Source organism: Phalacrocorax carbo, chromosome 5, assembly GCF_963921805.1.
Source record: "Phalacrocorax carbo chromosome 5, bPhaCar2.1, whole genome shotgun sequence".
Lineage (NCBI taxonomy): Eukaryota > Metazoa > Chordata > Aves > Suliformes > Phalacrocoracidae > Phalacrocorax > Phalacrocorax carbo.
Window position 1 is genome coordinate 8,001,844 of NC_087517.1, and position 143,823 is coordinate 8,145,666.

General features: G+C 39.1%; 5 protein-coding genes across 26 annotated transcripts in view; 2 read left to right on the forward strand and 3 right to left on the reverse strand.

Moving 5' to 3' along the window:
* The first annotated feature begins 10,137 nt into the window (after nucleotides 1-10,137).
* ZRANB3 (zinc finger RANBP2-type containing 3) lies at nucleotides 10,138-64,033 on the forward strand. 8 transcript variants are annotated; one of them, XM_064451054.1, is made up of 22 exons: nucleotides 11,537-11,719; nucleotides 16,478-16,549; nucleotides 18,881-19,039; nucleotides 34,340-34,358; nucleotides 37,113-37,291; nucleotides 40,520-40,751; nucleotides 42,851-42,936; nucleotides 45,404-45,575; nucleotides 45,953-46,081; nucleotides 47,548-47,667; nucleotides 48,376-48,495; nucleotides 49,011-49,190; nucleotides 50,706-50,858; nucleotides 51,514-51,982; nucleotides 52,905-53,108; nucleotides 53,745-53,836; nucleotides 55,310-55,411; nucleotides 58,064-58,206; nucleotides 59,647-59,790; nucleotides 60,665-61,058; nucleotides 62,321-62,452; nucleotides 63,118-64,033. In XM_064451054.1, the coding sequence occupies exons 3-22, from the start codon at nucleotides 18,888-18,890 to the stop codon at nucleotides 63,214-63,216; spliced, it is 3,321 nt and encodes a 1,106-aa protein (XP_064307124.1). In that variant the 5' UTR covers nucleotides 11,537-11,719; nucleotides 16,478-16,549; nucleotides 18,881-18,887; the 3' UTR covers nucleotides 63,217-64,033. The 8 variants fall into 8 exon arrangements, with proteins under 8 accessions (XP_064307130.1, XP_064307129.1, XP_064307124.1 ...); XM_064451055.1 differs by having other exon boundaries at nucleotides 16,481-16,549; XM_064451058.1 differs by having other exon boundaries at nucleotides 11,673-11,691; nucleotides 16,481-16,549.
* Nucleotides 64,034-64,951: 918 nt separating this feature from the next.
* Nucleotides 64,952-89,242, reverse strand: RAB3GAP1 (RAB3 GTPase activating protein catalytic subunit 1). 2 transcript variants are annotated; one of them, XM_064451063.1, is made up of 24 exons: nucleotides 89,150-89,238; nucleotides 89,008-89,063; nucleotides 88,096-88,171; nucleotides 86,686-86,818; nucleotides 86,376-86,454; nucleotides 85,578-85,697; nucleotides 84,813-84,978; nucleotides 83,939-84,038; nucleotides 81,427-81,508; nucleotides 80,545-80,613; nucleotides 79,685-79,758; nucleotides 78,915-79,007; nucleotides 77,292-77,461; nucleotides 76,806-76,904; nucleotides 76,296-76,468; nucleotides 75,230-75,284; nucleotides 74,579-74,947; nucleotides 73,331-73,468; nucleotides 71,483-71,710; nucleotides 70,855-70,951; nucleotides 70,662-70,765; nucleotides 70,437-70,552; nucleotides 69,081-69,183; nucleotides 64,952-66,185 (listed from the first exon to the last, which is right to left on the reverse strand). In XM_064451063.1, the coding sequence occupies exons 1-24, from the start codon at nucleotides 89,165-89,167 to the stop codon at nucleotides 65,943-65,945; spliced, it is 2,961 nt and encodes a 986-aa protein (XP_064307133.1). In that variant the 5' UTR covers nucleotides 89,168-89,238; the 3' UTR covers nucleotides 64,952-65,942. The 2 variants fall into 2 exon arrangements, with proteins under 2 accessions (XP_064307133.1, XP_064307134.1); XM_064451064.1 differs by lacking the exons at nucleotides 64,952-66,185; nucleotides 69,081-69,183; nucleotides 70,437-70,552 and having other exon boundaries at nucleotides 70,868-70,951; nucleotides 89,150-89,242.
* Nucleotides 89,243-95,159: 5,917 nt separating this feature from the next.
* On the forward strand, nucleotides 95,160-106,294 carry MAP3K19 (mitogen-activated protein kinase kinase kinase 19). Its single transcript, XM_064453299.1, has 8 exons — nucleotides 95,160-95,223; nucleotides 95,773-95,857; nucleotides 96,678-96,919; nucleotides 97,531-97,574; nucleotides 99,778-102,240; nucleotides 103,426-103,575; nucleotides 103,817-104,514; nucleotides 106,089-106,294. Exons 1-8 carry the CDS (start codon nucleotides 95,184-95,186, stop codon nucleotides 106,153-106,155), a joined length of 3,789 nt encoding a protein of 1,262 aa, XP_064309369.1. The 5' UTR covers nucleotides 95,160-95,183; the 3' UTR covers nucleotides 106,156-106,294.
* Nucleotides 106,295-110,441: 4,147 nt separating this feature from the next.
* CCNT2 (cyclin T2) lies at nucleotides 110,442-135,791 on the reverse strand. 9 transcript variants are annotated; one of them, XM_064451067.1, is made up of 10 exons: nucleotides 135,431-135,682; nucleotides 134,313-134,394; nucleotides 127,368-127,496; nucleotides 126,189-126,249; nucleotides 125,020-125,082; nucleotides 118,635-118,680; nucleotides 117,144-117,307; nucleotides 115,249-115,319; nucleotides 113,869-115,018; nucleotides 110,442-113,770 (listed from the first exon to the last, which is right to left on the reverse strand). In XM_064451067.1, exons 1-10 carry the CDS (start codon nucleotides 135,646-135,648, stop codon nucleotides 113,706-113,708), a joined length of 2,049 nt encoding a protein of 682 aa, XP_064307137.1. In that variant the 5' UTR covers nucleotides 135,649-135,682; the 3' UTR covers nucleotides 110,442-113,705. The 9 variants fall into 9 exon arrangements, 8 of the variants coding, with proteins under 8 accessions (XP_064307137.1, XP_064307135.1, XP_064307138.1 ...); XM_064451065.1 differs by having other exon boundaries at nucleotides 110,442-115,018; XM_064451068.1 differs by lacking the exon at nucleotides 135,431-135,682 and adding an exon at nucleotides 130,002-130,107 and having other exon boundaries at nucleotides 110,442-115,018; nucleotides 134,313-135,085.
* Nucleotides 135,792-139,600: 3,809 nt separating this feature from the next.
* ACMSD (aminocarboxymuconate semialdehyde decarboxylase) overlaps nucleotides 139,601-143,823 on the reverse strand; it is a 28,751-nt gene continuing 24,528 nt past the window's right edge. For all 6 annotated transcript variants that reach the window (XM_064451073.1, XM_064451074.1, XM_064451076.1 and 3 more), the window contains 2 exons: nucleotides 142,253-142,351; nucleotides 139,601-142,030 (listed from right to left, as the gene is read on the reverse strand). In XM_064451073.1, the coding sequence (XP_064307143.1) occupies nucleotides 141,968-142,030; nucleotides 142,253-142,351 (162 nt within the window). In that variant the 3' untranslated portion in view covers nucleotides 139,601-141,967. The remainder of the gene's footprint in view (nucleotides 142,031-142,252; nucleotides 142,352-143,823) is intronic.

Here is a 143,823-nt window from a genome sequence, read left to right on the forward strand (position 1 = left end):
GTATCTGATTCTTACAGCTAGTCTTCCTGCATTGTTTATAAATGAGCTACTGTCCTCTGCAGCAGCTTCTGTCTAAATGGGTTTAAGATCCAGTGCTGAGCAGTGCCCTGCATTGCAGCTGAATCTTGTAAATTCCTTTGTTCAAGTTTCTGGTCAGAGGCATGTCAGAAGACAACTGCCTCTCTAATATGATGGCCTTACTGAACAGCTGTTTAAGCATGAGTTTTTAATCTCTAAACTGAAAATCCTGGTATCAAATGAAAGTAAAGTAAAATCAGCATCTTACTACTTCTGAACGACATAATCAGAACAGCAGCTTAATTATCCAGACCCAAGCACAAGGGAGACAGAAATCTGATTCTTCCTTTCCCCAAATGAAAAAAAAAAAACAAAAAAAACCACCAAACCAAAAAAAAACCCCCAACCACGGAGCATCATCTTCTGCCACCTTGGAACTCATACCTTTCAAAGATATTTCATCTTCTTAAGAAGTAGAGGGGTCAGTCAAGCAAGCAATGCTAACATTTGCACTAAGTACCATTATTTTTTTTTGTGATGGCATATCCTCCTCTTTCATTGTATAATCACCAAAACAAGAGGCTACACATTAAAGAAACTTACCAGGATCAAACACTCTCTCTCTTTAGAGGGGAGGGAGGATGGAAAAGTAAATCTAATGAAGATTTGTTTTATAGCATGATGTTGGGGTTTGTGGTTTTTTTTTTTTTAATTAAAAAGGTATAAACATAGGACAAATACTGCCCCCAGGAAGTCTATATTCTGAAGGATCTCTGTAACTCTTACACTTTAAAGTTTAGATGAGAAACTAACACAGTGCATGAGAATTTAGTGAATTTATTTGGAAAGTTTTGGTTTTCTGGAAACCTAGTTTAGAGACAAGTATAAAAGCATAAGAGGAATTAAAAATAAGCACGACTGTTTTCTTTAAAAATACCTCAAAGATTGCATGACCAAGCCATTGCAAATTTGACAGGAGAAAAAAAAAAAACACCCTCGAAACGCCAATACCAATTGCACCTTTCCCTAGATGAACACAGGCATACGCACCCAAGTTTTGGGGTAGAAAGGTTTTGAAACCTGAAAAGAATAGAAAAGAAAATCTTGCTGGAAATCAGATTTTTCACTTTTTATGGGTGCTTATATACAACCTGTATTACGCTTTGTCTAACAGACTCGGGAAGGTCAGTGCTACAGTCATTCTCTGTGACACAAAACATGGGATAAGGAAAGGAGATGTTTAAAAGAGACAGAGAACTTTAACACTGCTCTATCACTGAATAAGTAAATCCTTAAGAATCTTATTCATATAGTCAGAATATTCAAGCAAAGAATTATTAATAATTAATAGAATAGCTATTAATAGTTATCAGAATCCTGCATTTCTCTGACCAAAAGGCTTGGCTTTACAGGCAGTCCAGGACAGGAACTCTGATATAGCCTCAGGCTACAACAGTCCAGGGATTTGAGGACAATCAGGCTGTCCTTTGTGTATCATTTCCTTATATAGGTATACCAGTTACAATAATATATATGAAGAGATGTTGATGAATTTTATGTAGCATTTAACAATGTTATGTGTGTCAATTACTTAAGGAATCTTCTCTAAAATACCTATGTAACTTGCCCCAACTACAGATTGCCTAAGGCAGAGGGGATCTGCCTTATCTCTATTTATCCATATAAACAGAGAAATAACAAGAACACAAGAATTTGAAAGAGTACATTCAAAGGAAAAACAAGATTCACAATGTAAATGCTAAAGACAGCATACCCACTAACTAGAGAAAATTACAACTGTCTCATCAGATCAGAAGCCCCAAAGTAGAGATTTTTTTGCAACAGTACAAAATACACGACAGTATTATTTGATGTTATAATGACAAGCACAGAACTAAACATAAGGAAAAAATAACTGTATGCTTGGCTTTTCAACAAATGTTAAATGAAAAAACAAATCAAAGGCACCAAATTCAATGGAAAATGAGTTGACAGAAAAACACGTGTAACAGATTGTGCCAAACTGCTCTACTTAATAAAGTAATATTTCTTAGGAAAAATAAACAGAGTAGGCCTAATCTATTTGAATTATCTGTGGTATTATACAGGAAACTGCTAAAGTAGAGACAATGGAGATTAACAAGTTATTTTAGTAATTAGAAGACTTACAAAAGGTGTTATAACAAGGAGTTGATTAAAAGGATACAAATGGGTAAGGCAGTGAGGGGAAAATGGGCAAGACAGTTAGCAATGGAGCTTTGTTTCATTTCAGTCCTACTGCATGAGACTTAATACTAAGATCTTTGGATCACAAATGTGGGAAGTACCACCAGCAGAGGCAAAAAGATGATCTTATGGGCACTCATAACAGTATCCGTGACTCTGTGACTGTTACCAATGACAGAAATTTTTAAACCAAGTCATCACCCAACAGAAACAAGATGGAAGATAAACAGTTAGCCAGTTCCAAGTATTGATTTTGTGACTAGAATCACAATGTAATATAGCCTTGAAAAGGGTAAATGCAGTAAGATGTACTTACCATCAAATTATTCTTAGAAAAACTACAGAAGCATAAATGCCATTCTAATAAAGCCCTGGTGAAACATTATATGGAAGATGGTATTTGCACTGGTAAAAACTTCTGTGGAAAACTTCATTTCATTCTAAAAATAAGGTAGCTGAAGGAGAGACTGAAAAAGACCATCTAGCTTAGTCAAAACACGGACTGGACAGGTCTTTATTAGATGGCCCATGTGGCTGTAGTAGATAACAGGTGAGTAGAAGGTCTACTTAAGCTAGAGGAAAATGTTGCCACAAAACCGTGTGTCAATAAATTTGCCAGTCAGCCAGGCTGGAGGCCAGGAGACATCACAAAGCCATTTTACAACTGCTATCCAGCAGGAAAGACGACAGCTAGTGATTTAATTCATATTAAGATAAGGTTTGACAAAGTTATGAAAGGATTATTTCCTGTAAGCAGAAGGGACTGGACTAAATGACCCACAAAGTCTCTTCTTTCAGTCTTCAGGCACATTCATGCAGTGCACAGTGCATTTAGATGCATACTTGTCCACAAACATTCCATTATTTTAAGGATAATTATTGCTATTTAATACCAGAGTACCTGGATGGTCTAGATTCAGTGGGAACCAACTGACATTTTTTTGATCCAACTTTACTTTCAATTAGCCTGGTAAGAAGCCTTCTTAGGATCAGCAAGATTTTTTCCTTCAAATTAAAAGAAACTGGAGAAAGTCTACTTACTTGTACTTTATTTCTAAAAATTCCAAAGAATAATTTAAAATCAATTTTATGCACTCCAACATTTTCTACGAAAGTCTATCTTATAACCTCAAACATGTGAGAGAATCCGTTTTTCTTATAGTCGTCATGCCTACATTTAACCTATATATAATATGTAGGCATTCTGAATTCAAACAGTTGAAAAGATTTAGAATCACTGCCATTATAACCATGTAACTGCAGTATATGCAGACATGAGTAAAATATGGATACAGAAAACAGCTACTGATACTGCAAACATAAGAGTCCCGAGATTAACAAGTTATGAGCAGTATTAAAGTTGAATGCCTGTTAACTTCTTGCATGAGGACTTTCTTGTCATGTCAAGAGCTAGTCAGCTGCACAGATACAGACATCTGGCGTGGGCAGATATGACACAGATCTACGTGAGACTGCTGCCTCTCTGGAGCAGCATGGGGAGGTGGTATATTTAGCCAGTCAACTAAGAACGTCTCATCTCATTCGAGCAACAGGCTTTAGGATTGTCACCATTGATCTAAAACATGTCTGAATTCACACATTATCCGATCAGAGCTGAAAAATCTTTCAAGGTCTCCCACCCCAATTATTCCACACATTAAAAATGGACTGAACTGTTTCCTGCTTAAAATTAGCCTGTATTTTGTTGCATATTGGAAGACAGGACAAGAAAAAGAGACACTAAGAGAATAACTAGACATTTACATTTCTTGGTCTTTATGCAACATTGTAATTTTAAGCCTTCACACTGCTATGGACCAAGATAGACAGACATGCAAATCCGGCTTCTAACATTGTCCAATACTTCAACAGAAAAGGCCAGATAAAAAGCTGACTTATTCTGAGCTGGGACAGCTTTCACTACTATTTTGATATGCAAGTCTTATTAAGGACTACTGCTCTTTCTGGTTTGCAAATGAAACTTTACAGTGTCTGTAAAGACAAGATTAAGTAGCAACTAATGGGATGTCATCACAGCTAACGATGAACAGCCAACTGCTGGGATATCACACATTGCAATAATTGGGTTAGCCCAGTAACATCATTTATTCTGATCATATTACTGCTTTAAGATTTTAGTCTAAAGGTACCATTCAGAGCTCAGAAATCTTAGTCAAAACATGGTATTACTTATTACACTGGATGAAGGCTCTTCTGCGTTTAAATCATTACTAGCTAAGTTCAGTCTGGACCCAGTTGCTTCTCCCAGTACAAGAATGTCCCCATAAATTGAGGTGTTTCTCTCTAGAAGCCACTATTTGAAAACAAAGAGGCAAACAGGACCTACATAGTGTTACCACATAAAGCATTATGATGAAAATCATAACATTTTATAAATTGACACAATAGTTTGTGTGAAAGATTCATATCCATTTACTAGACCACAAGTCTAACCAGAAGGCATTAGTATTCCTATGGCAGCCTCCATAAAGTCACTTAATAGCTTTTCATATCGTCTTCCTCCTCCCAGGCTATACCACAAGGATGACACCTCAGAGCAATACTGGTACTGGGCTGTGGTACAGCTTTAAACCCTGGGAAGAGTAGTTTATTTTTCCATGACAGTAACACAGTGTTCAATGAAACATGCACCTAGAATCCTTTTTAGAGATTATTTGCAATGAAAATACATTTAATGTAATTTTGATGTGCTTAAAAAAGGAACCGCAACACCTAAACTAGGACACTAGCCATTTGTAATCTTCATTGCAAGTAAAAATCAAAGACTCATTATTGTAATTTCTAACAGCAGTACTACTCACAGCAGACACTATGTGTATCCAAGTACCTATTTTACCACAGTTTCTTCAACTGAAGTATATGTCACAATCATTAACGCAAGAAAATTAACTCAGCTTCCCTTGGTTTTCCCTTGGAAAGCTGTAAGGCAAAAGTTCTGGTTTGGAAATAGTCTGACTTCCCAAGTGTGAGAAGGATAAGGATGCATCAACTCAAAAAGACAAGACAAGCTTTACTTTGAGTCAAGGCACTGACATTCCATGTAGCAACGCTAACCAATCAAGCTACTTTTAAGGGAAGACAGAAACTGGCAATGGTTCAGTTCTTGCTTTAAGTTGTGGAATAGAGTCACTAGAATATAAGGGAAAGGGAAAAAAGGAATTTAATCCTGGCAGTAAACTTCACTCTAACACCCACAGAGCACATTGAACCCAAAATGTAGATCTTCATCCAAAAGACAGAGGGATTTACAATGTTTTAAAGGAAACAGGCTTTTTACTGTACCTTCTATTGAAGTGCTCCAAATCACACTGTGACAACATGGACAAGAATTCCCCACAAACTGATTTACTAGTTTTTCTGCTGCATCATGTGGGTGCAAAAACTGAACATTTGATTAAAGCCTAAGTTATAAGGGTCAACAATTTTCCAATGCCTCGCAAAACTCCTACTGCATTTCCACAAGAACATAACGAATTCTTCTGAGCTCACTTAGAATACGAAAACAGATGGAAATCTTCCTGTGGATCCAGCGAGTTGGTCAATGATGCAACTGCTTTCAGCTACTCACCACCAGCAGGAGGTTTTTATGCCCAAAGCTCTGACATCAAAAAGGACTGTGAGAACACTCCTCAATCTGCTGTTGGCAGAAGCCCTCAAATTAGTTCAAACTCCACTCACCAGCTGCACACCAACAGCCTTTTCTAGATTCAGCTGCTCTAAAGAAGTCACTGATCTCACTTCCAGTCACTATTTCCGCCATCTGCCAGTTAAACCGCTCCTCTGAGCCTCCCTATACCTGTTTCAATTTGATAGAATGAATAAAACCTACATCTTCCACAGCTGAAGTGTTCAGAAACTCCTCACAATAACAGCTCATTTAACAGATCAGAGGGGGTGATAGAGGATATGAACAAAAAGCTAAGGATATGTCAGTATGATGGCCTCTTCCACAAAGGTAGGTATTTGCAAGGAGCACATCTATTTATATCCTGACTCACCATAATGTGAATACAGTAAAATGGTTTAGTTGGACACTAACAGAAAGCTATTACACCTCGCTTAGCTGCGAACATACCTCTTCAAAACAAGTACGGTAGGTTAACTGCTAGCTGATCGTACAAGACATTTTTTAGAAAAGTAGAAAATTCAGACCTTTGCTAAGAACGGTCAGCTAAACCAAATCCAACAATGACACCTTCTACATTTATGCCTTTTAATGGTTATTTTTTTGACCTGGTAACACAAGTTATCCAAAGATTATGCTTTCAAAATGAAAAAGCAACTAGGCTATGCTATTTAGCCACAGCTGTAATGGTATTTAAGATGTTTGCCCTGACAAGCTCCAGCCTTCAGACCATTCTATACACATGATTGGACAAAAGCGTTTCATAAATGGCAGTACAAACTTGCTAATAAACCTGGGGAGGTGGCAGAGTAATAAGTACCGGGACAAAATTCCATTTTATACACAAGTTTGAGTTATAGATTAAAGAATAACAAGAATTGATGTTGGGAAAGAGATAAAAGTACAGAAAAACTTGGCAGCAGAAGAACAAGGACAGGTGAACAATGTAGTATACAAATGTTTATGCAGAAACCAATGACTGCAGAGACACAAAGTCCCATTCCCCTCTAGAGATCCAAGATAATATCTAGAAAAGAAAGAAACCCTTGAAAAAGCATCCCACAGCCATGCTCTTCGATTCTACACTTTGCTTCTGCAGCCTGGATACAAACATACAATAACCAAACACAATATTCTTGGAAACTTAATTCTATATATTGGTGAAGGGTTCATCTCATGAAATCACACATGGAGAGGATTCTTCAAAACATACACTAAACTTCAGGAGACTAACTTATGCACAAAAGTAGCGGTGGAAGCTGTTCTGTAATTAAGGCTGCTGAGCTTCCATAAATCTGGTTTCAGACATTACTTCCTCTAAAACACTCCTTCAAAAAGTTATGGAATCAAAATAAGATTATAGGTAGGCTGAAAGTACAATTTTCTCAACAATATTTAATCACAATCTGTGGCTAATCTATTATCTCCTAGAAATAGAGCTTTCCAATACTGCTTTCAAAAATCTGTTAACATTGTCATACAGCCCAGCAGTCCACCACCTCAAAGGAAAGCCAACAAAGAAACACAGAGAAACACATAAAACCTACTTTAACGGGCTTGCATAGATGCTACCTATCATCCAGAGCAGGCACCATATTAAGGCATTAACATAGATTCTTCTTGCGTAAAGACTACAGTGTGAATGACCTTATTATTCAGGTCGTGCATTGCCAAACGACTCATCTTTCCATTACTAAAAGGCTCAATTTGGAATGCAGCGTTTAACAAAAGCCCTTGGGCCATTCCTATCCAGCCATTACTACGTGGAATGTAGGTGGGAAAACTGCCACTAACAGCTTAACTGGGGTCCCAACGCTTCTGCAGTCCTTCCAGCCTAGCAGTCCCCGGGTTACAGAACACTCCACCACTTCTGTGAAAGCTCCTTAGATGTCACACCCATGAATTACAGTATTTTGTATTTACTGGCTCTTGCTTACCTCTGCTCATATATATGAAATACAAAGAATTAGAGTATGCTGGAAAATTTCAGAACCTATACACTTTAATAGTAATTTTGTTGTCTATCACTAATCAGGACATCCGAAGTTGTTGCTATTTTTATGCAGGTAGTAAAAAGTTATAGCAGAGTTGTCTCGCTCACCAAAACAGAACAATGCTGTCAATATATATTAAAAGGTTTTTAAAAAATTTAATGTATGCTACATTGCAGATGATTCAAAGTTTATATTGCCTCACTAACATCATCTTTTTGAACGCATGGTCGAAAGTCCCATTTTCCCCAGAATCCAAAAAATGCAACTGTATCAACTACCTCTATAAGCCTACCACACAGTAACTTGAAACTTTAAATGCATCATTGTATTTAAAAAGATGTGGCACTACATTTCTTAGTAAAATTAACTCAGGGGACAAGTAAACGTGTGAAAACGGTGATACAAAGATACACAAACTTAAATTAACCCACACTACAGGATCAAACTGACAGCACTTTTCAACTGAATAAAGCACTAAACCATGATATTTGAACTTCATACCCAGAGCTATACCTCAAGCACCTCACTTAGAACATCCAGCCAGTTTGAAACAGTTTCAGACAGACTTTGAGCAAGTAGTGTAAAATAAGTAAGGTGAATATACTGAAACATGCGGAGAAATGAAAACCAAAAACTTAATACAAGTTAAAGAAAGACAAAAAAGCATAGACACAGTTATGCTCAAGACAAGAAAGAGAAAAGTAGTAATATCTGTCTCCTCAGATTTTCCTCCTTTATTCCTACACACACAAAAATATCATCAGAGGACCACTTCAATTCAAGTAATTCACCCTTCCCAAACCTTTAACAAATAGTTTATGGAAAACTGCTAACAAACCTGACCCAGCACAGTGCACACCCCTTAAAATTACTGGTATTTAGTCAAACCCATTTTTACTGCTGAGAAAATCAGCTGTTGATCTTGGTAGCAATATACAGTTTTGTAAATCAGAAAGTGATCTAGCAATAGTGAGTAATGGAGTTACAAGTACTACATTTTTGACCTTCCAAGATCTGAAAGACACAAGTCTTTCTGTTATCTTTACCACTGGGGCTTTTTTTTTCCCATTGAGGACTACAAGCTATAAAGTATAGATTTCCTACAAAACACTTAAACCCTCAACATCACAGTATTTACTGTAAAGCAAACACTTAATATTAGCTGCCTAGCAATAATACCATCATTAGTAACAAACACATGGAAGACTGTGGAAGAAAACATGTTTCCATTGACATCTCTTTCTCCTGAATAGCAAAGTGTTTGAATAAAATATTTTGAAAAGTATTTACAGAGCTACTTTTTTTTGTTGCTTTCACTTCAACAATAAATATGTATTCCTAATCCAACATCCTCAAGAAATACTGCATTGTAAGACTGCTGTGATCATGTCTTCTGCTTAGCATTCATGCAAAAAGCAAGTCTCAAGTACAATACTCCTTGTAGAAGATAAGACATGAGAAAGTAACCCTGTTGAAAATCGTAAGTTAATGCCTCAGTGCAAAAAGGTTAGTCTCAGATGCTCTGTCGGAGGAAAAAAAAACCCCAGCACATTCCCTATTCTGCATTAGCCATGCCATATCTCTCTAAGTTCAAGCTAATGATAAAAAGGGCATAAATATTAAAAATTAAAACAACTAAAAAAAACACTCCAAACCACCACACTTTTGTCGTATGTTGTGTATATTGCCTGAAAATGCACCCTAAACAAAGTACCCATCGCTTATTTTGGTTTCTTTTCCACCACCTTCCTAATCCAGCTTTCTATAGAGATCACACAAATCCACCAACATGTATCCTATATTACAGGCTTAATTCTGAAAAACAGAATTTGTGCATATTTTTAGCGTGAAAAATCTGAATTTTTCTTAGACTCAGTGTAAGAAATGACTGTCTCACTTCTTTTTCTGTCTCGCTCATAAAGTGAAACCCTTCTTCAGTGCAGAAAACTAATTTGAAAACATTACTAAAAGAAACTGTAAAAGCCAGACCGTGACACAGTTTGCTCTCGATTCTCCTTACACTTTGGATTACAGTATGATAGACATATCCACACGCAGAATTGTCCAACGTGCGACAGAATAAAACCGTGATAAAACAGCCCTCTTCCAACACCATCACAAGCAGCACGAATATAACATCAACCCCAGACAACACACAGGGGGGTCTAAACAGGAGCCCTCGCAGGCACGCTTGCGGGCTGGCACCACTACCCCGAGGGGCTGAACCCCAACCGCCCGCCCCTGCAGCGCCTGGCCCGGGGGCTCCGGGCGCTCCGAGGGCCTCCGGCCCGCTCCGGGACCAACATCCTCCAACAAGTAAGGGCGGCGGCGCGACCAGGTCGGGCCGGGCGGGACCCCGGGCCGGGGCGGCGCAGGGCTGCGGCGGGCTGCCGTCGCAGCCCCGGGGCGGACCGGCGGCGGAGCTCAGCCCCGGGCCGGGCCGTGCCCCACTCCACCAGTGGCGGCGGCCAGCCCTGCCTATATTAGGGAAGGGAAACGGGGCCGCGGCCTTTCCCCGCTGCACCGGGACACCTCCCCCCCCGCCGCTACCCCCCGCTCTCCGCACTGCAGGCGCGGCCGCCCCCCTCCCCTCCCCTCCCCTCCCCCGCTCTCCTCAGCGGAGCGCGCGACCCCGCCGATCGCCCCACGCCCGCAGGGTCGCCGATCCCCGGCGGGGCGGCGGGCTCCTTACCGCGGCGGCGCGGCCGACGGGCCGGGGCCGGAGCGGCGGTGGCGCGGCGGGCTCACACACGCGGGGCGCCGAGCCCCATCGCCAGCCCCGAAGAGCCGCCCGGGTTCCTCCTGCTGCCGCGGCGCGGAGAAAGGCCCGCCCCACCGCACGACCGCCACCAATAGCCGCGCGGGACGCTAATGATTAGCGGCCACGCCAGCCAATTCACGGCGCGGCGCCTTTCCTCGGCCCTGCCGGTGACTGGTGTCTCTCGGCGCTTACGCCAGCGCAAGCCCGCCCAGATGACACCGACCAATCCCAGGGCGCCTTTAGCTTGACAGACAGCCGTCAACACCAATAAGAACCCCTCCTTGGCGCAGAGACCGGCATCGCTACGCCCGCCCACTGTGGGCAGCCGAGGGCGCGCAGGCGGGCGGCTCCGGCGGCTAATGGCAGCCTGCCCGATCCCTCCCCCGGGCCGCCAGCCCTCCCGCGGCCGTAATATGCCCGTCGTCTGTCCCCACCCGCACGACCCCAGCGCCGCCAGGTGCCCTCTCGGCAGCCACACCAGGACCCCGCACCGTGGGCAGGACGTGCGCAGGGCAGGCCGGGAGCTGTAGTCCCCGCTTTGCTGCGCACCCATCTGCCCTCCGCGCCCCTCGCCCCGGCTCCAGCCCTCAAGCTGCTTTATCCGCCAACCTCCAGAGCCCTGCGGGCCCCTCGCTCGGCCCAGCCCTCAGCGCCATCCCCGCGCCTGCTACCCTCTTTTTACAGCCCGCCCACCTCTGCCATTGAGGTAACCGCGCCGCTTCCCTCCCCACTGCCCTCCCCGCCGGCTCTCTCAGCCCTTCCCTCTCTCCCCCGCGCACCATCCGAGCGAAGCGGGGGCTGGTGTGAGGCACCTCCGGGCAGGAACATGCCGTTTAACTCGCTCCCAGGGAAGCGGGGCGGGGGGTGGAGGGGGAAGGACACAAAAGCATAAAGAAAATCAACAAAAAAAGAAGACCCCAGGCCCGGAAGCGCCGCGCGCGCGCGCGCGGCAGACAAGCGGCGGGAACCGTGTGTGCGCGCGCGCTCCGTTCCCCGCCGCTGCGTCACTTCCGTGCGGCGGAGGTTTGAGCCTGAAGCCCGCGAAGGTGCGGGACCGTTGTGACGGCTGGCAGCGTGAGTGGTGTTGGGGGGGGTGTCCGGCCATCGCCTGAGCGTCCCCCTGGGGAGAGGGGGAGGCTCTGACGTTTCCCAACCGCCCCCACCGCTGTACCGAGTTGCGATGCGCGGTGACCCGGGGGACGGTGGCCGTGAGGGCCGCCTTACTGGGCCCCGCCTTACCGGGTGCCCTAGGGGAGGGGGGGTCCGGGTCGGTCGTTGAGCTCCCAGGTGACTCTTGTTCTTCCTCAGCACGTGTTTGTGCCCGAAGGCCTCGCTGGCTCTGCTTCCCTGGCCGCTGCTGGGCTCTGGCAGCGTGTGCCCGGGTGGTTCTGCAGTCGTAGGGCACTGCTGTGCGCGGGGGATTGCGTGAGGCAAAAAATATTTGCCCTGTGGCAGGTGTTAAGGTGTGTTTCTCTAAGCCCAGTGCACTGACTTGTGGAAAAGCTGCTGTATGCTATGGAGTTCTGTGATGTCCTTTTGTACTGTCCTGATTCTTCTTTTGATATCTTTTAAAATGCTGTCTTCTAATGATTTTGGTAGTTTTTCAGTTCTTTATCATTCCACTGGTAGAAAAATGGTTGATGAACCAAAGTCTTATGATTTCCTTAAAGCTTTAAAATCCCTCTTAAGGTTTATTGAACATGCAGTTGGGAGCATCAAGAGGGAATTTATGAAGCAAACAATTGATGGAAATATTTGTTTGTTTCAGGCACATGTTACTGAGCTGCATTAAAAATAAATAGTGAGTTTATATTATGATAACCGCTTGTGTTGACAAACAGCTGCAAAACTTAAATAGGCCTTGAAGCTCTCATTGGTCTTGTACCCAACATTCCCATAAAGAAACGTATCACCTGGGATAACATTCTCAGCAAGTTGGGTCTTAATACATACCTCCAGAAGGATAAGTGCCTGTAGTAACTACTTCTAAGTTACTAGTGATAAGACAAGAGGAAATGGCTTCAAGCTGCATCAAGGGAGGTTTAGATTGGATGTTAGAAATAATTTCTTCACTGAAAGAGTGGTCAGGCATTGGAAGAGGCTGCCCAGAGAGGTGGTGGAGTCACCATCCCTGGAGGTGTTAAAAAAGCATGTAGATGTGGCACTTCAGGATATGGTTTAGGAGACATGATGGTATTAGGTTGACAGTTGGATGTGATGATCCTAGAGTTCTTTGCTAACCTTAATAATTCTATGATTCTATGACAGTGAAATGCAGTGCAGCAGCAGCAGTGACAGAATTGTAGACTTTTAAAAGTTTTATTTTACCAGTATTTACACTGCCCTTCTCCCTCGGTGGTTACTTACTTCTCCTGATCATTTATGAATTCATTGAACATAACAGAAGTTGGAGCAGATTCTTTTGAAATACTGCTGGTGTTGTTTCTCTCATGAATGAACAGTCTACTTGTATTTAAAAAAAGTTTCAGTGCAATTTTTTCATACGGCAGCTCAGTTTTCTGAAAAGTTTGAGAGACCTTCTCAAAAGTTTTCCTCAAAATTATAATTACTGTACAAATATGTTTGTAAAACCCATTCTTTTTTAATTTAATTAATTGTGAAAAATAGTGGAAACTGGACTGCCAACCAGTTTATAGGTACACTGTTGTAGATCCCCTTCAAAAAACTTTAGCAGACTTGAAAGATAAGACTCACCTTTACAAAAGATGTGTTGACTCACACCAAATAGATGATGTATTTACCATGGTGTTCACAAGTTCTGCACATCATGATTTTTTTACTGGGTATTATGCCCTATAAATGAATCGTGCTATAGTTCCATGAGTCTTCCCGGTTCCTGTTTTTAAAAGTTGGGATCATTTACCACTAGCTACTCCTGAGATGCTAAAACAATTTTAGATTAAAAGTTACTGGGTTTGTAATTCAGCTATTTCATCCTTGATTTCCTTGAGAAAATACCATACAGTTTTTATTTTTGTACTCATAAAAGCTCTGTAACTGAATGACCTCTGAGTGAAAAGTTAGGCCTCTACACCAAACCTTTTAGGTCTGTTTTCTTTGAGAAAACTGGCATTCCAGAGCTTGTGATCTATAGATGTGGGCAGGTTGATGGTATGCATATTACAACGTATTAAGGACACCGAAACAAATGAAAAATTGTAGTTAGAGAAAACATGAACTAATATTTCTCTCTCTTCTTAGAGCTTCCAAACCTGCAACAGGTAGAACAACAGACACAAACTGGTCTTCGGCTACACTGACTAAATTATTTTTAAAAAAAGGCTATTTTTGTTTGTTGACATTATTACAGTGGTGTGCATAACTGATCTGTTTCAAAACAAAACATAAATGACCACCCTGCCAGACTCATTCTACACAAGTAAGGCATTGGTTCTTAGTGTAATTAGCAAATCAATTAAAAGCAATTTGGTGGAATTAATTTCTTCCTCTGTCTTATTTCATCACTATTCATTCTTATTTTGTACACAGCCAAAATAAATATTTCATAAGGTCTATCTACCTTCTGTAGTGCCTTCTGTAGCTTTGGATATCATAGAATAGTGCTGCAGGTATTAATATAGACTGAACGTGGATTTTTATCACTGCTGTTTATTCAGACATAGTGACAGACTTTGAATCTTCAGGGTATGATTTTTTTGTATGATCATTAAAAAAAGTGCACGTTCACAATAGTTGAAGTAAACTTAAAAGGTTTGGGGAAGAACTACATAAGTGTTGTTTTTTAAAAAAGTGCATTTTAGGTATCCCAAGTTCTTCAAACTTCATTCTGAAGTGCGTGTTCTCAGGTAAGCATGTCTCGAGCATCAAGTATTTTCCCTGAGGTATTTTTTTACTTGCCATGAACTCCATAGTAGTCAACTGCAACAGCGGTGGGTCATATATGCACAGCAGATGGCAAAGTCCATCTTCGAAATCTTGTAGTCCACGTTAAAATAATGGTGTAGATAAGGTAAATGCAAAGGACTGGAGCATAAAGTTGATAATTAGGAGAATATTGGGGTGATGTGATTGTGCAACTACTTTGCCTTTCCAAGGAGCAATGTCTGAAAGGTTCAGTACCACACAATTCATATTGCTGTCTTGTGCTCACGCTAGTGATTGTGTATGTTTTTATAATAGTCATTGTTCACTGTATGTGGACTTCTTTAGTTATTCACCATTCATTTCTTCAAGTATTCACCTAGAGAAAAAAATGAACAAAAACTTGTACATATCTGGTAGTTAGTGCTTTCTGTGTTGCTGTTGCTGCTTTTTGAGATAGGTCTTCAAAGGCAGTTTTAACCTTAGTGACTGATGCAGAACATTTTGTGTGGTAGTATTGCTATGTACTGGTGAATCATACATGCCTCCTCTAATTCAGATTTATGCTTCTGAAACTTCGTGGTTTTATTCAGTGTTTCAGTGAAAGAATCTTGTCATAATCTAGTTCAGCACAAAGTTAGTTATGGTAACATTTCATTCTCATATTGTCACTCACAGTAAGCTATGTAGCAAACTGATCAGAAACACTTTGTTTTTTCTGCTTTTATAGAATAGAAAATCATCATAGAAAATGAGTCAGAAACTTTCTTTGGGGGTAAATCACAGTTGTTGAGTGTCGAACAGGTTTCTTGGGTCCACCAATCCTGCAGCATACTTGTTTAAGGTCAGCTCTAATGAAATCTTTACTATTTGTTTTTTGCCAGCAGTCTTGAAGTACCTTAATCAACTTTTAAAGAAAAAAAATACTCTGTGGAAAATATTGTGATAGAACTATTGAAGTGATTATGATTGCTTTCCCAACAGTTAGAGCTGAAATGTTTGTTTGCTCAACTGAGAGATGAAGTGAGTATTTATCAGAGCTTTATGACTTCTTTTTTGTGAAATGCATCTCTTGAGTATAAAGGGCAAGCCAGAGGCTTTCCTTCCATTAAGAGAAGTTCAGTGATGAACATGCATCAAAGAGCCTTGATACTGATCATAATACTTTTATCTGCTGTTGAATGTTCCAGAGGCCTAAGGTACAAGAATATTGTTTCTTTAAAGATATGAGAGAGATTCCACTTATAAAAATGGGGGGAAGCCATAGTTGATAGTGCAGGCATGCTTAGATGACACAGAATGTCTGATTTGCAAAAGAAATCCAGATTTCCCTTCTCTATAAATGGCTATTTCATTGACATTCAGAAGGTATCACTCTTTATCTTTGGACAGGTTATGTTCTAGAAGGCCTTTAGTCAGAAGTCTGTATCAGGAGGAGGTTTAGCAGTACTGGGCTCGTCTCTTGTTAGGTTACCACCTTGAGTGTGTGACCTGATATGAATCTAGGGAGAAAAGGTCCTGTCTTTCTGCTGATAGTACCACACTTATTTGAGAACTGGGCTTTCTGTGCTATTAGAAACACAACAGCAGCCTCTCTCCAGCTGTGGAGTTCTTATTGCTGTGCAAATCACTTGTCTCATGAGTAACATCAGGTGTTCAGACCCTTGAGTTACATGTTTGTGAGAGCAGGGTTGAAACCGTGTTTATACAGAAGTCCTTAAGTGTATGCATATACACGCACACACGTATCTATGATTCTGGTTAGGATTGTTATTTTCATAAATGTGCAATAATATTTCTAGGGCTTTATATGTGCAACAAAGGATAACTCTTCAAGAATGTGCTTCTTCAAATAGATTCTCTGGCAGCGAAGTAATTAATACAAAATAGAACAAAATCCATAGCAATGGTAGATACAACCCTTATGCCTCAACTTTGAACGTCACTCAATATTTAAAATTTAAATTCATTTTCCCCCTCTTTGTCTAGCAGAGTGGCACGTCAAAACAGTTGTGGTTACACAGCATTTCATTGCAGAAGTCGTAATAGGCGCCCAAGAAGGTAAGCACACAAATTCTTCAATGTTACCTTGTTCAATATTTTCACAATGACAGTCTCATGGAACTTGACCATAGGCTCGTCTGCAGCATTTTCTTTGCAGTTTTTTGGATGTCTGTGACGTGTATGTTGAGATGTATGCCTATACTTCATCATACAAACAAAAAAAGCATACACTTTCTGCCTGTCTGAATGTCATTAGTCTGACTGGTGATGCCAGTAACAGGGTAGTCCAAAATCCTCCTTTTTCTAGGGTTCTGCAACAGTTTAGTTGTAGAACAGTACCAGTTCTAACTAGTAGCTACAGAGTAACCAGTTCTAGCAGTAACCAATACAACCAGGTCCTTTTTATTTTTTGGTGGAGGGGTGTTGGGGTGGGGTGGGTCCTTTTTTGGATTTGGTCTGGGGGCGTTTTGTCCAGTTACGGACACTTTTGTCAACAGTACTGACTGTGCCAATTTTCTTTTTGCTCCAGAAGTGGCAAAATCCCTATAACTTATTTTTGCAGTGCTCTCTAGCTCTATTCTTTCCCTTTTTCTCCATCTCTCCCTGGTTTTCGGACAGCATTCGCTGTCACACAAGACAGGCCAGGGCTTGGTGGGTCACCCCCCTCCCCTGCACGCCCGTGAGTCCACCCTACACCCCAGCCCCACACCCCTGCCCCACACGGTGCAGCACCGTGGCCCAGGCTCAGCGCGCCACCTGCACCCTGGCTGAGCACCATGGAGAAGGGCTCATGGGGGCCAGCTGCTTCCCACGCTCTTGGAAAACCTCCAGTGGGAACCTCCCCGCTCCCCTCCCAGCCCAGCAGAAGGGTTTCTTGGCTTTAATCTCACAGAGGCCCGTAGAAGATGGAGCACTAGAACATGTTTGCATAGTCGCGCTAGAACAAAAGCCTAGGCTCTTTCAACTTGGGCTATATGGAGAGATGGATACGGTGCGGTAGTGCAGTTATAGCTAGGTTCTCTTCACTGAAGAGAATGTAACTTCAGCTGGAAGAGTGTACATCAAGTCTTGTAGCTAAAATTTCATAAATGGAATTATTTAGGAATACAGAGGTGCTGTTCTTTCACTGTGGCATATAGTTTCATCTGAATCAGTCTGTTTTACCTCCTCACCTAAACTCCATGACAGTAGAAGGAAACTGCTGCAAACTCTGTTTTGCATGATCGTGCTTTATGTTGATTACTTTAAGTGTTTTAATTGTCCCCAGATCTATCTTACTTTGTAACCAGTCAGTGTAAAAAAGAAAAAAATAGATTTTTTAGTCCTGCAGATCCTTGAAGTGAATGACCATTTAGCTCATCACATTTCTTCTTGTGATATAATGGTTCTTCCTGCCAAACCGTATCTGACTTCTTCCAAGTTGTTTCAGAAATACCAAAGTAATTGAAAGTATTAAAAAAATCTGAGTGCAACCTGTTCAGAATTTTGGTATCAAACCTGGTGGTACAATATCTACTGTTAACAATACAGGAAGCGTATTTTGGCTGTTGTTCTTTGCTTCTGTGATCATTAAGAAGGTAATCCTGCTCCTCACACAGGCCGTGAATCCAAAGTAATTAGGTAATGCTTTGATGTAAATGTTTGTTGCTTTCTTCATGTGTAATTAGCACACTGCTACTGGACTTTTTAACCATTTGTTTGTTTAAAGTATGTTGAAGTTGTAAGGGAACAAAAGCAAGTATTTCTTCTCTGATCTGTCCCCCTGAACAAAACTGAAAAATCCACATTTTTAGTCTGAAGCAGAGTATGAGAATTCTCCTTGATTAATTCTGTGCTTTAAGATTGTTTCTTTCTGAGGGAAGTAAAGTTCCTTACTCTCCCCCCCACCCCTTCCCCCAGACTGGGCATATTTTGCCCTTTTTTCCTTATTTGATTCTTAGGATTAAAAATCTGGGGGGGGACTGTTAGTTCCATAATCAGAAGATTATACAACCTTTTTTCTGTAACTCTTCTGAAAAATGTTTACTAGAAGAGTTGTATTTCAATGCCTCCAAGTTAGCTCTATTTGAATGGCCAATAACTGTCATTCATGAATAGGGAACTTTCTTAAATAACTATTTCATAGTGTTGAGGAAGTGATACATGCTGGCCTCTTCATACTGGAATAATTAGAATATTTTATTGATACTGAGGTGGTGGGCTCTTCCCCCATCATCTGCATTATTTTATGCTTTCTAGGAAGAATTCTCAAGACTTGAGAAGATTTGTGTAGATATCAAATATTTCAAGGCGGAGTGATTATTATTGTTCCATGAAGCTTTATTCTGTAACCTATTGCAGACCCATCTTTTAAGTAAGATGTCCTTTTTTTGGTTTTGTTTCCCTTAGGTTCAACATGGCTAGTACATTCCGGGGAACACCTACACTTGAAGCTGCTTCTTCAGAAAACATTGATGCTAAACTGTACTTTCTACCTGAAAGACTGAGAAAGAAACTGCTTCCTTTTCAGGAGAAAGGCATCATATTTGCACTTCAGAGAGGCGGCAGGTAAAATCCTTATTGTATTGTGTGCTAAAAATAATTAGTTTTGGTAAACATAAATTAATTTTTACAAAGACTATGCAATACCAGCAGCTCTTAGGTGAGTTATATAACAGAAATTTTTCGTAAACTATAACGTGGTTTAAAATGAGGGGTTGTTTTGTTATTTCCCCAGAGGATGAAGAAGTGCTTAATAATGCATTATGCAAAAGAGAATTGTAGTATCAAAGACCTCCACACATAAGAGGAGGTTGATATCAGTAGGACCATCCTTTTTGTCATGTTAATAGAGATTCTTAAAATAAGTTAATTCACATTTGTTTCTTTAGTTCTTAATGGCATGGTAGAGCTGTTGGGAGAATGACTAACAGATCTTGATGCATCTGTGTGATATTCTATTTTAAACTTGGTACAATTCTGACATGCAATCAGGGTGTTCTGGAACTCACTGAGCTGCAACAGCAGAGCAGAAGAAACCTTGCAGAGTGCTCAGTTGGCAAGTGCAGCAACGGGTAGAGTAGGTATTCAACAATTAAGTACCTGATAAATCAGAAAAATAGTTTATGCAGCAGCAGCTGGAAATATTTTGCAGAGTAAGAGCCTGTTACTGAGTTACAGGGGCAAAGAGGAGGGAAGGGAAATGCTATTTCCATGCTTATAAATTTTTAGAAAATTTAGGCAATTGCAATCTAAAGCCATGAAACTACTGTATGTTGCTCTTTTGGAAAGTAATGACATTTTAGAGGTCTGGCACACATTAAATTATTTCAGCTTAGGTTTAAAGAAGGACAAAGCTAGTTTCTGATCATTTCATTGTCTTGCTCAGAATAAAAGGCTTAAGTTTTAAGGGGGTTGCTTGCTAACGTTTGTGACTTTTTGCAGGAGAAAAGAATGTGCATCTCTTTCCCTGTAGGGAAAAAATTGGAAAGGAAGTATTTATCATCAGCTCTTACAACTATACGGAATTTTTGATCAATTAAAATTTTCTCTGAAGATTTTCACTTTAATTCTGTTCAGTTGGCTGAAAACCTTCAGCAATTATAACATTGCTGTCTTCGGGGAATGAAGCAAGCCATCGTTTTTTATGCTGACTAAGTAGCAGAGTAGGAAGATGACCCCAGCCATTATCGTGCAAGCCTGAGATTTAAAAAGCTTTCTGCTATGTTGGCATTAACTTCCCTGTGACCACTGGTCATATTAGGCAATTCCCTGCTGCCTAGTGTGTCTGAGAATAAATGCATGCAGTTTATAATGGATCACTAAGACTTTGATAGAATAGACAGCCAAGTCTACATTAGAATTTAATAAATCCAAAGCCCTTGGTTACCATATCTCAGTTGATCTGATTCTAATAGGGGGAAGTGAGGTTTATATAGTATGCAGCTGAAGTGCATTTTTATATAGGAATAGTGAAATAACAGAAGACATTAAATGTGTAAAGTTTCTTTAATGTTAATTAGTGTGGGCTAGTGGATATACTTGAAAGTAGCGTAATCTTTTGCAGGCAATTATATAATATAGAGGTTCCTCAGGAAGCAGCTTAACTGTAGGACTAGATAAATTTTAATCAGATACTTCTTTCTTCTTTTTGTTTGAGAATTAACAATTGCCAGCAAGACGTATCCAAAAAGGTTTGGAATACCTAGGCTAATGACTCTTTTTTAAAGGAGGGGATAACATTATTTTCATTAGAATTATGGGATTTATGTTGTTTTCTTTCCTTGAAACCCCTCATTAACAGAAGACTGTTGAGTAATATAGCACTGACGGTTTTACTGTGGCATGCACATGAAAGTTTTTTTCATCATGATAGCAAGAAATCTCATTCCTTGGCATAGCAAATCCTATATGTTAGGTGGGTCAAATTGAGGAATTGTGCGCACACCTTCAGCCAGCCTCTATGTAAAGTAACATTTATTAAGTCAAACTTCCCTGAGGAATATTTTTTTAAATCTGTCCCTTGCTCAGGCAGATCTAATTTTCTTTCTGTCCCAAAACGGAGAACAAGAGCCTCTGCTGCTTGTAGCTGAGTTTTCTTATTAGTTTGTCAGCCCTTGACTCACCCAAGTCTCTCCCTTTTGTGTACTCCATAATGATTTAAGCCTTCTTTCAGTATTCCCTGTGGTATATTTAGCAGGATGTGGTACTTTTCCATAAAAAGTGTCTTCTCTAGTTTTAAAAGTATATAAACATAGGACTTGAAGTAAGCAGTATGTGCATCTCGGCTGTTCTTTCTTCTCTCCCTCAGGCTACACATTCCCTTTGCAGTCATCACTTAATCTATGCTTTGCTGTAGTGGCAGGAAGCTGGTGTAGAGTAAGTGCTTTATCGGCTGAAGAGATTCAAGTAATATTATCGTAGGTTAGACAAGCACCCAGCATGAAAAGGGTCTTATTAGAACAAACTTTTATTGCTCTCACGGAAGGGGCTGGGAGCAAGCTATTAATTCCATTGTCTTTTCCCAGAGCATAAAATAAATATGCTGTTGTGATGTGTGCTTTTGATTCATTAGTAAATGAATCAAAGGCTTTTTCAGCAGATGCTCCAAAGGCATTGTCTAGACTAAGAGAGACTGCCTAACATTCTTCTAGGAAGTAATACTTCTAGAGCCAAGACAACACTGTATAGCTCAACATATGCTAACATACCTTTTAGCTCACGGACATGCCTTAACGGTAAATAACGGCATGGCTGCTTATTCCTTACTAGAGATTATTTTTCAGAAGAGCTCTTGGGAATAGGTACCTTGTAATGGAAACAATGTTTGGTCTTTATTTATAACCTCAAACATTAATGTGCACAAAAGATGGGTGCACACACGTTCTGTCCTTGAAAACGATGTTATTTTTATGCTTTTCTCTCACAAAAAGTATGTTACTTTTAAAAACAGCATCAGTATGTATTTATTTTATTTATATGTGCTTTAAACTGTCTTTTAAATAGAAATCAACAAACTTACCCCTTCCAAGAACATAAACTGTTACCAATGAGCTCAGGAAGTATTTTGGGTTGATAGGGTCAGTTGTCTGTATGCTTTTGGGAGGTGGAGGTAAGCAGTTCTCTCTGCTCTTTGCTAGTTATTAGCCATAGTTTGGGCAGATATGGACAAATCCCCATATATCTGAGAGCTCAGAGTAACATAATCGTGAGTGAAGAGGCATAAGCAAAAACCTTAAAGTAAAGGTGTCATCTTGCTTATTGGGTTTAGTTGTACTGAGCAACAGAGTGTAATTTTCAAGCCTATTTTATTCTTCCATGTAAAATCTATGAAGTATGCTGCAGGAGGCTGACCTGAGAACAAAGGCCTGAACAATACTGAGAAGTCACCAGCCAATGGTCAGGTGTTAGTGTAGAGGGAGTGGCAGTGTTGAAGCACAATACTCTGGAAAAAGCAGTAGACGTTTGGGCAAAATATCCAAGATGCAGAGATATGTGGGCAAATAGCTTGATTATACTTACAAAGATTGTATTGATTGTATTCAATCTCTTTTGAGACCACATCTCATTTTGGATATTAACTATATTTGTTGTTACTGTTCACTAACATAGTATGTAGAAATTCAGAGTCTCTTTCTACCATCTACTCTTTTTTTATATCCTCTCTTTATAGGTGTGTGACGTCTGTCTCGTATTACAAACAATTTGCTCACCTGAATATATTGTAAAAGTCAGAGGCACACTATTGTTTGAAAGTTAGATCTCTTCCTACTGAGTAACATGTACAAACCATACCACTAAATTCTTTATCAAGTTTTATAATAAAAACTGTCAGTGTGTGATTTGCAAACAGTTATTTAGCATTGCTTGCCTTCTTGATGGTATCTGAAAAAGATGCCTTCAGACACACAGATACTTACTTTTTTTTTTTAGAAATGTTGGCAGAACAATTTGTTTAAGCTATCTTGCTTGTGGATGCCGAAGAGGACTTGGAGATATTTACCACTCATGAAATAAGCTTTTCCATTATAATTGTATGCTCAAACTGTTTTACTGGTGTAACCTAGTTTCCTGTTGTGTTTTCTTCTCACTTTCTTATACAAGGTTCAAGTCCATTAATATTGTAACTTCTATTTTCTGGCAAAAAAAAAAAAAAGAGGGTTTTTTTAAATTTATAAAAGTATTGAAATGCTTATCAGTACATTTACCAGTATCTGTATTTTACTCCAGTATTGATTTATAGATTATTTTTGCTTTTTAATGGTACCTTTATAAGTTTTAGAGGTAATACATTAACTTCTATGTTCTGGAGCATGTGATTTTTAGTTTCACACATATGCTGGCTTAAGATTGCTTACTGAGTATAGACATGGTAAGAAAGTGGTAAATGACAATGAAATGGATGGCAGTGACATGATATGCAGAGTTCGTATCTGGCATTAAGAGGTGTCAGCTTTAATGAAAGGGTATTTTTTGTTAGGCAGGCATTTTCTAGAGTAAGAAAAAGTTGCATAGTTTTTAGTGTTGTTTTGGATAGTAGGCTACAGAGAATCATCATGATAGTGAGATCATTAAAGAATGGAATGCAAGTGTCCCCCCTTATAATAATGAATCAGTTGGTTGCACTTCAAAATAGTACTTTTTTTTTTTTTTTTTTCTACTGACTGTGTCTCTGATCTCTAGCAAGTAACACAGGAGAAATGCATAGTTAATTCTTTGTTAATTAAAGCAGATTTTTATTTCAAAGACTTTGAGTCTTCATAGAAATTAATTTCAGCATCCCTCTTCAAAGTAGACCAGAAAAACAGAGGCTCACTTCAAAATTTCCTCAAAGCTTATGAACGCAGCTAAAAGGTTCTAGCTCCAGTTTCTCGCTGGAAAGGTAGAGTGTATACAGTCTGCGGAGATGTTAGTAGTTGAACCATAGAAAATATAGCTCTTGAGCAGGAAGCAAATAGAAATATTTAGAGTTCCCAGGCACAGTATATTCCTTTGTAGGGCCAGGAATTTCTGATGTAAGTCATGTTTAAATTCTTGGGCAAATTTCTACACAAATGTCTTTAACTTTCTAGGATGGTAGTAGGAAAGAGTGATGAGAACGCACAGAAACTGAGTCTAGATATCTGCATCACCTTAGATTAACATTTTTTTTCCCTCTTTAAAATCAAAATTCTGAAGTTCTTAGAAATCCTTATTCTTAATATGCTTTGTTGTATGTCATTCAACCTGCCTAAGCATAAAAAACCCCACCCGATATTCTGCATGTCCGGTGTGTTGGGTGGGGGTGGAAATGTGTCTTTTTAATAGAATTTTTTAGACCTTGTGGAAGAGATTAAGCTTTCTTTGACTAGACTCTGAACTAGATAGGCTGAATCAAGTGAATTCTTCTGTATTAGTCATTGAATAGTATGAAAGGTATTTCCATTTGAGTTGAGTGCCTAAGGGGGTTATATTTCTAGCATTTGGAAGCTGCTAAGAGAAAATATGTTCAATCTATGTTTGCTTCCATGCACATTCTAGTTTGTGCTAGAACAGTAGGTCCTTTTCTCTTACATTTTTGTTTAACTGTTTTTCCATTTCACTCTTATTTATGCCATTTTTACTAGTTCTGGGTTTTGTGTTATCTATTACTCTTTCTTTCTCCTTCTCTGTAATGCCACTGTTGCTTTCTATCTAGTAGTGCCTTTTTAAGTTACAAGAGCTTTTGTTTTACTTTGCTTTTATCTTTACTATTTATCCATGATTACTGATTGATTTGATTTTTCAGTGTATTTCTTTTCTAAAGTTTCTTACCTTTAGTAGTACCTATGAATAAGAAAATTTCAGAGAAGAAAATACATTTTAATTCCGTTTCCATTTTGAAACACTAGGCCTAGATGCATGTTTACATATCTGTTACTGTCTATGTCTAGTTTTTCTGTCCTTTGTTTGAAAGGTCATAGGTTGCTGCAAGTCTATGTTATGATTAAATGCAAGACCAACTGCTTTTTAAGATTGTCTAAAATCATCTCTCTTTTTTTTCAGAATCAGCTACATGGTTTAAAGGAACACTTAACAAAAATATTTTACAGGCTACTGTTGGATTGTCCCCCAGTATTATTTCTCAGTATATCTCTTCTGGGAGATGTGGCATCTTATTTTCAGTTGAATTTTTTTTTTACTGTTTTCACTTCTGTTATAGGTCCTCACAGAACTGCAGTCCATTAGTTTACTTAATGTCCTAGTTTAACTTAAGCAAGTAGCATAAATCTTCATTTATGTACTGAAGATATTAACCACTAATTTCTAAAGGCAGAGAAATGTAACAGAAATGGTTGACATGGAGAGTTCATGTTTTATGGAGCTATAGTTATTTGATAATTATCAGTATATTGGTTTTGACTTCAGTTATGGAAAACATTTATAAGAAGAGTTTTTCTTCAAGCTTTATTCATATTGAGCCATTTTGTTTTGAATAAGTTGCTGAATATCTTAGTGAGCATTCTGACTATTTCCTTGTAAGCACATAATAACTATCTATCGTTCTTGTATGCTACAGATAAGGGTGTAGAACTGTTGTAAGTACCAAACAGAATATCCTTTAATGACTCCAGATGTTGTAGTATCACTGTTGTTGTGAGACTGGAGTTAATCTGAATTCCTGTTATCAAACTTGTGACCAATTTGATCTTAAGATGGAGAGTTCAGAATTTAACATAAAGAAAAATTAAAAACTAGACAAGATGAAGTTAATCATAGCCTCTTTCAGGAGATCTACTTATTCTCTCTTGTTTTGTCACACTGACTTTGATAGATGCCTAATTATTTAAATCTGTGTGTTAGAAAGTGAAATTCCATTCACATTTAGGTTTTTTGGGGTTTTTTTGTTGTTTTTTAGTCATGTCTAGGAATATTTCTCTGTTTAATTTTTATTTTAATTTGTACTTGGTGATTTGAAGCATGAAGTGCCATCAACAAGCGTGTCCATTGGTTGTAGTCCTTCAGATCACAGAGAACTGGGTATAAAAATAACTAACTCTTTAATGTGATTTCTGTGTCTATTCTCAGTAGATTATGGTTAGATAGTCAGAAGGAGACGTTTGAAACAAGGCATAAGTCTCTTGCTAGTGTGAGAAAGAAATCTTTTATTCCAACATGTTCAGCAATTCATTTTAGATATATGAAATTATTATAATTTTGTGATAAATCTGAGTCCTTAAACCCTGCATCATAATCGATGAACATATGTTTCCAGTCTTAGAAAATAAAGCTGAAAAGTAATCCTTGGGTAAGAAGAATGGAATGGCTATTTAATGAATATGGATGGATGGAGACGATCACACAGTTAATTTGATACATTTCAGCAATTAAATATGGAGTAGCTCTGTGAGTACTGTGTTTTTAGAGAACTGTTTCTTTTTTTAAAGTCATTGGTTTGTAATGTTTCAGAGTATATTTCACATCTGAGAAGTGCCAAAGGGGAAAGAGATGACTAAACGAAGATGCTAGCTCACAGAATAAGGTTCAGATGCAGGAAGTATGAATGAGAGATTGAGCCAAATGCTGCAGAGCCTTCATGGCCAGGGAGGCTTGTTTGGAAGTGATGCTGGAGGAACTGGGAAGCAGTTCAAATGGAACAAAAAAAACGCATTGTCAGTAAGCGAATGTAGAATGTCTATCAGGAGAGGAACTGGGTGAGGTTTAAAAAAAATATATTTCAGAACCGTAAAAAGCAATGGTAGTAACCTGAGAAATCACCTGGGCTTAAAGATGGACTTTTAGTAGTAGGAAAAGAGAAGAAAATACAGATTTTGAGAAATGCAGAGCACAATTTGTTAGAATGGAAGAGAAGAACCAAGTGATATGAAGACTACAAGTGTAGGTAGTAGGTTGTCAACAGCGATGGAGAGAGGGGAAAATTAGTTTAGTGTCAGCTGTATGCAGTGGAAGTTTGCAGCAGGAGAATCCACGATGAAAAAATGGTGTGTTTAGCTGGAAGCACCAGGGAGAGGGCAGAATGAAAGTGATCGGCTTTGAGTATGTGAGACAAGCTGCTCTAATGCGAGTGAGAAAAAGTCAGGTCTTAAACAAGTATGAGACAAATTCTGACTGACTTAATGGCAGTTGGAAGGATAGGAAGAGTGTTGGAGAAAAGCATGACAGCACAACCCTTCTCCTCTACACTCTTCTAGAGAATCATTAACACTGCAGATGTGGCAATTTAGTGCATCTTACATTAGATTGAGGGTGGGTTTTTTTAATTATTTGGGTTTTTTTTTAAATACCTAGCATACTTCAAGAGCAAGGATATAATCTAGCTTAAATCTTCTGGAGCTCTATTTTTGGTGAAACAACCTTGATTATTTTTGCAAGGAAGTCAGCTCTCTTTGTTCTAGTTTTAGGACTGTGTGCTGTGATTACTGACACACAAATGTAATGGTTGCTTGCGCAGTTTTATATAAAAATGTACTAAGTTCAGATTCCTTAAATAACCCTTGGTTAAGATGTTAGTGCTAAAGTGTTGGCTTGTGAGTAGGAGGTAAATTATATGTTGTAGCGTTATATAAAACTGACTCACATGAGTAGGTGAGAATCCCAAGAATATCAGGACACCCACACTAGTGAAAGAAAGATGCGAGCTTCCTCTGTACAACATGTTCCAAAGACTGCATTAACAAAAACAGCTTTAATTTATTTGAGTAGTAACAAAATTTTTCAGTGGTTTAAGAAATAAAGTGCTACTGCTTTGACTGTTTGTCTTGGAAAATGCATTTCAAAGTGAAGGAATTTGTTCTGAAGAAGTTACCTGTGGGTTGTTTGTTTTTTTTTTCTGGATAAATAGCTGTTGAAAATTAATCAAAAAGTTAAATTATCCCTACAAGCAAGCAGCAGTTGTATTGGATTGCTATACCCCTTCAGCTTTTAATCCTCCATGTAAGGAAGCAGAACTCTCTAGTTTAGAGAGGATATTATTGCAAAATATTTCTGTAGTTACAAGAAACCTCTACCACTGCCTGTATTACTTAATAGGATTCTTGGTTATACAGACCTTGGATACATGCCAGCGTGTTGTTAATCGGCATTCTTGCAAGAGCAAAGTTCAAAATTAGATGTTTTTTGTCTTTGCAAAGATACCTTGCTGAAGTAGCCAGAATTAATAGAAGAAACTTGAACTGTATCATTTGCTTGATTACTATTGCTAACATGTCAAAAGGGTGACCTGAATGTAACCCAGACACAGAAATAGAAATTACTTTCATTTAAACACTTTTTTCCTTCACTGAAACTTATCTTTTATGACACTTCTAGTATTAACTTCTTTCTGATGTAGACTGTTTCGTGTGGCTGTATGACATATGCCACATGAGCTTAGCCTCAGTATCCTTCTCCTTCTCCAATCAACTCATCTGCATAAATTTTTAAAGATCTGCTTCTCCTTCTGCTTTGCAAAGATGGTTCCAATATTCTTTACATCAACACAATCGGGAGCTCTTTCTGTGCTCTTTGAGGTTTGAAAAATTATGCTTTCGGACCTTCCTGACCAGAGCTTTCATAGGGCTAGCTTTTGGGTTTCTTCCTTAGTTCTTTCACCTGTTTTTTTTGCTAACTTCTGGTTTCTCTCCAAGGTTTGCTGTAGTAAGAACCTGCAAGTGCACCTTTGCTTGGTGCTTGATACCTTTACAGGACTGTTCTGATAGTGCGTGCTAACTCATAAATATCTGGTTCTGGGGTTCTGACTCGTCCAGCTTTATGTGGTCCCAGCTTTATGTGGTCCCAGCTTTACGTGGTTTAGGTGATTCTTTGCATTTAGAAGAAAGCTTCAAACACAGTGATGGGTTTTGTGTATAACCTCAGATGCTTGCATTTGTTCTCTTGTGTGGAGTTCAACAATAAGGTTTTTGGACCTATGTGCACCTGAGGTGAACCAACACAGCAGACTTCTTGCTCTCTTCTCTGCATGCATATTCACTTACCAGGATACATTCTCGCACAAAGCTTCCTGGCTTGCTCTTTGTGTTTGCATTTTAATGGAAAATGTAGTTTTATTTTAAAGCTAATACATCTCAAAATGAAAGGGTTGTTAAGTCCTAGCGGAGACTAGACTATGTGGTTACCTTCTATTTATGAAAGGTACTATTGTGTCCAAAGCCCACTGCTAACCTCACAACTACAAACGGGTTATGAACAGTAGGAAGCCAGTAGCAGCATGTGCAATGCATCCCAATGAGATTCTGATGCTTTCTGTTAGGAAAAAATAGCAGATTTCCTTGATAAATGGACAGAGATTCAAATGCTAGCCACAGGATTCACTATGAAGAAGGGAAACGTTTACAAATGAAATGGGAAAGCATCTGAAAGAATTTGCCATTGACTGTGTTGCTTTTTGTACGCTTGGACTTTGCTACTGAGAGTAACTGAGACATCTACAGTGAATTTTTTTTTTCCTGCTTTTCTGAAACTTTTGACCATGTGGGCTGAGCTTATAACAGGATATGAAACTGCGTATCATAGCTCTGATTTATATTCTTGGATAGAGCTATTATTAAGGTGTCATATGAACAGATGGGATATGAATGATGAAGCTCAGATTGGGTAACTACCAGTTGAGAGGAAATGACTAATTGAACTTTAGAGAACAAGAAGTCTGTCTTCTTGCAGTCAAAACACGTGAAACAAAAATACATATTTGTCCCTTCAGTGTAGCTGAAGATCTGTTTCTTCTGCTTTGACAGCATGGAACCTTTATGTTCATGTTGGCAGTAATATAGAACATACTGAAGTTTGTTTTAAGTAGAGGTTGCATATTTTTAAGATTATGTAAAGCAAAATCTGAAGTATCGCTTTGTAACAGCCTAATGCAACTACTAGGTATCTTATGAGTTCTGTGTGATCTGGGCTATAACGATAGGGAAGTTCTTTACATTTCAAACCTAGTTGTTTTGATTATAAACTGGGAACAGTGATTATTTCCTTCTCAGTAATATAAGCTGCTTTTCATTGCACTAGAATCTAATGAAAAAAATTTTGACTTCTCATACTTTGTAAGTACATTAAGCAGGCATCTTTAAGGTTCTTATTCTCAAACTGTGAAAACTACAGAGGATGAATACTCTAAAATGCATTAAGTCCTAAAATAATTTAATATCCTCAATTTCCACTTACATTAACTTCTACCTGTATCATAAACTTATCTTGTGTATCATGTCAAAACTTTTATCAAGTGTAAGTGTCAATACTGTTAATTAATTGGCAATCAGCAATATTAAAACTAGCACTTCAGGAATTTGTCTATGAGCAGTGTGGCTCAAAACAGTGATTCATGTTGCTAACTGTATCATAACAGAGTGCTTAACACATTCAGATACTCTAACTGGAGCTTTAGAAACAATTTTGTGCACCTGATTCATATCAGTCTGATATGTCTAGTCGAATGTTTAAACGACTAAAATGAATGTATGGGTTGCAAGTATAGGAAGAAAATTCCAAACTAATTATGACAAAGCTATTTCATCATTGGGTGAGGGAAGAGAATGAATACTTAAGTAAATAGCAAAATATCACTACAGATATATAACTTCTAAGCATATGGGTGTTTCTGTGGAATGTCTATTGTATTGGCACTGCAGAAACAAGGAAGATAAAACTGTGTTGATCACTATACCGTTATTATCTTTTAAGAGTGGTTATGTTATGGATAAAAAGTTGGCAGTTACTTCCATTCATTTACCAGCAAAAAGATGATGAGTTTCTATAAATATTTAAAAGCCAGCAACTTTGTCGCTGCTACATAAGAAGTTGCACTTCAGATGTATTAAGTGGAAGTTAATAGACCTGAAAACAGAAGATACTCTATAGCAGCAAAGATTCTATGACCACAGCCTGATAACGAGTGCGAAAAGGAAAACAGAACAACCTCTTATTCTTTGGCAGACACTCAAGTCATCAAAGTTTACGTGGCTACAGTTCACTCCAATTAAAAAAATATAATTTTTTGGAAAAAACATCTGTTCCTGTGGTTGACACTTTAAAAATTCTTTATTTTAATTGCTATTTAGCTTCTAATTGCCAGAACAATTTGTAAATCCACCTGAAATTCTTCATTTTAGCTTGTTTTCCTGAAAAAAAGAGTGACGGTCCAAATAGTTAATTCACATGTGCCAAAGAACAGTGCAGTAGGATCTTATGTATTCTCACTTTGATGTCTGTGTGTCTGAAATGGCATAATTAACATTTCATTATTTATGCAATTCTACTAAAATATAAGTTGATATGCTGAGATATACTGTATTTGTCAGCACAAGTTGGCAAGGAACATTTGTATTCCTGTCCTTCTTACCACATTTCCTTACTACCAGATGCTACTTGGATGCAATAAATTCAGTTATTGCTATATTTGTACATTTGATCTGACATCCTTATATTAAATATACTATATTGTTGAAGAAGGTCTTTGGTTTATTCTTGAGATGTCTCTGCTCTGTAGCTGGTTGTTGTAGTCTTACTCATTTTCTGCATTTGTATAAGATGTTTAAAAAACCCTGTAACACTAGGTTGTTGTGCACTCCAATTGTTTTCAGGCTTCAAACTGTTTTTAAAAGACCTGATTAATATACTGAAAGGATTTGGTCTCTGAAAGAATCTGCAAAAAGAAAGACTTGTTTTGTGAATTGCCTGAAGTGAAGTTTAAAATGAGTATTGAATGAAAAAAAAATCAGTCTTTGAAGTGGGCAAAACCCAACATTATTTTAAAATTAGAGTAGTGTATTAGTTGTCTGCAAATAAATGTCTTTGCCCAGCCACAGATGACAGGCATTAAGGCCCCACAATCATGAGTTGCCAGTAAAAATAATTCTCTTCCTGCCTTTTTTCCTTTGTAAATCTGTGCAGACTTGGGAGGTTTGTTTTGTGATGTTGTCTTCCTTTGCTATCATTGCTCCATCCCTAACAATTTGGAGGGGGAGAGTGGTTACAAAGCATTGCAAGTAGATAGTTTGTTACTTATAAAAAATGATGTTATATAAGATAAAAAAGAATTCAAAATAGAAGTTAGTTGAAAGGAACTGATGAAATTGGTAGGCATGAAATTTACACTGGCAGATGGAGCGAGCAAACAGCAGTATACTGTGTTTCTCAGAATTATCGAGCATTCATCTCGCACACCGTGTCTGAAAAGTGCCAGTGTACATTTTCTGGTGAGATTTCTGTTTTGACCACAAAAATGTCCATTTTGGCCCTATGGCAAGGTGCGTGTTATTAGACATAATGACAGCTCTAATTTGATGGTGCTGCTACAAGCATTATTCATTAGTGTAAAGTGGCTGGGTTTTGTGCAGAAGACTTATGTTGTGGTTTTGGGTATCTACACTAACTTCAGACTACCTGCCACTAAAAAAGCAGTTTTGTATTACTTTAGAAGATTTTCGGTATCAAAATAAACCACGTTTATATCGTGGTGTGTTAAATTTTATTATAGACATAAAGACCTGGAAGATATTTTCTGATTTTTCATGGAAGGAATGCTGCATTTGAGTTACATGGTCCAGTGCGTATCTAGTTATGTGGCATAGGAGGAGAAGTTTCAGCTTCCTTAGAAGATGCAGTGGCTGGGAACAGACTGTGAAGAAGAATCCATCCAGAGCAATTCATCAAGGCTAGTTTGCGTCCATGAGTGAAAGCTATTGGGGATAGTAAGTGAAAAGCACAAGGCGGAAGGATAGGGGGAAAACAAGCAGTGGCCTGTGAAATTTATTCCCTTCCAGACGTTGAAGTATTTCATCATTTATGAGACTTGGGACTTTTTTCTGTCAGTAAACATTTATGAATTCTCAGATGAAGTGATTGACTGTATAGAGCTATCAGTCTATTGCTGTCACTTAGTTCAACCAACAGCATTCACTGCTGTATTTCTCAATCAATGGTTCGACTAAGCCTGTGCCCTCTGTGTGGCATTATGATACTGACTGGTGGGAGTTATTCTTCCAGGTTTTTTTTACGACAATTTAGAAAATTATACAATGCTTTAAAAACTTCCCAGTTCACTTAGCAGCTGGAGAATTCATCTAATTGCCAGTTACTTAACTGCAGCCCAAGCAGGTATTGCTATCAAACTTGAAGTTGCAGAAATTCACACTTTGCCTGTTTCAGATCTTGCCTTGGAAGTCCTGGCATTGATTTTGGTCAGAAGATACTTAGTAAATCTGTACCTTCATGCAGTCCAGGGTTGCTATAGGAGAAAAGGGAACTGTAATAGGTTGTCTCCTCATCTCTTTCTTGTCTTCAGAGTTTTTGCTTGGACTTTTGCCTTCCACTGAATTTGTTAGTGTGTATGAATTTATGTGTTTTATCTACTAATTAGCAGAGGTATGACAGCTCTTGTAATTCTTTAGATAATGCTTCTGAATTGAATGGGCTTGTTAGTTAGGCTTGGGGTTTTTTTGTTTGTTTTTGTGGGTTTTTTTCCAAGCTTGTAAAAGTTTGTAAAGTCGTGGAGGTGAAACTGTGAAATAGCTGAGAGCTTAGTTTGTGAAGTAGCTGAGGGCACACTTGGAAAATTGCAGCATTATCCATTTAGTGGTGTAACTAAATGTCCATCAAATTATTTCTTTTGTCCTTCACCCAGTCTCAAAGATTTGATGAAGCAGCTTGCATGGGCTGGAAACTTTTAAGTTCCCTAGGCCCTACCTGAGTTGAGTGTATGTACTAAACCACTGAAATAAACTAAATAGCTTAAAATAGGTATAAGGAATTCCTATCAACGATTAAATTTAATGTTTAGAAAATTTAAATATGCTGAACAGAATTTAATAGTTTGGACTGGGCTCCTGGAGTTGTGGTTGTCTTTACGTCGAGTAGCATTAACTAAGTGACTCCAAAATAGGGAAAAAATGAAGTTCATTTTCTAATACTTTAGCTAGTACAGTTGGTGGGGGAGAGGGAATGTCTGTTTCTATTTCAAAACAAATGTGACAGCTCTGGAAAGCAGTTTTAAAAAATCAGTCTGACATATAAATAATCCTTAATTATGAAGCAGCAAAAACATCACTGTTTCTGAAAGACAAAAAAAAAATTGAAGATGCACTTCTTGCCTTGAAGATGTCTCTTAAGATGACAATATAGCACTAGACTGAAGCAGCAATTCAATTTTACAATGCAAGTTCTTCAGTAATGGTAACGAATTACATATACGTTTTTAGAACTTGCTTTCAAATTCATATGAAATTTACTTTTTATAGTTGATATCTGTAGGAATGAAGTGTACCTTTTTTCCTTTCACTGATTCAGTAAATCCATAAGTTAATTTTATAGTAAAAAATTCTTAAGTATGGGTTTATCTGTAATATTTACTATTAACTTCTGCTTTTTCCCCCTCTCTTCTTGTTTCTTATTTAGGTGTATGATTGCTGATGAGGTAAGTGAAGTTCCTGTTCCTCTAACACCATTTTTCTTGGTTTACTGTACTTCATGCAAATGTGCCTTTTTTTGTTTGAGAGATGTGGGCAGAAAGGTTGGTAATGAAAGAAGCCTAATTCCTGTGATATTCAGCAGATATTCTGAAAATATCTAAGTGGGGGAAAAAATGAAACCTGACATAAGCTTAAAAGAATCAAGAAAACTTAGAAGGTTACTTTTAATTGTATTTAGGTAGGTTAAATCTCCTGTATTAAATCTTAAAAATATTAACTCAGTTGGTTTTTTTTAAACAGTTTATAATTGCATAGCTAGCTATTTTTATGGATTAGGATACATTCCTGGCCCAAAGAGGCAGATTTTGAATGGATATGCCTTCCAAAGATTAGTTTTCTTAAATGCACTGATCAAGTAGTAATAGTTAAATCCATTACTTCCATACATATGAAAATTTATATTTTATTCCACATTAGGGAAATTTGAGTCCAGCATTTGTTCCCAGAGATAAAACTTATGTTTTATAATATTCTTGATGTATTGTTAGTATAAAACCTTACAGAAAAGGAGGTAATGTTTGGGGATTTGGGGATAGTCTCCCAGTTCTAATTTGGGTTTTCTTGAAACACTGGAGGGGAGAGGGAGAGAGCAAGCGAGATGGATTAATGGGACTAAAGCATCTCCTCATACTATAAAAGACTCATTACAGCTGGAGATAAACTATCCTGGGATAGAGTGTGAAATTTCCGGAAACTGTGGAGAACACAAAAGCATTCAGGAGAGGATAAAAGGGAAGCTTGGGAAAAACCAAAATATCAGGACTAGCTATGTGTTTATTAAAACAAAGTTTCTTATTTCCCTCCTTGAATGAGAAAATAAACTGTGTACAATTATGTTAGCAACAAAAGGTACTGCAAGATATATTTATTCCAAAGTAAATAATGTGTATTTCATAATGACAGTAGGTCTGGCACTGGAGGAAGTATTGTGCAGTGTTGGGTATCTGCCCTTGTCGACATATCTCTAAAATAAGAAGAAAATGTTGGTAAAACACATCAGTACTGTGAACTTGACTACAAAAGAAGTTATGTATGAAAACTAGAGATCATATAATCACTATACATATACCTGGATTATATAATTATGTAAGGATTAAAGTACAATACTAATAGTATCTTTTTGAAAGGTATTCTAAAAATATGTTGCCGTTCTTTCTTGCAGTGGGGACAGCCAATGTTTTTTCCCCCAAAATTTCAGCTTTTCCGTGTCATACATTTCCATGACTGAGAATGATGTGTTTAAATCAAAACCCAAGACCGTAATATTTTCTACAGGTTTTTTTGTCTCTTGCATCCTTACAATCTAGACTGGTGATCAACTTTATGGGATCTAGATTCAGTTATGGGTCCGCTACTGCCTTTTATTCCCTGCTTTTTATTCCCTCTCATTTCCACTCAGTTGCCCGGACCATCTGCAGCCCACCAGTGGCTGGGTAGTCTGAGTTAGGGAGGCAACTGTGGCAACAAACTAAAAATGCATGGATTGTTTGGTTTGGTTTTCTGGGGGGGTTGTTTTGTTTTGGGTTTTGTTTGTTTGTTTGTTTCCACGTGGATTTGTTTTCAGCTGGCTCAAGCGCTACTGGCGACACAAGGTGGGCTTGCAGGAAAACTTTAATGAAAACTTGGCAGATTTTAATGAAAACCTAGTATCGAAGTAGTTCTCAGATTTTTTTTTTTCTAGTAATAGAAGAAATAATTATGTTTTCTGGGAAATCTCCTTGTGATATTATTATATCAATCCATTTAAATTCAATACTGAGGATATAAGTAAAGTTGTTCTTTTATGTCTGTATCATGAGTAGTTAGATAGCAGCAAATCCACTCAAATATCCACTGTACTCTGTGGAAAACCTGAACAGATCATCTTTAAGGCCAGTCTCTGCTTTAGTGCTTAACAGAAATCTGGAACTATCTCTTGCCATGTGAACAAGTAGAGAAAATAGCAGCATTCTTTGACAAAATCTTGGGGGTTTTATTTTTTTAAACAAAACCCTAAATTCTGAATCGTTTATTCATCTGTTGCTATCTATATTCATATCTCATTAGATGGGGAGCATTCCTGCCTCAACAATATGAAGCAAGTACTTTCTTGTTAAATGCATGTCTGTGTTGTATCTTTACCCTTCACCTTCTTGTACATCAGAATTCTCCACTAGGTGGACTTCCTCTTCTGTGTTACAGAATAAAGAGAAACTATCAGCTCCGGTGAATGACAGCAGTAGTTTCTTTTCATTGACCTACTGGTTCAAAAGCAGAGTTCTTAATATAGATCCTTTGTTCTTCAGTTGGCTATGCAACTTAGGACAAAGTTGTCATTTTTATGTTAAGACAACATCACATATTTTTCTGTCCTTTGAATGATCTGTTTTGGGTAGCTTAACAAGTTAGAGTTTGATCTTTATAGCCTACCCTAGTAAGGCCCTGAACAGAAAATCTTCTGAAGTGAAAGGAAATGCTTCCTTTAGCTTTAACAAGCTAACCAGATACAACATAATAATTAATCCATTTAACAAGAAGCATCTTCTTTCCTAAAAGATGGTATGTGGTAACAAATTGACAATGAAATAGATACTAGGTAACTAGCTCTTTGGCTTTGTTTCCTTTATCCATTTCTATCTTTGCAAAATATTTTTGGCTTTTCTGAATGGAATATGCTTTCTGAGCAGAGACTTATATTTTTAATTTTTTTCTTTTCACAGATGGGGCTAGGTAAAACAATTCAAGCAATTGCCATTTCCTATTACTATAAAAACGAATGGCCTCTCTTAATTGTAGTGCCCTCATCTCTGAGGTACCCTTGGGTTGATGAGATGGAGAAGTGGATTCCAGAACTCTCTCCAGATGATATTAGCATCATTCAGAACAAAACTGATACTGGGTAAGTAAAGTTCATTTTACTTCTATAGAAAGGCTTGTTCAACCCCCCTGCTCAAGCAGGGCCACCCTGGGCTGGTTGCCCAGGACTGTGTCCAGGTGGGTTTTTTTTTTTAGTATCTTCAAGGATGAAGACCCTGCAACCTTTCTGGGCAACCTGTTCCAGTGCTCAGTCACTGCAGTAAAAAGAAGTGTTTCCTGATATTCAGAGGGAATGTCCTGTGTTTCAGTTTGTGCCCATTTTCTCTGGTCCTGGGCATGACAGAAAGGAGCCTGGCTCTGTCCTCTTTGCAGCCTCCCTTCAGGTATCTGTATACATTAATAAGATCCCCGCTGAGCCTTCCCATTGCTAAACAGTCCCAGTCAACCTTTCCTCACAGGAGAGGTGCTCCAGTCCCTTAATCATCTTCATGGCCCTTTGTACTCCTGCCAGTACATCCATGTCCCTCTTGTACTGAGGAGCCCAGAACTGGACACAGCACTCTGGTATGGCCTCACTACTGCTGAGTACAGGGGAAGGATCACCTCGCTTAGCCTTCTGGCAGTACTTTGTCTAACACAGCTGAGGATACCATTCACCTCCTTTGTTGCAAAGGCCCATGGCAGGCTCATGTTCAACTTGGTGTCCACCAGGACCCCTGGGTCCTTTACTGCTAAGCTGCTTTTTAGCTGGGTGACCCCCAGGATGTACTCCCCAGCTGCAGGACTGTGCACTTCTCCTTGTTGAACTTCATGAGGTTCCTGTCAGCACATTTCTCCAGCCTGTTGAGGTCCCTCTGGGTGTCAGCAAGACCTTCTGGTGTATCAGCCACTCCTCCCCATTTTGTATTACTGTGTTATGGTAATTACTCATCTCCTTTGAAATTGAGAGGTCAGGGTTTTGCAAAGTAGCAAGTGCTTGTCTGTTGAAAATTACTTTGGTGTGTCTCAAATTGAACAGATACAGTTATTTCTCAAGTCTGATGAATTAGCTTGTATTCATTAGCTTCTGTAAAACATTTTGAACACATTTTTGGAAAACGTCTGGTATACATTACAAAATAAGGAAGTAATTATGGTTAAAATTCTATTTAGTGCACTGAGAAAATTTATAAGTTAGAATAAGTATTCTCTAAATAACTGAAAAAGGTCATCATGACCTAGGCTTTCTATCTTTAGATTTAATAGCATGAATTCGTCAAAGAGAGACTACAAGTCATGTGTGTTATTAGAATAACTCTCTTATTACACTGAATTACAAGGGTATTTTTAAAGTCTGCTTTACTGTAAGTGACTTTGTTGATTTCATGGTAATGTCTAGATGTTGTTCTAAAACTTCTGGGTAAGGGACACTGATCTTCACATTGTCTGGAGAGAAAGTGACTTGACCGCCAAGATGTGCAGATGAGACAGTAGCTTGGAACCTTCCTTGTGGTAACCGGAGAAATCCAACTGAAAATGTATTTTAAAAGCTTTATCAAGGGGTAGTTGCTACTAATAACCAAAGTTTAAGTTTAGCATAGGAATTTGGAAACTAAAATAAGGGTTCAATAAGCCTTTTTTTTTTTAAAGCTATTTAGCTGCAGTGCACACAAACTTTAATGCTTTTAGTGCTGAATGCAGGAAGAAGAAATGTGGAATAAGGGAAATGTTGGCAAAAGTAAACAGCAAACAGAATTTATCTTTTAAGATTTTCAAAAGGACTAGGTCTTAACCATTATCACTTACTTTTATTTGACAGCAAGGGAAGAGGAAAACTTGGGTTTCTGCTTGTTTAACTCCCAGGAGACTTCCTAGTGATAACTGAGGTAGCTGCTGAACTAATTAATATTTTAACATTAAAAAGTGTTTTATGCATTTGCAAGTAAACGCAAATGCAAAAATACAGCTGCCAGACTTGGTTTAGCATTTTGTTAAATTTGCTTCCATATGTTCAGCTTTGATTTCTCTCAATTCAATACTTTGCTTTTCTTCAAAACTTCAGCAATGAAATTTACTGCTTGAATGTTAACTTCTTAATTTAAACAGGTTATAATATACTTAGACATCAATTTAGGTTCTTATAATTTCTAACTAAATTTGAAATTGGATGTTTCTTTAATAAATTTGTTCCTCTAAGAATAAATAATCTGTATTTTTTTTTTATCCGCCCTTCACAAAGGGCAGGGGAAATTCTTGTTGTCCTGGTTACTACATTTATCTCTACAGTGATAGGCAGAGTCTGTAGTGCATTGACCACAGTGTCAGTGCTCTAACCATTGCCTCTTCTTCCATATCCAGAAGCATGAATGTACCCATGCACATACTTTCTTCTTCTTAAATACTCAAGGAGACTTCAACTTAGTTGGTTTTTTGGATCTGTTGCTACTGGTGAACAAATGAAAACCATGCCAGCAGAGCGGTAGTGTCTGACAGATGGGTTGACCAGCTATGACTCACATTCTGGTGACTTGTTTGTCTAAACACTTTGAGAGTTCCTGTGCTGCCCATAGGCTCACAGTGCTCTCTAGTGATTTTTAAAGTCAATTCATGCCTTGGGCCTATATATGTATTTAAATTATAATTATATATTTGTGTTTAAATTTATTGTAAGAAGTTCCATTCCAACTAAATACTAATTCTTCATCTTGTGCCTTGTTGGTTTTCTGCTTCCAGTTTTTCTGTTTTCTTCATACTCTGAGCAAAAAAGCCAGATAGACAACTCTGATGTAAATGGTTTTTTCAGGTGGTGAGGTTCAGCCCAGACTGTATTTTTACAGTACCCAAATACTCGGAGACAGTCTAGTTAGTCATCTTAGGCTGCTAGTAAGGCGACTCTCTGTACACAGGGCAGTAGATAGCTTGCATAGAGACATCATTACTTCAGGTGTTTCAGTGCTGTTTACAGAGTGTGCTCTTAATGATCTGGCTTGTGTGTGTAACTTTTTACCCAGAAAGTGGATTTGTCCAATGCAATGCTCCTGGAAGGGAGCACGAGTTGAAGCAATGCAACCAGATAAATTAACTTCCTTTTAAATGCAGTGTGTGTCTTCTGAAAATGGTTATGAAATGTGTGTCATTTATAAATGTGAGATGCTAGAATGTTTTAAACACCAAAAGCTGTTGTTGCTACCCTGACAGCCCACTAATTAATCAATCTGAAAGGTGCCATACACACTTTGTTAAAAAAAATCATTTTGGTATAATTCCTCTGCTATATTAATTTTCCTATAATGAAAATTTACGAAGAAAACTTTTGGATTTTTTCTTTTAGGAGAATATCAACCAGCAAAGTAACGATTCTGGGGTATGGCCTGTTAACTTCTGATGCACAGACTTTAGTAGACACTTTGTACCGGCAGAACTTTAAGGTAGTTGTGATTGATGAATCACACTATATGAAATCCAGAAATGCCACACGCACCAAGATTTTGCTGCCAATTGTGCAGAAAGCTCTTAGAGCTATTCTTCTTACTGGAACTCCTGCTCTAGGAAGACCCGAAGAGGTATTTGATGTATTGTGTTTTGGTTTGGGTTTGGTTGGTTGGGGTTTTTTTTGTTTGTTTTTTTTTAAGGATGGTATCAGTAATATGTGAACAATTTTGTAGTTCTCTTGAATATATACAGGTACATGTGTTATGACATCAAACAGTGCGCTAGCTGCATTAGGAAGCACAAATATAAGAAACTAAACCATTGTCTTAGTTTGAGTTTATCATATTAATGTTTACAAACTTGTTTCAATCTCATGCACAGGTGACTTGAGACAGTGTTTCTTACGAGAAATTAATCTCACATGTAGCAGACTGACTGTTGGGTGAAACAGAAAATAAAGAGCCTAAGCAGAGAAGTATTTGTTCCTACTGGGTAGGAGAGTCCTTGGTAGACAAGAAGTTATATTAAATCTTCTATTTTATCATCTGATATAGGAAGTCCTTGGTTTATTGCTGGTCTTTTGAATATTCCTAATGTTCTCTTGTACTGATAAGTGGGGAAAAAAATATATATCCTGTGTTTTTTGCAGCCCAGAAAGACAAATTTTCCCTTGAAGGAAGTTCAACTTATGGAATTGGGGAGGGAGGAGCAGAGAAGAAACAAAAAACCACTTTAGGTTTTATACTGAACCCAAGAAAACTGCCTTTCTTTATCAAATGTAGAAATAAGTGCAATGTAAGAGCTGATATGTATCCAGGGAACTTATAAGGGTTATTATATAAAATTTATATAAATAATAAACTTTAGAGTTTCTTGTTGTGTAAATAGAAATTATATCAAGACCCTTTAATTATTTGATTTGTTCAGAGAGGTTATAACTTGAGAAAGGTATCCACTGTATGAAAAAGGTTTTGGTATATTATGAGTGTTTGCGTAAAGCTTTAAAACAAATGTTTGTATCTATGGGCGTGGATAATTATGAAACTTCCTGTCCACATACCAAAGACATTGCAAACAGTCCTGGGAGAACTGAAGTTAGCAAGTGTTACACTTTTATACGGTGCATTGATACCAAGACCAGTAAGCAACATTGCTAAAGGTCTTCAGAGGAAATTCCATACAAGTTCTCCTTGATCACAGTAATGGGGTCAAATTTAATGATCATTGGAAAACAATTTGAGACAATTTTATAGTGATATGGAAGTTCTGCCATGGCTTATAAGACAGAGTATAAAAAGCATTCATTTATATTTATGTACATTCATAGGAAAAAACTAAAAGCAATTTCTTGGTTGGCCTGAATATATGTCAAAACAACAGAATTTCACTTGGGCAAATAAATTGGGTTTGGTTTCAGGTTTTTTTCTTAATACTGCTTTTTAATTTTATAACTTCTGTCTTGAAGCCTGTGATGAACAAATTTAGGCTGTAGTAATTTTCTTTTTGGGAGAGGTCACTAGCATATGATTAGGTAATATGAAAGCTTAAATGGCAGGAGTGACATACAGTAGGCTTAAGAGGATAGCAGGGAAATGCATTTCAGAGTCTTCCATATTACTGTTGGCTGTATGCTACCCCTGCTATGCCTCAACAGTGCATCTTGGATCTAGCAGCGATCTCTGAATCTAGAAAGCTTTGACAGTAAAACAGCTTGTAAAGTAGGGTTCTTTCTGGCTAAGGTTGTCTAAACTGATATTTACCTCCTGTTACTCAACCGGGAAGAAAGGTGTGAAATTTCTGGTCTGTATTGACATTGTCTATTTTTTGAAGTAAAACTTAAGAATGAGTAGGTTTTTCATGTATTTTAAGAAGGAGACTGTTCATGGAATACCTGCACTGAAGCTTTGGAGAAGCCCATGTACCTGGCAAATGACAAAAATTGTATTTATAGAAATAACATCTTCTCATCGGTGTTTTCTTGTTCAGTATGAATCTTTTCCAAGTCGTCAGCACTGTGTTCAGGGTGCTGTGTTCTTTGAGGGCTTCCCACAACCCTCCTGTCTCAAGACACAGGCATATTCCTATGGAATGTCTTTTGCATGTGTGCCAAGCCATCTATTTTTTGTGCAACTCTTGAATATAAACCTAACACAAGAATCATGTAACAATTATTTCTGAGTAGTCTTACATTTGCAGGCAATTTTTCTCTATCACTATTTTTTTTATACAGCTTTTCATGCAGATTGAGGCACTGTTTCCAAGAAGATTTGGAACTTGGAGTGAATACGCCAAAAAATACTGCAATGCTCGTGTCAGGTATTACTGTACTTGCTCATCTATTTTCCTGTGAGTGTCTTGTCATGTGAAGTGAGAAAATCAGTAAGTAATGCCTCTAGTGCTGTACCATACCATCTTTCTCGGAAGCACAGGGTGAGATACCATCTCATCCATCACAGGTGATTGCAGAAAATTAAACTGACAAGAGACTTTATTTGAGGGTAAAATTGGAGGCCATTAAAGTTTGAAATAAAGTTTAAGTGCCAGGATTCTGTTAAGTAAAATGATTTACAAATTTACTGTCATCGGTATGAAGTCTATAGCTTTTACCTTTTAGAGCTGGAGTTTGGGCTATAGCTGACGCTGTCTTATGCTCATATCATGTAATAATTTGCATCACACTTTACTACTGGATCAAGTCTTTTTGCTATCCCATCATACTTGGGTGGAAAGAAGTCCAATACTTGCCTCTGTATTTTACATATTGACTGGGTGAAAGTAAAGGTACCAAACTCCCAAAAGCACAGTAGTGTGTAATTCTGTTTGAGGGATCAGATATAGGCATTGTAAGTTCTTGTCCACCACCTTGCCTCCAGTTTGCTCGGTAACGTTGCTCATTACACATTTTTCCGCATGTGTGCCCAATGAATGTTAACCCATTTTTATCCCTTGCATGTTTCACGTGCTTTAAGTTGTTAACTTACGGAGGATTCATTTTCCTTCTGACTTGCTTCCCTTGGCTTTAGTTTAATGACTGGTTTCTCTAGCTATATTCTAAAATAGAGGGTATAGAAGAAGCTCAGATTTAAAATGCTTAGTTTTATCCATCTGAACCTATGTTACAATTGGGAATGAAATAAGTTGTGAGAAGGGAAGAAACTCTAGAAAATTTCTTAGCTAAAAAATTTCTTATCTACAATTTGCATATATTCAAAACAATAGATTTTGTCAGCTAAATTGGCTAACATTTAGATTTAATTTTTACAGTAATAATTACATGGTTTCATTTTCATATAACTTGTTTTTCTCCCTCTGTCATATGCATTTTTATCAGCATTTAACTTCAAATAACACTGAAGAGTGCTGTCTAATTTTCAGACAGAGAAATGCTATTTTTTCCATGGTGTTTTGACGGATTGCATCTGTAATTTTCACACCACAAGTGTGCGTGGGTACAGCATGGTTAGCTACTCAATCATAGATGATTATCTTATTTTTGGAATACCATAAATGTAATAAAAATCAAGTTCAGGGTTTGGCAAGCTTTCAATAAATAACTTTGTCTTCATGACTTGGCTGAAACAAAACATCCTGTGGTAATAAACTTGATAGGATTATTTTATGCAGCACTTTCTGTGAAAATGTGGGGTTTTTTACTTAGGTGTTCATAGACACCTGTTTCTAAGGATCAGGTCCAAAGTATTTCTGTGAGGTTTTGCCTACCATTTCTTTTATATCCCCAGTGCTCCAGCTGGAGGGAGGAAACCTTTCTAAGGACAGCCATATAAATAGACCAAAGAAGGGATATGAGCAAAAGATGTTGCTCTTTTCCGTCTATGTAGCATTCCGAGTGTGTCATGCCAATATTTCACCGGTGTAGAATGAATCCCTCAGCCTCTTTCCCGAATTATTATAGGCAGCCAACCAGAACACTGTTGATAAGCTCCATAAGGCTTAAAATTGTCTACTTTATTTTATTTTAAAAATTACCAGTAAATTACATGCTTGCAGCATATTCTCCTGGCCTTGGAAAATGCTACCTGGGCTTTTTTCCAAAGGCAGCAAAATCTGTCATGCTCATTATTTTGTTATCTCTTGGCAATGTTGACAGAGAAAAGCTGCTGTTCCTGCTGCAACACTTCCTTAAAAACAACACAGCAAAGAAAGAACAAGGAAGACTAAGTTAATAAATCCTTCCTCCTTTAAACCTTTAGCTTTTTAACCTTAAACCTACTTCCTCGATTTAACCTTGTTCATAGAAGAGTACTGCGTTTAAAGATGGTACCTTAAGCTTTAAATCCTGTCTCTGACTGTAACTAGGAGGGAATTCTCGGGGAGGGAAACAAAGGAATATTAATGGTGATATTTGCAGCTTTCGTGACAGCTTCCCTATCAGTTGTTCCCCTCTGTAATATAATAGAGCATTCTCATGGTGCTATATTCTTCTCATTAGTCCATTGAAACAAGAGGTATAAAATTATACCGGAAACTTCTGCTTCCTGTAGAAAGGGAATTGTAGCAGGGATGATATAGAGGACTGCATGCGTCTGATGGGTGGCAATACCTGCGGGCAGCAGCATCTGCGGGGAGGTTGAAAGGGTCTGACTTTAGCATTGGAAGGAATCAGACAAAGCAATCATCTCTGGCGTAAACAGAATCACCAAGTGGTGTTATCCAGCACGCCTTCATATCTAATAGCACATTTTAAAATTAATTATGTCCTGAAGGTCTCTATTGAATTAGGAAGAGCTAGTTTTCACCCTCAGGGTTGATTTTTCATTTTTAGGTTTTTTGGTAAAAGAACTCAATGGGACTGTAGAGGAGCTTCAAATTTAGATGAGCTACATCAACTTTTAAGTGAAATAATGATCAGAAGACTGAAGAATGATGTTCTAACTCAGTTGCCTCCCAAAGTTAGGCAACGTATTCCATTTGACCTCCCACACGCTGCAGCTAAGGTAAATTTTCCACTTTTGCTAAAAACACATTTGTTAGTAAATAGCAATATCTATGTATTCATATGTACGCATGTGTATTACATGTAGTTACAAAGAATGTGTGAATATATAGCATAGCATTTCTGTTTTTTTCTTAAATATCACAAGAACATGAATATATCAACTTTTTGGCATCAGGTAATGATTAAATTTGCTCTAATTTTAGTATGATCTTCTTGCTTTCCCTTAGATTTTGAATCCTACAGTTACTTTTAGCCAAACTTGATAGAGTTCTCAATAGTACTCAGTTCTTAAACATTTCATGCTTGAAATGTACATTTTGAGGCACAACGTGCTTTGTACTATATATCTAACCTCTGATCTCTTCTGCCAATTAGAATTTGAATACCATTTTTGCAGAGTGGGAGAAATTAATGAGAAATCTGAATTCAGATGCCACTGAAAGCCACTTTTCTCAAGTCATGAATCTAATCACACGCATGTATAAAGAAACAGCCATTGCCAAGGTAAGCATGGGAGTCGTCTTAATACATTTGAAATACCCAGTATGTTTTTAACATAATAAAATTAGTTGTATTGGCCTGAATACTAGATGAGGTTGGTTTGTCTTATAATCGCAACATTGAGAAACACTCTCTTTTTCCCCGTATGTGTATGGAATAGGCTGAACCCCACTATAATGACCTGAGCCAAGCATTAAAACTGTTACTAATTAGATATCCACCAAGCTGGCTGACACTGTCCAGACATAGTTTCCCAACAGCACAAAATGTATCTCACAGACTTAGGGATATACTGAAGGTGAGTACTTCAGGGACATACCTGTGTGTCGACAACCCAGGACGGTGCTGATGCAGCCCTCGTGCAGGCTGCGTTCTGTCAGTACTGGTTCTCCCCGTGGATAAATGTGGAAGAACAGTCCCCTCTAGCTGGTCTCTTTCTATTTTATCAAATGGGACTCCATGTTCTGTATTTCCTCCTGTAGCTTAAGACGTAAGGAAAAACAAGTTAATAACCAAAATCTTTTACGTGGCTACTTTTTACTCTGCTATCAGTCTTCATTATGCTAACCTATTTTTAGAAAAGGGTAGAAAAAAAAAGTTCTGCAGGCTGCTGGATCAGTAAGAGTTGAGAATCTGACCAACTCCTTCAAATTTTTTTTTTCTCCTTGTCTTAGAAGTCTTAATTCTCCTTGTTTCCATGTCTTAAATACCCCTGTGGTTCTGTTGCTATTTCTTCCTTGCTCTTCTAGTCTCTCCCCTCTGGTAATCCATTTTCAAACAGGAAGCTGAAACTCAAAAAAGAGAGGAAAAAAAAGAAATCTGAGAACTGCTGCAGTGGGTATTGCATTAACCATTGATCACAGATAAATTTCATTATTAACAGTCATCATTACTTTAATAGTTTTTGTAAAAAATATTGAAAATTCTATGAATAAAAGAATTCTATGAATGTTTAAAGATAGGAATATTTTGTGATTACTGTATCATGAAAGGATAAAAATGATTCCTTCAATTTTGATATATGGCTTTATGTGGGTGCAGATACAGAAGTTCTGATTAAACAATACCTTGTCCATTTGAAATATATTTGGGCAGAAAACAGGTTTTTTTAAAGTATGGCTCAAAACATCAGATAATGATGATGTAACTAAAAGAGGTTTTATCTACATCTTAATCTGGAAGAAGTGCCACGTAATGATTTGATCTTTTGAGCATAAATGGGGTTTTTCTCTCTGAAGGAATGAGATAGGTTTCTTAAAGGCATAAAGTTATTGTATTTTTTTCAACACACTTAAATTGAATAATTTTATACTTACCATTGTTAGTGTTTGATAAAGTCTTAAATGGATAACAAAAAGTATGGAAATTTACCTTTTAATATTACAAGAAATTGAAAGGCATTAAAATAAAAACTGTCTTTTTCAACATTTTATATGTCTTACTAATGAAAACGCACTCTCTTACTCCAGGCAGGAGCAGTCAAGGACTATATCAAAATGATGCTTGCGAATGACAAACTGAAGTTTCTGGTTTTTGCTCATCACTTAAGCATGCTTCAAGCCTGTACAGAGGCAGTTATAGAAAATAAGGTAATGATTTAACAAATGTGCACACAAATTTAATTTTACAAATACACGAGCTGTGTTTGAACTCAGTAGAACTACCTGTGTGTACAGGAATTTATGGATTTGAAGTGTATGCAGATCAGTGCCACTGGATTAAAAGGGATCATGTGGTTGTGAAGAACTGTTTTGTATTTGACAATAATGTAAACACATTTGATATGATACTTTATTATTATTGAATCAATGTTGTAGGCAGTTGTTTCCCAAGTTTTTCTACCAATTTTCTTCTGTCTACTTTGTTTTTTTCACAGAACACTATGACGCCATCTGAACATTTTAATTCAAAAGAGTAAAAATGTTTGCAGGCAACCTTTGTATTATTTTGATCATGAACTCTCAACCATTGCTAGCAAATGGTGGCTAACTTTGCAATTTTCTATTGTAATTATTTTGCAAATGCTTGTAATTTTAATAAATCATGCCCAGGAAATTACAGATTCTTCTGCAGAATATTCCTTTTTAAGCTCTCATGTTTATTCTCTGTCTTCTCCTTTTGTAAACAGAGTAAGTCTACACTTCTCTAGATAGAGGCTTAAATATAAATCAGAGGGCAAAGGAGTACTGATGCATCCCTATCCCCATGACAGGAATTTCACTGGGGCAACAGAGGATGACTGGGTCCAAAAATGGACACCGATAATGTAACTTTTTCCGTTCTATGATATGTTATAGGTTCGCTATATAAGAATAGATGGAAGCGTTCCTTCTGCAGAAAGAATACATCTTGTTAATCAGTTTCAGAAGGATCCTGACACCCGGGTTGCTATTTTGAGTATTCAAGCAGCTGGTCAGGTAGGATGAAAAAGAAAATATGCGAAATAAGAAACTTGAAGAATATAGATACTGAAGTCGTTGACTGAAGTGATTTACTGAAGGCAACTTACCTTCATGCATTATGTCTTTCATAGACTCATATATTCTTTTTTTTTTTTTACTAAGCATGTTAACTGTTTTAAGCATCTGTTGAAATTACTTGAGCAAAACTAAGACAAGCATCATCATCTCAGTCTTTAGTAAAAACTCCATTTCTCTAAAAGTACCAGATTAATAAGAAATAAATGTTACTACTTTACCAAAAAGCAGTATGCAGTCTTTGCGCAATATTGAAGTATTTTTTGAGTCTCACTTATACCTATCTGAGGCCCAAGGAAGAAATTAGTGTAATAGGCCCATCTGCTGTCGAGGTGGTCCCTCTTATTTCCATATAAAAATGTCCTGAACCACCTTTAGCCTTCATTTACTTCAGCTATTCGTTTGTTTTTGTGTGGAATCTTTTTTTCTAAAATGCATCTACTTACATTGTTTAGGGTTTAACTTTCACTGCTGCTACTCACGTTGTGTTTGCTGAATTATACTGGGATCCCGGCCATATTAAGCAAGCAGAAGACAGAGCACACCGAATTGGGCAGTGCAGTTCTGTGAATATTCACTTTCTTATTGCAAAAGGAACAATGGATACTCTGATGTGGGCAATGCTGAATCGCAAGGTATGTGCGGAATAGGACCAAATAATCAAGAACTCGCTACGGTTAAGATAGCACTTAAGTGCATGTGCCAAATAACATCCCTGCTTATCTGGAGAATTGTCCTATGATGAGACAGGTTGATACACCTTGAACTGCTAATCATTAAAATGTCCGTGTCTGTTCCGAAGTAGCCTTGTCTAGCTTTTAACTCTCTATTTAAGATCCAAAGATAAATAAAGTCACTCTTTGTCTAGATGAATGGGATGGTTCACATCTACAGGAGATTGTTGCTTTATCTTCCTTCTAGCTTTTTATTCCTCTGCTTGTTCAAGTTACAGTTTTAAGGGTGTTTTTTTTTTTTTGCACAATAATAACAGCTAGAGTTTGGCTGTGGGTTTTTGGGTGGGTTTGTTTTGTTTGGTTTTTTAAATTGGATAAATGTTGTGCCTTACTAAACCTCACTTCTGAGAGGCAGAAGCATTCTCAAATAATTGTTCTTCATCAGACCCAGATTACAGTAATTTTATCTTCTGTTGCCATTTTCCTCAGGTGTTGCTCGGTCCTCATTAGGAGGAGTAATTCCATCCTGCTTTCTTTCCTTACTTGGAAGATTTGAGAGTTCACAGAACTAAGAAAATAATTTGGCTGTTTTGCTTTTGTGACTTCTTTGTAGCCTTTGATACCATTCATTAGCGTCTTGTTTTGGTAACTGAGGAGTGTTTGTATTCTGTCAGCTCTTGTTTTCTGACATTTCCAGAAGTGTCAACATAGAAAGAACTGCTTTTTAAACTCTAGTTGTCAGAATTGTTTGAGATTTGTGGTTACACAGTGTTTCTTCTGATGCAAATGCCAACTTACCGTGGTTGTTCCTGTGTTTGGCTACCCCTATGTTGTAGTGGTGCAATTGTTTGTGTCCGTACAGTTAGTAGAGAAACTGACAACCATTGTTTTACCTATATATTCCTCTCTCGCTGAAAAGTAATCACAGCTTAAAGAAGCTAGGTACTGCAAAATGTATTTGACATTCAGTTGGGGAATGAAATTCTGTACTCTAATTCTTGTAGGTACCTCTGAAAAAATCTGTCAGTCCAGTACATTAAGAGGTTCCTTAAACTTGGCACAGATGGGTCTCAGTAATTCACCAACAATTTACCATACAAGAGTTCTGTCACTAAACTGCTTCTTTCAATTAACTCCGCCTTTGTTTCCGCGTGCCAAGCAAAATCTGTAAATACTGTAAGAGATGTACACGATCTATACATTCTCTTTTAACTTCAATAAATACTGACACTTTGTGTATACCTTTTCACATGTCGTAGTGCATTAAATATGCTACTGATTGTTATTCTTGCAGAAATAGCTGCTGGAAGAGGAGTAGTTTTAATCACTTGAGTTATTTTGAATTACTACAGAGCTTCTTTCTTTGCAAATGCTGAATAAAGTTTGCAAGGGAAGCAAATTGAGTGAATATAGGTAAAAAACTTTGTTCCAACATGTGAATTCCTTGGAAACTTTATGCAAGTCTTCTTTCTGCAGGCCAAAGTTACAGGCAGCACCTTGAATGGCAAGAAAGAGAAAATGCAGGCTGAAGAAGGTGATAAGGAGAAATGGGATTTTTTGAGTTTTGCCGAGACCTGGACCCCAAATGAAAGTCTAGAAGATCCCAGAAATGAACTTTTATTTACGCATGTAAGACTCTAAACTTAGGTTTTTCTGTTTTCTTTAATTTAAAAAAATTATAGCCATTGTTCACTTAAGCTTTCTGTGCACTGCAGACTTTACTAATGGAGAAACACTAAATAAGAGGGAAAAAGTAATGTAAATTCCATTTTAAAAATAAGGTGAAGTTGGGAAAAAGTGTTCTGCTGGGTATTAACGTCATCTCCAGGCTTCTGATGCGTCCTTATCTGTTATGTTTAGGTGACTGACCCAACCTCGGAGTCAAGTAGGAGCAAGTAATTTCTGTTTAAATTACAGCTTTTTTAGCTGTCCTGAATTTATTTGGCTATTATTTTAAAAACAGCATTTAAAAGCCTTTCCTTGTAGTAGGTGTCATCAAAAAAGGCGCATAGCGTACCAGTTCTGTGTATTTGTTTTCTGGTCGTGCTATTTCAGAATTTTCATGATAATATTGGAAAATACTTTTTACAAAACAGAAGAGGAATGTTGAATTGCTCTTCCTGCTAGCTGTTTGTTCTTAGGGAGTTACCTTTTGTTTGCATCTCCAAAGTAAAAAGAGCTTCTTGTATTAGAGAGTAATATTAATGGAGAAAAATCATAATTTTAAAAGATTCTGATGCAGTAATTATAAGTGGGGTTTACATATTTCTCCGCTCTTTCCTAGTTTGAGAAGGAAAGACAGCACGATATACGTTCTTTCTTTTCCCCAAAATCCTCCACTGAGAAGAAACGCAAAATATTTTCAGGTAATGAATCATTACCTAATGATTCAGGGTCTTCTGAAGTCGCAAAGGAAGAGGATGCAGAGAAAAGCAATGAAAACCTGGATTCCACAAGAATAAGTGATGAGGATGCAATTTGTCATGGAAGTACCTGTGAACGTGAAGCTAAAAGAGCAAGAAGCGTAAGTGGATCTACTGCAGTCAACTCCAGTAAGAAGAAGAAAAAATCTTTGACTGGAAAAAAGCCCTCTTTGTTTTCAGATAAAAACAATGAATTGTCTCCTTGTGGCTTAAATACTTCAAGCAAAAATACAGCTTTAAATAAAGTTTGGCACTGTGGTGTTTGCACTTACACTAATGATGAATTGCTCCCTTACTGCGAAATGTGCAATTCCCCTCAAAGCAATAATGGTAAGTGACCTGTGCTGCAGAGAAAAATATGCTTTTTTTCATTCTGTTTTGTTTCAGTTGTGATTAGTTCCAGAAAATACAGTATTTTTGACTATATGGATATACACAAATCCAGGCAAATTATGAAGAACAGGTGCCCATTAAGTGATCCTTCTTAATTTTGCTTTCCCCAAGGATTATTTACATTATTCTACTTTGAAACAAATGGAAAAGTCAGATAAACGTTAGCAGAATATAAATTCAGTGAGGAAGAATATATGCTCAGTTTTCTTTGCGGCAAATGTAGCTTTCCTTTTCCTTGAAGTTTATGTTTATTTTGAATCCAATTAAATGGCAAACTTTTTCTCTGTCAAAACCAAACGATGTGGTATAGATGTTTTATTAACTTGGGTATTGTATATTTGTCATGAGAGACATCACCTGGAAAATAAGGCATTTCTTGCTCCAGCAGGGCAGACTAAATGTATTTCATTAAAGTTATTTAATCTATCTGGAAATTTAATAGAACTTTTTTATAAATCTATCCCCGCGTTTGCCATTTCAATTGCAAATGAAGGAGTGCTTGTTCAGGTAAGGGCAACTAAATTTTGCAGGTATAGATCAATGCCTGGCAAACTACTTTGTGTGTTTGTGGTATACAATAACTGTATATAATATAGAATTGCTAACTGCATTATTTACTGCATATATTTTGACATTAAGCTGGGTGCATGAAATAGCATAAATGGAGAACTTTGTTCGTTGTGTTTATTCTCATAATATTAATGGTAGCTCTAGTTTCCTAAGGGATTGCACTATTAGAGAATAAAATGCAATTTCTTTGTATTTCGATTGCATAGTCCTGTCTCCAGATGTGGATTGATTAGGTTCCTGTTTGTATGGGTAGCATAAATAATTGCTTTTCTTGTTTCTTCATCTGTAGTTGAGAGAGATTGTGAATCTCCCACTAGCCAGACTGAGGAAGATGTGTCAGAGGACTCCAGAAGAAATGAAGAGAGCACAGTATGTAATGCTGAAGATAGAAGAGACAGTTTTGGGGAAATGGTGACCCAGCAATTTGTTGAAAGCAGCAAAGAGGAAACTGTTGAAATTGAAAGTGAAGAAAGTGAAAAAAAGTGTGGAGAAGGTAAAGCAGGACTCCTATGAAAGACAGATTATATCCCATTGTGAAACTGTATTAAATGCCTCTGGCACGAAAAATAACTTTTAAATAAAAACCTACACGTTTGAAAGAGAGAGAGAAGTACATACACTAGCACATGACTTCCTTGTTTTAGCCTGGATTGTTTATTGAATTTTGATGATACAACTCCTGAAGCAATACAGTTTTTGGCTGGCATAACAAGTCTGTCAGATGAGCAGCTGTGAACCTGTATTGTTTTGTTGAAACTTATGACGGCATGTACTTGTGTTCAGGACAGCCATGGGCAAAAGAGATGATGGGTAATTTAGGAGAAACAGAAAAACAAAATATGCAAATATCTTGATATCTTGCTGCTTGAGTTGGGTATCTTGTTATGTTGTTCTGGAATTAGTTATAGAATCCTCATGTGATACATATTCTCCTGGGTTTTGTTCCATGATTGCAAGAGGAGATATTTACAGTGTTCATAGAAAAATGTGTTTGCATGTGCACCAAATTGGGGAATTTCACAAATAACTTCTTAAAAACTTGTGTAATGTTATTTTTAATGTCTGAGTAGACTGAATGAAATGAATGAAGGAGAAAACTTTCTAATGGTGACGTTGTTTCTCCTTATAGGAGACGTGGATAGATTGGACCTGCTTCCAGTATATGATGGGCTTATGTTTTGTGCAAGCAGAAATACTGATAGAATTCACCTCTATACAAAGGTAGATCTGAAATACGCATGTTTATTATAATTGTAAAATTACAAAGTAAAATGTTGTCATATGAAACATGTATACCTTCACTTGTTATATTTTATATAAGACAACCAGTATTTTTGCATTGCTGGTATGTATAAAAATTGGGTAGTTTATCAGTCTAGTTCTCTTTCTCAGTGGAATTAAGTAATAATTCCCTAGATATTATAATTTACAAAATGGGCCTAATACATCTAATATATGTCAGATCATCTGTTAGAAATGCAAGTGATAGTTGTTTAAGATTCCTTTATTTTATTACAGTGTCTTATCACAAAATGTTTTCAATAGAAAATTCAAAACTAAAATAAAAATGACAGTGAATCTTGACAGACTACGTAAATAAAACATTGTCACCACGTTTTCAGAAAGCTAGACATTGGTGCTGTGTGTAAGTCAGTAACTTTCTGAATAAAACACAGTATCATTAATCTGCAGTCATAATGGGAGTATAAGAAACTAGCAGTTGGTAATTTTCCATGTCGTTTTTCAAGGGGGAATCAGGACTTTGCAATTCCTTCCTTTAAGGGATAGAAAAAGTTCACTGAGAAGATCTCTTCAAAGCTACTGAACGAGTCAGTGTATTCAGGTGCAACTGCAAAGCATCACAAATAACTGAGGGCAAGTCTTAGAGATAATATGTTGTTGTTAGGCTAACTGATACAGCTGGGAAAGTCAAAAAGAGTGTCGTCGTGTATCTGAAAACTTGTTTAACATACCTAAAATGTACACTGCTTCCTAGCTTCATACATTTTACTCTAAGACAAAGATGCATTTTGGGTGGTATTTGGGCAACTGTGTATTGGTCTGGGGCTTTTCGGCTTGGGTCAGAATTTCATTGTGCCAGATACTGCACAAAGTCTTTCTGCTGATCCATGAGATGCTGGGGAATTCTGCTTTGATTCCTTCTCTCAAATGTTTGTGAATATTCAATAAGGGCCATATATCAATAAGGGCCATATATACCTGCTGGGACAATTAGTTCCTTAAAAATTAAGTGGAGTAGAACTTGTTCAGACAATTAAAAAAAAAAGTATAATAAACAATGCTTTATCTAAGATTCTGATTTCAAATTGTAATGAAGGGACATTCTGTAGTCTACGATCATTCATTTCCCTTGGAAATTCAGTCAAGACGATTAGAACTTCAGCTTCTTAATTTAAGGCAGTTTGTGTGTCTGAACTATTTACAAAGAAAAAAATTCAGATTTTTTCAAAGTTAAAATTTTCACCCTGTTTACTTTTGGATATATTCATGTGAATACTTGTTTCTTGCATCTGTGGTATTATGATACATCTGTGGCTTTTATTTTTTTCCTGGAAAAATCTTCCCTTGAAGAACTAAATTTAGTAGGAAGGGAAGATAATTCTCTTGAAACGGATAACTTTTTTCTAGATTGTGCTACACTGCATCTGTAAACAAAACTGTGTGCTTGTCTAGGATGGTGAACCACTGAATCATAATTTCATTCCATTGGACATAAAGCTGGATAACTGGGAGGATTTACCAGAGGCTTTCCAGCATAAACGAAATCGTTCATTGGTAAGAACAAATTCTACTGGCACAGTAATATAATATTTAATATGGAGTGCTTTGACTTACTTTTTTAAAAATAAATGCAGAACACTGCCAGGCCTTGGGATCTAGGCATAGTTTCATCAATGCAAGCAGATCTTATAAATGTTGATGTGAATATTAATTATGCAGTCCGTTACTTGGCAAATTGTCATGCCTCCTGTTAACATTTTGGTAGATGGAATCAACCAGGCATAATTTAATTTCTCATTTACAGGATTAGTAACTAACATTCGTAAGTCAACAAAATAGCATTTTAAAGGTTATGAATTAAACAGGGCACATTATGAATAAGAACGTGCTAGATTGTGTCAGAGCTGCAGTTCTGAGCAGGCCTCCACTCTCACTTCTTCCTTGGACTTCTAACAACGTTCAAAGCAGCGTAGGGCACAGCTCCACAGAGGCAAGTAGCTTCATCTAATTCAGTAATAAAGATCACATTCATAATGGTGTTTGAGGAGAACATTAGCACTGTAAACCCAAGTACTCAAGTAAGGAAATACAGGATTTATATTGGATGTGCAATATCTTCTGCTTAACGTAGTTTCCTTAACTGGTTTCTCCATTTAAAGAGAAATACAATTCAGAAAATCAAATTCTATTGTGTAGGAGCAACACTGATCTTTCTGGTACGTTCTCCAGCAAGGTTGGAACTTCAGTTTGTAAGACAGATACCTGACTGATTCAACCAAGAGTTCTGTGAAGCAGCTGTTGAGCAGGTAACACAAATGTTGCCTAGGGATTTCACAGCCATTGGCTAGACGGAAAAGACAAGCCAAGAATCCCATGTCTGTGGGCAGGGGGTGGCACTGCTTTAACTTCCCATCCCTCAGCTTCCTCTTCCAGATTAGAAGATCCATATTAGTAAATGCTCCCAAAAAGAATCGAGGAAATACCTTCTTGTTTCCGTTTCCATTATATCCTGCCATTTCATTGGCTTCTTTCTTGCTGCTCTGACTCTGAGGAAGTAAGACTCATCTGTACACTTTTACATTTGCCATGTAAAAATACTCCAAGGAGAAAATCATTGCCATGTTGCAATCCTAAAGTATGGAAGTTTGTTCCTGGATAAAGTTGAAGTCACAGTTAAGTCCCTACTGCACAATGTATTTATTCTTCCCATCATCTGTGTTCAGAAACAGTGTGATACTCTCTGCTAGAGGTAGTTGCAAGTCAGTGAGGAAAAGAGTAGAAAAACAGAATGGAAAAACCCACAACCCAAGCCACTTGTTCAGCTGTCATATTGTTACTCCCATTTATTTTCTGTTTTAGAGATGAGGGTGGGATGAAATAATTTTTCCCCTGCACACATCCTAAAGCAAGCACTCATAAGTTCTAAATTCCTATGTAGGAGCAGTTTTTCCTTCACTTCCTCGCTGTTCTGTGGTTATAAAGGAAACCAATTAATCATACCAATGCAGTTCACGGCATCAAAGTTTTGAGAGCTTTTTGTGGCTTCCCAGCCTGGAAAGAAGAAAAAAAAAATTAGATTCAGTACCAGGAATTAAGTTTTCCTGAGCCTCCTTATTTTATTATACTTTCAAATTCTAAATGCAAAATAAGGGAAGGTGCTGAATATTATGCTCTGTTCTCGGTTTCCTTTCTGGAATACTTTGTTAAAAGTTAATCAGTTCTTCCTCAGGATCCTGTGGTGGTGTCAATTTGAGGTTACTGTGAAAGCGGATGAATTGCAGGTTAAACTATTCAAAACTGTTGCCCTTTGAGTATTTTGATGGTAAAGCATGTCTCTGCTTGCTAGTCGGATCTTTGTGTGCTGCACAGAAAAGAGGATGGCAGGATTGCCGTAAAAACAGATGCGTAATTGAGATAACCTGGTGATCTGATTTCTCATTAACTGCTAATTTACTACCATAATTTTTATTATGTGTGGGTTTCTGACACTGTATGATTGTAAAGGAATATAACAACCTCAAAGCAAGTAGGTCAGTCAGTGATTCTGTTAAAATTTTACAAGTTGGAAAACTTGTGAGAAATGGACTAACACCTAATGGAATTGAACAGCTCTTCCTGTTTACCTGGAGCGAAGCCTTCCACGCTGACATTAGGGGCTGTACGCTACTGACTTACTCCAGCGTTAAGCATGTACCAGAAGGCTAGAGGAAAGAAGAAAGGTTGTCTGTAAACCCAGTTATAAATGCTGTTCAAGTAATGGGCGTGAACTTTCCTTTTCTGCGAGGCCTGCTGTGACAGGGAGAACGGCCACTGTAAGAAAAAAACTCTTTGCGTGTCTGTTTTTCCTATCAGCAAAGTCTTGCTTACACGAGAAAGGTTTACCTGAGGCTTTATCGAGAAATCTTTCTCCTATTGCTAACCTTAGATTAGTAAAGGCCATTTCTGGCCTTATTTTCTGCCTTCTGGATCAGCATGCCTGTCGTAGCAGAACAGCTATTCTGGACAACGCCAAAGCTGTCGGAGTTCTTCAGCAGGTGCGGGCGGGGGGTTGCAGCTTGTGTGAAAGATGACTTGAAGGGACTGTTTCTGATAATACCAGCTGTTTTCATCCATCTTGGAATGTATTAATTCATAGCACTCTTTCACTGTAATTAAATAGTTCTGTGTAATGCCTGTCATGCTGCTGACAGTAGCATTCTCTACCAGATACTGAGGTTTGTGAAAGAATGGAGTCATCTGACAGCAATGAAACAGAAGATTGTCAGAAAAAGTGGTCAGATATTTTGTAGTCCCATTCATGCGGCAGAGGAGTCGTCTAAAAAGCAGTCAGTGGTCAGCAGCACAAAAAGGTATCTGTTTTCTAATTTTTCTTCATCTTACTAATGGCTGCTGGAGGTTTGATGTATTGAATGCAACTGTCAGTGGAATGACGCTGAGACTGTGAACTGGTGGTTCGATGATTGCTTGTCACGTAGTGACAAACGTAGGCAACCAAGCACATCAGTCAGTCTGTTGGAATGGAAACGCCTGCCTCCCTGTCGGGCAGCGTGCCGCTTTCAGCAGCTGTTCTGGCTTTGCTGTGCTGTGCGTTTAAATATCTGGAACTTGTGGGAGATTTCTGAGGAAAAATCATGACCTCAGGGACTTGAAAAAAAAGTAGGGTCAAAAAATCCCTTGGTTTTCCCCACACGGAAGCAGGAATACATCACTGTTGCCATCAGTGATATAATGTTTTATTCGGAATTCACAGCTGACTCCAACCCTTTCTGATACTCATTTTTCCTTTAAGCAGTTATGTTCTCTGTGGATGGAATTTCTCCAAACTAGTTTACCTCGCTGGGTGTCACTGAAAAGGGCTAGTGATTAATCCTTTTAAAATCTAAATTTACCTTTTTCCCGCTTTCTGTCCTTTTCCTGATGCGGTGTCTTCCCTGACAGACATTTGCAGCTTCAGTGTTGTCATTGCTCTCCACAAAACTCCTCATGCATACAGGTTAACTCACCAAGGTGCCTCTGCAAGCTATCTAAAGCCTTTTTACTCCTCTCAGTCCCCACTTAAATTCTCCAGAGTGACTCTATTTTGGCTGTAAGTAAGAATCCAAGTAAGTAAATAGAGTTTGTAATTCCAGTAATTTAAGGAGAATTGGAAGGTAGTGTTTCTTAATCTGTTCCCAGATTGTTTCCTTCCATAAAGCATAGGAAAGATCTAACTCTGAACTGTGTTAGAAAATCTGTAGCCTATGGCAGGCTTCTAAGGTTGTATATAGGGTTTGCCATAGGTATAGTACAGAGAGGTGTACTAAGGAGAAAGTTGTCTGAATAGTGGTTTTGGAAGAATGAAGCAATTTTAGGAGTTTTTCTTAAGAGCAGTGGTGTTTTGTATGTTTTCACATTAAAATGAAGGAGTTCAAATGTGACTAACAGAGCAAGGAGTCCTCCAGAGCCTGTAAAGCTTCCTGTATTAGCTAGAGCATCAGTGAGACTTCACTTGACCAAAACAAAGTGGCTTTCAGATTTCATTGTCAGGCAATATCAAATTGCTTTCATCTTCATACTGATATATACAAAACAACTTACCTGTTCCTGGCTAGAGCTGGATCTGGCTTTGGAAAAAGATGTCCTCTGTAATATGGAAGTATTACAGTGAAGTATGTTTTTCCAAATTTTATGCATTTCTCATCTGGGAAAAAGATAATATGCCATAGCAATCTTGTGCAGCCAACAGCAAATATTCTTTGAGGGAGACTGTTCCTTTTGTGGTATATTGGCAGAATCTTGAATTATTTTAGGTATGTGACCAGGGAGGATGTCGCAGCAGCTTCACTTAGCAAAGCGAGCAGCAGCGGTGGCAGCGTGCGCCTCATCTCCAAAGAAAGCGGGGTTTGTCTGGAGAATGAAAATACTTCTACTGAACCATCGGGTCATTCCACAAAGTAAGCTCATTAATGCAATAAGGTGACTATGCTGTTTCTCCACAGGTTTGTTTTGTGTTTTTAAGGCAGCAAAACTATTCGCCATGAGTGTTTACCTTGCTGAAGTACAGTGTTTAGATAAGAAACTTGCTGTAGTGCTAATGAGCTATGTTTTATTCTTACAACAATTTAGATTACGTCTGTTGTCTGCTGGTATAGCTGCTAATTAACTGAGTCTGATTAAAATGAAACAAGAAAATAGTTGCACTATTCAGTTAAGGAAAGAACATTAGCTCAGGCCTGCTTGTGAGGTCAACAGCAAACTGGGGACACCATTTTCTTCTCTTCTGCCTCAAAATTTAGAAAAAGGGAGAAAAGAACCTGGATATTCTAAACAGACAATGACCTTTGAAAAAAATGTTATTAAACAAGCAGTGGGTATCCTGCCTGGAGGTGAGCCTTGTTTTGAGTAAGAAATTGCTAGGCAGCTGTGAAGGTTGCATAGAGAAGCCAGGATCTTTCCTTTTGACTTCTTTACTTCCATTAAAGAGGGGGCTGAGATATTTTACACTTATATGTGTGCATGCCTGATAGAAACCACCATTTCCTTATAAATACAGCACTATTTCAGCTAATAATTCAGTGTACACATGTATATGTAGCAAGATGTGCAAAAGAAAAATCTGTGTTATATTGTCAAATTTTGTTTAAATGGAAGTAGCTGATTTGAGCTGTGCACACAACAATCTGAGCAAGATCTCACTACAATTAAAATCAGTATTTGAGTATAAAAGGTATCATCTAATGGAAATACACAGTGCATAAAAAAACCCTACTGAATTGTGTTGCTGAATATCCCCGTTATAAACAGCTGTACTTCGTTCTCTGCAAACAGGTTGCTTTCAGAAAATGGAAAAGGCGGGGCAGTTCTTCAGCCAGAGCAGCCTGAAGGTGAAGGCTCCTCCCTTCCCAAGGGCTATTTGCAAGCCTTGGACAGCCAAGGGAACCCGCTCTGCCTCAGCTGCCAGCAGCCAACCGCTCGCCTTGACCCCGGCTGCCAGGCCCGTGCTTGGGACACACGGTTCTGCTCTCACGCCTGCCAGGAGGACTTCTCGATTCGCTCTAGTCAGAGCTACCTCAGGACTAAAGTGTTTGAAATTGAACGCGGTGTTTGCCAGTTTTGTAATCAAAATGCCCAGGAGCTTTATCTCAGCATCAGAGATGCGCCCAAGAGCCAGCGTAAGAAACTTCTGGAGAGTTCTTGGATGTCTTGCCTTCCACTTGGGCAGGTAATAACAGCGGGGTTTCAGCAGTAAAAGCCAATCTGTGTATTCCTGTAGCAGGTAGCTCAGAGAAATACAAAAACTTCTTACAGGTTGATGATTGAAGGTTAACCCAGTGCCAACTACAGAACAAAAAACCCCACAAAATCTTAGACCCAAAAGCCCCCAATGTCTTCTAACACATTTTTCATTGCTGAAAGGCCCAGGCATCAGAATTCACATTCCTCAGGGGGGTGAACACTGCAGCCAGATTTACTGGAAGTGTACTTTACAAACAAACTTTCTGGTTATGAAGCAATTTAAGAATGGATGTATTCTAGTAGTACAAAGTTATTCCGACATTGCAGAACGTTTGGTAGGAGCTTCACAAAAGCCAGTTGTCACAGCTTCATTGTCACAGCTCCTCTCAGGATCACCTCAAAATGCATTACAAACTACCACCGTTCTTCCATGGCTGTGAGTGCTGCTTTGCTGACTTGAAGGTGGCAGAGCAGGGAGGGGGGAACGTTCCTACATAAAGCAGTATTTTTATTCAGAAACTAAAATGCTATTTCATTTTCTGCTGTGAACTCTGCCTCAGAAATTACTGGTTCAAAATTGTTTAAACAAATTCAGCAGGTGCACACTGAAACGTGCAAAATAAGTCATTTACTGTCACTTGTCGCATGCGTGAGATCAGCTTTGTTGCTTGCAGCCTTTTAAAATAAGGTGGTGCACACTGAAGGCTGAGACCAGAAGCCTTGTGAAGGTTTCTTCCAGGTGAACGGAACTTGGTGTGGTGTCTAAGTTACCTTTTCAAAAGCTGACATTAGGCTTTATCACCTAAGGCTTCTCAGTGCTCCTTATTACAATTCCTGCTGTCTTGATCAAAAACTTAAATGACAAACACCTAATTAGGCCCGCTTCTTTAAGCTGTTGCACATTTTCAGTTGTGTATATTTGTTTTTAATATCAGCACTTGAAGACAAAATGGCATCGACGGTAACTTACTGTGCCAATCAAGAAAACCGAACCTCTTCTGTTTTTCCCCTGACCCACTGCACTGTCCTTCAGCACGCCGCAGGCTAGGTGAAAACATGCCAATTCACATTACAGTTGTCTGCCTGTCATGGGGGAGTAACAGAAAAATGCTAAGGCTGGCTTACTTTCTCTTGATGAAAACTATGAATAGCCACTTCCCTGAGTTATTTTCTTGTTCATAGAGTAGAACATACATGTAGGAGAGAAGGCATAACTAACACTTCCAGCATCATGTCCTTTTACTGCAGCTGAATGAAATCATAACAAACCCCATGGAAGGCCAGTTCTGGCAGGCAGACCACATCAAGCCTGTTTACAGTGGAGGAGGACAGTGCTCCCTGGAAAACCTTCAGACCCTGTGTACGGTCTGCCACAGAAAGGTCAGTATGGGATGGCCAGGAATCCTCACCCTCTCGCAGGGAAACACTGCGGAATGTGTGCTGGGGTGGCATTTATCGCGCCACAGAAGTGTTTTGGGTGCAGGGACCACAACAGATAATGCAGTTTGACCCTGGGCTCAGAGCAGGGCTCAGGTCAAGGTCAGAACTGGTTGCTCAGCAGCCACCCGCTGCAGTCCTGCACCTGCCATCCCCTGTGGTCCTGCACCCTCTGACCCCCGTCAGGTTGTCACCCTGTCCACTCTCAGGGTCAAGCCTCCTCCCCTGTCCCGCGGGAAGGCCCCAGGCAGGGCATGCAGGGTGCTGTGGCAGTGCTGCATCGCGCCCCTGGGGACAGCCCGGCTCTCCCTCTCCCACCCGTCAGGCAGTATTACACTTGTTACGTTCCTCCTCAGCCCCGTCGTCTCCAGCGGAACAGCCCCTGCACTCCCACCCTTTCCATCCCATAAAGTGACAGTGACAGGTAGCGTTGAACTGTTACAGCAGTTTCCTCAGCTTTTGGGAAAATGTCACCTTAAACATTTGCATGTCATTACATTACATTCTCTACTGCAAAATTAGAATTAACTGTGGGCTAACGCTTTCCCTCGAATGTGCTGTTGCCAAGTAACAACCCTTACTGACCAGAGCTGCCTTTCCTTTTGCAGAGAACTGCTCAACAGGCCAAGGAAAGAAGCCAGCTGAAGAGACGTTCTTTAGCTACAAAGTACGGCTGTGATATCACCAAATTTTTTGTGAAGCTGTAAAATGCAAAATATATTGTTAATTATAACTCAGAAACCAGTAGAGTTACACGGCTTTCCTCATGCACTGATTTAAAAAAGTAAGTCTTTGCAGTCTATCATGCTGTTGGTAGAGGGAAGAAAATACGGAAAGAAAACCAAGAGCTCATTTATAGCACTGATTAATTGGCAGAGGGCCTTGGATGAGTGCATCCAAGGGACTTGATCATGGTTATGTTTTTATGACCCTGTGGTTTAAAGCTAAATCTCTGTGTGTCACCTCCATGCACTTTTGAATTATTACTGTTTTCCTATTACACTGTAGTTACAGCTGCAAGAATTAGAGGGAGTTCTCTTGAACCTTCCATTGGTCTTACAACTGAAGCCTGTATCAGTGGAAGAAAATAGCTTAGTTTAAATTCTTTTCTTTGGCCCCATATCAAAATTACTGGAGAAAATACAGGCTCTGGTATCTATTATGACAAAAATAGAGGGATTCGTCTCTTCTAAAGCTGCCTCATACCTACAACACATTAACAGAGGCCTTGGGAACGCTCTGCTCAACCCTGAAAGGATGGTGGTTGGCACTGGGCCTGACTGACTTATATGACTTTGGCACTTGGAATTAATGTGTATTGAAATCTGTTTTTGCTTAAACCAGCTTGTATTAAAAAACTTGTTTGTGATAGGGCACAATAAATATTACCAATTAGCTCAAAGGTAATTCCTGGCAAATGCTACAGGCGCATTTTCCTTGACAGGATTGCAGAGATGCTGGTTCTTTTGGACTGTTTATGTGGCTTTCTTTACGGTTACTTTAAATAAATACATTTCTCTTGTTCCTGGTGATCTCTTTTTATGCTTTATCAGTCTCTCCCCCACCCCTGAGTGCCATAAGGCAGTAGTAGGGTCATAAAGCACATCTGTACACTGCACATCTTCTGAAAGTACATGACGGCAAGTCCAAGTACCTCTAGTTGAAATAAGCTGGGCAGCTTTCTGGGTTATCCCTATGAGAAGAAGTCTTGAAGTTTAAAACAGTCTTTTTCTCTGTTAAAGCTTTAAGAGAAGGTGGTGGTGTGTGCACGCCATCATCTAGAGAGTGAAACTAACTGGACTTTTCCAGCAAAGCCAGGACCAGCTTTGGGGAACTGCCTGAAAAAAAAGTGTTACATGACATTTGCGTTCTCTGAGTACAGTTAACGGAATCACAACTTCAGCACTTTAAAAGAATAGGTCATAATGAGGGATTTTCAAGTTTATACAGCCTTTGTAAGAGGATACACTGCAATGCAAAATTTCAGAAAGAGAGCATCTCAGGAGAGGAGGAAACCAAGAGTATCACAGAGGAGGTTGTTACAGATTATTCAGTAACTAGCTTAGTGCAATATCTTTTAAAGAACCTAGACAGTTAAAGAGTAGCCAAATTGGTCTTTGTCTTTCTCATCCCTTTTAGCAGAGGCGTTTGCCTCAGGTAAAACACAAAAAGCCTGGAGAATGACTTTTGTGACAAGATTTTTCTCTGAAGAAAATAAACTCGTCTTTATCCTGAAAAAAAGTATTTCTGCTTGATTCAGCTTTGTCTGAGGGAAACACTCTAGGCCCTGACCCCCTCAAAGACCTTTCTGGGTAACGTCCAGAGCAAGCGTAACTTTCTCTACTGAATGCAATCACAGTCATAATGCTGCTCCCAGGTCAAATCATGCGAGGATGACATATGAAAAGTATCTTGACGAAACCATTTCTAGGACCCAAAGAAGCCAATAATAAGTTCAGATTTATTGAATAACGTCAACAATATTGTAGCTATTTTTACATTTCATTTTGTTAAGTAACGCTGATCTTTTGCCGAGTCTCATTAAAACACACAAAGACCACCATAAAGCAACACTGGCACGTACAGGTCGCAGCGTTTGCGCGACAGCCGGCAGGTTAGCTTACAGCAGGTGACAGAATTGTTTCATTGTATAGGATCAAAGACACAGTATGTGTTCCAATGGTCCCTGTAACTACCAGCAAGTTGCTCACAGTGAAACACCTCCATCCACACTGCGCACAGACAGCTTGGGCCCGCACGCCCAGGGAAGGACAGAACGTATCTGCAGCTGTGAGTGAGCCGCTTAAGGCTGTCAGGCTCACTATCCACTTACAGTCCCACAAGTATTTAGTCCTGTCCGAGAGAAATGTCCAAGAGCCTTTTGGACAACATCTGCAATGCGAGGAGGGTTTAGCATGAACTAGAACATACTGTATACGTTAAATAAAATTAAGAATAGTTTAGAGGTATTTGCATCTCAGTCATAAACCGAAAAATACTGGGCTCAATATTTATGATTAGCGATAAATACAAATTACTTTTAAGTTTGCACATCAATTTAAGTAGACTAGTGTCACTCGATAAAGGCTGATTAAGAACTGCAAAGCAGCATATTCTGCATGAATTCAACATGATGTATTTGCATACAGCCCCTTCACGTCCATTATTAAACAAGCTAATGCAAAAATATAATACACTCCCTTTGGACAGAGAGGAGATTGCTAAACTTCCTTCCCCAAAGGTCTGGTTAAAACTACTTGTGAAGCCATCCCAAAACTCCAAGTTAGAACTGCCAGTTCAGCTCTGTCCTTGGGAACATGACACTGTCACTAATGACAACCATATTTTCTCCTCACTGCAAGCCGGTCAAGTCACTCTCTAAGCGTTGACTTCCCCAAAGGAAAATGAACAGCATCCTACTTGTGAAGACAAGTCAGAAGAACGTTGTATCTGCTGAAAAGGCACCTGCAAGTCGAAAATCCTCCTTTGTCAGCACACTGTACATGCGCTGGGGCAATGGCTTGGAGTAAGGAGCGGGGCGCGGGACGGTTGCACGCAAAATCACCTCGCGGCCCGTGGGCGGCGGGAAATCTGAAACAGCCCCCGCGTTGAGTCTTCGCTCCTCCGATGAACCTGCCCTCCTCAATTCTTCGTCAAGTGGAGGCACTGCAGAAGCCTTAAATAAGAGCAGAGGTGTAATTACAGGGCAAGCTGTTTCTTAATATTAGGATTCAGAAAATATTTGTCAAGAGGAACAGAGGAAGATTAGAAATGGTAAACACATCAAAAGGCTTTATGTGTACACAGAGCAAGACACTAATGGGATGTCAAGAAATAAACTGCGCACAATTGAATGGAAGAACCTTCATGTGTGGATGGTGAAGCTCAGCCTAGATTAAGCTCCTGATTTTTTGGCAGTGTGAAGCGAGGGTTTTGGCCCCTTCTCAAGCAGGGCTCTCTTCTCAGCCCTCTGTAGCTACACAAGGCCATGTCAGCCTCCTTTTAAAAATAACCAGTGCCATTACTGGAGTCTTGACAAAAAGTCACCTGCCTTTTCAAACTCAAAACCCTACTTCAATATGTGCTTTTCATGGCCAAAGAGAGGTTTGCCAAAATGACACTGTGCAATCTCCATCGACGCTCGTTGCCTCAGAGCCAGTAAGCAGCAACACTAAAGTCTGAATGCTGGCAGGAGGGCTGGAGTGCTCCAGCCAGCCCAATAAACATTCCCTGACTACATATCTACACACCCCAATACCCTACAGGGTCCTAATTTGAGTGGCAGAACCCCCTGGCTGACCCTTGTGGCCCCTCTCAGCTGCCCCACTGCACCTGGGCTCCTCACACACTCCGCAGGAGCGCGACCGGCCCGCTCAACTCTGCAGCCTGTGTCCCAGGGGCAGCCCTAGGGACAAGTGCCGCTTGTTCCCACAACAGCAGTTCTAGGAAGCCAACAGAGAGGAAGTTCCCTGGGCTACACTTCCTCACGCAATCACCCCAGTTCTTCCCCAAACCCCTCTGTGTCTCTGTCCAAAAAGCTCAGTTGTTTCAGTCAGTACTGGTATCTGGGACTGTGACATTCAGGTACTGTCCATCTCTAGCCAACCCCCCCAAACATCTGGCTGTTCAATAAACAAAACACAGTGACGGCAACAGAGAAGAATATAAGGGCAAGGCCACATATTTCAGCATCAGAAAGTGTTAATATTCCCTTGAAGAAATGATTTCTGTTTGGTAGGCTTTTGTTTTTATTTTGAGGGTTTTTTCTTTAAGATTTCTCTCTCTTTTCTGTTTGGCTCTAAAAATAAAGTCTGTGAATGAGGAAAAACCATTCTGGAAACACAAAATTATTTTTATGCTTAATATGTGAACAACAGTACAAACTAAATCAGGCTGCTGTACTACATCTACCAAAAGGTTCAGCTCTGTGCAGCTAGGGAAGATGAGCGGGAAACGAGGGACAAAGTTGGTTACCTCATCAGAAGATTCAGTCAGCTTGGAAAGGGATGAGAAAAGAACCAGTGATGAAAGATAGAAACAAAGGCAAGTCAGAGGTGACTTACAAGAGGTTAGGAGGAGACTGTAGGCTTAAGAGACATCATGCACTCTACTTCCAAGAACATGCATTTGCTATGATAATTTTCCTGAGAAAACTTGAGAATATAACAACACATTTTACACAACTCAGAGGAGTCCGGGTTCAAAAAGGTCATGAGCAAGGAACTCGTTCAACTTCTATTTACCAAACAGCTCTCTAGTGAACTAATTCATGGTAGACTAAACAAAAGGGGGGTTTGGTAGCAAGTGAGCTCCTGTCCCACTAAGAATTCTTAATTAACGGTGACCAGCTACTAGTGGGAAGTACCTGTAACCTAACTTTAGATGCTGATGTTTCAAAAGAAACAAAGCCCTAGAAATTTACGTACATCTTCATCGGACATCAACGCTAGAAACTCGTACTCAGCTTTAAAAACGTAATGCCTCAATATTAAAAAGGCATGTGCATACGCTCGCACACGCCTACAGGGCACAATCTTAGGCTTTAACAGGGAAGCCTATAAGTAAGGCTGCGTGACATGGTGAGATCTGCAACCAGATTTTCCCTAGAGAATAGAAGGGTAAAACAAATGTTCTGATTTTAATTTCTCAGAATAACGACGGTCTGTTTTCAGAATGGTCCTTTTTATGCTGAGTTGCAAAATAGAGATTGATATAAAAGCATCCACACCTCAGAAGAGTTTAATTCCCAATCACAAAATTTTTACAGCAGTGATTTCCAAACAGGATTTCAGGTTCTAAGATGTCTGCAATACTATGCTACCTTGTTATTACCACTGTAATTAAATTTTGGTTAGATAATTTCATGCTATTAACAGGTGTAATTCTGACAGAAACTGAAGGCTGACTGCAGTCCAAGAAGTTTGGAAATCAATACTTTAGGGCTAATTATTCCCAAGGCTGCTTAAGATAAAAAGGGAATATTTATCCCAGTACAGGCTGGGGAAGGGTTTCCAGAGAATACATACAACACTAGCAACAAGTAAACTGAATGTAGAGTTGTACTGGAGAAGAACTGAAACTGTTCCTAAGCACACCAGTTTCCATAGAAGACATCTCAAGTATTCCAGGTATAAGCTCCAGACAAAAAGTTACTCCTTCTAAAACATTTAATATTATGACGTTTCTCTACATTCCTATGTGAAACAATCACCACACTTGATTGCTCCTGCTGTGATGTTGCATATATTGTGCAAATTGAGTAAACCAGAAATTTGTGCCGTAAGAGCATTACTGATGTTACCATTTGAAGTAAATCAAGCATTAATGACACCTTAATCTACCCAGCTGGCTTTAATTGTTTAACATCTCAGGTCACTTACTCTTCTTTCATCTTGCGAGGTTCTGTTATTGCCAAAATCATGTCGAACATCACAAAAAAAACACCCTCAAGCACATTTATGACAATACGTGCATATACGCAGACAAAATAAACTGGCATTGTATGGTAAGTCGTTGCCTCATACTGCTCAAATTAGAAGTGCCTGCAAAGCAATCAAGAGCTCTCTCTTACCCTCTGAGCATTCACGAACAGCTTATGAATAATGCTACCAGCAGGTCCTCTTCCTGCACCAATAACTGACACTTCTGGCTGCTCCAGGAGACAGTTTACAAATCTGGTGGCACAAATTATCGAAAAGGAAAAAAGGAATGTTTAATTCTCAGCTGTATCCAGTTTGCTAATCTAAAACCTGAAGTGTTTCCTGTGAGGCGGTCTCCCCCTAGCATCATATGCACAGAGCGCGAACCGGCAGACGCTCTCAAGGGTTCCCCATTCTAAAAGTTTAAGGAAAAAACCCTGATGTTTCTCAGTATCCCACTCAAACACTATCATCACTTTTCCATCCCTTTACTCTTTTCCCTCTACTCTAAAGACTAACCCCCCCCCCCAGCCTTCAGTGTTCCCTCTGACCTTGTTCTCTTTCTTTCATGCTAATGCAAGCAGCTGTTCTTTCACAATGTAGGTCAAAACTAAGCTGAACAGAGCAGCCTCCCACGCAAGGTCAGGAAAGGCCGAATTGCATAGCTGTTTGCAGTACAACTCCAGCAGCAGGGCCAATTAACACCTATGTTGCAATTCAGCCTCTGAGAGGATCTACTTCTCTCAGTTAACTGCAAATGGAACACAGGCTCCTAATGCAGGTGTAAAAACTCAACATGAAAAGCCTTCATGGTGTCAGCTGCGCAGAAGTAACAACAGGACATTTTTAGCACAAAGATACTGCATCGGACTGACATCACTCCTCTGAGCTCCCAGCATGTGCTACAAAAATGTCATCTCCCCCTCTCAGCGCAGCAGCAAGAAGTTAACATGTTTGTTTTAACATTACATGAGTCATCTTAAGCAATATGTAAATAATCTAACAGCAGGTAGTGAAGCAATGAAACATGGCTCATTGATTTTCATTCATATGGTTCCTCAGTAATATGTTTCAAATTAGTAAGGAGACTAGAATCAAAAAGAAAAAAAAGTAACTTTGAGGGGATTCTGTTCCCTATTAGTTATAGAAAACATGAAATTCCTAGTCCTTCTAATTTCACCTCTACTGTAACAACGGTTCATCAAATATACCATTTACATACATGAAAAAATAAATTATACCCCCAGTACTGCCAAGATAAAAACAAAATAATTTACAATAATCTGTATCACATGTCTTCAAAGAGACAGTTACTTAGAGGGCCAATAAGGGTACCCACATATAACATCTCCAGGTTGCCTAGGGACAGGGATGCCTAATGCTTATTGCTAATAAATATGATTTTTTAGTACTTCTGTATTATCACCACTTCCATCCGTCCTAAATTTTGTAACTTCAAAAAAAGTGCATCAGAGGAAAAGCAAAACAACACGGGGGGAATCAGTCACCTTTGCAGATCTTCTTTCTCCTCCTCATTTTCACATTTCTCTACCCCAAATTTTGCTTTCAGAGACCTGGCCCTGGCAATGATAGCTTCCACACTCATAATCTGAGTGATGATTTCCTGCAGGAGATCAACAAAAATGAAAATTAAAAAGATGTTCTTTTGGTACCTCCATGAACAGTGTCAAAGTCTGTTAGGTTTTCAGCCCCAACGAGTACAAAATCCTTACTTCCAACTTCTTGTCCTCTGGATTAGCAAATCGTAGAACTTTGCTGGAATGGGATATTATCTGCTTAATAATCTTCTTAACTGAGGATATATCTTCTAGTGCTTCTATTGGGAGGAAAAGAAATGAAGAAGTTGTAATTATTGCATCAGTGTTCACCCTTAAATATCTTAATAATATATTAAACATTATTTACCTTCTTCCTTTACCTTGAGTACAGCTGCATGGATGATGCAAGGCAAGAGGTGCCTTGCAAGGTCAGCTGGCTTCTGAACTGCCAGGTAATGAAGCACCTATAATGTTAGAAAATTTAATACATTACAGATCAAAACTACTTCCCAAAGATAAGGTTAACTACGAAAGACGAGCACCTACACTGAAGAATTCACAAGAAGAGAGCACTGTTGTTAAGGCAGGACTCAACAGATAGTTCTTACACAAATCCTCAGTGATTGCTTTCAGTCCCAACAGGTCAGAATGAAACTAAAAATAATTATGTTTCAGGAACACTTTAGTTTCCTAACACATACATGAAGCTAAAAACCTGGTTTATTTACTAATAATTCAAAGTAGTACTTAAGTAATACACCTCATGAAGTTACATTCCACACACTAATTATTTCAGACACTTCAAACTCACTGTTGCATGGCAGCAAGAATTTCCAATGAACCCTAAGCCATGTCTAAAACAGTTTGGTGACTCCAAGAATACTGTGTGATGGCATGTTAATTTTTAAATCATGCAGGAGAAAGAAGAAAGGGATGATGTGAATTTTTGTACAAGCATTACAGACCAGACTATCACTAGCCACAGAGCTTTTTACCTTCTCTGCTTCTCTAGTGTCATCAAACAGTCTCTTCTGCCTCCGGGCTGGGACTGGTTTTGCTGTCTCCCAGGCCTCTACCCACATGTTACTGGGAATCTTCATTCGGGCACTTAGCTCACCCTTAATTACTATATTCCCCTTTTCATCGACCACTTCCTCTTCGATGTAATCCCGAGGGGAGTACCACCTCACAAAATCCTCCAGACAACAGCCAGGATTAGCCGCCTGGAATGAAGAGGAGATGAAATTTGTGCCTGAAAAATCCTATAAAAGTATAATAACCTGGGTAGGAAGGCAATATGGTTTAGTGGGCAGAGCAGAGCCTAGGACCCAAAACTCCAGGAGTTCTGTTCCCAGTCAGGAAACTGGACACTAGAAAGAGACCTGGGAGGGTGAGGGGATAAAGTAAGTATAAACCAAGACAATGGGGCAGGGGGGGGAACCCATATCATCAACAGAGAAACCCTCATCCCCCCAAAATAGTACATTCATTGGTTATTTCTGGCAAGCTCAAAATTATTCTGTGAAGTCAAGCTTCTATCGGGTACTTGATACATGCAATAGATATGAATTTTCACTACATTTGTTATGTATAAGCTTAAACCATTAAAGACTTAGATCAAAAATAGCCCAAGCCTGAAAGAATCACTGGGCTGAATAAATATGCTTCCAGCACTGACTTGCCATCCTTTAACACTCCAGTAACAAAATTTACCTTTTCTTCTGGCTTTAAAAAGGAACTTTTAAAAAAAAAAATCTCCCCCAAACAAAAACCTTTCACTTTTCATAGATTCAATGTCAACAATAATAAATACATCCGTAAGTCTAGACCATAAAAGGAAACCGAGCTTCCTCAGTGTACCTATCGAGAGCACACTCCCACTTCAAATTATGGTTCCATATTCTTTGAGTTTTTAGATCACTTGCACCATATAAATAAAACTGCTACAAATATCTGACATGAATCACTCCTTATAAACTGATGTTATGCTTTAAATACTCTTACTGTACAGTACATCTGTATCCTTTTACTACAGAGTAGCACTGCAGTAATTAAAAAACCCCAGCTATTTCATGACAAATGCTCCATTCTTTTTCGAGTTTTGAGATCCTCTGATGATAGCAGTGTTACGTGCTCTTAGCTCCCTCTGCAGAGCTCAGAAAAGAAATGGAACAAATTACCCAAAACCACAGCTAGTCCAGTCCCAGTTTGATGAACAGCTGTATAGGGGTTCTAAATAGTGATAACTTATCCATCCTACTAAAGAACAAAACATCTTTAACTATACCTAAAAGTTATGTCCACCTCCCCAGAGTCCGAATACAGAATTGTGAACATGTTAATAGATTTATTTCTTTTCTTTACACCACCTTTACATTTTATCCATCTGGAGTCTGATTAAAGATGCATTTTACAAAGCCAGACACAGTGGAAAGCAGAGGTAAGAGAGACACTAAATGAAAACTACAAGGTGGTGGGAGGGAGAGGCATGTAACTGTGATTCAGGATTCTGACGCTCAAGTTTTCTTCTGACACTATTCTGTATGGGCTTATCCAAGTTTTAATTCCCCATTTATCAAGTGTATGTTTTCGGGTTTTTTTCCCCCTTCCACAGACATTGTGCAGATTTACTGGAACGTTACAGCACAGAAGACTGGATAGACATAGATTTTGAAATGTTTTAAGAGTTTTATCAGTAGGTTTTTATTTTCAACTTTAGCCTATTTTGAAACTTTCATGAAGAAAAAAAGGTCATGAGAAAAACCTCCAAAATTGCTCAACACAAGCAAGAATAGTTTAACTAAGAAGAAAGCAGTCTCTCTTAATTCTTCAAGTAGTACTACCTTAAAAGACTCCATATCTGAGAGCAAGCAGGCGCTCTGCATGCGTGCCCGAAGATGAGCACCTTCTGCTGATGTCCCTAGTTTTGCCAGGACCTCAGACTGTTCTTCCAGCAAATCTTCAGTCATGGGTGCTGGTTCCTGCAACATGGAAAAAGACAAGCTTACAAATGGCCTCTGCTAGACTTAGCCCATATTAAGGAAGGAGGAGTGGAAACCTCCCCATCACCAGAAGTTCATTCTACTGTATTTGTACTCAGGAAATCATCTTAACTTTCTACTGCTTACACTGTTTATAGCATAAAGCTGTGCACCTGAAGAAGATGCTGACAAAAAGGAAGTAGAAAGAAAACAACCTAAGAATGAAGTAGCAATATAAGGATATATTAAAATGCTAAAATCCAGATCAAGTCCAGGAAGTGTTTGACTGAGACTATTTTGCTGAGATGGATGAAAATCCACCTGTGTAGATTCTTTGCCATTGATGCTGTCAACACATAATTAATTGACAACATTTTGCCTGAGTACACTCTGCTCATACCTTTTACCCATGCAAAGTAACATTCATTAAAAGTAATTTCTCTCAAGTGAATGGAAAATACTGTATTCTTCATGCATGGCTGATTTCAAACTACTTCCTCTGACACCACTGCTTCCTATTTCATCCCTAGACACTCTACAGGAAAGTCTGTGTCAAGTAACATTTCCATTTGTTTGATGATAAACCTGCTTTAGGTAATGGTGTCAAAACCTGATGGCTATGGGCTTTTAGATACGAGTTGAGATTTTTTTTTCTAATAAGAAGAAAGCAAAAAAAAAAAAGTAGCAGCAAAACTGATCCAGTGCTCTCATCCGTCAGCTAGAAACCTTCGTGGTGGAAGGACCACAGGAGTTTCTACTTTACAGGAAAGAAAGCAAGAAGGGGATGGAAGATGCCTCAAGAGCTGGAAATAAAAAGAAACCCAAATTTAAGGTAGGCAAGACAGCTTAATTCTTGTTTAAAAAAATCTGTGTGTGAAACTTGGTAATGAGACCCATTCTTACATAAAACAAAGAGCATGTGAGACTCCAGTTTAACAGCCTCATCAAGTTTTAAAAATGGAAAACAAGGTCTTAGGCCAAAAACACTTGGTAACTTTAACAACAGATTAGGCTATAACCTGCGAACTATATATAATTTTACAATCCTAGGTACAAGCCATATTGCTTGGGAGTTGTACTGCACATCTGGCTCAGCTATTGCTGCCTGACCTGTGTTATCGGAATGTAGAGAGGCTCTCCTGGATGCAGCAGCATCAGCTTTCCGTGCGGATGCAAACGACCTTCTGGTTTTAAGTTTACAGCCTCTTTGTTGCCTTCTTTTGCTCCTCCTTTCTTTCCATTGTCCTGCCCATTTCCTTTAAGATCTTCTGTGTCACTTAGACATTCAAAAAATTCCTCTTCACTGTCACTCCACGATTCCCAAGACTTGCCAACTTCTTTTTCCTTGTCAGGGTTATCTCCAGAGTGGTCTGCTCCTTTTCCAGCATCACCAGAAGTACCACCAGGTGAACGATCAGACGTGTTCCCCCTTTTCCCCTCATCTCTTGCTTTCTTTCTTTCAATGCAACAATTTAACATCTAACAAGTTAAAGGGATAAAACACTGTTCAGCAATTACTTCTCTTATGGAAACAATGTCACAGAAAAACTTGGAGAGTCACCCAGAATCTCTTAAAATTCTAAAAGATAACAATTCCATTGAACTTGTTGCTATAACAAAGACTTTCCCAAGAAATGAAGTCCAGACCCAAAAATACAAGCATAACTAAATCTACAACAACAATATATTTAGCTAATAATTGCTATAAAATGTTGACAGTTTCCTTAGGAGAAAAATCATTCTTAAATTTCAGATATTTACCTGAAGTTTCTGATGCAGTAAACAGCATCTCAGATCTGGAGGGCCATTAGCTAATCTAACAAAAGGTAGAAGTGTAACCATTATCAATTATAAAGTTGAATCTTTCACACACATGTGGTCTTAAATCATACGAAATCCAAAAGAGGGGCAAATATCCACATTGAACCCACCCCCACCATTTCAACTATGCAGCTCTTCTGTGGTCTCAGAAGACAAGCTAGAGATTGAACAAGCCCAGAAGTTAAACTACATTTTTTTCCTAGAGGTCATTTCTGAACCTCAGAGATCATTTACACTAGTACAAAACAGACACGCCCTGCATTCCTGGTCAGTTTTCCATTTGGAACTTGAAAGGGTAACTGTTCTCAAACAAAAATAAAGCACCTTTGACTTTACTTTTTAAACTGCAATGATACAGTAGGGTGATCTCTATATATTTCAACTCCTATTTTATCTGTTAATGTAACCATTTGAAAGTACGAACTAGTGAGAAAACAATCAGTCCACCCTATTTAAAAAAAAAAAAAAAAGGATATATTTTTACTCTACATCATCTTGACAGAACCCTTTGTCTGGTATGCAACAAGCTCTGCTGCAGCAGACGTAACCTGCAAGGGTTGGAATACTTGATAAGCATTAGCTGCTTGAAGAGGCTGTTAACACCAGTAGGAACTTGGAACAGCTCCCTTAGAAAAGTGGTGAAACTAAACCACAAAGCAAAGGTGTTTCTCCCTATCTCAGCTCCTTCATTTTTATCTAATGATGAACTGGAAGCCAAGCATTCACATAAGCTTTCTTTTTCTTTTTCCCCACCCGCATTCACACAGCGGAGTGCTCTTTAACTTGAGCTTCCCCAGGAATCTTGAAGTTTTCAAAGGAGGGCACAGATGCTCTTCCCTACTCCCTATCCTTTCTTGCTTTAAGGAAGTAGGGCAATAAAAACAGAGCATAGCATTTGCAATTTAAAAAACCAAAACAGTATGTTTCAAAGTCATAGCGAACTCACTCTGCTCCTGAAACAAAAAACATTTTCTATGACAAAGCAACAATAACAAAAAAATCTTACCCTGGAATCAGGTAGTTGTTCTCCCATCTGTAGCGCATTTCTAACACAAATTCTTGCCAAAGATGTGCCACTCCTTTTACTCCTCCATGGTAGAAGTTTATCATACAAAGACATAAAGCTAGTTTGTATGTCAGACTATCAGAAGGAGCAGATTTAAACTGACTGAAGAGATTCTACGCAGGAAATAAAAGAAAGGAGGAAATACAGGAATAATGGCATATTTTCCAAAACCATCAATCTTTTTCTTGTTTGTCAATACAAGTGGCTAACTAACATTTAAATGTAATTAGCCTGTAAGCATAAGCTACCAAAAATGACAGTCTTTGAAAGAACAAAAAAAAAAAAATTCGGGGAGGGACCCACTATTTCTACCTAAAGATTCCACAAAGGTAAGTCCCTTTTTCCAAAAATTATCTATTATGAGACACAGGGCAACCACAGCAAAGCCTGTACGAACACACACTCAGGATTTCCTTCTCCCTCTCACAAGTGCCCGTCAGTAAAACTTACATAATCTTCATTCTCTGGAGGAGGATTGTTTCCTGCTGAAGAGCTCATTCTGCTTTCAAATCCATCTGCGAGTTTGTCAGCAGCATCAGGAAATAAGAACTTGAAGAAATAAAAAAATCCAAACTTCTGTCAGTATGTTTTTCCTGCTTTTCCCACTTTCTCCATAAAGCTACTGCTGGTTAAATACCAGCAACACCTATAATTAAAACTGTTTGCAGAGTTCAGAGTTCATTTTCAGCCCACTTATATTCCAAGACTTTTAACAACTTCGGCTGTTTCAAGAAGCTGATATATGCAATTCAAATAACCGAACTGACATCAGACACTTTTTTATTTATATATTATTATAATAATTACGCTTAAATTATTTTAAATATTATTATAATCATATTTAAAATCCTGCTATAAACTATAAACCAAATGCATCAGTGGAAGCATGAAATACATGCTTTATATGAATTTAATATGTATGGACAGCTCACTTACCAGAAGAATAGCATTCAGAACTTCATTGTTTAAAGGTGATTCATCTACACCTCTGTGCTTGCGAATTTTCTTCTTTGCACTGTGAACCATATTTGTGACTGATAATTTATGGATCGGGACTGGTGCTGGCTCTGTGAGCTTCGACAAAGCATGGGTAATATCAGCAACCTCTACAAAGTAAAGTAAAAATAATTAGAACAAAACAAAAAAAGAAACACAAGACCATCTCCTTTCAAAAGTTCACCTGTCATATTCAGTCTACTTATCTTGTATTGATTTTTAACAACCTGTTAACCAGAACTACACCCATGCTGTCAGGTTCCATACCTGATATTCACTGCTCTTAGTCACAAAGATAGCAGTAGAACGAGGTCACAAATGAGTCACAGGCTGTCCTTGATTTAATTTACTGAATTAAGCCTAGAGTGAGTTGGCCATAGATAGCGCCTGCCACCTACTGCAGCAGTACGGCATACTTGCAGACAATTAATGGCAGAGTATCAGCAAAAGCTTGCTGAAGAGATGCTGTTTATACATGATATCAACAAATACACTGTAGGTAATAAAGACTGCTCAAGCACGTGCTATTTATTTAGGTGAGCCTTAAATAAATCCAGTATTAATCACTATATATATGGCCTTACATTATGTAAGCACAATTCTGGTTTGGGAATCCTTAGGTAAACTCCTCAAATCAAAAGATTTTTTTCCAGGATTGCTGATGGTAAACTTTAGAATCTCTCTTACAATAAAATGAACTAACGTTGTTAAAGAAAAGGGCAGACAAATTTAAGTGAATAATTACCAGCAGCTTGAAAAACCTAATTTGGGCAAACATTTCAAGAAAATCAGAGATAAGGGGGGCTAAAGAAACTGTACGTCATGCACTAGGAGTAATACTTTTCACACCTTTTCAAGCTAACTAGCGAGCTCTGTCAAAACTAAGCCCAAGTATAACCAGAGAAAATACATTGATACAGGCCATATTTGGAGAGAAGAAAAGGTGACGAGACAGGAAGGAAGGGAATGTTCACCATATATAGCTAGAAAAGCAAAAGAACAGGACAGAGACATCATAAAGATGCCAGTATCTATGCTGTTGGGATAAAGTCTGACCTTTGGTCAGATAATTTTGGTTTGTTTAGGGTTTTGGATTTTTTTTTTCCTTAAAGTTCTGTAAACTGGAGAGGATGACAGCAAAGCCTTTTAAACAGATTAAAGATTCTTTAAACTGGCTGTTAAAACACACACTACACAGTATTTCAAAAAGCAGAAAAAAGTGGACAAAATACAAAAATACATAAAACAATACAGACAAATCTGCTTGATGTGTGCTCAAAACCAACTCTGGTACACAGTAGTCAAATTTTCCAGTGGGAAAAAAACAACTATAACAGAGGCAATTGCCCTCTGGGGCTCTGGGATCTAAGGTTGCCTAGAATTCATGAGAAGTTATACTGTGTAGCACTGACCAGAAAATTCCTGGGAGTACTACAGAAAATGCCTAGGAGTTACAAGTAGAAATACTGATCAATGTAAAGTCAGGAAAAGGGGATAGGGAAGCTAAAATAGCATGAAACAACTAAAAACAAATAACACAAATCAACAAGATTTTAGTTTTACCTTTTCCTTCCTCTTCAAACGCAGACTTTCCAAGTATCTCATCAGTCGACTCCTTCCGACGGCAAAGCTTGAAGAATTCAGTAAGGAAGTCACCTATAAGAGGAATAAACTTTCTAATTTATCAGAATTATATCCCAATTAAAATCTCATTCAACAGTAAGCTAACTCTCAAAATTATGTCCAAGGCACAGTAATAAATTTTATCTTTTCATCTGAAAGAACATGATAATTTGCTCTGAAGCACAAATCTTTAAAGCACATAATTAAACCTTAGGAAAATGCACACCTAGACAGCTATCAGCCACCTCTCCAGAGCACAGCTCTGCATGCAGTTTAATCCATTTCTTCACCCATAGCAAGATAAAAATCTGCAGCATATTAATCTTTTTTAGTTTTGAAGCCCTTTTCCCTGCAAGCTAAAAGGCAAGGACGGACAACAGTACAGCTCTCCAGGCATACCAATCCTGCCTGTCAGACAGACTGATTCAAATAAGGAAATATATATATGCAGAAGGCATTTAATAAAATTTAAAGATTCTAGGAAATCTAAATTTTCACAGAACACACATAGTAAATGCTTATTCTCTGAAACCTGATGAAGAACAGCAATGAAGTTCATGGTACACAGACACTGAACAACCTACAACAGAAACTTATGTTTTTAGAAAGTTTGTGTTCTTGAAAGAGAAGGTAATCAACAATTCAATCCTAACTTCACAACTTAATAGCTTAAAAGCCATAAGAGGAGACAGGGAATTCTGATGTCTTACCCAACAGACACTGAGGGTTATCTGCTTTTCTGACTCTCACAGACCACTGAGGTGCTTGAATAGGATCCAGGTCCCTTAAACAACAACAACAAAAAACCATACACGCAATAAAACCCAAACAAAAAAGAGAACCATAAGTATCATGCTGTCACCGTAAGTATGTAAGTATGCAAAAGATGAGTATCAAATTCTCAACAAATATAACGTCATAGCCAGTTAGGCCATGGAAGCCATAATATACATCATATTACATAGGAGAACACGACAAACACTCTAAAACACAAGCAAGAGTCCCCGTTCTCATGTACATATATAATGTGAATGTGAAACATACAAGAACAATTCAGTTACAACTAGATTGTCTCCTTTTAAAATGTAGTAATGTTGAAAACTCATTCCTACATTAATTAAAACACTTCTGGGTTTTTGTTTTTTTTTTTTTCTTCTTTATTAAGTATCAGTATACACTGCTCTTCCTCTTTAGGAAGCTTAGCGGAAAACCTGGCTAATAATTTTTAGGAGAGGGATGTCAATCAGTTAATTCTTTTTACCTTCCACGTACCACTATCACCTTTTCCAAGAACTATGCAATACACAAAACTTTTTAGTCTAGCATGGGAAGATGCCCAAAGGTGGAGGTGTGTTTTCTGTTTAGATTATGATACAATATTTTCTCACACAGAAATGCATTTCAAAAGAGTGTTTTCCCAAATTAGATGTTCTATCAACTGACCTTAGCATCCTTCAAAATAGGTTCTCTTTCACACACAAAGCCATGCACATTTTAGATGTCACTAAAATGCAGCAGTTAACAAAGAAAGTATACTTCTAGATAGTTGCAGTTCAGACAAAATACTTACGAATAAACATCATTGTCAACAATTATACCTTCCGTTAGGTGAGGCCATGTAGTAGCTAAATGAAGCTCACTGAAACAAAACAAGATATAAATCTTTCAGTGCTAGTAGAAAGTGTTCTCTCCATCATAGTTAAGATCTTGAAAGGTATTCGTGATAGTTCATATTTAAGTCCCTCTACATATTTTGCAGTCACATCCAGAAATGTGCACGTTTTCCAATGAGTCTTCTAGTTGCATACATTGTGTTGCTTATTCTACAGCACATCTTCCAGTATTGCACTAAACTTCACGATTACCTGGCACACGGGGCTTTCACAACTCCCCTCTACAAAAGGAGAAATTGTGCATCGTATTCTAGGTATCGAGGTACAGAGGAAAGAACAACTTTCATGAACGGCCTACAGCATTAAACACTGTCTGATCATTAAGATGATCCCTAGATTTGGTGACTTGTGACAGGGTGTTCAGGAGAGGACACAGAGACTGTAATAACTCAGTTGACAGACCCTCTCAGTTTAAGTACTACAAATGTCAAAGTAAAAGATTACAGTGAGTCCAACTCTTGAATGAAGGTACACCATTTTTAATGCTTACCTCCAGTTAAGGTATATTCCAACATAATAGTGTCAGAGATAAATGGAGTACTCCAGAAGTTATGGTGAAAGGTTTATCAGCTAGAACTCTGAATGTCATCCCACAATTTTCCAAATGGTCTTATTTGCTGTTAGATTATTACTTTTCATAGATGTTTCTTATGAATAATTACATCATCTATTACAGACATATTAAGTGACAGACAGGCAAAGCTAAGATTTGAAACAATATAACTTGAAGTCCTTCATAAGGAAGTTATAAAACACAGTTTTTTGAACTCGTATCTCACCTAATAGGATCCTCACAGGCACCAAATGGTAACTTCCCAAACTCAAGGCCTCCAACTTCTCCCCCAACTAGAGCATCTATATCTGAAGACAGATCAATATATTTTGCACAGAGAATTTGCAGAATATTTTAAGAAACATATCATCTTAATTTCACAGTAAAAAGACTGTAGCATGTGGGATACCAGAGAATAGCTGAACAGCTAAGGTGACAGCTGTGAAAAAGAAATCTTAGTATATAGACAAAGTAATTGTTTCCAGCAGAAACTGGGAAGTAATCATGCAACTGGACAGTCGAAAAGACAGATAAAATTCTTGTCATCTGTGTTGAGGAGAGGTTATTCCCTTCATAAAGGCAAAGATAATAGCAGAGAGATGATAAAGGCAGCCTTAAGAGTCACTGTTGACACAAAAAGAAAATGGACACAAAATTGCCATAAAAATATTTAGGCAGTAAATCAGTTCCAAGCAGAAACTACTTTTAAAAGGCTGATAATTTTATGAAAAGAGCAATCTGTTATGTGTCCTGCAGTTAAAGACTTAACCTAATGGTCTGGGAGATTCCTTGTAATTCCAAGTACCCTAAAGAGGCCTCCCAGCATTCGCAGCTACTTCCCGTTGTATCAGCCAGTTATATCCTTCAAATATATAGACCAAAATAGACAGCCTTCACTGAGCAAAAATTTAAATGGGTAATAATGTATTGTAATGCCATTATAATAATGCTATTACATCATTTGATCCTTAATTTTAAATGTATCTGGCAAACCATTTACATACAAAACAAGTGAGGTATTTGGACAGATTTGGATAACTTAATTACATAATTTCTCCAGCCTTCTTCTTCAGAGAAGATGAAAGACATTTAAATCCTTTGGTTTTATTTCAGGAGAGATAATTGAGTGAGGATAATGAAGTACAGGTTTAGTTCTTCACAATAAACATGAAACCACAACTGCAGGTAGAAACAGCAGCAAAAATAATGTTGCCCATCCCCGGTTTCTGCAGTACACTATGCCACTAGCTCCCTTCACTAGAATCCTCTAAAAGAGTAAGATTTATTCAAACTGCTCAAATCAAGAGATATGATCAGTGCAGTACAATTCGTTCATCACAAACCAGGGATCCAGACTTAGTGAATGACTACAACAAGGCAGACTTGCTATAGTTATTGACTATAATTGACTTCTGTGTCTGCAGAAATAATAAAAAAACTAACATCTGTAGAACTAGCTTCCCACATTCTTCAGGTAAACTTAGTTTACCTACAAAGAGAAACTATCACTGTAAAAAGCACTGATTTTCTCTGACCCTAAAGAACAGGATTCTCTTTAAATATATTTTCAACACTCTTTGTGTACGAAGTACACAGGATCAACTTCACTATGCATGTCTTCAAAATATACCTTTGATTAGTGTAAGAATTATTTTTTTCTTTTGAGCAAATGAAAGATTAGTAATTCTGTAACCAGACCAAGGTCACACAGGTCCTGTCCCCCTAAGCGTGCCCTAACTACTTTAACCTTGTTACATAAAACTACTACCAGACCAAGAAGAGAACTTGGGCATTTTAATTGTTCCACCACTTTGTGCCTAAAATACTACATCACTAATAAAATGTACGTTAAGAAGGAACTAACATGTATTTTTTTCCTATAAATCTGTCTGCATTTGATCCAGGATAAGTTTATAATTTATTTTCTGATGCTACTTGTATAAAAAACAGGTCTGTTCCTTGACACCCAAGGAAGAAAGTGTTACCACCAAGCAAGCATATGAGAGTTCATTGTGACATTACCAAGTGAGCAAACTCACTCTGTTTTTCCTAAATAGCATCACTATGGCATAAACTTATCACGTCTGGTGTGTGTACTTTAGATTTAAGACTATTCATTGGTTCTCCCCTCCTCCCCCTAATACAAGGCTACTATAATAAAAGGCTCGATCAGAAATTTCTCCTGCATGGAAAAAAAAAAATCAACTGCTTGGCTTATTCAGCATTGTGTAAACAACTACAACAAAAATCCAATATTTTACCTCAATTCAGGACCATATAATATTTTCTCCTTTTCCCAATGTTAATACACTTAAATAGTGAAGTATTAAAATCGGTTATTTTACAGAAATAATTGAGGAATATTCCTAGAACCTGAATCAAAAAATATCCCTATGGAATTCAGGGCAGAATTCTTTACATCTCCACAGCCAGTCATCCTTTTCTCTCCAAATAGATTTCTAGCATCGCTATTATCTCTAAATGCTAATAAAAAAGCATATTTCTAGGCACGGCCTTAACCAAAACTCTTGTCACAACCACAAGCCACAGACATGATTTCAGAGCAACTTTAAGCTGGCTAGCCTACCATAGGGAGTGGGATGGCATTGAGCTGCAACTGAAGCCTCTCCTACTACTGCAGAAAATGTTTTAATTCTTCTGGCAAGATACACTGACATTTTCTTTAGCATTGACTGTTTCTCTTAAAGCAAGTTATTTTGAGGACACAAATCTCCTACCTGGTGGCTGCTGTGGCCAGAAATACTGCTGCCAGTCTTGAAGCACATATGTTAGCCGAATAGCCATGCTAACCGGAGGCAGTGGTGTTAACGGGCATCCCTTGAAAATACGAAAGAAAAAATTTAACAGAAAGAATACATCCTCTCAAACACCCCAGGCCTTGAACAGGCCTTAGTTATGACAGCTTGTGTTAGAACTAATTTTACCAGAACTGCAACACCCCAAGAATTACTAGCAAAGCCACTGCTCAGTAAGATGCTCAGAGGCAGAAGTAAGCACATAAGCTTCACGAGACATTCGTATGCTCCATTTAGCTGGTAACTCACAAGTAACTCTGACCTAGAATGCATTAGGTTTTCATTAAGGACTTTTTTCCTCAGCGTTTCAACAAGGTTGCTGACTACCAATATTAGTCATGAAGTGTTGCAGTCAACCGTATCACTCCAGAAAAAAGCAGTCTGCTCCTCACATTTCATCATGTTGTTCTTCACTCTTAACTTAGCTACGGGGAGCTATAAAGTATTGGAATAAAATCCCACCCCAACCCTCCTCTCTCCTTTTAAACAGCACAAGAGGGTCTATTTTGGGGAGAGGGAAAAGAGAGTTATAACAAGGAGACTGTAAAAAAATACACATTCTTTCACACACCAGTGGAAAATAAAAATAGAAAAAGGTGATAACAGTTGAGGAACAAAACCCATACCAATTGTCACTCTTTATCACTAGATACCAGCGTTATCAGGAAAAAACTTTATTGGTATTGGCAACCCTTACAAAAAAAAAAATCCCTACAAGACTGAAGTGAATCTACACGCAACCAGGTAATAAAACAATTATTCTTAATATCAGTTATATACATTCAGATGCACTTACAATCTTGGATTTGAAGACATCTAGTAATCCAGATAAATGAATATACTGATTTGGCACTTTGCGAAGATGAACCATTTCGAAGTCAGTTCGAACTCCTGGACCCTGACATTCTCCAACATACATTCGTCGCCATTTATGATGTATTTGCACAAACAGTGGTACCTGACTATAAAACATGAATATTTCGGGTTATTTAAATTGTCATGTTGTCTTGTAGTCCTTAAAAATAGCTAAATATTTTAACATGATTTCAACATAATTTCATATTCTTCTGAATACATTTTCTCTTTGTGGAACACAGTTTGAAATGCTTAATAGGAATCACAGAAAAATACTGTTGATTCACCATTAAATGGAACGCCTAATAAATTGTCATGTCATAAGGAAAGCCCTATCCATGACTTCAGTTACCTAATTTTCAGTCTAAATATTTTTGAGGAATATCAAAAAGTTACTGTTACCACACATAGGGAAGGAATCCTCTTCCAAAAGTTATATTTTGTATACCACTTATTCCAACAACTTCTAGCAATTTTTAAAAGCCTTTGAGGTTTTTAAACAATAATGCATATAAACAGCTCATTACATCAATCTTTTTAAAGCTTCCACAGGAAATTTTCTTTTTTAAATCCTTCTATAACAGTATTATGGTGCAAATACACCGTCTCTAAATGTATTTTGCTAACAGTTTAATACTTTTTCCTCACAATAACAGTATGCTAGGATTTCACCTGGATGTGTAAGAAGGTTTATACTTTCACCTACCAGCCAGTGTTTCCTAATGCAATGGAAATGGAACTCAGCAAAAGGTTACATTTGGACTCACTAAGAACTGCGTCGTTATTTGCAGCCGGAGCAATAACCACAAACTCACGTAAGCCATACCTTAAGAGAGAGGAAAAAAAAACAAAACACATTCCTGTTTTTTTAGCAAATCAGCTGAAACACAGAATTTTTAGAAATATTGTAACCTGAATAACCTAGTTGTCACCAGACTCTGGAATCTGTCATTTTGATGCGGGCACCTCTTTCAGAGATGTCAGGAACTGAGTGGACATGGAGTGCTGCAGATTCTCAAATCACAAACTACTGCAGCTTAACAGCATGCAAACACAGTACTCAAAATTATGTGAGGACTTCCAGGTCTATCAGTCCTGAGTTTTCTACTTTATGTTAACAACTATTTATACATAAAAACAATCTCTCTGGAACAACGCTAAAATGTGCTAAAGATTTGCATTTCTAAATATATGGTTGCTGTTGTTGTTTCCTAAGGTGCTACAGCTTTCCTTTTTACAAATACATCTAAATATTACAAATATCAAAGCTTGGTTAGTCTATGAAATTCAGGAAAAAATATTTTTCGAGGGGGGGGGCGGGGAAATAAAGATAGGTTCACTATGGCGAGCTTTTTTTGCACTCATTTCCTGAGTCCAGTACAAAAATTATTTTACGTAAGCTTTAACTCTTGATGGAAAAAAATACACTAGTGATTGTGCCAGCATCAAGGATTTTTCAACTGCTATGCTTATTTGAATTAACAATGAGATGCAGTATACGTACCATCTTACCAGACAGTGAGCTCTAGGAGGAAAGTCATTGCTCATGCACAGCAAGTCCTGCATAGGCAGAGGAAGGGCATCTGGGAAAAAAATAGATACATAAGAACATCAACATTCGTTCAGCTGACTTACAATTTACTGACATTAGCAATTTGTTGAATGCAAAACATACTAAAAGCAGAAACGCCAGATCGCACCAACCAGACCCCAGAAAATTTTCACACAGAAGCAAATCGACACACTGTGAAATCCACATTCTGAAATTGCCTTTTGTCATATCTTTACAGGCATGTAAGAGAACTATCAGCTACCTTCTACCAGTTCTTCTTTCCCATCTTTGTCACTGGGTTCTTGTACAAGGTAATGATGGGTAACTGAGAATCTGAAGTCGGCAAATGAAATTTCATCTGATTTCTCTTCCCATGTTCCTGTGGTGTATACACCCTGCATATAAAAAAAGATATTATTTGATCACATAAATTTAGGTTAAAATTCATAAGCCTTAAAAAGTATGCTGCCTACAGGATCTATAATATTTATTCATCTTCTTCTACTGTTAAATATTTAAGAATAAATAGTTAAGCATGGTTTAATTGCAAAAAAACAGTTCTCAAAGCACTTCATTATAGAGGTAGCTGAATGTTAAAATCCATGTTGCCAATAATCATGCTCATTTCAAGGATGATATATTCCCCTGAGAAGTGGTCAGAATTATATGGCAATAAAGAAGCCGATATATCCTCTCATATGCATCTATGCATCTGAAGTGTTTGCACCCTCAACTTTACCCAAAGACAGAAGTTTCCCACCTGGGATTTTATCTATATCTATACCATTCTACATAAACAGCATATTTACTTTGAATATGCTTTCACTGATAAATGAGCTAGAATTTGCAAAACTTCTGTGTGTAAGGATAATTAATTTTTAAACAAAATACACTACAGGAAATTTTCTAGGAAAAAAAAAAATCAACATTGCTGTACAGATTTGTATGCTGCTACTAAACACAGCAACTTGGATAACCCTTTGATCTGTAAAGGGTGTCTTCTCACTAGAAATCAAGAAGAGAGGTCTGGTCTAGGAAACAAGACAAGTAGGAATACACCAACAGATAAGGTTGAAAACTAGTTCATTAGATAATGTAAGTTTTTGTTCTGAATACTCTGTACCCTGACTAAAATGAAGAAGCATAAAAGTCCTCTAGAAACATAGCAGCCCTTCAATCCAGCAGAGCTGAATTTGTTTGCACTAGTATTCAGAAGAGCTCAGCAATTTCCCCTGCATTTTACAGGACTGAGAAAGCACTACAAAGGCTTTGAAATAAATCTCTCTGATGGATGAACATAGTGAGTCACAAGTACTACTACAGACACCTCAACTGTATGTGAGACGTGACAAAGGCTCAAGGCAGGGCAAAATGAAACTCCTTAAGAACTTAGAACAGTTTCAACCATGTTTCTGGATTCAAAACTGGGAACGAAAAAAGTCACTAGGCCCTGTACAAAGATCCAACTTTGTCATGGAAATAGCCTGCGTGGCAGACAGCCTGCTGATAAATTTACAGCAACTGTTTGTCAAACGGGCACTTTTACAAGCAAAATTCCCCAATACAAATCATTATCAGTCACACCTAAGAAAATGGCAATACGTATAATATATGAGTATATTACTAGTTAGCAATTCAAATTCTAAAAGAAAATTCAGAAGTGGTAACTGACCTTTTCTAGAGGTTTGCCTGAAGAAATCCCAATAAGTTTCCAGTCATTCAATACTTCTTCTATTTTTGAAATAAACCTATTAGGAAGGGGAAAAGGCATTAATACATGCTGAACACTAAACTTGTATTACAGTTCAGCTCCCTAAAAGCAGGCAGTATGTCGTCCTACAGAATTCCTTAAAAAGCATCAAAGAACAATCAAAGAACGAAGAACAATTGCTTCCTTGTACCAATAAAACGATCCTCCTATGTTTATATTGCAGATGATAGTTATTTTTAGCAACTGCTGTGAGCATGCTTTCAGTGTTTACAGAATCTCCACTTCTCTTTCTGGTATTCTATTCTATAGTTTTAACACATACTCCCGTTTTGTTATTCACAGATAAATAAGCATGTGACACAAAATTATGAACTAAATTCAGATTTAAAACGCAGCGCTTAGAATCTTTGCCTCCTTCTGCCACAAACATTGTCACTGGAAAAAGCATTTTAAAAAAGAATACGTTAAGAATGCGGGAGCATTCTTCACCTACATTTTCTCGTACATTGTTCTACTAACTTTTCAGGACTTCGGCTGTAAGATGACTATTTTAATAATCAGGCAGCTCTTAAAGACACATAAGGCCCCAGACGTTTATTCTAATCCCCTGCAGACAGATATCAGGCCAGGCCTTTCCCTCGGTTCAGAAACAGCTCGGCTTGACCCCCCTCAGCCAACTCGGCGGCCGCGGCCGGAGCCTGCGCCGCAGCGGCGTGCCGGTGGGGCCGGACGGACGGAGTGGACGGGGCTCCGGCCAGGCACTAACCGCCGCGGGGCCCCGGCTCCCCCCGGCCGGCTGGAGCGAGCGGGCACAGCCGAGCCCCCCGGCCCGGCTGCCGTGCGGGGAGCGGGGCCGGCGGCAGCACCACCTACCTCTCCCACTCGGAGGCGGTGGTGAAGTCCGTGATCTCGAACACCTCCGACTCGGGCTGCGGGGAGAGAGCGGGAGAGGCAGTGAGCGGGGAGACCGCGGCCCCGACGGGGAGCACAGGGGAGGAAGGGGAAAAACACTCACTTCGCTGTCGGCCGCCATCTTCCGCCGCTGCCGGACAGCCCCGACGGGCGCAGAGGCTGACGGGAAAGCGGCGGAGGGCGGTGCGGAGCTGGGCGGTGCCGGTCGTCCAGCCCCGGCGCCGGTTGTGGCAGTTGCCCCGTCACAGACCGTCGTGGCCTGGTCAGCCGCCCCCGGCGCCCTTCCCTGCAGCCTTCCTTGGGAGAGGACGGCCGGGCGGGCTGAAGTGCCCCAGGCTGGGGCGGTTACTTCACGGCGCTGTGAAGCTGAGGCATGGGCAGGTCTCAGAAACTCCGGCTGCCTCAGGAACGGCCCGAAAGGGTAAACGAAGTGCCTCGCCGGCTGGGTCGCCGGGGTGTTACTGGCGTCGCAGCTTGTCGCTGTTAGGCTGGTTGTGTCGGGTACCTGCAAACAGATCAGTAATACAGCCCTTTTCGGTCAGCCGGGAGCTGGGGTGTCCCCCAGGCCTGGTGTTCCTGGTCCAGCCTAAACCAAGGCATTCACCCTCTAGCTTGTGCCGCCCTGTCACCGCGTCCCGGGCTATGGCGTCCACAGCCCGCCCTCCCAGCATCCGCAGTCGTCGCATCCACAGTCCTCCTCACATCCACACTCCTGGCATCCACAGTCCTCCTCACATCTATGCTGCTGGCATCCACAGCCCTCACATCCGGCAAAGCAGTTCCCTTCAAAACCCGTTCAACTCAGCCTGAGCCCGGCTGCACCTCTCGTCCTTTCCTCCCCCCTACCACAGTCTGCTACTTTAAAAAAATAAAATAAAACGATCCTTGAAGTCTACTGTTTAAGGCTGCTGGAAAGGAGGTAGAGGACTCTTCGTGGGTAATGAGGAGTGTTTAGGTGAGGGGACTGACTGCAAAGTTATAATGACAGATAAATAGATAAGGTTCCAAAAACATAAATGGACACTAACAGAGAAACGTGCTCTGCTTTGCGTGCTGGAAGACCTGTCTTGTGATTAGAGCTTAAAATACTACCATTCAGTTCAACCCTGTTTGCTTTGCCAGGTCTCTACGGCTCTTTGGGCCGGACTCCTCCGAGCAACGTGCCCCGGGGCGGGGGGGGGAGTTGCCCCGGCAACATGGTGTAAACTCAACGGTCGGTTTGAGCCCGAGCTGCCCGGTGGGTTTGCCCGCAGAACAGCCTGCCTCGGCACTAAGTACTACGTGCTCCGCAGCCAGAAAAACATGCCGAAAATAAAATCAAAGTATATGTAATTACTGTTTGAATTCCTTGCTGTCCAGCAACAGAAGACAGCTGTGAGCTAAAAATGCTCTGTAACTTCTCTTTGGGTTGCTGTGCCTCTTCCACGCTTTGCTACTGAAGCACCAGGTAAGGTGGCGTTTATGCCTTTTTATAGAAACTTTTCAGTTATTATTTGAAGGGGGTTTTGTGTATCCAAAAAAAAATTTCTAAGTTTGGAGAAGTTCACTGTCTAATATGACTCTTAACAAGCTCATACAATGGGATAAACTTATTAATGGATTATCTGGTGTTTAGCATAAGAATGAGAAATCAAGAGTGCTGTCTGCTATAGCTACTTTTGCACAGTTCACTGGATGACCTTGGTCATCAGGTATAGGTCATTCAATTTTTCTCTGTTTCCTCTTCTGTAAACTAAGAATGGCAGTACTGTCTGAGGTCTGGCTGTTACATGGTTACAAAGTAATGCACATTCCTCACACAAAAAGAGTTCTATAAAATTGTTAATTTAATTTAGGATAACTGCATGAGTCTCTTGGGAAGGCTGCTGCATCTTCCAAGTAGTTATACTTTTTGCTGATAGAATCAGTAACAAAAACGTAATGCTTTTCCTGACTAGCAGTATGGAGTGGCAAAATGCTACTGAATCCAGAAAAGCCACGTAGGCCCTTCGTTTCCACTAACTTCTCTAGTGACTTTGAAATTGAACGATTCTTTACAGATGTCTACATTGACTGTTACTTTCCATTTGTTGCATACATCTTAGCATTGGTAGCACCTTGACTTCAGGCGGGTTTTCCCCGTATGTTAGTAGCACTACTGAGAGCCCTGAGCTTAGCTGCAAAGGAAACGAACAGGTATTTATTAATAAATTAAGAATAAGAATTTATAAGGGAATTGAAAAACAAACAAACAAACAAACATTGCCAGGGTAGTACACAAGATTGCTGTTAGGAATAACTTGTAATAAGTTTTATGATGGAATGTTGAAAATTGTATGTACTCCTAGGTGTGGAAGATGTATTTAAAACAGAATATTTTATTCAGTTGGGTGATATGAGGATAAGCAATGAAGTGAAAATACACGTGAGGAAAAGCACAGAGAGAAAATTTTATAAAGAAATTAGCAACATAAGAGCTACTAGGTGCCTGATTTTTCATAGTTCTACCTATCTATGGATTTAAAAACCATAAACATAGTTTTCTAAAAAAACCATACCTTTCTTTTAACCTGCCATACAAATAAGTTCTAAACCAGCTTAATTTAGTAGCATGTGTATGTGGTTATGAAATATTTTTGTGTGAGGAGAGAACGTATTGCAGTAAATTCGATTGGAGATGCAAATGCAAGAAAATTGAAATATTTTTGTGAGAGAATTGTTTTCAATGGACATAACATGTATTTCTTACACAGTTAAATAGGCGAGCCCACTGCCACATTATATCAATTATGTCAGTACAACAGAACATTTCACATAATCCAGAAAGGAGTAAGGTATTTATGCTGTGTGAAAAGTTAGACCCCATTCAATAATATTAGCAGGAACAGACATATGTAAAAGATATAAACTGTCATATTACATACTTCTTGATTAGCTAGTAGGAAAAAAGTTCCTTATAGGCACATATTTACATGACTTGCCAATATGGACTTTATAACATTCCTCTGTAGCACCCAGAGTTACCCAATGTAAGAATCTGACACTGTTATTCGTAGGTATTTAAATGTATATTCATATTCATTCATGTACATTGATACACATAAGATATCAGACAATAAGATATATACAATATCTTATGTATTTCATGGGTTTTTAAAACTATAAGTTATTTATTAAATAATAAAGACATTGGAAAACATGTTAATACACATATTAACTAATATTCATTATTGTATTTTCTTTTATTCATTTCAACTCACTATCTTTAATTACATGTTCTTGTCACCTGAGAAACAGAAGTTCACTATGTTTTTCAGAAAGAGCCCCAAATCCATCAAACTATTAATTGAGATTAATTTTATTTTAAGAACTAGCTGCCTAGAATTTAAAATCTTCAAATCCCTTGTCTTCACCCACTCAAGTTTCTTCTGTGTGATTGTTCTGTGTTGTTTATGCTACTGTCATCTTATGGTATTGCTAATCTTTGAGTTTAATCTTAGAAAAGAGGGCTGATGTTTTCGTAGCTGTGAAACAGCTCACAATATGCTTACTCACCATATTCAGGAATAGTGTTAACCTTAAACAGGATTGATGTTGCCCACACATAACTATATTAACCAGGAGCGTGACAACTAGCTCCTTTCCCACAGCTATTGTCGATTAGTTGTGGGAAAGGTTCATTACAACCTTCTAATTAAGGGTAAAGCCTAATAAAAGCATCTTTGTCTGGAAAACCCAGTGTTTGAGGACAGCTTGCTCCCACTGTGGGAATCCAATAATGCCTTAGAGATGACACAGCATAGGGGGTAATAGTTGTATGAAACAATATTGAAACTGAAAATCACAATGGTGGCATTTCCAATTAAAAGTGTGGGGTTGGGCTTGATCTATTTCAATCTTTTCACTGTTTTCAACAACTACCAGCTTTAATTTTTTTACCAAAAGACACCATTTTCTTCAGAAAGAAACGCCATTTAGATCAGCTACAGTGAGGAACACAGATACAGTAGATAGGAAGTTTTAAATGAACAGTATAATGAATTCAAAATGCATACTGTGGTTTATTTCTGAAAACAATCTCAAAAATAAATGCGCCCCACTGAATTAATATATTGAAAAACTGTACACATTTAGATAATTAGCATGTTTTCTAAGTTAGAAGAGATTTATAGAGCTTAGAAAGCTTTGTATGATGCAAGAATCCATGCTAGGTGTGAGAAAAGAATCTACACATTTTGCTTCACAGATGTATGCTTTAAGATCTGAACTGTTATGAAATCTTGGTCACACTGAAGTCAGTAACAGGGCTACTGGATGTCTGAGTTTCCCCAAGGATGTTCTTTCTGCACGAACCGTAGTATTACATTCCACTGCAACCAACTACTTCCATACAACCTGCCGTGTAGACTATGGCTTTGCTGTCACTTTGGACAAGTGCCTAGCTATCTACTGTTACTTCTACATGCAACTGTCAACATAAGGTGTAGAAAATAAGTGTGCAAAGATAGAAAATACTTGCTGCTTTAATTTCCTGAGAACAGATTTTTTCAAATGTTTATTGTTTGACTTTGCTATTGTTGCCTTGCAGATCTTCTTGAAAATCCTAGTGTGTTAAACTGGAAATACAAGGCACGAATACTCATGGTGAACATTATTCTTACTTCTGTTTCTGCCTGAGTTTGAAAATACTGTAAAAGCATAATGTTGAATATGCAAGCGATTTTTTACGGGTGAATTAATCTCTATATTGAATGATTCAAGGTTGGAAAACGGATCTCTAGAGGTATCAAAGCATTATTTGGGAGTCCTGATGGAAATCTCTTTTAAGCCTCTCATGTAGGTGTAGAGAGAGCTTATATATCCTTATAGGAGGCCAGTAGTTTACGGTGCCAGATGTACAGATGGTACATGTATAGCTGTTATTAATTTCCTTGAGCTACTGTTATGTCTCTCAAAAACCAGGAGTTAAAATATCAAATGTTCTTAGTACTAGTTTAAGGTAAGCTTTAAGGTGTTTTGGTTTTATAAATGTGGTATAACTTGAATTATCTATTTTTCTAAACATACAGAGGTACTATGGTGCTCACAGAAAGGTACACTCATGGTTAAGATACTGATTTTGACAGTACAGTAATTTTAAGTGAGAAGCAAAAGTTTACCACTAAGATGTTAATGGGCTAACTGTCTCAGCTAGTGACTCTTGGTTATATCAAATTCAGCCAGGTGCTTGGCACAGGTCACAGAAATTCAGTGACAACAAAAAAGGCAGCAGTGTAATGGCTAGTTATTTTTTCTAGTGTGTACAATTTTTAAACACCTAAGAAATTTACCTTTGTAAATACTCAGAAATAATACATTGCCATTGATGTATTTATGAATTTATAATAGTTCAGAGATAAAATGTGAAATTTATACCTTGTTGATATCAGTGAGATCATTGTTAATGTTTTCGGTCAAAACACTCTGGATGCACTGGCTCTGTAAAGAAAAATGCCCAGCTAAGTTTTGAATGTATGTTTAAAACTAGACCTCCTATAACATGGGATAATTACTCCTCAAGAAACTTCAATTTATTTACATAATAAATTATATATTTCTCTAAAATTTATAGAAATATTCCTGTAGAATTCATGTTTCTTTGGAATAAGCTCAAAGAGATTTGTTGAGGCTGCAGTGTACAAGCTACTCTGTGCTCAGAAAGTTTTGGATGTTGAACCTCTTTTGCTGAGAGAAAGTTTGACCAAGTAGACAAAGATAAATATCAAAGATAATTCAGGTTTGATTTCTCAGTAATATGTTAAAAATGCGATTATCTCCTGAATGCGAAGTGTTGACTTTCTGGTCCAACAGTAAGTATGATGTCAGCAAAATAATACTGACAGCTTTCATATCTTATTCAACATAGTAGCATATGTTGAGGTTTTGTCAGTAAAAACTGCCAAGACCGTCTGGGTCTGTCTATTCGCAGGACAGGGCATTGGATGTTAAGCTAAATTATAATATTTTGAGTAATTTCAAGTATTTTTTGGATGTTGTTTTGGTCTTACTTTTCGCTCTGAAATAGTGAAATATGAAGTACTGATTTGTACATGTGAATTGGAAATCAATTAATGAAACGTTTTTTCAGGTTTCAGGACCTTAATACATCTAAGGACAATATGTCTGACAACCAGCCAAATAAAAGGAGAAGCAAAGCAGGTAGTCTAACCAAAGTTTATAGGTATGAAGTGTAACGTGTGGGATCTGAAGAAGAGAAAGGACAACATTAACTTGAAATCTGGGCACTTGTCAAAAAGCAACCACAAAAAAAAAAAAATTAAATCAAACTCAAGAGTTATTTGCACCTTTTGAAAAGCCTTGAGACTTGTTTTGGTTTTAATAGCTTTCCTAGTTTTAAGTGCTCTACTTTTGCAGAGTTTCTGTCAATATTGTTCTTATATTTTGTTCTACTGAAATAGGAGCTGTAACTGGAATTTTTTTAGATGTTCTTTGCCGTTATAGCATATTGAATTAATAAACTTACCTAAATAACTAAAAATAATTCAGATTTATGCATTCACATTTCCAAAAATTGTAACAGGAAGTATGTATAGGTATCTCAGTCAAATGAAACATGCTCTTTTTTTTCCTGATAGTTACTTCCTGTATTTCTGTATAATAATATTTTAATGGCCAAAAATAACAGCGTTTGTGTTGTTGGTCAGTGAATTATACTGCTTTTATGCAAATACTAATGTATTATTGCAGGTTGTGGAAGTGTTGTTGCTCTTCAGAGTGCAGATAGAGTAATGAAAGAAATCCATCAGTCATACAAATCTCTAGGAGGAAACAGGTATGTAGGATTAATATTTAATCTGCAGTTGGGTATGCAGAAATTGAGACAAAGTAGGTTGTAGTTTATGAGTAAGGAAAGATTTCTTTAGCGCCAGGTGTTATATTGTATGTTGCATAGTGTTTCGGTCTTCCCAATGTCAATTATCAGCCATTGCTGAAGGCAGGATATTGCATTAGATGAACAAATTATTTGGTACAATATGAAAAAACATATGGTATATAGTTTTACATCAGCATTTGTCTTAATTAACACCAGACAATTATCTTGCAGACAGCTTTAAGATTGATTTAGATGATATTTTTGTACCTCTTTTCAGTCACAGTATTTGTCTTTTTCCATATTTGGATTTTTAATTCTTCAGAAAACAGGTGGCAGAAATCTGAGGCTTGTCCACACAACCTCTATTCTTTCAGGCAGGCCATAGCATATTTTGTAAACAACAAAGGTACATCTGGTCTTCAGAATTCTTCTGACAACCTTTCCTGATGATTCATAAAAAATACATACTAGAAGCAAACAGTTTTTGTGAAGAAGGGGAAGGTGGGCAATATGTTTTTCCATTCCTATTTTTGCTCGGTTTACACTGTCATTCATTCTCACTTGTAGTCAATCTCTGGCATCGCAGTCAGATGCTTCCAGGGAGAGCCACAACTCCCCAGAGGGACCAAGAAAGAAAACATAGTTAGGCATCATGTGATCATGCGATCTTGCAAACTTCTTGTTCACATTATTCTCCAGTCTTGTGGTTATTTGAACTGAGTAGGCTCCTTCCACTTGTTTTCACACTGTATCTTGTGGTTTTGGTTTTGCCTTTTAGCCAAATAGCAGCAACACCCAGACTGTGGCCAGATCAACAAGTGGCATGTTTTCCAACTGAAAATCAGTTAGCATTACAGATGAGACATCACACTTCTCTACCTTTCTTCCTGAAGAGAGAGAACGTAGGGTGTGGCTTTGACTTCAGCTTTCTGCTACAGGCCTCGTGCCCGGAATCCAACATTTCAAAAACATTTATGGATTTAGATGCTTTTCAGATAATAAGAGCACAAATACAACAAAGTAAGTCACAAGTTTTAAGTAAAGCTATATATTGCTATAAAATTAGAAGGCAAAGCCTTAGAAGTCCTTTTTCTTTAAACTTTGTCTTTATGTCTGACTTCTTCACATAAAGTAGACCAGCCATGTTGACCCCTTTCTTTAACTATAGAATCATAGAATCATAGAATCATTACTTATATATGTGTGTATGTGTATTTGCAGAATAAAGGGAAGCAATGACAGACTTCACCATTCCCATTGCTCTGTATAACGAGCATGAGCCCGCAAAACATAAAGTGTAATTCTCTGTAGCTGAAGTGGGGCCATGATGGCATCGCTTTCATTTTTCTTCATACTGGCAATATTAATTAGCCACATATTGAAGTCAGCAAACATCTGAAACTGAGGAGAAATAGTTGCTTAAATTATTAGAATAAAAGTATTTTAAGATTATAATATTTTATAGTTTTCTATAGGAAATGGAATTGAAAAGTTCAATATCACAATTAAATATCAACTTACAACTTTTTCCTCAGTCCGCAGAACCCTACAGTTTGAAATTAATTTATAAATGAAAATAGTAGTCTGTTCAAGAACACCAAATTAATATCTCATTTGTTTTGATTTTTAAGGGCTAAATATAACAATGCTAAAAGCCAGGAACAAGAGATCTGAGGTAAGGTGGTATTATGTGTAAAACTGAACACCATTAAAAGTATTATATATTTTCCAAACTTTAAAAGTAACAATACAGAAGAAGTGTAGGTAGTTTCCTCTGCTTAATCTTCAGTTTTTTTGATGAACATGAAGTATTTTTACAGATCTTTTATATACATATGTGTGTGTGCCTGTCTGTGTCAGCAAATCTTCAGATGTATATCAACAATTTGCCAGTAAGGTGTTACATCAGGGGTTTTGGGGGGTAAAGGGTTGGAAGTTTAAAAAGATAGAAAACCTTTAAAAATAGAAGTATGTAAGTTAATTTAAAGTTTGTGCATCTTATGTGTTAAACAAGTTAGATGTCTAGTTTTGCCTAATCTAAAAAACCCTAATAATTTTCTTTTATTGAGTAGTAATTTAAAATTGAAACTGAATTGAGGAACAGTCTTGACATTAGATGGTTGTTGAAATTTAATGTGTTAGTAAATAAAATATAAGGACTTAGGATTAAACACGACATGAAATTTTGTGATGAGTGTAAATAGAATTCCTGACAAAACTTTGTACTTACAAACAAGCTAGCGATTTTACATGTACCAGTGCTTTACACTACATGAGCCTTAAAAGTCAGAAAAGATCAAATATACTGTATTTAGAAAAAGGAATATTTTGTCTTTATGGATATTAATTAATAGCCCTTTGTACAAAGGACTTGACTCATGGAGTCAGCTGTATGCTTTAGTGCCCCACTACAGACGACAACAGTGTTCACAGGAAAAAAGTAAAGAAAAGTATAGAAGTAAGAGCAAGAGTTCTGACAGAAGATCATAAAAAGGGCTATGGAAAATATATTTCAAATGGAGGAAAATGTTTAAGAAAAATAATTTAGCTGACCTCAGTGTGATTTAATACGGCTTTTTCACATCTTAGGCTTTGATGATTTCTAGAGGCATATCATTTAGGATAAACTGAGCATTCATATTAAAGCCAGGAAGATTGGACAAAGCCTTCAGAACTGCAAATTTCAAAACAGCACACATTGCTTTTCCTGGCTCATTCAAACCTCAGTTTGCCCTTGGAATGCAAGCAAAAATTTCCTGCAGATTGCAAACTGATGTTGAATATAAACATGCAAATGAATACTCAGAGCATATGACTGTGTGATTATTTCAAATGCATTCATTTGCATAAAAATGTACAGTATATTCAAGCTTATTTTTTCTTCCATTTCCTATAAAATATAGAAATACTATTTTCAGAAAATTATTCTCACTCTTCATCTGAATAATCACAACAAAGTACTCAAATTCTCAGATCTGTTCTCTTTCAAAGACATACAGTACCTTTCAACTAATGGGATGGGAAGAGAAGGAAGAAGGGAGGAAAAATCAAATACATCCCCCACACAACTGACGTGTTACCTGCCATATGAAAATGGCCTTTGGGTAGTGCCGTGGTTTAACTATCCCTTTAACTTCACTGCAGGTGAAGTGCAGACTGTGCTATCTTCCAATGTACTTAAAACTCTGTGAGGTAAACCTGTGGCCCATATAACATGGTTTATGGAATGTCATAAGATTACACTAAATATATGGAAGACCTGTATGTTTGGATTTATAATAATGTCTTTTAAAACCTATAAGTAACTTGTAAGAATTGTTTCCTCTGTGGATAAAATAGCATTCTGTTACAATATTCTAGCTTTTGGTTTTTACAAATTGCTTACATGAGATCTAGTTCCATTGGGAATATAATGACTGGTGTCAGCACACTTTGGAGGATTACATAAAAAGGCTGTAAATATCAGCATAAGAGCACACAGTGAGAAAGAAACTTTGGCACATGAAGCCACTGACCAGCCTTTGAATTCCTGTAGCAAACATGCTATGTGGCATAAGACATACTTAATAACTGACAAGATGATTCCTATATGAGGACAAAGCTTATTACTTTTAAATCATGGAGAATGACTTGTGCCTCACAGCAAGGGATCCCACTTTCTGTACTATGAAATACTTAGAAATAATTCTGGGTGTGAGACAATTAATGTATTTTCTCAGGGTTTGGATATTAGACTTCATATTAGGTTAAATATGGGCATATATAAAAGAATAATCCTTTTCTGATTTTATTTTCTTAGTCTACTTGGTTCTTAGTGATTAGATTTTACCTGTACCTGTTGTGTAGCACATTATTAATGGTTTTTATGGAAATTACAGTTTCGTTTGCCACCAGTGACATTTCAGCCTGTAAGAACAATTCACCTCACTCCTCTAGAGGATAATATTGTCAATGAAAGCACCAACATCAGAAGTATTTTGAACATTATGAACTCTCTTACTCAGCCTATAAAACCGGTGACTATATTTTATCAGTATCAGTTAGACAATCTATTAAAAAGGCACACCAAAAAGTCATCAGACCTGATTGTGGCTACTATTTCTGATAAGTTCACTCCAGTGAAAGACCTGTACTACTTCAGCATGAGTAACTATTATAAGTACCCTAGCAACAAGAAAGAAGACATTCAAAGCAATTTAAAGTGGAGGGAAGCTGATGTAGCCACCAGTACTGAAAAGAATGAGCAGACAAAGCATCAGTTTTCAGTGGCTTGTAATAACGTAGATCTTATGACCCAAGCCAGTTTCTATGATGATAGTCAGCCCTGCTTGAGCTCAAGTAATGCTATGATAAACTGTGGAATATTTACAGCTCAGACAACATTTACAGTGTCAAGCAACAGAGATGCCTTGAGAGCTGGCAATAAGGAAAAAAGAGCGGAGAATTCCTGTAGAACTGGTCTAGTAGAAGGAAATGCTACAGAGATGACACTGGATTATAGGGCACATGAAGATGCTGAGAGTGCAAACTTTGTGCTTCACAATCATGATTTAGATTCTTCCTGTAAAAACGAAGTGATAAAGGTCTACCATGCCTTAGAAGATAATTCTGTAGCTGCAGTAATTCCCAGAGTAGAAGTGCAAGGTCCTGCTGGAAAACAGACAGAAAATGATGTTTGTCACTTTGAATCTGAAATGGAAAAAGAAGCGATGTCAGAAGCAACGTCAAAAGACCGAAGTAAGCTTGTATCTGTTGTTCATGTTACATTCTCTGAACAAGAACCAGCTACAGAACCACACACTGCTAAACAACCTGCTGCAAAAAAGTGTCTCATTCGTAGCCTGTCTCCTCATGTTACTCAGAGCTTCAATGTTCTTGCTCGCGAGGAAAATGACAAAAGCAAAATAAAGATGAAGAGAAATAAGTACTCATCAAAATCTAAAATGAGTAGCAAGATAAAAGTATCTGAAGACTTAATAATTTCTGATGAGATTTCCACAAAATGTAATGCCAAGAGTCAGATTTTTCCATCTTTGGAATTGCCAAAAGTGGAATCTGAGGCTTCCCTGAAGTGTCAGAAAAAGACCCCTCAAGCAGACAAATACCATTTTGCTCAGAGTGCTCAGAAACCTAAAAAGCAAAGTTCTTCCTGCAGTTGCAAAAATTCAGTTGTCTTAAAAAAACCTGTTACTCCACTTTCTCTACCACGTACACAGACTGCTTCAGATTTTGTGGATCTGAAATACAGTGACATGTTCAAGAAAATAAATTCAAATGACAAAGGCCCAGGTATTTATGAAATGTTTGGAACTCCTGTCTATTCCCACACACGTGAGCTTGGTCAGCGTGAGAACAGTTTTTATAGAGATGTTTGTTCTGCTCCATCTGGGAGATGTACTGCTAGCACCTGCAGATCTACCTGCAGTAAAAGGAGAGAGAGCAGCCAAATAAGAAATACGCCAAAGAGGACATATTCTAAGCCAAAGAAGACCACACCTGGCACCAAACAAAAGCAGAAAGGTTTCATTCCAGAGGACAGAAGTACTGAGTTGAGTGACAGCAATACAGAGCAAGGTAATGGAGTAACTTCTGATTCAGATTGTCAGACCAGCACTTCAAGGAGCATGACATTGTTTCATGAAGACACAGATCAGCAGCTTACATTTTTAGAAGAGCTTTCGCAATCAACTAAGCAAAATAAATTTTTTTCAAATTCAAACTTATCAACTATTAAAGAAGTTTCTTTGGAGCAGTCTTCAGACAGTCAGGATATATCCAAGCATCAGAGAGCTGATACCTGTAGCCAGAATCTTCTTCAGTTCAGTGATAAAGACTACACAGAATGTGTTGCTCTAAGTAGCAGTCTGCTAACAACAGACCAGAACATTTGCGTACCCCAGTGTGGGTTGGATACGGATGGCTGCAAAGGCCTGGAATTGGACCAGGCCTCCTTCAAGTCCATAAATATATGTGAAGCATTGCCCTTTTCAGATGGACTGGAGTGTCAGTCCCCTACAAAAAAATTAAATCACAGCTGGGCATACACGCTTCAGAACAGTGGTTTGGCAAACGAACTCACTCAGCCTTCAGGGATTCAGGCAAAAAATGTTACAGGCCCCAGCTTCCAGACAAGTCAAAACATTTTGTCCTGGCCAGATAATAAGAATGTGACTGATGAGTTGCTTTGTTGTCTGGCCGAAGAATTGCTAATGCTTGAAGACAAAGACATCAACTCTTCAAGAACAAAAAATACAGGTTCTAAAATGCAAAATACACATACTAAAGAAGAAGAAAATATAAGGAATGGAGATGGAGCAATAGTAAATAGTGCTCTAGAGAAGGTAACAGTCATTTCTTGTAACTTGCTAGCTCATTTGAGTGATGCTTCCACACAAGTTTGGATGAAAGATAGGAAATATGTGCTCATTAATGATCAAGTCTCTTTTCTGATTCTTCTGGTGCTCAGCTGAGGATACCCATGTTAGAGGCCACATGTCAGGACACGAGCCAAACCATATTAAGGCATGACAGGAATAGCTATCAAGGCTTGTATGGTGGGTCAAGATAAATTGAGAGATTGTACTGAATAAAAAGGAGAGCTTATTTTAACTGAAGAGCATGTATAAAAAGGTGCTGGGGCAAGGCAAAAGCTCTTGAGATCTTGAGACCTAAGGAATATGAAAAGACACCACAAATGGTTCTTGTATATGCAAACGGGCAACTTCCTTGAATCTCTGAGTGCAATCAGATACTTTTCTAGGTATGAATTACGAGTATTGGCTTATCAGACAGACTTAAGGCTGTTTAATTAATGTTTAATCAAAACTTCAAGCTCAGAAGGCTTAGATTCTGGCCCCCAGCTCAGCAAAGAACCTTCACCTACTAAGGTGCTTATCTACCACTGTTGCTTCTCCTTGGCCCTGTTAGCTTTTTGTCTATTTATGTTACAAATTTAGAAAGAAATTTCTTCCAGTACATGCTGATATACTTCCTTATGCTTCTGCAGACACAGGTGCCAGTTATACCTCCATTCTAGGGAGATCTATAGCTAGATGAAGTAATGATGACCGTCTTTCTGAAGCAGTCTCTTCTTCCTGGGAAGTCATGGCCAAATTGTTTTCATCAGACTAGGGTTACATATATTACCTAGAGCAAGATGATAGCCATATTCACCCTTCAGCTTAGCAAACTGCAACTACGTGACAAAAAAACCTGTAGTAAGCAGGAGTATATCCTGCTATTTTAAGTGCTCCCTCTGTCTGTCTTCCTGTCAATGGAAAAAGATGGCATGCTATAATCTTGTGGTTATGCACTGTTGTGATATAGACTTGAAAATATTTACATAGTCTTATTTAGTATAGCAATTGTATTGATGAACTGGGCAATGAGTGAGTGTATATATATGAATCTATAGAAAAGAGTCACGTTAGGTAAAAATTACTCTTTATTAAAAAATGTAAGGATAATACAAAGCCTTTCTTTTCCTCCCTGCTTTCTCCCCACACTGATGATTATCTTTCAAGAAGAGTTACAGTAAAGCCTTTTTGGCATCAAATGAAGAAAGTGACCTGCTAAACTTTGAGGAATCTGCTAAGTTACCAGGAAGCAGTTTAACTAACAAAGACACTATTACATGGACAAGAGGTGAAGTCCTTGGAAAGGGAGCCTATGGCACGGTAAGTTGATGTCTGAAAATATTAAGAGATGTGCTTATTATCTTTGAGATGTACATCTTTGATATACATCTTACGGTATGTCTTACCATATAACTGACTGTTGTCCTATCCAACAAGTAACAACTATTTTGGATTATACAATGAGACATGAAATATGGCAAATGCAAAGATACTATTTAAAATAAGTAAATATTCAGGTTTGTTTCATGTTGCATTTTAATAAATGCTAGTTTCATTGTAGGTATACTGTGGTCTGACAAGCCAGGGACAATTAATAGCTGTAAAACAGGTTGTTTTGGACACGTCAGATCAACTCACTACAGAAAAGGAGTATCAGAAGTTTCATGAGGAAGTTGATCTTTTGAAGACATTGAAGCACGTAAATATTGTGACTTATTTAGGAACTTGTCTGGAAGACAACATTTTAAGCATTTTCATGGAGTTTGTTCCTGGTGGCTCCATTTCTAGTATTATTAATCGTTTTGGTCCATTGCCAGAAATTGTCCTTTGTAAATATACAAAACAAATTCTACAAGGGGTTGCATATTTACATGACAATTGTGTGGTGCATAGAGATATCAAAGGCAATAATGTAATGCTGATGCCCAATGGTATAGTAAAGCTGATCGACTTTGGCTGTGCCAGGCGTTTAGCTTGGGTGAGCCTCAGTGGCACACACAGCGAGATGCTCAAGTCTGTGCATGGGACTCCATACTGGATGGCACCAGAAGTTATAAATGAATCTGGATATGGAAGAAAATCAGACATCTGGAGCATTGGCTGCACCGTATTTGAGATGGCAACAGGAAAACCGCCCCTGGCTTCCATGAATAGGATAGCAGCCATGTTCTATATTGGGGCCCACAGAGGACTGATGCCTTCCCTACCCGATCGATTCTCCAGCACTGCAGTGGATTTTGTGCATGCATGCTTAACCAGGTATGTAGATTTTGAACTGAAAAATGGAAGGCAAAATGCAGATAGTTTCTCTGTAGAGGTTGTTGATGGGAGCTTAGGTTACCTCTTATATGGTACATATGACTGTGCAGAAAAACTGTATTGTAAATGTATAGGTTTTTCAAAATTTCAGGAAAGCCTTTAATAATAGTATGCATAAAAGAGCTTCACTTTGTATAATGGTACAAAATCCCCCTCTCAAATCTTCTTTTTTGTTGGCCTTGCACTCATAATTTTCTTTCCCTCTAATTTTCATGCAGAAACATGGCACCACTGAGTTTTAGACAAAATGTTTGGTAAATTTCTTTGATGTGCCTTGCTCTTCCAATATCCCATTGGCGCAGCCTGGCCTGTGCCAGGCAAGTTGTTTTGAGGACGATATTCTAAATGAAAGAGCTTTCACTTAATTCTTATCTTCCGCACTAGAAAAATCTGTTGTTGCTGCCAGTCCAGGAAATGCATGTTTATTTGAAACACAAAGTTCTCTATATTTACAAAAAGCCACTAGCATTGACACATGATAAGAATTATTTTTGTAGTGTTTGTTTTGTTTTAAATATCAGCTTTGTTCAAGATGTTTAAATGGACTGTTAATTTCAAGAGCTAAGTTCCTGACTGCTGTGAGTAGTCTTTATAAAATGAAGAGCAGCCTTTTACATATCTCCAAAGACCAGATTTGAGTGCTAGAGAGGAGCATGCTATTTAATGGGTATGGCAGTGGCCTTGGGGGCAGGGAGCCTGATTTCCAATCCCTGGACTAGAATTGTTACAGTATGGTTATGGTTCCTGTGGACCATAGAACAATAACAAAAAAAATTGTGGACTGTATATAGAGGCGTATATTCAGAGTGAACGGCGTTTAAAAGGTAGAAGGAACTGTTAGGCAGGAAGAAACATACAGATACAATATTTAGCTTTTCAAAAGTCAGAATGCACCCGTAGTGGCAAAGACCTAATGTGTGATCTCACCATGTCCTAAATATAAATGCCTCCCTCATCCCATCTTCCCCACTAGTGTATTATTTAAGAAATTGGTGTGCTTTCCTCCTTCCCATCTTTTTCTCCAAATTGAGGGTCGAAAAAGCCGAAAGCCCTTGGCTTTAGCAATCCAATATTGTAATTACAGTACTGTAATTCCAAATGGGCTCCTTAACATGAATGATGATGATTGGAGATGACAGAACATACTGATTGACATGGGATCAAACAAATAATTGTCACCCTCCTTAGATATGTTTTTGGTGCACCTGAAACAGCTATATTAGCAGAATTATTCGAAGTTTTGGAAGGAATTTAGAGGAAGGAAGAGTGATTTCTGTAATAATAAAATATTTTGGTTTTATAATTCTTAAATTCTAACAGTTCCATTTCAGTTCTCCGCATAAATCCTGCTTTCCTCTCTACCAGATTTATCAAAACAACCTAAAAATGAGTAATGACTGGAGAAATGAGGGGGAGGAAAAAAAAAGCTAAGTTTGCATTTAGATTTTACAAAGAATTACATCACAGGCATGCATGTTCATTGTATGTACTGATTTTTCAAACCCTCAATGCAGAGACCAACATGAACGCCCTTCTGCTCTGCAGTTGCTGGACCATCCCTTTGTGAAAGGAAGACAGTGAATTTTGCAAAACTCTTGCCAAATGAGTATGCATTTTCCATATAAAAAATGTCTACTTGTGGAAAAAAGATCAGAAGGAACTGGACTTAAAAGTGACAGCAGAAATCACTAGAGAGCAATTGTGTACAAGGAGTCTATTATTGGAGAGCAGTACGATTAAAGTAACATTTTTTGCAATGGCTGTGCTCATTGGAGCGGGCATTCCTCCACTGTGAACACAGGGCTGCGTTTTGTTGCATTTGGAGAGACTTCCAGAGAAAAAACCCACACATCACCATCACGGGTATGTGACAGGCAAGGTAAGTTGGAATGCCAGTTTGTCTGTAAACCTATGGAACACGTGCTGCCGGCAGAAAGCGCTGCAGATGCTGAAAGCTCTCTGAAAGCTCTGCAGGAAGCTCTACACAAATTTGTAGATGAGTCATGAAGTGTGCCTGTGATGATCCCACAGGAACCCCAAACCGTAGAACTCTATGGGCATAGCATGTACTGAAGCTTTTATTTAGCTAGATGGGGCCTTTCATTTTTAGCTGGTGAAAAAAAAATAGCTAGTTTTTTCTTACATATGTCAGGCCTTTGTTACTGAGGTACCGTATCGCTATGAGGTACTGCAGTGATACTGCCAAGAGATACCTGGCTGTACACATGCGTCTCTATTAAGCTTGCATCAAGATAATTTCCTAGTCTGTCCAGAATTACGAATCTAAACTTTGTGACTGTCTTTTCTCAATGAAGTAGTGCATTTTATGGACAGTTTTGGGTCACAGAACAGTTGAAGTTGGGAGGGGCCTCTGGGGTTGCTCTAGTCCGACCCACTGCTCAGAGCAGGGCTGCTCAGGCCCTTGTCCCCTTGGCTTTGGGTATCACCAAGGCCGGAGGCTCCACAGCCTCTCCAGGCAAACCATTACAGTGTTCAGCCACCCTCGTGGCAAAAATGGTTTTATGTTTGAACAGGCTGTCTTGTATGTCATTGTGCCTGTTGCCTCTTTTCCTGTCACTGGTAACACTGAAGAGCCTGGCTCCGTCGTACTTACTGCCCCATCAGCCCTTGGTACCCACGGATGCAATTCCCCTGAAGCTACTCTTTCATCATGGAGTGGCACATTTTCCGTGTTCGGAGTGATGGGTTGTAATTCTCACCAACTGTTTGCTGATACAGAGCAGCAAAAGCAGAGGAGCATCACCTTTCTCTTGTTCGCAAAGGCTGTAAAATGCTGTTTGAATCACTAGACAATCTATGGCTATTTTCCAATATCCTTAATTTGAAATAGAACAGCAAATTTGATTCTGAAACTTGAACTATTTTGAGAAACACTTGAGTGAGCACTGTGTAATTAGATAACATGGGTAAGTCTCTACCTGCACTGTGAAAATAATTTTTACAGTTAGTTAGTATAACTACCTACTACTAACTGCACAAAAATAACATTTGAAGAACATAATATAGAATAATAAAACAAGACAAAAATCAGCTATTAGTATTTAGATTTTCTGCTTTCTGATAAGGCTTCTTCCTGACTATTTTTCAAATTTAAAATTTCAGGGGATGAGGCACTGTAGAAACCAAAAACTGGTCTCACTGGTCAAAATGTGGTGAACCTTATGCCTTTGTGAGCACCGGGGCTCCAGCCAGAGACGCAGTAAAACTCAGCTCTCAAGAATTCAAGACCCTGACTTCAGTGCCAGCAGTAACATGAAAATTAGTGTTTTACAAAAAGGAAAGAAGGAAGTTTTATATAAAATCAACTTTCCCAGAGCACTAAACATTTTAGTTACTTACATAGCTTTCAAACTTTATTTTATTCCAGCAGCCTGGCTTCAGAGAGTTGGGCTAAACTTTATAAAAGCAAAGAGAAATCAGTACTTCTAGCAAATTTCTTTATTAGTAGTTTCTGGAGGTATAATGGCACATAACAATGATAGAACATTATGCCAGTGTGAGAGAAATCCTAACAGCCCCGTAATCGTCAGTTAACAGTCCCATTTTGAGGAACACCACTTGGGCCTCATGCCAAAAATCCATGGCACCTTCACGTTAGAGTACCTTGCAGAATAAAGGTGAGAGCCCCGGCATATGACTCAGGTGGGATGTGCACCATTCCGTGATGTATATTAATTCATCTCAGATTAAGGTAGTGTCTCCAACAAAGCTGTGAAGTAAATATGAGGTTTTAATTGGCATGAAATGAGACTGAGATGACGGTCATAAGCAGGGACAGAATGGGAATGCCGGGGATACAGCGTTAATTAAAAAATGTCAGAATTACAAAGCTCCCTCCTTATGCATGTACCTTAGAAGCAAAACTAACATCTTTGTTAAAGTCTGAGTCCTCCAATATTAACCTTATTAGTTATTTACAATTTAAGTGTAACGTTTAATCCAGCTAATTACACTAAAATTTGTCTCCAATTTAAAGGTTTGTAAAACTTTAACCCACGTTTTTAATCAAAAAGTGAAAGCACAATTTTGCATTGTTTAACCAGATTTAGGGAATGAGGTGGGGGATTAAGGCCAGCACTTGCAACAAAGGTATTTCAGCTTAGTGATGCTGGCGAGCAGGGGAGATGTGCTTGCATCCCAGCCCGGCGCTCAGCGCAGCTAAACCAAGCAGCACATTGGTTGATGGTGCCTTGGGTCGCTCAGCTGAGTCCCGGCTAGCAGAACGTTCTATAAACAAGTCTAACTTTGTGTATTTCTTACTTGATGAGATCATAGATTCTCACATCAAAATCCAGGTGGTTCAGACACCTGTAATGAAGTCCCTCATGCAATAAGGGGAAGGGGTGAGAAAGCTTAAATTCTTTTTAGAAAACCTTGGTTTTCAATGAAAAGTGACTCAGCGAGGAGGGTCACACTTGCTTAACTATTTATAGTGCTTGAGCAGGGCAAGCTTTCCTGTTTTAAAGGGAGTGCAGTCTTTGTTTCTAAAATCAGTGACAAACCCGTCACAAAGCACACGGGCTGCCAAGCCGTAGGTATGCCCGCTTTGCAGCCATGCCAGGTTCCCTCAGGAGCTGGAGCTTAAAATTGAGAACCTGAAAATACGCTGTCCTTTTACCATTGCAGCAGATACCTAGTCTTTCTTTTACACAGTAATATTTTTAAGCTGTGAGCTATTGCTCAAATCCCAGGAAAAGGAAAGGTTCTTAGGCATGCCAACCCAGCTGTTTTACACTGGCTTTGAAACTGCGAACAGCAGTATGGTGTAAAAATTTGCATCTCAAACTACATGCAGCAACCTTTCTCTTCAGGGAAGCAGACACTGAGCCCAGAAAACCCAGTCTTTTGAGATTATTTGCATTCAAAATTAGTGCTTTTTCACAAAGTTCAGCAGGAACTGATGCCATTTTCTACAACCCTCCTGTCAAAACTCTGGTTCTTCCACATAAGTGAAAGAAACAAGAATTCTCCCGAGGAAGGGCTTCCTGGCCACCCAGCAGCGTGCCTTTTCTCCCCTACTTTCCACGAGACAGCTTCAGAAAGGGAACTTTCCAGGTGTTGTCAAAGAACACAGTCTCTGAACTGTGGTAAGAAAACCAGTGTCATTTTAAGTGCAGGAATACAGAGGAATCAAACTCTCAAATACTGAACCTTTTAAGGTTAAAAATGTGATTTGGGTTTGCTGTATCCACCTCAGGAGAAGCCAGAGAACGGCCATTCCCAGTAGCAATGTGAAAGAACCCTCCCAGCATTGTTTTTTTTTGTAAGGTGTACGGGGTTAAGCATTTCAGAGAAAGGAGGAATTAATTAGCTAGATCAGTTTGGCATAACTTCCAAGTCCTTTAAGCTATTTATTTTCAGAACTTATTATGGGAACATGCGTTCACATCCCAATCACAGAAAGCAAAGTTTGCTCAGTCCCCTTCACTGCAAAGCAAGGCTTGGGAACCTTTCCCCCTAAGGTCTTGCAGAGATCCTTGGTATGCTCTTGCCACCCCCACCTTCCCCACCACCCCCCGCTGCTAAAACAATTAAATAAATAAAAAAATTAAGCATGGCCAGCCACTATGCAAACAAAATTACAGGGCTCTCAACCCCAGGGTAGAGTGAGGGAGCAGCTTAAGATGGCAAAAATTTCTAGCGTTTTCAGGTATCAAATACCTGATCCCCATAATGTAAAGGAAGTGAAGGAAACAAATCAGGGGTGAGACTGCCAAGCATTCCACTGTTTGACTGACTGGATGAAAACCAGCAACGTTTTGCCAATAACCGAAACAGGATCTTCTTTGTGTTTACAAATGAAGTTGGAAAATTAAACGTAGGAAAATGGGATAATTTCTGCACAATTGAGGTGAGGTAGGGAATTTTATTGAAAATACTTTTTTTTTTTTACAAGTTCTTAGAAATAAAGTTGTTTTTTCTAATGTCACACAAATGGCTGAACCTCAAAAATTCAACTATGCTACTATGAAACATTTATATTTACAGTTAGCCAAAAGAATATACAGAACTGCCATTTATGCAAATACCGAAGTACCAGATCACAGTGAGATACATTACTTCAGCACTCCCACCATCAGGAACAGATTAAGATTCAACATACGAAAGAATCTCACTATTCTACAAACCTCATATCTCACAAAAAGGGAAGATTTTTAATAGTGTTGTAGCAAGGTCTCCACTACAGAATCATTTTACAAATTACATAATGCATGTACTCAGATTTATAACAAAAAAAAATCTGTAATCAAAGTGATGAACAGAGTAGTAGTGTTGTCTGTTCGCCTTTTATTGCATTGATTCATTCGCTTGCGAGGCAGATGCTGATCCCATTAATTTTCATCCATCTCAAACACCGCAGCCAGGCTGCAATGCACACAATTCACCAACTCGCAGCGGGCTGCGGACAGGGGAAGTGAGTGGCACCTTGTGTCTCTTCTCCCTCCCTCTCAGCCCCTGCTATCACCACCTTGAATTGAGCCTCAGACACAAAAAGACAGATACAGTTTCACGTATTTACAATGACATAAAAAACCAAAACCAATGAGTTTTATGGACATCCTTTACAGAGAAACCAAAAGTCACCGTTTGGATCTCAGTGTAGCATAGCAACAATTTTGTCCACGATATCTCACAATTTCCCAGAATCAAAATATGAAATAGTCCTTTTGAAACAGCACCTTAGGATGAAGACCTATGCTCTTTTCCAGTTTCTGTTAGACAGGCACTAATTACCATCCAGACATTTTAACTCCAAGTTATGATAGCAATTGCTATATTTACAGTACAATATATTGCTTATCCAGAGCAGCTGTATAAGATGCATTTCATGGCACAACTACAAAAGAATAAAAAAGAAAATACTGTAGTGCTTTGAAGAAAAATTAAGACAATTTACTGCCATTTCATCTGTCCGCCCACGCTCTAGTTTGGGACAGCACGTAACACAGAGTACAATTGTTAAAAATCAGACTCAAGAGTAGCGCTGAGATGGAAAGGAAACAGACTATAAAAGGATAGAAAATATTCAAGAGTGCAGAAGTGCGTAACAAGAGTTACATTCTGAATGTAGAAAAATAACCCAAGTCGGTAGAGACAGGACAGATTTGGATTTTGTCCACAGGCCAAGATTTAAGCTTAGATTTAGCAGAAAATGCGATCAGGTTTCCGTTTAAATATTCCTTAAGTGTAGAAAAAGTATCCATAGTTCAAATAAAACTTAATTCAAGTCATTACAAGCGTTTGCATTACTGGAAACAGAGTATTACATAGTAATTGATATACCTGTAGTTACATCATACAGTAACTACCAACCGGGTCGGTATTGAACAGTTTTAGCTTTCCAAGCACAGGCAAGTAACGTTACTGAAAGGGTTAAGCTTCAGCTTAACCGTCTGAGACTTAGGGAGTTACATGAGCGCTAAGGGAACGAGGTGGCTTAGCAAAAGGTTACTTCACATCATGTTCACTTCTAAGTTAAAGAAGTCACTGAAAACTGGCTGTTGCTACCATGTACTGAGTTCGTGCTGAGGTACTTCAGAGCTTGTGAAGAGTTTTGAGAGTAACAACCCAGAAAGTCAGGTGACTGTTATCCAGGTGGCTGAGCTGTAGTGTTGGCTTTGAGAACACCAGAATGTTCACACCCGTCATTTCATTGGCGAGCAAAACACCCTGGGAAGAGCACACAAGCCATCGCACGGACACTTGCGGGCAGATAAAAGGGAGGCTAGTGGTTTAACGGGGAGACTGATTTTTTCCTTTTTAACCCCCACAGAGCTGAAAAAACAGAACAAGTATCTTCCAATTTGATAACTAATGACAAGTACAATGCGCAGAATCAACGATAACTATTTTATTGTTGGAATATAAAGTTGGGATATCAATAGTTTTATTCTTATTTACTGTGCAGACTGCATTCACCTGTAAAAGAAATATGGCATCACACACAAGTACACTTTTTGGATTTCAGAACATGGGTATTATTCTGAAATGGTAATGGAAACGGTGACCCCTGTTTGCTATGAAAATAAATTATGGAGGTTTTTTTTAAAAAAGATGATTTTCCACAATGACCGTTATGAATTGCAGTTAAGTCACATTAATCTACATAACCATTATTAACAGCTCTGTGTCTATTTTACTGCATCAAGCCAATAAACATTTAAATGCACTTCACATCAAAAGATTATGTAAACTTTTATTTTAGTTCCTTTTTCCTTCAGACAACTAGGGACATTTCTGAGGTCTGGCCATAAGGAACGAGCAGAGGCCTACCCCGTTTCCTGCCCCTCTGGCAATACTGTCCGTTGACGACCCTACACGGTACCAGGTACCTTCTCTAGTGAAGTGTCCCTTTTAAGCGGCTTCCGATAAGGCCTACAGTTTAAAGATAAACAAGACAAAGTGCCATCTTTGTGTGGATCACTGATGGACTCTGGCAAGATAAAATAAAGTTATGTGTATTTTGTTATACTTACAAGCAGCTCCAATCCTGAGTATTTATGGTAATATCTAAACATACAAAAATGTATGTACATTTTTCTCCACTTTCTTGTAAACAGTTGTCAGTATACTGTTTTTAATCCCTTTATCTTTGAGACATGCAAATCATACATACAGTATAAATACACGAGAAAACAATTACACTCATTCAAAAACTATGCAACGGAAAGTTGTGGCTGCAGTATTCAAAATTATAAATAATCAATGCTCGAGGCATCCTATACACCTAGAAGCGGACGCTCATTCTACTGTTCTTAGCTGCGGCTGTAGAAATACTGAGATTTGTGCACCTTCCATGCTATTACAGTATTTATAACACTATCGTATGTGGAGATAAAGACTCGTTTACTATACCTCTTCTTTTCAGAGTGAAGGATAAAGCAGCACTTACATATACTGAAACCACGGCAGCAACAGCTGGTGTTGCTACTGCTATATTAGTAAGTTTTCCATTCTAACAATTCTTAAATTAAAAAAAAAAGGTAAAGAAAAACAACCTAAGAATTGACTACATGTTCATTCCTTGGGCACTTAACAGCGAATCCAGCATGTCGAATGTATCTTTGTAGTCCATATGCTGGCTGTTTGTACTGTACTGGTGATTGGCATCAGGACCGTTCTCCACTGGTTTCTTGTCCAGTTTCACGAGGGTGCTGAGATGTCCGTAGCCCACCTGGTATGTGACAGGGGGAGGAGGGGGTAAGGGAAGGTTAAAAACAGAGCTGTGAGAGGATACATACTGCTTAACAGAGGAAGAACTAGATGAACTACCTGAACTTTTGGAACTTTTGCTCATTTTGGAGTGGTGGTTGTGAGAAGCATCGTTGCTGTGCAACTTCTTTCTCGAAGAGCCGGAACTAGAGGAATTGCCATCACTACTCAGGCCAACGGGACTCCTCAAAGCAGTCGGCGTTACTCCGTCAGTGCTATGCTTACTGCCGCCACTACTGCTGCCACCGCCGTGCGAGTGGGAGTGCTTATGCCCCAAGCTGTGGTGGCGGTTTAAAGAGTGTTCTTTGTGTTTTTCCTTATGCTCTTTGCTAATGTGGGGACTCGAATGCTTGCTCTTCCCGCTGCCCTCGTCCGATGAGCTATGCCTTTCTGAGGAAGACACTTTAATTTTCATTTTCAGCTCCTCCTTACTGGCACCCTTCTCTGTGGGCGGGATGGGTATACGGAGTTTGAGCGAGCCACCCTTTTCTTTCTTATCAGACAAGTGTTTTTCAGGCTTTTCCGTGTTTGCGATAGGAATTTTCATTTTTATAGGAGATGTGACAGAAGAACTGCTGGCTGCCTGTGGCTGCATGTGTTTTTTATGCTGCTGTTCGCCCGGGGTTGCTACGTAGTGTTCTCTCACATCCAGTTCAAGGGTTTCGAGTTTGCGCTTCTCTCTGTATTTATCCAAAGACATTTTCTGAGGAATTATTACAGGAGCGGCAACTTGTCCGTGGTGTTTGCTTCCTGACTTATGAGAATACTCTTGTTTGACAGCAGAATGCTCAGCAAGTTTGTCAGGTCTGTGATGTACTGCAGAGTGCAACTGTACGGACGTCCCCGGCTGGAAGTTCATGTTGTACTGACTGGCAGGTACCGTCTCCGGTTTTTGAGAATATATTTGTTCTGTCCGTGTTTGTTCTTGATGCTGAGGCCATTCCTGGTGCGATGCCAAACTGTATGAGGTACTTGGCATTCCCGTAGCTAATATTGCCAAATTTTCAGGTGCGTGACTGTCTGGAACAGAAATACTTCCTGAGGTCAGAGGTACCGGGGCAGGAAATGTGGATTGTTTCTGGAAACTTGTGTTTGCAGCTACACCAGTAACTGTATCCACCAAAATGGAATTCTGGACCAAAGATGAACCAAGAAGCGAGTTCTCGGATACCTGTCCATCACCTTTAGGTTTCTTAGCGGCCTGATTAGCCTAAGCAAAAAGGAAAGAAGTGAAAAGATGCACAGCTTAGAACTCTTGTACAGTACATCCTCATTTAGCTCAAAGGTGAGGATAAGAGCTGACTCAAGGTTTCACCCCCTCCCAGCCCAGCTGCAGGAACAAAGAGCAAATAAGATACAACTAAACTTTTTCCCTCGGTTCATATTTCTCCTAGAAGTTCACCTCTTTTTGCTAGACACTGTTAGAGGAAAATTTCTTACCCGCCAATTTCTAATTCTCTTGAGCCTGCTAGGCGTTTTCTCCAGTATCTGCAGAAACTCATGAGTTAGCTCTGGGTAGAAAAAAAACCAAAGCCATTTCTTACATCTGGTTCTGTAATAAGCAGGTTAAACTTAAGCATTTTTCTAGACTAACAGTATACAGCTTTTGCAGTAGTGACTACAGGCTGCACATGATTTGAATTTATATTGAATAAAGAATTTTGTTAGACAAGTGTTGAACAAAAAAAAGCTGCAGTATTTCATTACGACAGACTTCTGACCACTACACACATTCTGGAAAAAAAAAAGGTTTGAATTTAAGGTTTTGTTTTGACTCTTGCAGAATCTGGATTTGTCAGACCAGAAATTTCAAGAGGGACCTGTACAAACAATAGCTCCTACAATAATATACTTGCCATTCAGCTTGGGCATTTCCTGTATGAAGTTAAGTTTCCTTTAAAGTAGAAATTCCTAAGTCCCTGTTTCAGTCATTCCACCAAACTTCAGGAACAACCAACAACAGCTCAGAACAAAATATAAGCCATCAGATCCTTGGAAGCACCCTGTTTTAAACAACAGCCTTTGATTAATTTGCATTCAAGGCAAAGTAGCTGGCTGTGTTACAAGCTCAAAGATCCTTGCAGTTAGTACGTCCACAAGGAACCACAGGTCTCCATGCTTGTCAGCTGCAAATAAAAATACTTTCCACTTAAATGTAATTTTACTAACAAGCTAAAAATAATTAGGTGCAGTCAGAATTTGAATGCAGAAGTAGATCTCTTGCAGGTCTGGAAGAACTGGCTTCTCCAGAACTCCACAAGCACGTCAAATTAAGCTGCTCCCAAGTGCAAAACTGCCTCAGCCGTCTGGTCTGCCCGAGTCTGTTACACACCCCAGCTCCATCAACGCTTGCAGAATTGGCTGGCGTTCACCGTGAGGCTCACAGCTGACATCTCAGGGGACTTTAAAAATCAGGATGATGCATGCTTACTAAACCCCCAAACCCAACAGCCAGGTGAGAAGGAAGGCAGGGTGGTATCCGAAACTACAGAGACAACTTAAAGAAGCCCTACTAAGGCAGAGGCATCTGAACTTGCAGTTTCAGGCTTACTCTGGTCCTGTGCTTTGCATGACATCTACTCAAGTTTTCACTTTAAAGAAAAAATAATATTGCTGTTAAGAAATACAAGCTCAGAAGAGGAGAAAAGCAGGCCATGGGGAGCTATGCTGGGCTACAGCAAGGCTGGAGGCCTCCGCCACTACTCAGAAACATATGGTTCACTCTAGAACTAATAGCGAAGTCCAACACATCGGTCCAAAAGGCCCAGAAGCTACTGCTTCCACTACAGTAGCATACGTATGCCTTACATTCAGGCTTGACTGTCCTAAGTACTATTTCAAAAGATAGCAAACTTCTAGGTATATGCTTTCTTCTGGAAAGGAGTTTGAGATGTCATAAGCCATACCAAATCGTTAACATAGAACTACCCTCATAAACATGGCAATAGCCTTAAGAAAAGTTGTTTCAGTGACAGCGAAGCCATAAACTTGGGCCAGTGATGTACATAAAACCATCAGGACCATGTGAATTTGCACTGGTAGATTTCCATCTCTTCCCTGGTCCTGGAAAGCACTTAAAACCAAGATTCCCACCTGCACCTACAAAAGGTATGTGGATGCCCCAGCCTATAATGATGAATTAAAGACAGTCTCAAAACCAAGTTTGTCTTCCAAAGTTCTCCCCTCTCCTACACCTTTCTCTCACTCAAGGATCCAGTACGTGAAGTCAGTGAGACTTAATTTGGTCTTAACGCTATGCCTTTGCTGTACTGTGCTCCCATTTTTAGGTTAATACACCCCTGAATTTCAAGATGTGAAAAGACAGCACTGCTTACCATCTAGTAATTCTAGAGTAACTGAAGGGTCTACGTATTCCCACCAGTGTTTTCCATCCGTTGATACTGGAATCTCCCAGTTGGACCACTTGCAGGCCAAGTGAATGCACACACATGCTATCACTGTAGGCTTGTACTGAAGACAGAACGTAGTAAGGTGAAGACTGTTGCACAAATTTCGAAATGAGGAACCAAAGGAAATCAAACATGTAAAACAGAAAACCCAAACAAATCAACCATTAACACAGAGGATAAGGTAACTTGTCAAGCAACAGTAGTTAAACATTAGTTCATGGAACATTTTTCTGATTAAGTTCGTACGATAGCTTACTGCCTTAAGAAAACAAAGGGCAGGGCGTTTATCTCGTAGAAAAGTTTAATTTGCTTTTGCTATAAAAAGTGTGATGAATAGTAAATAAATTTACCAGTTATTCTACTGTACTTAAGTACTAAAAAGAAAGAAGTATAATATGGTCAATTAAAATTTTACAGTAAGAAGCATATAGCAGTTTCCAAATGAGATCATTGGCAGAAGGTACCCAGTAGTTCCACAGAGGCCAAGTGAATTTCTTGTGGGCTTAGCTTTCACTAGGCCTGGACTTGTGGTATTTGTGAACTCGCCTTCAGCTTCCAGCTAGCAGCAGCGCAAAGACATTGGTTCAGTCTCTCTGCTTTATCACAGCTTTTCTTAACAGCTGTTTCAAATACAGAACCTTGCCCATCAAGGAACCACAGAGAAATACTTCTTTGGAATAGTTCTAATAACCAGCAGATATTGCTTAAAAGCTATCTACATGTAATGTAATCCTCTTAAATAAAGCTCAAAGTTGTTTTGCAAGAGGTAAGTTGAAGTAATTGAGAAATCAAGACTGGAGTCAGCTCTCGAATTCCGTCTTTCTGCAGCAGACTATGTATACACAGTCCCCATTTGGAATCCTAGAACTTTAAATTGCTGTAAGTACTTAAGTTTTAAAACTCTATATTAAGATTAAAGAGCCGTTTCTAACAGGAAGAACATTGGACTACTAGTAGTGTATCTGAAAAGAAAAATCAGCTAATTGAAAAGATCTTAGGCCCACTACAATTTTATAAGTTAAGATTGGATCAATATAGCTAAAGTTAAGAGAAAACTGCCATTAACTACAAGTGTAAACTAGAAATAGTTTTGTACTTACCAAGATGCTCGAATTTCTAGGTTAAGTTTAGCTCTTTGTAATCTTTAGCTGCTATTCAGGCTACCAATTTTAGACTTAGGCACTCACAATCGAGAAAATGTCATCAGAAAGCACCACTACACTTCTCATTGTGCATTTAACCCCTTTGTGCCATCAGGCCCTTGTACAATACACCGCACTGCAGACGGGAAGGTACCACCACTGTAGATGGCCCAGTCTCCTGTTGCAACAAGGGTAAGACACATGTAGGGGGCCCTGCAGTAAAGGAAGCTATAGTGTGCTACAACAGTGCAACAAAGAGGTTCAGGATAACAACCTGTTGGTAGCCATGAAATAGGATGTCTGTGCCAAATCCTTGCTTGCTGTAAGAAAAGAAAAATGGAGATATTAAAGATCTGCACTAACTTGTCAGGTTCATTCCAAAACTAAAGCAGTTTTGCCTTCCAAAAGCACCACCTGGCATTTCCACAGAACTGATCTGAATTTAGCTAACTAGCCTTTAAAATAATCTTTTCCGAGGCCATCATGTTCAGTAACTGGAGATGGACCAGTCACTCCATTCACTGACCCACCCCCTGTACAGCCCACAGAACAGGTTCCCTTTGCTCATCTACCCGGCAAAGGCCTCGCACAAGAGCGCGCACTCTTCAAGGCACACCTGCTTCCCACCCTCGCTTACAGATGATCCCTAGCACCGCCTCGGACTGCAGCGAGGCGGTCGGTAAAGGCCAATTCATAGCACTGTGCAAGTTCTGCTCCTGGAGGGGAGCAGGCGTGACAGTCAGAGAACACCCCTCCTGCCCACCCCCCAGCACCTCCCCACAAACAGCCGCATCCCTCTCCCAGACAGAGCCCTACAAGACAGCAAGCTCCTGAGCTACATGGTAAAAAAATTAAATGAGTTTTCTGCTCCCTCTAGTTAAGAGCACCGTACCCATAACATTGTGTTCCACATTTGCTAACCTATGGCAGAGCTTCAATAGGAAATAACTCCATTTTAGTTACAGTCAGGATGAAAAACCACACAAGACTGCAACGTGCCAGAAGTGACAAGCTAACAACCTAGGCTGCTACGGCCATCTAGCCCTGACCCCTACCAGTGAAACCCCAACGCTCCTCACTCAGGTAAGAGAACTTACTGTAACATGCATATAATGGAATAGCTGGGCACAATGGTTTTAACTGAAGATTGACTGCAGCCTTCATTGAATTCTTACTTTGACACTATCACTTGAAATCAGTGCTACCTGCAGAAAGCGTATTGTTGAATCTTATGTCAAAGGGAGTATCGTTAAACTTTTATTTTAATAATAATCATCTTTCCACAAAGTTTGAGAAAGACTGCAATGGCTTTAAAATTTATTTTTTAAAAAACATGATTTAACTGGACTTCTAACAATTGCCAAGGAGTATAAATCAGATTTGCCTCTATGCCACGCAGCCGGGCAGTGCCATAATCTGAGAAGAATTGGTAAGTAGCAAGGTAACAGGATCCGTTCCCACGTACAAATCCTACTCATCCATAACAATCTAAAAGGTGAACTGACAATGTGACAGTGTTACGCTATAGTACTTAGTTTGCAAACTATAATGGTAGTTGCACGCCAGGTAACCATGGAGTTCAACCTTTCCCTTCCCTCCCATCAAAAAAAAAAAGGTAGTATTACCAAAAAAGAACAAGTGAAATGAGACTATCATAACAAAACAAATGAAAATACAGAATGGTTGAGTAAGACTGAAATGGATGTCTTGCTCTTCATTTTTTCATCAAAGTAATGTTTAAAGGATCTTCAATGATTTCTATATTCTGTAAAGTTACAACACGTGTGAATTAAGGGACCGGACCAAGAAGCATCTCTACTCTCACTGAAATGTCCCTTTTGAACAAGGAAGAAAAGCAGATGCCAGAAAACTTCTATTTAACATCAGCTTGAAAGTTGAGTAAATCAAAACAGATACCTGGAAGAAAAGAATCACATCTTGAAACACACATTTTAGCCTCAATCCAAAATTCATGTGCTACATACCTTGCCTATACTACAAGCAGCATAGCAGCTTTTAAATTTATTTACAGCTAAATCATCATCACTGCCAAAACCAGCAAGCAATTTCAGATCACAGCTAAAGCCTATGGTAACGCAAGGCACAGCCAAAAATATCCATCCCAAACTCTTCTCTTACATTTAGGACAGCTTTGATTTAGCAGTATCCATAGCTAAAATTAAAGCTAACAAGTTTTGCTTCCTGTATTTTGGTGTTTTATTTCCTCTGTAGCCATGGAAAGCGCATCTCCAAATTAAAATAATCTTGAAGCAGAGGCTACAACAAGCCAGCAGAGCTATTCTCTTGTAACTCACAAGTCACAGGACTGATGACAATGATGCCACCGTTAATAATCAGTTTTATATTTTATAAGTCAGGAGAGATTTAAAACCCCTACCCTGTCTCACTGCTGCAGAAGCAACCTAAGGCAGGGGATTATTAAAGCAGTCGTCATGTCTTTGAAACAGAACTTGCTGCCTGATATACCTTTCAAAACGCTACTGGCTCCAAGGAATTCCCAACTCGAAACCAAAATGCTTTTTACTGGGCATAGCCACACAATTCAACTGGTTGCAATTCCAAGATATCCAAGTCTTTTCTTCAACACTAGGTTATCTTGGATTTTGAGATAATCATGAAAACGTGACTGTCAAGTCACCCTTAGAAGGGTGGTAGCTGGCTGTGCCTAGGACCCTGACAACATATGTGAGCGCTCCCCAGAAAGAGGAGGCCGCAGATAAGTCAACATCAGAAGAGAGAAAGCTTGCTGGAGTCCTTCTGAGCAAAAGAAAAAAGGCATGGGCTGTGAATGGAGCTATGCTGGTGGATGCCCGTTGTATCTGGAAAGGGCTGGAGGAGGCATTCAGGGCTGAGCAGTCCTGGTGGCTTTACATTCTTGAAAGTATTTAAACCCTGGGAACAGGCCTGTAAAAGCCTGAGGTGAAAGTTCAGAATGTCAAAGCTGCTTGTAGCAGTGCTGGAGTACAGCTGGTGTTTAAGACCTTTCCACTCCACTTAGTAGACTAAGATTTATATTTTCCTCATCAGAACACCCTCTGAAAAAGCAGACTCATTCAGATTCATCTCCTCTTCTGCCGCCTTGTCTTTATTGGCCCAATTTAACCAATGGTAGCTGTGCACGCAGATACTATAGTATGTATGAAGAATTTGACAGTGCAATTTCCACAAGATTAGTAAGGATCATGGGTGTTCAAGATACCTGATAACCCGTAGAGCAGCGAGAACAATCCTAGAAATCCTTGGGATCCAATCTTCAGTTCCAAAAGAAGGTTGTGTACCAACACAGAAAAAGGAATGATCGAAGACTTCCCAAGATGGAGGTGAGGATAGATTCCTCCCCTTCAAGTTCCACCAGAAGCAGGCTGGGAACAGACCGATTTTGCACCAGAGCTTAAGAGGACCACGTCACAAATCTATGGTCTCAGCACTAGGGCAGTCTCAGTGCTGGTCATTTGACTAGCATTCAAGCCAGTAAGGTAGTTTGACACCAGGAACAGTTTTTGGTTTCTTTTTTCTTTTCTTCTCTCTTCAGTACTGGAGCATCCTTGGAATGGGCACTGAAGCTTGCTGACAGGCCTTCACAGATCCACTGCCTCCAGATTCCTTAGAGGATCTGTGGGATCCTAAGGAATGATGGTCCTGTCTCCTCTTCTCAGTCTCTTGACACTGAGGAAGAATGGTGCAGAAAAAAGACTGAGCCTACACCATTTTCCTTGTTTACTATACTGACCAAACTGTAAAGATGGAACAATTTCATGAACCCAGGAATCTTTGAAAACCAGAAGGAATAATTAGATACCTTATGCCTGAACATCGTAAGTCGTTACATAACTATTACATTACTATCCAGTCACCCCTTATCTACAATGATCTGTGTTGTCTAATACTACTTTGCAGAAAGGCTTTCGATCTTTGAGATGAAGAATTCAACTTTTGTTTTAGTTGTACATTGAAGCAATTACATGTATTTGCACCAATTCTCACTTACTCGTTCAGCTTTGGCTTTCAGCAATCGATGCTGGCATGCCACCACTAGACTAGACAGTCTTCTGACAAGGACTTTGCTGAATCTTTTGAGCATCATCAACAAAACCTGAGGGTTGGTTTCTTTCATTTTGTTTTCATAGGGGGTAGCTTACAGGTTAATGCACGTAACAGCAACAGCATAAAGCACATTACCCTAGATGCACGACAACAAAAAGTGATACAGAAAACCAGCCATCCTCTTAGCCACTTAATTAAGTTCAGCCAGCAGAAGTTTTAGCGACCAGGGCATCTTCTCACCACACGGCAATTCAGTGCACACACGCTAAGCCAAAACCTTAAGTACACTTGCATACCTCAGCTAACTTTGTTGCCTCTCTTTTAATACTTAAATAGTCAGCCACATCATATTCCTCCCTTCATTCTCCCCCAAACATACAGTTGAAAGTTTTAATCATAATAGCCTTGGATAAGCTAATGGCCTTTAGTAAAAAGGTATCTCTCTGCCTTCTGAAATAGTGCTTTTTGTCCAAGATGACACATTACCAGAACTGGATGAAGCAACCTTGTATTTCTTTAAGTTCTCAGTCAATCTCTTTAGCACTAAAGGCTTAACACTGACAAGTCTTAGATATATTTTGAAAGCCTCAGGACTTGATATCTAAGTGTTGCACCTATTCACATTAAAACAACACACTGTCCAGTAAATAAATGTTGAAAGAGAGAACTAAAATTATACCGCTGGATCTTTCAGTACGTATCACTCTGCCCAAAAGCCCAGCTCTTTATTCACTCAATACATAAGCCTAATGTTCCATGGCAATTATTCTCTACTTGCTTGAATTGCATGCATGACTACAGATTTCATGCTCAATGTTTTTAATTTATGGATTTTTTTTTTTTTTTTTAACATGAGTACTCAAACCTTGTGTTCACAGCCTATACCACCCCTAGGAGGGGCATATGCTGACAGGAATCCATTTGCATACAGGCATACTAAGGAATACACCTACTCCAGTGAGCGGTTTTCAAGCATCAGATGTATTACATGCACTTTGTACCAGTCCCTCAGGTACATGGATTTTCAGCCCTCACTGGAGCCTTCAGATTTTAAGACTTAGTATAATTTTGAATTCTAAGTGTTTTGCTAAGCTGTGCTGACGTTAAATACTAGCTTTAAAATATCAAATCTTAAAAAGTAGCACGTACCTTCAAGGTATGAATTTTGTCAGTACACAAAAGTAGCATACAAAATACACAGGAAAAGCTGAACTGTCTTAGAGTGGTATCTACCCTTGACTAACAGAAATAAAGCTTGCATAGCAGCATGCCTTTCATCTTCTAGGCTCAAGTCAAATACACTGGCTAATGCGGAAATCCTGATGCAGCTCAATACTGCCTGCCACCCTTCCCCACAGCCCCAGGTACTAAGCAGAAGTGCTGGGGTTCACGCAAGACAGTGACATACATGCTCACGTTTATATTTACCAACAGCTAAGAAAATCCAAAGCAAAATCCTACAGAGCTACCGATGCAGACTATGGAGATGTCAGGTGCAATTAGAGTTATGCACCAAGTCACAACCAAATCTGGACGGAAAGCAAGGAATAATTATCTTACAGCAACAAAAGCAATAAAGCTACTTTATATGCAAATAAGTTACACACAGCACCAGTCATACTAGAATCAAACTCTGAAGACACTATACCAGTAAGCTACTTTAAAAGGAGAGAGAGACTTCCCTTTCAAAGATCAACTTTAATTCTAGAGTTACTACAACACAGATCTAGTTAACATGATTAAGTTGCACCTAACTTTCCTATATTTTATAGGGAAAAAAACCCAAATAATTTTGAAGCACTTAACTTTGCATTTTTCAGTGCAGCAACAGCTGATGACTACAGTATAACAACCATGGTCTAATTGTTTCCAAATAGTTTTTAATTGAGGAACATAATTAGGGTGAAAAGCTTATTTTAGGTGCTTTTACAACTGATACCTAATTTTTTCATCCTCCATCTTATGAGAGGATTTTTTCCTCTCTTTACAGCTCCAAAGGAAACGAATATAAGAACTAAAGGTGTGCCAAGATTCAACCAAAAATACTAAAGAACACACCAAGCTTCTAGCTAGAGTCACATTAACGAGCTGCACACAAGTTAGAGGACACGATCGTTGAACAAAAGGTTTGGGGTTTTGTGCTATCATCCAAAACAAATAACTACACCCTGCTCCAGAAAAAGAACTAGTCACATATTGAAGTAGTCACATGTGATAGCAGACCTGCTATGCACTCTATCTGCTAGGCAGGCAGCCAGGATTAGCCATCAACCAATATGCAGACTAAACTTTACTTCAGAGTGAAATCAGCCCAGAACAATACTAAGTCATTGGCTATTCAGTTTTCAACTACTAACTGCTTCTGTATTTAAGAAAACACAGAACAGACATTATTAAAATCAAAGGTAATAAGCAAGCAAAACGTGATGAAGGACAGAGAACTGGACTCTTTAGCAGACTCTAAAAGTTAAGATCAAGCTTTTGGTAATTAGCTTTAAACAAACTCTGTGGATAACATTAGACAAATAACATCCCTGTCAAATTTTACTAGAAAGGTAAAAAAGGACTTACAGAAGCAGTTAAAAGTCACTGACCTCTCACTAATTGCGTACATTTCACAACATCTGTGTGCGGATGTTCAATGGTAATCTCAAAACCTGAAGAGTTAAGAATACGTTTTAGAACTATAAGTTTCCATCTGTCAAATACAAACCCCCAATCCCTTTCATTTCCCCACAGACCTAAAACACTTGCTAAACCTTTGCACTGAAGCTCAACATTGTTTAACTGCCTTTTATTCCACACTTTTTCATGTTCTGGAACAGTAGACGGTGTAGCCACTTCAAGATCCATTGGTAAAACATTCCTTCAGTAACTCAAGTCGTAAAGATATATATTTACTTGGGAAGTTACTGTATTTTTAAAGTTGAACCTATCTGAACAGTTTCTAGTACTTCAATAAGTCAGTAAAAGCTGTATTACTGACACAGAAATACAAATGTGTGCACGCGCACTTTATTTATTGATTTCTGGGATGTAAACATGTTGCACCTACGAAATTACATGTTAAGTCAATTTGTAGGTCCATGACTTAAGAATCCTTTCTTTGTTTATGATGCCATTTTAAGAATTAGGTCACTACTGTTAACTTTTTTTAAAAAGAAACAGTATACTCAAAGTGGTATTTAAGAATATCTGAGTAAGTCAGTGTTCTCAGGCCTGCTAGCTGTAATTTTCTCTATGTTACTTTAAAGTCAAAAAAGTTTCTTATCAGAACATTCTGTTTCAAATTTTGGAATCACCTGAATCCATTAAATGGTTACACTATGACTCGTGATGTTCAGAGATAGTATCCCTGCTCAGTTACAGAATGTTCTTCTATTGAAAGGCAAAATGGGGAGGAGCACTTGGTATAAAGCTCTTCCCAACTGCCTCAGAACACATGCACAGTATAAAACATTACCTTACATGAATATCAGCCTAGTTACTAATTTGGGGTAAAATCTGTTTGGAAAGATATACATTTCTACCCCATCAAACTGTCAGAAACATCTATTTCACATGTATAGATATGCTTTTTTTTTCCCTCCAAATTGAACACAACAGAACTGCTAATACAAAACTAAATTCACAAGTCAGAAGTTGTATACAAAACCAGTAAAATTCTAGTGTCCCAATAGCACATCAAAAAAATGCAGTTACTTGGGTCCCTTTACTTCTTCATGGTAGGTTGGCTGCACAGGAGATACTTAGAAAGACATACCTAAAGTTTGAAGCATTATTGTTTCAAGTATAACCAGCTCTTGGGCTTGCTGAAGGTATGCCTGAAACAAATAAGCGAACAGGTCAAGACGTAGCTATCTATTGTCTCAAAATTTTAATTATACGCTTCCAATTTTAATACTGGTACTAGCAACAAGTTAAGACCACTACCCAAGTCAGTCAGAACTGACAACTCTAAACATGTCACTGTAGTAATACTTTCTTCTACCAGTATAAGCATTACTGCAAATTCAGTTATACCAGCCTAACCATCTTTCACAGTAGATTTACTTAGTCTGGATCTCATATAATCTACTCCAGCAAAGCATTTTTGGGAAGAGGGGATGCTGTAAGAATGACAAAGGCTTGCCAGTACAAATCAACTCAAATATCTCTAGGCAGGTAATCCATTTTACAGGTACTTTAAAATACAGCTGGAGATACTCAGCTGGCCTGGGTTAAGCTAGCTTAAGCTTGTGGGCTCAAGCACACATATATATATATACACACACACACACACATTCCTCCACAAGTCATTCCAAGAACTGGGAGCACAGCAAAGGTGCTCACTTTTACACGTCAGCTGAGGTCCAGCAGGGTATAACTAGCTCAGCCTGACCTTCAAGCTGAACAAGTCTGGTGCACTTCCACCATACTTCCTTGTATGTTTGGTTTCAGGAAGACTTATCTCAGGAAAGAAAACATGAACTATAAAGTAGATGGAACCTGTACGAACTCTGGCAAATGAAAGGAAGGCCAGTGTATAGCAGAGGCAGCAGCTGCCAGCTGTACTGCATCCTTTAAAACAGAACACGGACAACAGCGCACAGTGAGCCTCTGGTTGAAGAAAACACACAGTGCCCTGAGCTCCTCTCTGCGCAAACCGTGTGATTTATGGAACCACGCATGAAACCTCTTATTTAACATCTAGTCTGGTCTTCTACTCTGCATGCAGAAGTCTTAAAAATAATGCAAGTTCAAGATGGATCAATTTCTTCAAATTTCATCACACAAATATTTGAGCTTTTAATAAGTTATATTAAGTAATACAAAAGGCTTAAATGGTGTAAAAACAAAAGTTTTTCTAGTTTGCAGACAGCGATAATCCAGCAAAGACAACGTAAGAGATCATTAGATGAAGCGTCATGTGATTATCTTTAAAACCACGACTTCCACCTACATCACTCTTTGTATCCAGTTGTGGCTCTTGAGGATGAAGACAGGCATGTGCTACTTTAATAACATGTTCGAGTTTCCGTGGCTGTTCTTCCACTTTTGCAGCCAAAAACAATGCTGTAGGAGATATTATCTGAAGAAGAAAAACATACATGTATTTTTAAACTTTTTTACAAGTAGGACTTTAATTTTTAGGGAGAGTCTAAACTGGTAGTTAGAAAAGATTTTAAACAGTTCTGAAACCATGCAAGGCAACAAAAATAACTCATCATGTTTTATTTTATAACTGATTTAATCCCCTCAGCGGCATACGGAAGGAGTAACAAATGCATTTGTGAGTAAGAAGTCTGAGGTCAAGCTAATTCTAGTTTGACATAAAAAGAATAGATTGGGTCCAGAAGATTTAGTCACACTAGAACAGGCTCTTTCAATTTAAATATACTTTGTGAGAAAGTTCATCCGATTTCCTGCGCAGTAGTGAGCCATTACACCATCTTTTCAGTAAAAGTCAAAACAGCTGCTGACAAGTTCTGCTAGCATTTGATTCTCCTAAAATGCAAGAAACTTTGCAGAGAACTTTAAGGAAAACAGCTTGTTATATAAACACAGGTTGTATACATAAAAGCTGACTCTTCCAAACTTTTCTATATACCCAGCAGTATCTAGTGAACAAAGTACAAGGATTCACAAAACAGCAGTTACACCAAATGTCAGTAAAGACTATAAATCATGTTTACAGATGAAGTTTTTCATAAGACCCCAGGTGTCATAAGCTAGCAGCAAAGCACCCATTTGCAGTTCAGGATCACCTAGGAGTTAGCTATGAAATAAGAGTTTTAGTGGTAGTTATCAGCTAGAATGACTGACATACCTATGTACAGACCATAAGTTACTTAAAAGAATCAGGGTCCTCTTTGTATGCAATGCTGGCCACGACAAACATGAATTAAAACAGCAGCAGCAATCTTCATGTAGACATTAGCAGATTAAATTGGTTAAAATTAAGCCACTATAAAGCATTTATTCAGAGACTGAAACAGCTGCTAGTTGAACATTTAATTAATGCATGGTGCAAGCAGTGCAGGTATTGGATTTCTCATTCAATGCCCAAGCAGAAATAGGCTGAATGAAGTGAATGGCAGCCAGTTCCCCCTAAAGGGAGGAGGTTTTTTGGTTAACAGGTAGCCCTTTGTTATGTCAAAATAAAACATTTGGTATGAAATTGACAATATAGTAAAAATCGCAACAAACTAATCAGAATCGAACATCTAAGTGACTACCTATGACATTTCAGGAGCTTTACAGTGTATCGAGGGAGTATTTTGTGCCTCCTTCAACCACTTTGAAATGTCCACTTGGATCTTACGTAAAACTCTTAAGTGCAGACTTGAGGAAAACTGACACCCTGGGAAGGCGGTACCCTTTGACGCATAGAAATGTGCCACAAAGAAATCTAGTATTCTAGAAAAAAAACCAAACCACCCAAAACAAGTCACAGGGAGCAAATTCTTCCCCAACAGAGACAAAAAACCTGCTTTCTTTACAAGAAGCTTGTATCCAGGATCACACAATTCCCCTCCCCCACCCCCTTTAAAAAAAAAAAAATTTAAACAAACCAAACAGATAGTCAGGAACCTGTAGCAGTGCCTTACTGCTGGGCTGATGAAGAACAAAAGCAACTGCACTGTGAGCAATGAACTGTTGCTCCCTGCTGTTCCCCCCCTCCCTCTAGCCTTACCATCCCCACCAAGCATCACACGCTTATCCCCAAGTACCCGCATTCAGACCTTACAGCTTTTCTAGCTTTGTGTACAAGTTTAATTCAAATATATCCTAACACAAGGTCTCTTTCTACATAGTTTGTGGGTATAGTTGCACATTGATGGAATCTTCACAATTTACCTTTCTGAAAAAATCAATTTCCAACAATTACCGTGACTGAAAATATCTACATTTCACAGAGACATTCTTCGAACCAAGTCACCAATAAAATAATCAGCAAATTTTCGCCATTATTCTATGTCTGACTGCAGTCAAGTTTTACTTCACTCCAAAAAAGCACCTTCTTCATCATGCTGACTTCAGGACATCTTCTAATGTACTGAAAAAGATCAGTTCTGACCAAGAAGTCTCCACACAATTCCTGATCTCCAAGACCTTACATAAAACACAGTTCTGGAGGCTGATTTAAGCCAAACTGATTAACTGGCATTTAACTCTGGTTCATCAGAAATCTAGGTACACCCCAATTATTTACTTCCTTAAAAGAAAGTATTGGCTTCTGGTCAAAGAATTTCAGGTCTCTGTCTTGTCTGGGACTAGGGCTCTCATTCCCAGTTTAGAGCAGGTCAGTATTTTTGTCTAACCTTGGTATTTATTCAGGAAAATAGACATCCTAATAAAAATTCAGACCCAGCATGCACACATTCTTCAGTGAAGACAACACACCCTGCGAAGTGTATAACCGGCAAAGTTACTCAAATGCTTGCGTTCATTTCCAGTTCTCAAAAATGGCAGAAAAAGCGAAGTAGAACAAAAAAGCAAAATTAAAGACACAGACTTGACAAAGCTGTAAGCTTCCTATAAATCTTCATTTGCTATAAAACAAAATAATTCAAACAAGTTATCTACCACGTACCCAAAATGCTTTAAGACTTTAAGAAATATCTTCACAAGGAGACATCTGATTTATGAAATGAAATCCCATTTTTGTACTAGCTGAGATTCTCAGAAACAAAGTCCCGCTGAAATAGAAAAACCCAAATGTAAGAGCCTTATTAGCACAGTCCAAGAGCATTATGCAGCTAGTTTTATTGGTAAATGTGGTACAAGTCCTTCTTCACTGAAAAAGTACAAGACATATTGGAAAAAAACAGTGATGCTACAATGAAGGCATTCGGGATAGTCTCAGAATACATCTGCAGCATGCACATAGTTTTCTGAGAACTCCTCTCCCTTTTAATGCCAATATTAGTATATGTTTAGACTTGATACAAATTAGCTTAAGACATAAAGCGGTTCCAGTCTATGAAGAGGTGTTTCAAGCGTGAACACACACAGAGTTACAAGTTTGGTTTTTATCATCATAAGCAGGAGCTCACATTGCAAAAACACAGCAGTATGTTAAACTGCAAGATTAAAACAGAAATGAAGTGCCCAAAACAGCCTCGCTAAAGCTTGGTGCATATTATGCAAAGTTCTTAAAACTTTCATAACTGAAGTTAACAGTTTAATACTGCAATTTGGACAGGGGACAAGAGACAGGAAGGGAACAGAGGACTGGGAAACAAAAAAATCCCTCCACACAACTCACTCACTTTAGGGAAAAAATTCTTCCTGCAGCCTTCTTCAGCCACTGTGCATGTCACACAGAAAACCCCTTGACATCATCGAGTATATTTTCAACTGCTTCTGGTATGCCACATGGCATGTAAGGATTATATTTAAAAATACAGCTATCATTCAGATTCCTTACCCCTCGTTTCCAGCATACCAAGGATTTTTCCCCCTTCTGTGTTCTTAAAATCACCATGTACTGAAGAATAAACCTCTAAAAGAGGTATTCGCTATATAGTAATATCAAACACACCAAGTACTACAGGAACGGGATTTCCAGAAGAATTTTAATTTTCAAGATATTTTAAAGTATAATAGTCAGGCTAGTATTTCCTATGAAGAGCCAGCAAGTTCCCTCCCCACCCTGATATTAGAACTGACTAACTTTATGTTACTATGTCCTGGTCAACAGTAATGTAGAAGGAATAATTTGTACTGCTGCTGAGGAGATTCATAGTAGTTCCTGAAACGTCATTTGCATGGCTAGGGAAAATTAGTAGTCAGGGTACCCCATTCTGGCTACCAGGGTAAAGCAAGTTTCCACCCTGTTACTGGGGCACAGCAACCTTGCAAGGTCTTAACCTGCTTTGATTGCAACATCAAAACCTCAACATCATCTTCTTTGCACCTAAATGTACGTACTTTGTAGATAATCCATAGCAATTCAAAAGTGACTTGCTAACCCACAGTAACTGTGCAAAAACAAGGATATTTGGTCATCGGAGCAGTAAACGTAATACATTCAAAATGAATGGAGACTACATTAACGGATCCATGCCACCCCTGCGGCTCTACAGATTGAGGACACTGTTGGGAAATCCGTTTACTATTCACAGTTGACTCAATCTTGAAAGCCTGACATATTGTTTAGCAGTAACTTCTATTGAAAGGGGAAAAAAAAAAAAAGAATTAAGACAACAGCTATTCAGTAAATGAGCTTCCACTAGAATACCTGTTTATATACAATGAAGTGCATGTGACTTACACAGAGGATGTGTATTTGTATAAACCAGCAATTATACATAGCAATAAATATGCAAGTGTTTATTACTTGACTAAAAACATCAACCTACCAATAAAGCAAGAAAACAAAGGCTACATTTTTTCAGCAGGACATCATGAGGCATTCTGACTAATGGCCATCTAATTTTCTAGCCCCAGCCTTCAGATTCCTTCTTGCCATGGCTAAACATTGCTACATGCACACAACAATACTTGAGATATACTCCATATACCATAGAAAATTTTAGCTAGGTCTTAGTTTCAAGACTGCTACTACCTTACTGTTTCATTTCTGAGGGTTAGTTTCTTGCAGTGGATAAATATTGTTACATTTTTTTAGCTTGCCAAGTACTCTGGAGATTTGAGATTAAGTATTTATTACAGTCCTTGGCTTTTGCTTGCTCTACAGAGCGCCTGCCAGATGGTTTGGGAGTATTTTAGAAGTGACTCACATACACTTGGACACCGCCCCCTTTACCCTATAGGAAAATAAGTAAGAAAATGCATTTGCCCATCGGTGCGCACACAAAGCTGCTGCCTGGCCTTATGCTCATCAAGAACAACAGAAAGTGATTCAGCAGGAATCAATATTACTAAGTACTAACTTGCAGCACACTTGCCTCTCTTATTTGAACACTATTACCTGAGAATTAACTGAACAATACACTCCCCCCGCCCCGTAACAGTTGCAGTGTCCATTATATTCAGCCCTTACATAGCTTATTTGTGAATTTTAAGATTCATATATATAACTTAAGGCATAGTTTTCATAACAAGGGCACCATATATCCAAGCACTACTGTGCTTCCAGTTCCAAGTGACTGGTATTTTCCAGTGTCTGGTGAAAACCCAAAGACAGCAGCTAAAGAGCCTCTCACTACCTAAACCTATCCTAGATTACCAGATGACAGTACAAACACTAATCCAGCAAGCGATGTATTAAACACAAGCCCCAGCTACAGCAGCTCTACGCAGAGTGACCTCTCCATTCTAAGCAGCTCTGCCCAGTTTATCAAGTCCACAAACCATCCACAGTCACAGAAAACTCTGGATGCCTCACCAGCCGCTCTTCCACCAGCTACAGGTTACTGCTCCGTGGGCAGGCATGCCAAGGGGAGAAAAACGGAACAACTGTTTTATTGCCTTCGCTTCATATAGTACAGAAACACTTTCAAAGGGCACATTCCGTCACAAAGCTTCCTGGAACTTGCTTCTCACCTGCGCTATTCTTGCTCTAAAACTAGAAAACTGTTTACATTTTGATTTATGTATATATCCATTCAATATGTAGCTCTCTATCACTACACAGACAAGCCCTGCACTATGCATTTCTTCCTGTTAAAGTGTTTCAGGCTTATGCATACCTAGCTCAGGTCATACATAAAATACTCTAAGCTTTTATTGCATAAGGACCTGTAACGCTACAGTTTTGGTAACAAGCATGCTGCAAGTTTGCACAAAAATAATTAAGTTACTTCTGAAACGTACTTAGAAACTAGCAGGTATTTCTTGCTGGAACACCACGACATGTCCACCTGCACAGCCAGCAAAGATAAACAACTTCATGCCAGACAAAAGAGTTGGCCAACACTGTAACCTGCTTTTACCCAACCCAACTGAAGCAGAAATTTGAGACACTGCAAGGTTTGTGAGATTCCACCCCTTGGTAGACCAAGGACTGCTCTGGTCTAGACTGTAACATCTGTCACCCTCTCAATCTGTTTATTTTGTCATGAAAAGCCAAGATCTGAAAAAACTCGTCCTTGCCAATTCGTGATACGCCACCACCATTATTAACTGTTTTTGCAAAGCTGTGATAAGATACTGATGCAAAGTCCTTAAAAAAAAAAAAAACAAACAACCACCAACCAGTCAAATACCTAGAATATTACTGTTTTTCTAACTATTGCCTCCAATACTGGACATAAAAAAGGATTAAAATTTTCAGGTTGGGATCTCCAGTTCCACACCTGTTAGAAAAAATCACTCAATTACAGAGAGTACTTAAACAAAAGAATTCAGTTATTCAGAACATATTCTGTATTCAGATTCAGCATACTCAGTTCATTACTTGAAACCAGAGAGCAAGTATTTCCTTGTCAGATTTAAAGATTTTTCTTGTCTATTATGACTTATCAAGCCGCTTAAGACTAGACTAGTTAAATGAATTTACACTGTTTTTAAGAACAGATACATAATCCATATGGATACACGCAGAGCCATATTCTAATTGTCAGGCGCACCATGCTAGCACTACCGCTGACTTCATTAAGAAAAACGTGTGCTCCTACACATCAGCCTTTCAAACCATGGCACATAAGCACCAGCCGGATTCGAGACATCTAAATGCAACCTTCACACATCTGAAATGCATTTGCTAATGGTGCCTATTTTTTAAAATTTTGATGGTAGAAGATAAAAATCTAATTGCTGCTAATTAAAATGATTCAAAGTTGAAAAGAAATATCGTTATTGCTTCTAAATTACTGATAGGACGCCAGGATTCCTGCAAACAGACCAAACTTTACAATCCAGCACAAGAACATAACACTTGTCAGTCAGACCGCCAAAATTGTGGGCATATTGTTACCGCCTATAAAGCCATACTTACATTTCGATTAAATTTTGTGAAGGAATGATGCATATAAAACCTGTGCATGTAAACAATTGCAGTATTTATCGTAAGCTGAGATCTGGAAGATTAAATTAAGGAAACACTATACATTGAGAAAATTGTTTACAACAACCGAAAGCGATGTGCTTTCATTGCTTTCAACACATTGTCTTCAGGGTGAAAACGAATTAAGGACGTGACACTTCAGAACTTTACTGATATTGACAGGTACTTAGCCCATATTAACACGTATCTTTCCTGTCTGCTCACAGGCGACGTGGAGGTTCCTGCACCAGACCAGCCACATCTCACCCACTGAATGAAAGTGGGCGGCACACGCTGAAATACGGCCTCAAGTGCTTTTGTGTTGCTCCAATTCAAGCGTTCCGGTTGGGGATTTGAGCTTTCCCTCTTAACTCTGACCTCCTTTTTTCTTAAATTAAAGAAGGGCTAAGGGGAGACGCCCGCTTCAACGGAAGCGACTCCGCAAGCAGCCAGGACCTACTTTGGAAGTGTCTAAGCCGGCACAAACGCGGCCACAAGGCCGGGTGGGCGCCCCGGGGAGCCCCCGCCGCCCGGAGCCCCGCCGACACCCGGCCCCTCTCTCACACGCCGACAAAGGCGGCGAAGCGGGGGCTGCGGGAGGCTCCTCCTCCCGCTCTGTGCCGCGGCTCCATCCCGCCGGGGAGCGGGAAGAGCCCCAGGGCGGGTTACCACACGGGTGGGGACGGACTCCCACCGCCCGCTGCCGCCAGCCCCGGCCCGTCGCCCCCCTCAGCGCGCTGCCGCCAGCCCCGGCCCGTCGCCCCCCTCAGCGCGCTGCCGCCAGCCCCGGCCCGTCGCCCCCCTCAGCGCGCTGCCGCCAGCCCCGGCCCCTCGCCCCCCTCAGCGCGCTGCCGCCAGCCCCGGCCCCTCGCCCCCCTCAGCGCGCTGCCGCCAGCCCCGGCCCCTCGCCCCCCTCAGCGCGCTGCCGCCAGCCCCGGCCCGGCCCGCCACCCGACCCCTCGGCTCCCTCAGCGCACTGCCGCCCGCCCCGGCCCGGCCCGGCGCCCGACCCCTCGGCTCCCTCAGCCCGCTCCCGCCCGCCGCCCGTCCCCGCCGCCCCGCCGGGATACACGTTGAGGCGCTGGCCCATATCCTGGATGAGGTTGGCCGCCTGCTGCCGGTACGAGAGCTCCTTGTCGGCCTCCACCCCGCAGCGCCGCGAGGGCGTGTTCTCCAGCTGCTCGCGGCTGAAGAACCAGCGCGATGCCGTCGAGGAGGAGCCGCCACCGCCGCCTCCCCGCGCCGAGGAACCCGCGCCTGAGCCCGCCGCCGCCGTCACCGCCGCCATGACACTTCCTCCCCCTCCCGCCGCCGCCCCGCCCGGCCCCGCCCCGCCGCCCTCCGCCGCCGCCGTCGCTCTCGCGAGAGTTGCAGGCGCGGCCATAGAGAGCGGCGGTGCGGCCAGAGCGGCCGCGGAGAGGTTGGGGGGTTAGCGGGTGTCACGTGGCCTGCGGGGCGGCGGCGGGCGGCCACGGCTCCGGCGGCACGTGACGCGGGGAGTAACGACTCCCTCCGGCCCCTAGGGGACGCTGTAGCACCCGGAAGTGATGTCCCGCGTCCGCACTCATTTGTCAGTGGCCGGTCGCCGGCGCTGATTGGCTGCGGCTCGGCGGGCCGATGACGCGGAGGGGATAAACCCGTTCCGTCACGCGTGCGTGTGCTGTAGAGGTTGTTGGGGCGTGTTTTGCGGTTCGAGCGGCAGGTTCTTGGCTGGGTGAGGAGCGGGTGTACTGCTGGTGCCTTTCGGCTGCAGTCGCTTCAACCTCAGTTACTTCAGGCGATCCCTGTTTATTGCCTCATGCATTACGCACGGCAGCAGGACTGAGCAGGCAGAAGCTGTCGTGTGCAGCTCGAACTTAAGGAGCTCTGACAGATAAAAGAGTTAATAAACCTTCCTGATGATGCAGGTGATGATGCATGATCTAGTTCTGGAATTGGTTAACGGTTCTTAGGATTTAGCACCTCCTTCCTCTTTAAAACTGAATCACAGTGTCCTGGCATGAGTGCCACTGGTTATGTGACATCTGTTAAATCTCAGGCTCCCAGAAGATTTTAAGTTCTTCTCCCAAAAGAGTGAGCCTTAAGTCTTATCTGTAGGAGGTGGCAATGGGGTTGAGATGACAAGCTAGAGCCAGGTCTGTGGGGCTTGACTGTGAGGGGGCCCCACATCACTGATGTGCCATTTACCACCTGGAAAGTGTGATCCTCCCATGCTCAGCCACCTTTCTGATCCTTGCAGATTTAAAGTAAGTTGTAGGGGGGGCATCAGTACAAAAGAACTTCTGTTTAAAGGGCTAAAATACTTGGAAGTGCTAATTGAGGTGTTGGAAAGAGCAAGAACTGGGAACGGAGGCTGTGGAGAGAAGGTGGAAGGGTCTTCAGTATATTTGAAGTCACTTTTCTTCAAGAAAAATGTCATAATTCTGAGAAGCGTGCTGCACTTGTCATTCTTTTCCTGGGACTGGTAGTAGCAAACATCTAGGCAAAGGTACTCCTCTCTCAAGTGGCAGGAGTGCTTAAGAATTGCACAGGGATTCTTGCATCTCAAGCGTATAGGGTGTATATGATAATCACACCTATATAAGCAATAACTAACTTGTACAGGTAGTATTTCTCAGGAATTTGGTGCTGAAAAGGCAGAATTAAAGCTGTCAAGTGATGCCTTTTGTCCTTCCTGATCAATAGTGCCAGCAGGTCAGTTATTCTCCAATACACAGGGAAGATGCATATGCTCATGTTATATTGAACAGGCACTTACCTGAACTGCTCCCACGGTACACTTCATCTACCTTTAAGAATCAAGATTGCTTTCTAAACTTTTTGCCTGTTCCTATTTGACCTTTAAATAATCACAGAATCATAGAATGGTTGGAAGGGACCTCTGGAGATCATCCCGTCCCACCCCCTGCTTGAGCAGGCTCACCCAGAGCAGGGGGCACAGGAACACGTCCAGGTGTGGTTTGAATGTCTCCAGGGAAGGGACTCCACAACCTCCCTGGGCAGCCTGTGCCACTGCTCTGGCACCCGCACAGGAAAGAAGTTTTTTCTCATGTTCAGGTAGAACTTCCTGTGTTCCAACTTGTGCCCATTGCCCCTTGGCCTGCCATTGGGCACCACTGAAAAGTGTCCAGCCCCGTCCGCTGTGCTACCAAATGTTACTTTTACATGACTATCATTAAGCCTCAAACTCTCAGGTAGTGACACAGCCTACGTGGTAACGTGTTGGAATGAAATGTCCTAGCTTCTGTCTCTTACTGCTTTGGGGTAAAGAACTGCAGCCTTCTGTCTTCCCTTCAGAAAAACACATAGCCCTCCGAAATGTCCTTATATCTCAAGCACAGTCTATTCAGCAACTCCATTTAAACCTATTTTAAAACCTGCTGCGATGCAGCTCGTGGGTAGTTCTCATTGGGTGCTCCGTATTCAGTTACTGATTTTCAGGAGCAGCTTGAGACTGTGGATTCTGGATTCAAAGGGTACAAAAAGTACTCATCTTTGTTCAAAGGTCTGATCATTGTGGACCAAAATGAGAGCTCCAAGCATTCTTTTCCTGTTAGTGTATGCCACCTGCACTGTACAGCGGTTTTGTTTACCTAAAATTATGCTACAAGTAGTTCTTTTAACTTCAGTGCAAATTTTATACAAATAGTTATAGTTTTAGAACCAGACCCCCAACAGAATACCAATTAAATACACAGATATATAATGCAGCATGGACAGGCGTGAATTACTTGCCTGATCTTCCAAACTGTAAAACATCTTTACGATTTTGTGTGTGCAGCGGAAATTTAACTACAAAGACTTCTGTTGTAGTCAGGAGCTGATCTTTGCCTTCACATTTTTGTGCCTTTAACAATCTTAAAATTCAATGTTTTACCTCGTTTAAATCATTGTGGAAAACTCATGGAGTTTGGGTGTTCAACTTGTATTTCTTATTCCTTCAATAATTGGTGGAAGAGTATGAAGGATGTTCCCGTCTGACTGTAATTAGAATTGTACATCAGCTTTGTTAATGAAAAAAAGAAGATGTAGGCAAGATTATATGTATCCCTGTCTTAAAAATCTTAACACATTCAGAATAAGTAGAATATCATTAAATAATGACAGTGCATAATGAATGTGATTTATGCAGAGTGTGCGCATTAATTAGTTGCCACACAGAATGCTGCAATCACCCATTTGGTCACAGGTTAAGGTAATTAAATGCTGTTCTTGCTACTGGAGAGGTTCCAAACCTTGGTCCCCAAAGATGTAACATTGCATTCTAACTAATTTAACTGGTTTCATTCATTAAAAAATTGAAGAATAAATCCTATTAAAATGTATTGGAGGAATCACAATGCATTTGCCTCTTAAATCCATTTAAACATCTGTGAAAATCAAATATGCTGAAGGAAAAGAATATTATATGAGAACAAAGTTGCCCTTCTACTTTGAAGTTTAATTTAAACAATCTGGTCAAAAAACTGTACACTTAAGTAGCTCAACGCTTGCATGTAGATATTTAAATAAAAAAGGTCAACAGAAAAGTCTTGTGAACCTGAGGACAATAAATATTGTTAAAGCTATTTTATCTAGGTCCTCTTTTCCTCTTGCATGGAAACCTGAAATTCCCAGCGCCCAAACCCAGGAGCTGCTGTCTACTTCGGCTTCTGATGTCCAATAGCCTTTTATGGAATATATTTGGAGGAGCAGTATAGTAAAGGTCCCAATGCAATAGCTAGGAAAACGTGTAATTAACCTGCACAAGCCAATTCTTGTTTTGTTTTGCTGCTTTGACGCTGTAAAGAGTGACAAAACCTTCTTTGTAGTCCAATGGAGGCTGGTATCAGCAGGAACTGCTGTTCAACGTCCTTCAGGTTCAGCCTGTGACAGAAGGACAGCTATGGACACAGCTGCAAAACCAAATGCTGTCTAATACTATTTTTCCTGGAGTGTTCTAAGACTAAACAGAAGAATGGTGACACCACACGTAGCCAGCAAACGATCCTATGAGAATGGAGACTGTAAGTGCTCATCTGCATTTTTCTGACTAGTATAAAATCCTCTCGGGAGCCCGATGCCTGTGTGCTTACCAGATAATCATGAAAACCCATTTCAGTCAATAGTCTATAAAGTAAACCATCTTTCCATTCGTGTAGCATGTCTCAAACTAGAAAAAGCATTAACATTTCAACATTTAAAATATCCAACCTTACTTTTAGGAAGTATTTTTTAAGGAATAGAACATTAAACCGAACTGTTGCTAAACAGTAGTATTTATTTTGACAGCGACAGTGACGCACAAAATATTACCCGCACAAATATATTATTTCTGCACCTACAACACTATTGTTCAAATTGTTTGATGATCACGTTGCCAGTGGTGTAGGAGGCAGCTAAAAAGTGCAAGTCCTCACATAGACCTTTTTCATCTTATCACAACACGTACAAAGCGTCAGAGCACATACTTGCTGAAGCATGGTATGCTGCAATTTCAATCACTGGATAAAGGCAAATGTTGCCTTTCATTGGGCATCAACAAAATTTTGTTTACATTCCGTTTTAAAACTCTCTTAAATTCTCTCTATTGGGCATAGCAAAGACTGAAATGTAATGGATACAAGTAATAATTTTTCAGTTCTTTCTTCCTGGGAATCAAGTCAGAGATTCTTATTACACCTGCAAAAGATTAAATCTCTCCTTTTTTATGAAGCAGGGATTTCAGAATTGTTTAAAGACAAATTAAATCCTCAAATGCAAAGAAATACCTGTGCATACTCATTTCCAGTACCCTTGCTTTTGTTTTGGAGATAACAATAGACTCTAATACATTTGTAAAATTTGTTTTTCATTGGTGCAATTGCACATGCAAATAGAGGTACCCCTAAGGATTCTGTGTTATTTCCAAAGTTTGGTGTGCTGGTTTTGGCTGGGGTAGAGTTAGTTTTCTCCATAGCGGCTAGTTTGGGGCTATGGTTTGGATTTGTGCTGGAAACAGTGTTGATAACACAGGGATGTTTTCGTTCCTGCTGAGCAGGGCTTACACAGAGTCAAGGCCTTTTCTGCCCCTCACCCCACCCCATCAGCGAGTGGGCTGGGGGTGAAAAGCAAGTCTTCTGGTGACATGGCACCCCAGAGAGAACTGAGTCAGACAATAGGACTCATTTCCAAAACAACCTCATAGACACTTGGGCCAAAGAGCACGGCATTGAGTGGGTGTATCACATCCCCTGTCATGCACCAGCCTCCCAGAAAATTGAACAGTGCAATGGACTACACTGAGAGCAATGCGGGGTGGCACATTTAAACACTGGGATACACATTTAGCAAAAGCCACCTGGTCAGTTAAAACTTGGGGATCTGCCAATCGAGCTGGCCCTGCCCAGTCAGAAATCTTACATAGTGTGGAAGGGCATAAAGTCCCTATGTGCATGTAAAAAATGTGCTGGGGAAAACTGTCTGGGTTATTCCTGCCTCAGGCAAAGGCAAACCCATTCTTGGGATTGTTTCTGCTGTAGGACCTGGGTGCGCTTGGTGGTTATGCGGGAGAATGGGCAAGTCTGATGTGTACCTTAAAGAGATTTGATTCTGGGTGAGAATAGCCAACTAATTCAATGGTGTGATGTTAATTACTGTAAAATCATTTCTATGGTGGAAATATACTATGTCAATAGTATTACAGTAAGAATGTCCAAGATTAATGAGGAATGAACTTTGATGAAACTGAGCAAAGTGCAGCGATGATAGAACTGGAGAAGCACAGCGATAATGGAACCAGAACTGGTTTCAGCATGCAACAATCCAACACCACACACTGTCTCTCCTGCCCTGAAGGGCTCTTATGGCAGATGGAGCCCAAAGGCGTGGGCTAAATGAACTCAGTAAACATTTTAGAGGGATGGCCTGTAGACTACAGGAATGATATCTGTGTGTTTATCTCAAGAGACAGGAAAGGTGGTGGTGATTGATTGGGACGTATTAGAAAGTGTGGGACCTGGATATGATATAGATGGTATAGAATAAGGGGTGGATACTGTCGTGGTTTCAGTTGGGATAGAGTTAATTTTCTTCCTGGTAGCTGGTATAATGCTGTGGTTTGGATTTAGCATGAGAATAGTGTTGATAACACACTCATGTTTTAGTTGTTGCTAAGTAGTGCTTACACTAGTCAAGGACTTTTCTGTTTCCCATGCTCTGCCAGTGAGAAGCTGGGAGGGGGCACAGCCGGGACAGCTGACCCACACTGGCCAAAGGGATATTCCATACCATATGGTGTCATGCTCAGCATAAAAAGCCGGGGGAAGAAGGAAAGGGGGCATTAAGAGTGATGGCATTTGTCTTCCCAAGTCACCATTACACGTGATGGAGCCCTGCTTTCCTGGAGATGGCTGAACACCTGCCTGCCCATGGGAAGCAGTGAATGATTTCCTTGTTTTGCTTTGCGTGTGCACGCAGCTTTTGCTTTACCTATTAAGCTGTCTTCATCTCAACCCACGAGTTTTCTCACTTTTACCCGTCTGATTCTCTCCCCCATCCCACCAGGGGGAGCGAGCGAGCGGCTGTGTGGGAGTTGGTTGCCAGCTGGGGTTAAACCACGACATTTGGTCTCTTTAATATCTTCGTAATTATTCAAATTGTTTTCTGCTAAGACCCAAAAATTCTAGGGCATTGCCAGCCTTGAGTTTATCCTGCAAAAACAAAATGCATATATATGTTGGTGTGTGCTTACCTCATATTTTACTTAAATGGTTTTACTCATGCTTTAAAATGAACTGCTGCAAAGAGACTAAAGGGCTTCTTGCAGTCTTTGCAGAAATCAGGGTAGTACATTGATTTTCAGTGTTTTATCTCAGGTCTAAAACCAGAGGCTTAAAAAGGAGGGGAAAAAACCCCAAATGTAAAGATCATACCTTCAGTTTATTGTCAAAATCATCCATTGAATCAATCAACTTTCCAGGTTCCAGTTCCCCAAGTGGAAAAGGGTAATCTGTCCCCAAAATAACTTTGTCCTGGTAATAAGAAAACATGTTGTATATTTTGTAGTAACATTAAACAATATAGTTGCACATGTCTTCTGGAATTTATAGTAAACCACAGGAAATTACATATATATATTGGACTGATTAATTACAGAAGTTAATATGAAGATAATCTTTGGGTTCCAACTTTCACTCGGAAAAAACAAAAGCTTGAAAACAATGACTGGAGTTGATTGGCTGAATTTAAGTTTGGAAAAAGTACAGGCTATTTGCTGGTTTTGTGGTGTCTAAAGTTTGGTGTATTTTTATTCTGACACACAGAAAGTTCAAAATGCAAATCCCAGGCCCATGGGAATGTGTGTGAATACAGTACAAATGGTAATTTCCTATTCAGATTGATTTTCTGTACTGTGGTCCTGGTTTGAAATGTAACACAAAGGCATCTGTGGTTCTTCTGCACTACTCGTACTGCTTCTGCAAGTAGTTTGCCTAAAATCCTGGCAAAGTGTTGCCATAACTAAGCGGCCAATAAAGGGCACACAGAATCCTTCCTTCTGTTTCTTGCCTTCCTTTTTGGTTTTCTTTTCATGTTCATTCCATGCTCTGCGCTGTTGTGTGCTGTCCAAAAAGAGTATGACAGGTTTTGACACAATTCTTTAAGACTCTCAGGAAGTTCTCTGTCAAACTCAGAAAAGAGGCTTGGATTTGGGTTATTGAATTTGAAATTCTTGACTGCATACACACACATAGAGACACAACAAACTTGAAATTAAAGATATGTGAGAAGAATGTATAATAAAAAATAGAAAGCAATCAAAATTATTTTCCATGTGATACTTTAAAAGCTGTAATAATTGCAGTGTGATAATACTTAAAGCATTGTACGTTGTACAATGTAGAATTACTACAAACATTTAAATTAAAAAAAATTAATTTAATTTAATTTAATTTAATTTAATTTAATTTAATTTTATTTTACTGATATTCAGCTTGAGAAAACAAAACCAAAATCTCATTTACAAAATTTCATATATTTTTGGAAGTCTATAATTTTTTTAAAATGTTATTGTCTTTAACTGGGGTTGGGTATTAGCTGTGCATTTGAAATGTATCTGAGAATATGAGTGATGTGGTATGATTTGTTTCTGAAAGCAAGTCAGTGAAAAGAAAATGCAGTAAAAATCTATATGCTTCACTCTTGTTATCAGAGGTGAAAAGAAATAGGCAGATCCTCAGTAGGTCCTCATTGTTATAGATTCATTTTCACACTGGAATGATATTTCCCCATTTTATCTACCTTCCATAGTCCATACTGCCAACTCTCTTGATTTTATCAAAAGTCTATTTGCCTTTAAGCTTCATCTCCTGGAGACATGAATATTTGAAAACCACAGTATTCATTTAAAAATATATTTTTAAATGTCTCAGGAATAGTAGTCAAACTCATGAATTTGCGGCGCTTGTTATAATATCTGAACTCAGTTACCAAAACTGAAATAGGG

What these genes read in the sequence shown, in the direction of transcription:
- CCNT2 (XM_064451065.1), bottom strand. Translation starts at nt 135,648, where the DNA reads ATGGCGGCGGTGACGGCGGCGGCGGGCTCAGGCGCGGGTTCCTCGGCG. An exon ending in ATGGGCCAGCGCCTCAACGT is followed by an intron (nt 134,395 to 135,430) that starts GTATCCCGGCGG and finishes TTAATCTTCCAG; the next exon opens with ATCTCAGCTTACGATAAATA. An exon ending in AATAATGCTTCAAACTTTAG is followed by an intron (nt 125,083 to 126,188) that starts GTATGTCTTTCT and finishes TTAACTCTTCAG; the next exon opens with GTTTTGAGATTACCATTGAA.
- MAP3K19 (XM_064453299.1), top strand. Translation starts at nt 95,184, where the DNA reads ATGTCTGACAACCAGCCAAATAAAAGGAGAAGCAAAGCAG. An exon ending in TAAAAGGAGAAGCAAAGCAG is followed by an intron (nt 95,224 to 95,772) that starts GTAGTCTAACCA and finishes GTATTATTGCAG; the next exon opens with GTTGTGGAAGTGTTGTTGCT. An exon ending in CCAGGAACAAGAGATCTGAG is followed by an intron (nt 97,575 to 99,777) that starts GTAAGGTGGTAT and finishes TGGAAATTACAG; the next exon opens with TTTCGTTTGCCACCAGTGAC.
- RAB3GAP1 (XM_064451063.1), bottom strand. An exon ending in CAGGCAAACCTCTAGAAAAG is followed by an intron (nt 86,819 to 88,095) that starts GTCAGTTACCAC and finishes TTTTATATGCAG; the next exon opens with GGTGTATACACCACAGGAAC. An exon ending in GCTCACTGTCTGGTAAGATG is followed by an intron (nt 85,698 to 86,375) that starts GTACGTATACTG and finishes CTCTCTCTTAAG; the next exon opens with GTATGGCTTACGTGAGTTTG.
- ZRANB3 (XM_064451060.1), top strand. Translation starts at nt 18,888, where the DNA reads ATGGCTAGTACATTCCGGGGAACACCTACACTTGAAGCTGCTTCTTCA. An exon ending in TACTGCAATGCTCGTGTCAG is followed by an intron (nt 42,937 to 45,403) that starts GTATTACTGTAC and finishes TTTCATTTTTAG; the next exon opens with GTTTTTTGGTAAAAGAACTC. An exon ending in GTGGTCAGCAGCACAAAAAG is followed by an intron (nt 58,207 to 59,646) that starts GTATCTGTTTTC and finishes GAATTATTTTAG; the next exon opens with GTATGTGACCAGGGAGGATG.